A 137,399-nucleotide genomic window follows, 5' to 3' on the forward strand; every position below is an offset into this window, starting at 1 on the left:
GCTTTCAGCAAAGTTCATACCACTGCATCAGATCAAAATGCACATATGCTTTTTTCCCTTAAATAAATCTTATTTCAAAAAATGGTCACGGTCTGCCTGTCACACAGGTCTGAAAGAGAGGCATTGTCAGAGGCCCATCAAGTCATGAAAAGGCTTGTAGATCCAGCTCAGATGTTTGTGTTTTGTACAAATGGAAATGAATTTATTTGGCAAATCCCTCCCTTAGAAAATAGAAATGGGTGTCATATTTACTAAGATCAGCAAATATTAACCAGAAATTCAGGCAGGTTGAGTCCAAACCAATCAATATGTTATGAAATGCGATGTTTGGCCTGGATCCAAAGAAGCAGATAAATTATTTTTTTCAATGAAAACTTGAACAGATGAATGTTGTTCCACTGTACCAGTCTTTAAGTTAATCCCTATGGAAACCTAAATGGGGATAAGTTAGCTGCTTTGGAATCCCAAGGTATATTATGCTTGATACATAACCTGGATCTGTGCAAGCTCCGCTCTGAGCCATCCCCCTCCTATTTGTATCAGGGGATTGCCGTTTACTCGTTTAAAATCCAAATACAAGGCTGTGAGGAAACTGCACTGCCTTAAGTGGCAGCAGCATGAATGGCTTGATCTATGTCACAGTCATTTCTTTATAGATGCCCCAACAGTTTAAACTGTCCTGTCCTTACTCATAAACACTTTCAGGCATGCCAGTCAAGGCCAAATAAATAGTACTCAATTAATGCTTGAAAAGATCTTCTGTGTGAAATACAGCCAGGTTTCCTTCCTAAACAAACTTCAGCCTTTTATATAAACACTGGTTTTGCCTAGTTTCCTATGTCTTTAAAGCATATGCTGGGCTTCTTCAGCAGAAGAAAAGCTGGTTTTCCACAAAATAAGGAAATGATGATTCTAGGAGAGTAAAGCAGCAGAGCATTTCAGAACATTTGATTGATTGTTGGGATACCATCTTCCTTTATAACCAAATAGCTACAGTGTTCAACTAAGAAATAGCTGCAACAGTAGCCTATTGTTTATAAGAGCTATAGCCTCAATAATCCAAGAAAATGGAATTTATCATTATTACATGGGTCAAAATGTCATTATCACCACATGTGGCTAGGAGAAGAGTTGAAGCAGAAATCTAGATCGGTCTCTGAGTCTGCTGAGCCAAATCTTGCCTTTGTGAGCTGGGGTCAGCAGAGAGGAACACCAATGAGGATGGCAAAGGAAAAGTGGATGGCAAAAAACACCCCAATTCTCCACAAGACCCTCTCCAAAATGCAGGCAGGAGGACTAATTGGCTACGTTGCCACCGCAGGGTCAGAAGAGTTCGTGGGAGTTAGCTCCAAGAGTATGGGATGAAGAGGAACACCAGGGTTCAGATTCTTTAATGGCACCTGTCTGGTGCAAATCAGAACCCTCTCACATTAGGGTTCATCCACCGTAAAGGAACAGTCTTATTTTTATTATCTATAAGTAGCTCTGTTAGTGATTCAGTTTATTTAATGCATTGGCATTGCCATTGCATTTGTCACCATAGTAACTGAGGGCCTAAATGCAGGAATAAATGTCTCCCCTAGATCGGAGTAAATGGCTCCAGCAGATCAGAGTTTACTAAATCCAAAATTAAATTAGTGCACTCATGCGGAAGGCTCTCAGCACAGCTGCAAATGATAAGCAATACAGGTGACTTATTGGCAGTGTCAAACTAAAAGGAGCCCTCTCCCAAATAGGAGATTTATTTCTTCTCCACACCTGCCCCCTATCAAGCAAAAGTCATCTGATTAAATTCTGGCCTCACACTGTGGTACAGAGCTGGAGCTGAATTGCCTAGCCAGGATCCACAGCCATACAGCTTTGAAGCAATGCCCTGAAGTAGCTGTTTAGTATAACCTGTGGATGGAAGACAGGATGGCATAGTGTGACCCAGACATAGTGAGTTCTAAAACACAGTTCTCAATTGGAAGAATATGGTCCAAAAGGGAAGATTTCTCTCAATAGCCAGAGGAAAGAAAGCCCCTCCCAACTTCCCTTTATCCTTACAGTCTCATGACTGGGACAGGTCCCTCAAATCCTCTCTTCTTGGTAAATTCTCAGAAGTTATTGTAGTCTTAAGGTTCCTAGTTCTTGCAGAGTACATCCAAATCCCTCCCCTTCTGGCCACTTCTGCTTTTGTCCTGTCATCCCTCAGAATTTCTGAGTGCCAAGTACCACATAAGTGGTCCTGTGTGGATCTGGCCCACAGTGAATAGATCAGCAAAAAACAAGTCAACACACTCAGGTTCTGATGAACCAATGGGATAGTGAATTCCAGCACTGAGGGCTCTCCACTGAGAATGTTCCATCGCCTTCCAGACATTCAGATCTTAAGGACTATTAGCAAAAGACAGCATGTAAAATATGAAAAGTGGTTCAGTTAATACACTAGCCTTCCCAGGGCACTCACTATTGTGATCTAAGTTAGTTACACTGAATAATATGTAAAGATACTGATAAATCTGCATAAAATGAAAAAACTTTTACGAACAGGTTAACTATTAGTCCCTCAGCATTTCCAGAAATCTAATAAGCACACAAGGCTAATTAGTTCTTTTAAAAAAATCTATTAGTAGGACCTGAACACACACATTAAGAGAGCCAGGGCCAGGAGTGGAAATGTGGGATGTTACTGTCACACTGACTCCTCTGAACTTCAGAGTTCATAATTAGAAGGCATTTTGCAGTACCTTTATGCATTAGCCCATGGCAGTGGGTTGGGAATTGTCAAAGGGCTGGGCTGTAAATTCAGAGGGAATGGCTTATTAAAATCCCTGTTAAATGCATACCCTCCAGGTCTGCCCACAGCCTTGGAACAGCCTTTTATTTCATGGATTGTTTGTGCTCCTAAAAACAGTAACATCAATAGATAGCTCTGAAGGGTGCTGTGCGCACACACCAAGACTGGTTACCATACAAGTGCAAAATAACCTATCATTGACTTGCACCCATTTTGCAGGTAAACCTTTAAAGAGTCAGGATGGAAAAACAAAAACTCACCTGGAAGTTTATCTAGTTATCACTATTTTTATGTGTATAGGAAAGAGAGCGGGAGAGAAGGTGATATTTCCCCCCCTGTATTCATGGGTTTTAGACCCAACATTCTTTGGGCCTGATTCTGACATACTCACTCACATTGAGTAGCAGCTTAGTAGTCAGCTTTTCTTGGGACTACTCAGCCTGAGTAATGGTGGCAGATTCTAGTACAGTTATTTGCCCTAGGCCACTGTTAGTATCAGAACTTGGCTTAAACTAGGGAAGAACATATTGCAAAAATGACATCATAGCTCTGATCAAATAATGCTGTCCTGTCCCCCAAGAGGATATGCCTGAGAAAGCACACAGCCTGCAAACTCCACTGCTGTCAGCACCCTGTCCAGCCACAGGGAATATTTATGGGTAAAGGAGGAAATTAAACCTGCCAGGCAAAGCTGAATACAAACTGGTCTTACAACTTATTAGGCCAACAGGACAAGAGCCTTGTATACTAATGTTCTAGGCACAGTAAGAGGATTTTCCTTTAAGAAGGGAGGGCACCTAACCCACAAGGTTTCTTTCTCCCTGTAAATGGGGAGTCTGGAAAAAACATTTGTTGCCATGGGACAATGATGCTAAAGGGTACAGTGAATACAACTGTCTCCCTGTCAGCAATTCTTATACAGTTTGGGAGGTTTTTTTAAGAAAAACATACTATAATTCTAAACCAGCAAAGTATTTAAGAATGTGCTTAATTTCTAGCATGTAATTAGTTCCATTGACATCAGTAGGACTTAAAATGAAACACCTGCTTAAGTGCATTGCTTGATCATGGTTAATGACAGCAAAACTTACATTCTCAACAAATATTAAGGGCCCTACAATAAACGGAACCCAGCACACACTTCTACATAGTAAGAATGAATGCAGAGACCTGACTGAACAGTCAGAAGTCACAGGATGACATTAAATCTCTTCCCCCGGCCCCCCCCCCCAATCCCCCCAAAAAACAAACTTCTAACACTTTTAAAAACTTCTGAACTTCTAACAGGTGTCCTTTAATAATTAACAGAACTGTGCTGGCCAGAAGGCAATGGGGAAACAATTGTCACCATCCTTCAGACTTTGCCCTCCTCCTTGCAAATCTTTAATGAGCAAAAGTAAATATAGATTTTAGTGTTAAGTGGGCACTGTGCTGTGGTCTCCAGAACCTGTTTTTATGTCGACTGCCTACCCGTTACTAGTGGAGTTAATCTGTCCCAGAAGGCTTTGCTCCTGTCAGACACAACAGAAGAGGTGCTGTTGCAAGTAGCAAAAAGCAGGAACTGAAAGGGTTTAGGAGCTTCCTGTGCTCCCTCACACACATAAGTCATTCACAACTGGGTCATCTGCTTTGGATTCTCAGGTATTCTGAGGCATTTCTGGAGGGTGCTATGGGTCCTGTTGCTCCCTTTGGGAGCAGTTTTCATCCTCTCAGTATCGCCCTCTCCATTTCTTTAGCATTTGCTCCAAAATGTACCAGTTGTGCTTTTCCCACAATGTTTGTACAGGGAGGGATACCCCATCTGAGCTCCCTTGCAACACAGATGAATGCATTCAACCTATTAGGCAGGCTGTGCATGGCTCCACAAGGTGTAGAGGACACAGGAAGCCTTCCCTCTTGCAGTTCCCCAAGGCACACGTGTAGCCTTTTGCTCTCCTGAGTGTGCTCCCCACATCCTCCCTACTAAGGGCTGTGCCTTAATGGCCCAGTTAAGACCATTTACTTGAGAGAATGGTGTAAGAACCCAAACAATGCCATAAAAAAGAGCTTCCTCTACAGGGACTGTTTTGGGTGACAATGGATTTTTAAAGCTTACTCAGACAAACTGTTCAGCCTGTCCTTGCGGTACGTTGTGCTGTGCAGACCAGTTTGGCAGAAGGTCAAGGAATGGGAGATGGAAGTTTGGCAATAAGGTGCTCTCATTAAGGTGTGAAACGAGGTGAAGCGACGTCCCTAGAATGTTTCTGAACTTATGCCACAGGTAACCGCAGCAGTACACTCTAGTGTGCTAACCCTTCCTACTGATATTTGACACTCCATGAATTCCTTCCCTCAGCTACCCAGGTACTCTTTGTTTATTAGCATGTAAGTGCCATCAGGTGTGATGAAGTGTAAGGTGGTGGTGATACTTTCAGTGCTGGCATGGTGGAAGAATTGTGTTTACAGTAAAACTATTTAACAATCATGAGCTGAATTAAGAAAATAGCTGATTTTAGTAAGAGATTAATACACATGAGCTTAACTGAAACTGCACAAGTAAGCTGCAGAGAGCATTCCACCTCCCTCTGGCTCCACAAAAACTTCAGCCACCAAAGCTCTCTGGCAGGTTATCCAGTTACAGGCATTACATCATCAGAACAAACTTTCATTGGTGGATCAATCCCATGGAAGCAGTAGCCTTACATAAATCAACCCTTTCATGGGAGTCACACCTTTGCACCACAGGGAATGATACCCTCTCCAATAATTATTTAAGCTGCCCATTTGAACTGATGATTACCTGTAAACTATGCCCTAGGGACAGTCAGATCAGTTTGTGCATGATCCTAGTAGCTACAGTAAATGTAAGTATAGGCAGCAGAGACGGCCATGGCTACATTTGCAAATTTGCAGCGCTGCAGCAGGGTGTGAAAACACACCCTCTCCAGTGCTGCAAATTGCGGCGCTGCAAAGCGCCAGTGTGGCCAAAGCCCCAGCGCTAGGAGCGCGGCTCCCAGCACTGTACGTTATTCCCCACAGGGAGCTGGCGCTTTGACTACACTTAGCTCTGTAAATCTGTGATATTTTAACAGAATCATCCAGTAAAACACTTGACCACAAAACTCATGCTTAAATGCTTTGCTGAATTGGGGCACAAGTGCACAGTTTGCTGGTTGGATGAGCAAGGTAAAACAACTACAGGTGCTGAATTCACCCATCTCTGGTTTATGGGTACGGGTTATGCCTTTTCCACGTAGGTTATGTCTACACTACAGACCTTCCAGCAGCACAGCTGTATGGAAGAGCTCTCTCCTGTTGGCATAATTAAAGCACCCTCAACAATCTCTCCCGCCGACATGGCGCTGTCCACACGGGTGCTTCTCTTGGTGAAACATATGTTGGTCAGGGGGTTGATTTTTCACACCGCTGCCCAACAAAAGTTTTACTGACAAAATGCTAATGTAGACGTAGCTGTAGCCACTTCTTGTCTCTTTCCCTTTGAAGTCAATGGGAATTTTGTCTTTGACTTAAGCAGGAGAAGGCACAGGCCATAAAGTGTTCTTTGTTTTCTATGGGGGCTGGTCTACACTAGAAAGTTAGGTTGACCTCACTCAGGGATGGGAAAAATTCACACCTCTGAGAGATGTAGTTAAGCCAACCAAAGTCCCAATGTCTACCTAGCTACCACCTCTTGGAGAGGTGGATTTATTACAGTTACAGATGAACCCCTTCCACTGCTGGAGTAAGTGTCTACACTACAGTGGCATAGCTGCAGCTGTGCTGCTGTAGCATTTCTAGTAGAGAAATATCCTGTGTGTCTTTACTGTGAGAGATTTAAAAAAAAAAATTGGCTTAGTGTTCTGCTGCCCTTTATTGAAAAGTTCTGTAGAATGGAACAGGGATGGAACTAACTAACTAAATAATTTAAAACCCTATGTAATTCAATAGAGAGTGATCTTTTTTCTTTAATTTTTTAAGCCATCCTGTAGCATTCTATTGCAGGGATATAATTCTCAATTAAATTCGATAAGATAGTTCAAAAACCTACAGAAAGGTTATAATACGAGACTAATTGTAATACCCAGACTAAGCTATCTCCAGTTATGTCATGACATTCCATGGAATGAAACTGCTTAAACACCTCCATTCTAAACCCTCTACATATTCTAAGGCATTCCAGTTATTGTATAATACATGAGTAAACAGTGTCAGTATGATCTCTTCACACTTTGGCAGAAAACAGATTCAAATAAGCAAAGCTAACAATACTGAAAACTATAGTGTGTATCTTAACTAGGAATGGTATTTCTAGAACCCTGTTAATGATAACTTGTGAAATGTTTGAGGGTGTTTTTGTCCATTAATATTGTATTGCACAAAAAATTGATTCACTTTATTTACATAAGGTGCAATTCTCAAAAGCACCAAAGTGCCATTGACTTTCAAAGTTCCTAAGTCACTTTTGGAAATTTTGCTCATAGTATCATGTCGTTTGTGTTTAACATATAGAAACATTGTACTCACTATTTCTGCCCATGGCTAAGACGAAAATATTTTCTCTGCCTATGAGCTAGGATTCATTGAAGGAAATCAAATCTAGTTTTGTTCCTGTGAATGTCATTTTTTTCACCTGATGTTGTGTCTTTATATGCTTCATGTTTGATGGAAGCAGGATCAAGCCCCATATAAGTCAACTCTTAGAACAAAATAGGTCCATGCTGAGGAGAGTGGACTTGTATATCCAGGGTGCCTGCAGATAACCAGGTTCAAATGATCAGGAATATTGTACTAATTACCTACTGAAATTAAAATTCAGAGCATGTGACACATCTCTCTATCATTGGCCTGGTCTACCACTAGAAAATTAGGTTGATTTAACTACATTGCTCAGAGGTGTGAAAAATCCCCACCTGAGTGGCATAGTTAAGCCAATCTAAATCCTGGTTTAGCTAGTGCTAGGTGGATGGAAGGATTCAGTGAATTACCTACACTGACTGAAGAACCCTTCCTAGGCACCAGAACCCGAGCGCCAGCCTGAGCCACAACTGCAAAGCACTGTCTGCACAGCTGTCTTTAGAGTGCTAGTGCGAGCCCGGCAAGCCCCCATCTGTTGGCCCAGGCAGGGAGTCTCAGTGCCGTGGGCTGTGCGACCTACCCAGAGATGCTAAGTGACTTGCACGAGGTCAGACAGGAAGACTGTGGTAGAACAGAGACTTCCTACTCGGCCAAGTCCTAGGCTAGTGTTTTAACCACTGGACCATCCTTCCCAACCTAGGTGATATGACTGATCCTTATTCATACTGACTTCAGTAACATTACTACTGTGGTTAAATCAAGCAGTATTTAAGAATAAATATATCTGAAAGAACTTAAAAAACCCAACCCCTTATAAAAGCCAGATGTAACCTGCTGAGAGTTTTTTTTTTGTCTGTATGATTTTGATGAGCAGGAGCAAGAGAATCCAGATAAATTGCAGGTCAGCATTTTGTGCACCATAGTTTCATAAGCATCATACATTTTGGTTTCCTAAAATAAAAAAGCTTGTTCTAGTATATTATCTATTGTATGGGAGTTCTATATTTGAATTGAAAATATGTTGAGAAATATTGATCCACCCATATATTGATGCTGGAATTTTATTTCAGAATTGAGCCAGGATGTCTCCGATTGGCTGCCCAAAAAAGGAGGCAACCCACATTATAAGGCATGTTTGACAGCTTAAGCCAGGCTCCTTTCTCTTTCTTCTCTGTAAAGTGATTTTTTCATGTAATGTCAAAATCAGTTTATTAAGTGACAGATGCTTCTAAAACAGCATTCCAGCTACTGATGTCAATGAGGACCCTGAGAATGAAGACCCTCTGTGGATCTGTTATTTTAATATTTGGCCAAGGCTTGCAGAGTATTCTCAGCCCTTACCTAAAGGAGTTTTGCCTAGGTGAGGAATGCAGGATGTGGCTCCTTGAGAGATCTGTAAATGGGATGTATTTTTTAAAGTAATATATAAAAACAAGATACAACATTGGTATTAAAATGCTGCTAATGACATTTTTCAAATCAATAGACCAGATTCCTCCGCTCATTATTTTGCCCACCCCTTCCAAATGAGTTCAGCTGAACTCTTCCAAAGCACCTATGTTGAGGCCAGCCTGCTCCCACAGTGACAAGAGCACGAGATCCAAAGGGGAGAGGTATGCAGGGACAGCCGACGGGGAGGTGCATTAAAATAAGTCAGCCCTGCCTCGGAATACTCCCTATCTCACCCATCCAACAGGACTGAGTGCATGGAGCATCAGCTCCATGGATTTTGGGAAAGTCAGTTCAGGATGCAACAGTGTCATTCCACAGGTTTGTTTTCTGGCTTCGGCTAGTTCTGTGCACATTTATATGTATCTTAAAGCCAGAATTCAGCACTACATTATTCCACCAAATCTTTTTTGTGTATTTTACTAATGCTATGGGAAGTTTTGAGATGTTATTACATTTCTTTAGAGAAATTCAAGCAACTGGCTTGGGCCAGTCAGGGAAAAAAAATACTGAACATTTTTAAGGACCTAATTCCAACTCGGAATGTTTTCCTTTGCTTATGCTTGTCAAATGGACTGTTTATTTCAATAATGAGTTTTCCTTTTACTCTGTAATATGTTTCCTGTTAAGAGATGTTAAAGATCTTTATATCCTAACTGGTAAAACTGTCCCAATGAGACATAATTGGGCCAGGTGTGAAGTCTCCAGTGTATAAATACAAACACGGTCTATTTTTCTTTCCTACTGAAAAGCAAAACCACGTAAAACCACAGTGCTGCAGGCTGGATAAATCTTTCTCATGATGAATTGTTTTTTGCAGATGGCTTCTGAAGCAGCAAAAAGTTAGGTGTGGTTACTGTGTCAACAAATGACAGGATTTAGGTATTTTTCTCAAGGACAGACGTCTCCAAAAAGGCTGAGGGAAAAAATTATGAAGCGTATTCTTGTTCTTAAACTGACATGCTTTTCCAGCTGTACCTCCCACCACAGAGTAGTGGGAGGCACTGAAGTTTCTGATTGGTGTGGAGGTTCCTACAGAAAACATTTTAGTGTTCTGAGCTTTCAAGCTCACTTTGAGAAGCCTTTGAGTTACTCAGTTGGAGTTAAACTATGCTTCGCCCAGGCTTAGGAAGGGTAAACTGTGTTAGCAACAGGACAAACAGGACAGCTTTTTTAGGTGTTTTGGAGGGTCACTAAAGTGCCTTTAGGTTTTCTTCTTGCTGCTTAATAGACATTCTGGGATCTTCACCTTGTTTCTGGAAAGGAGTTGTGATTTAAAGGTTTCTGCTTCACTTTCTTTTGAATCCACAGAGAGGTAAGACAGTAATAATTTTGGATAATTAGTTTCCCTTTCTTTTCCTTTTTTCTGCTTCCTTTGATAAGTTACTGACTCTCATTAATGTTATATTCACACTCTATCCCTCAGTATTGTGCAGCTGACTGCATGCCAGTTGACTGCTGCCATCCCATCCCAGAGGTGGCTGCATTTCTGTAGTTTGTAAAGCAATTTGAGATGAAAGGTGCTAAATTAATGGAGACAGGCTCAAGCTGCAAAATTTGAATCTGGCTTTCAGAGTTCAGGGTGTTCAACCTCTGGAGCTCAGCTCTCCGTAATAAAAGTGACTTGCAAAATTTGCAAGAAAATCCAGATATGGACTTGCAATACCCCCAAAGTTTAGGAGTGTTTGGATCTGGGGTTTTGGTTTAGAGTAATTTGCATATGTGTATATGTGTGTTGTATGTGTATGTACATAACTCTGTGTATATGTTTTGTGTATTGTTATATCCCTTCATATGTGGTCTGGTAAATTAATCAAGTGGCTGATCTGACTAGTAGAATTCAGCAGAGAGATATCAAGAAAATTAGTGAAATGAAAAAGCTGATGCTGGGAACTGCCCATCTGCTTTAGAAGATCATTCAGTGCTGCCCCAGAGGCTCCCCTTGGCTCTTTCCAATCCCACCCACCTGTTTGCCCCTCCAGCCCTTCCCTGTGTTGCCAGCACAGCTCTCTGCTCTCTCCCCACCCCCAAATTGGTCTAAAGCAGTGGTTTTCAGTCTGGGGTCCACAGACCCTGGGGGGTCTGCAGACTGTGCCTAAGATTTCCAAAGGGGTCCGCACCTCCATTTGAAATTTTTTAGGTCTCTGCAAATGAAAAAAGGTTGAAAACCACTGGTCTAAAGTTTTCTAAAGAGATCTTAGAATTCATCATAAAAAAAACCCAATGATTTTTGTGGTGGAGAGGGAGCTGAAATCTAACTTCTGCCATGTGTGCATCCATAAATACTGATCCCTGAAAAGCTGCTACCTCCACTGGTGCCAGTGAAAACTCTTCAGGGAAGCAAGACAAAAGCTCAGCCAGAGCTTCACATGTTGGGCTGAGGATAATCAATCTCAATCCTCCTGTAAAAAAAACAGGACAGCTGTGGGGAAAGATCAATAAACACTACCAGTTGCTCTAGGAGTCTTGAAGAGGAAGGATTCCACAAAATAAACTGAGCAGCAAAGGACTCTGTCCCTAAAGACACCAGGAGGAATCATGGGGGATGCAGCAATTAAGGGGAAGTCTGGTTTTTGTTTTCAGAAGTCCCACAAACACAAATATACAATTATAGGAGGGGAGGGAATCGCTGGAATGGGGAGACTTGCTTGCCTGATGCTAAAGAAAAACTTGTTTGTGCTTAATACATTGGAGAAATTGTTCAAGAACAGTTTATTCATGTGAAAATATAACCCCAGAAAGGCTGCCAAGGTCAGTAAGACCTCAGGGGAGCTGCTGCACAATTGCTAGCTGGCTATGCCAGGTTAAACTGTCCAGGGCTACTTTAATTGATGCACTCAATTTATCCAGGATTTCAAAAACCTCTTGAGAGATTGTGTAACTTTCTGTTTTAGTTCAGTTTTTCATCTCTCAACCTGTCTGTCCCATTCCAATATAATTCTTCCACCCCTGCCTTCCTTGCACATAACCTGTTCCTAGTCTCCAGCCCTTCTACCTGGGCGTATCCTAGGCACCTAGACCCACCTCCTTATGAGTATGCCTCTCTCCTCCCAGAATCCTATTCTTCGTCCCACTTCCACCCCTGCCCTTCCTGCACATAACTTATTCCCTCACCATACTTCACCTTTGCAAGAATTTCATTTCACCACCCCAGTCCTTCCTGCACACATGCCATCCCTGCACATGCCATCGCCTTCCACCCATGCTGTTCCTGTCCTGTTCTACCACCACTTTCCACCTTGCCTTTCAGGCACACATCTCATTATCACCGTTGCATCCCCACCTGTGCACATACCACCCCATTTAACCATTGCTTTCCCACCTCTGACTTCCCTGTGCATATCCCATCCCCCCCAAGCAGGGCCAGCCCTAGGCTTTTTGCTGCCCCAAGCAAAACAAAAAACAAAAAAAAACAACCTCTGAGAGCGCCCGGAATGCCGCCCCTGAAATTGTGCTGCCTCAAGCATGTGCTTGGTTTGCTAGTGCCTAGAGCTGGTCCTGCCCCCACGCTTCCTGAGATGTTCATAAAATTCTGTACAGACAGTAACCATGTCACACAGCAGCAAGAGGAGCTGCCCAGCTCACATCTTTGTTCAGAAGCTTTTGGAAGGGCTGACTGGATTTCCTCTGCTTATACAAGGCAGTTAGACTTCCCCTTAAGATTCTCTTGAGGTTCTGGTTCAAATTAATTTTAACAGCTATATATATATATAGTGCCTAGCACAATGAGGGCTTGATCTGTGGCTGGGGCCTATACTGCAATACAAATAACGAATGTATATGTAGAAATCCAAATGTTATTTAGCAGGGATCTTTTCTACCCTTAAAATTTTTTGTGTTAGGAATTAAAAGTCCTTTTAACAACCAGGTGCTTATAAGCTTGATGATCCTTATGGTGGGATTGACTAATCAACCTTTCTAAATTGTTTAAATGCTAGGCTCTAAAATGAGAGTTGTGTGAAGGACTTATCTACATGGGGAAACAGACCAGCATAATTATACCAGTATAACTCCCCAGCCGGACACTCCTATTCTGGAAAAAGTGTGTCTGCACAAGGGAAGGGAGAGGACTTACTGGTTCTGTTGTGTATTTTTGTGATTAGTTCCTTCCGTTTTTGTGATAAGAATGTCTCACGTCATAAGGACGTGGTTGCAGTGACACCCTGTTGGCCATGGTATCAATATGTCACTAGTGCAGAGTAAAATGTTCCATTATAATCATTCCCCTCCATATGTTATAAACAGTCTATTCCAGCAGAAGGTGGTGAAATGGACGACATTATGTAAGCCCTGTGCTCTGACCCCCCACATATCTGTTTCCAACTGCACATCACCCCTTGCTTATACATTTTATTTTCGCAACAGAGGGGCGTACTCCTACCCAGGCAGCAGCATTTGGGTACTCTGTTTGTGGCAGATGTAATAATGTTATTAATTGTGATGTGGTGAGTGAGGTGAAGTTATTGCATAGTGAGTTGTAAGACTTTCCTATATGAATGTACTGATGTAACTTAACAGCAGGCTCTGGGGAAAAAACAAACAGGAAGGCTTCCCAGATAAGAACATCTCAGCAAACTCTTGAAAAGACAACGGGGGAAGATCCTGTCTCCAATGAAGATGCAAGCCTTGTTTTGCCAGCCTGGGAGCCCAGACATCAAAATGACAGTAAACAGTTTAAAAGGCCTTATCGGGATTGGAGGGGGGTGAATTGTTAGGTGCTGTCCAGTGGACAGGCTGACACAGAGGCTGGGTCTACGCTAGCAACTTATGTTGGTATAACTATGTCATCCCTGAGCAAGGCAGTTATACTAACCTAACCTTCGGTCCCATCGCCATAGCTACTGCCTCTCAGGGGAGTGGAGTACCTAGGCTGACAGGAGAAGCTCAATGTAAGTAGCATCTTCACTAAGTGTTATACCAGTGTGGCTGCAGCGCTGTTATGTAGACAAGCCCAGAGAGAGACTTTGCGGAAGGAGTCTGAAGCAGCTGGGCCATTCTCAGTGCAGGGAATGGTCACCCTTAGGAAAAGGCAGGCAAGCATATAAACTGGCTTATTGTTTTAAGATTTGTTTTCTCTAGAACACTTTTGTTCTAAATATATAATACCTTGCTTTAAGAAGTCCGTTTGGTTATTAAATACCACAATCATTGCTCCCAAAGACAGGTACAGATACTGAGCATAAGTCAGACCTGCTGAGGTAATCGCAGTTGGTCTCTGGAGACTGCAGTCTGGGACCCAGTCTGAGAGTGGGAGAATCACGTGATTCTACCCTGAGACAGGTGATGGCTTGAGGCCAAGAGGGCCAGAAGAGGTCAGAGATGCAGTAACTGTGACAATAACTCATTCTCAATATCAGATCTACCATAGCACATGATGGTATCTAGGGATTGCTACTGTCATTATGGAATGAACACAATCACACGCACACACCTGCACACTCCTACCTGGAAAGGAGCTGTTGAACTGAGTAAGATTTAGCTAGTCTGCTCTTGCTCCTCTTAGTCCTGTTGTCTAAGCAGCAGATTTGTTCCTTGACATTCATGATCATTTCCTCAAGGCTACAGGCAGTGAATTGCCCTTTTTAGGTAGAAAATATAAATGAAGAATTTAACTGAGCAAAAATTTATGTTCTTAAAATTGCTGGGTTTTCTCCCATCCTCTGGCTGTGCCTGCACTGAGGATTTTAGGGAAATTTCCTTTTGTTGGTCTGGCACATGGGCAGCTCCACCTGACCTGCAACAATAGAAGTGCTAGTGTAGATCAGGCAGCAGCATATTTTCCATCCTATCATCTAGGCCATGGTTTTCAACCCGAGAGGACACAATCTGTGGAAGGGGTTGAAAACAGGTCTAGTAGTGTTATGAGCACCCTCCACTTCTTTATGTCTAGAGGGGAGTAGAAACTTTTAGTTTTGTTGTAACATGAGTCATGGTATGTAAAAGGTTGAGAATCACCAATATAGGTGTCACTGGCCCTTTAAGAGAAAGCAAGGTCCAATGCACCTTTGACTTGTCAGCTGCCTCCCAATTTGTTGTAAGAGAGGGCACGTTGGCTATATAAATGGGGGAATGCCAGAGGACAGACAGTGAGAGTCAGTCAGGAAAAGAGGCAACTGTGAGCTGCCTGTTTCAGTCAGGAAAGGGCAGGTGAGAATGCCTGGGAGTGAGAGAGTCAGGAAACCAGAAGGTGAGAGCTGCCAGAGACCCAGAGACTGGAGGAGGTCCCTGAAGGAAGCCGTAGCTGGTTCATGGAGGAAGACTGAAGACAGCAAGAAGGGTTTGCTGGCCCGAGAGCCAGGGCTGGAGAGGTCTGAAGGCCAGAGAGCAACAGAGGGAGTTGCCTGCTGCTGCCTTCTAAGCTGGAGACCCAAAGGCGAGAGCTGGAGAAGACTAAAGACGGGAGAAGCAGAAGGGGTTTCCTACAGTCTCCAGGCTGAAGAGCTGGAGCCAGAAGGCTGACAACCAAGGGGAGTAAGGGATGCTCCTCTCAGGGAGATAAACTCCCAGCAGAGAGAGTGTGGCAGTTCCTCCTGGAAAGAGTGGGATGCAGTCCAGCTGGAAGGGCTAGAGTTGATGTCCTGGTAAAAGGATGGATGAGTTCAGAAGAAGAGCCCAGGTGTGGCAAAAGATGCCAGAGTGTGTATGTGGGGCATCGAGGAACTAGATATCTTGGGATTTTAAGGACTACATGTACTGGATGATAAATGGACTTTGTTTGGGACTTTTGATATGGACAACGTTTTTGTGATAAACCAGCCCCAAGTAGGGGCACTATAGAGGCAAGACAGCCTGATGTGGAGTTACTGGAGACTCTGAAAGAGAGAAACTGAGGTAGGAGTACCTCTTGTACCATGGCTTGCTGCAGGAGGGCACCCGTCCCAGGTTGGGTCAACCCATTACACTAGGATATATAAAACTGAGGCCAGAAGGGACCACCATGATCCTCTAGTCAGATGTCCTGCATTACACAGGCCATAGAACTTTCCAGAATTAATTTCTATTTGAATTAGAGCATATCTTTTAGAAAAACATCCAATCTTGACTTTAAAATGTCCAGCAATGAATAATCCTCCACACAGGGCTACCCAGAGGATTCAGGGGGCCCCCTGCCGCCGAATTGCCGCTGAAGACCCAGCACTGCAGCGGCGGGTCCCAGGGCGGAAGGACCTCCCACCGCTGAATTGCCGCCGAAGATGCTCCGGGTGCCCGGGCCCCGCAAGAGTTTTCCGGGCCCCCTGGAGTGAGTGAAGGACCCCACTTCAGGGGCCCCAAAAACTCTCATGGGGGCCTGGGGCAAATTGCCCCACTTGCCCCCCCCCGGGTGGTCCTGCCTCCACAACTCTTGGTAAATTGTTCCAATTGTTAATTATCTTCACTGTTTAATGGGTGCCTTATTTCCAGACTGAATTTGTCTAGCTTCAACTTCCAGCCATTGGAACTTGTTACACACTTTTGTACTAGATTGAAGACCCTATTATAACATTTTTGTGCCACATTTAAGTGCTTGTAATCAAGTTACCCCTTAATTTTCTTTTTTGCAAAACTGAGTAGATTGAGGTCTTGAGTCTATCACTATAAGGCATGTAATCCTTTAATCATTCTCGTGACTCTTCTTTGAACCTTCTCCAATTTCTCAACATCCTTCTGGAATTGTGGACACCAGAACTGAACACAGCATTCCAGTAGCTATTGCCACTGTAGTTGGCACTGGTGCAATTTACCCTTTCTAGACAATGTCAACACTACAAAATTATGTCATCCTAACTTACATTGGCTTATAGCCACCACAGTTATTAAATTGTTTGTGTATATGCACACTTGGCTCTTGTGTCAGTGGTGTGCGTACTCACAAGGAGCACTTGCATTGTCAGTGTAGGCAAGTTCCTGAAGTACAGTAGCAGTTGAGATAAACAATGCAGTGTGTCAGTGTAATTACATTGGCCTTGACTCAACACTGCTCAGGGAGGTGGTGTTACTAAATCAGCATAGGGAAGCCCTTACATTGGCAGCCGCCAAATCTAAGTGAAGATGCTTCCACAGCTAGATTGGCTAAGGCAGCTAATGTCGACCTAACAGTGTATAGACCAGGCCCTACTCCAACTTGATATTCCCCTGTTTATACACCCAAAGATCACATTAGTGCTTTTGGCAGTAGTGTTGCACTAGGAGCTCGTGTTCAGCTGATTATCCACCATGAGCTCCAAGTCTTTTTCAGAGTCACTGCTTCCCAGGGTAGACGTCCCCATTGTCTAAGTGTGGCTTACATTCATTGTTCCTATATTAATACAGCTAAATGTATACTATCAGAGGGGTAGCCGTGTTAGTCTGGTTCTGTAGAAGCAGCAAAGAATCCTGTGGCACCTTATAGACTAACAGACGTTTTGCAGCATGAGCTTTCGTGGGTGAATACCCACTTCTTCGGATGCAAGATTCTTCTTGCATCCGAAGAAGTGGGTATTCACCCACGAAAGCTCATGCTGCAAAACGTCTGTTAGTCTATAAGGTGCCACAGGATTCTTTGCTGCTTCTAAATGTATACTGTGACACTGCACCCCATATTCTTCATAGTGATATTGTTGTGATATGATTATGACATATGTATGATGTATTTTATGCAAGATAAGTTATGTGAGATATCATTGGAAAGGTTATGATTTGCTGAATATAATTATCCTATTTGTATGCATGGATCATTTTTGTATCTGAAGCTATGAGTATTGATAATTATCTTTATTTCCAATGTAGTTACACCTGTATAACACCCACTGGACAAGTTGTTTTCATTCTAGATAGTGGGTGGGGAAGGGCCTATTCAGTGCAATGGTCCCTTAGGAAAACAATAGGCTTTAGGAAAACTTATCCCCCACCTGGGGAGATTTCCACACTACAGACAGCCTCTGAGTAATGGCTGCTAGGACTCTACAAAGACATGTGATGAGACCACATGTCTCTAGACTCCATCTTGGGATGTCAGTGTTTTTCCACAGACTGGTCTGGGAGTTAAGCTTTGAAACAAAGGGTTCCCACCTTAAGCAAAAGCTATATAAGGCAGTGACTCTGCACCCAAGAGGACTCCTGGAAACACCTGAGGAACAAAAGCTGGACTGAGGGAAGTGCTGGACCCAGGTTAAAGGGATTTTTAGCCTGTGAATGGAGTACTTGGGGATTCCAAACTGTAAGCAAGTGCAGCTTGTGCCTTAAGAATCTGAAGCCTGCTTGTATCATCACCTAGGGTGAGAATCTGCTATTCATATCCAATCTATTTAGTATATTAAACTTAGTTTGCATTTTTTGTTTATTTGCTAGATAATCTGCTTTGATCTGTTTGCTATCCCTTATAATCACTTAAAATCTATCCTTTGTAGTTAATACATTTGTTTTGCTTCACTAAACCAGTGCATGGAAATCATAATTCAGGGGACAGAAGGCTGTTGCATATTCCTCTCCATGTTGAGGGAGGGGGAGAATTTTATGAGCTTACGCTATACAGTTCCCTGTGTGGAGCAAGATGGTATTATTTTAGGTTCATACTCCGGGGGGTGCTTGCCTGAGGAGCTGGGAGGTGCTCTAGCTGAAGCCTTCCCATGCAGGTGCTGGTCAAAGAGCCTGCCTGCAAGTAACTGCAGCTGGGTGTGTTCCTACCTGAAAATATGCAGGGCTTAGCAGCTTGTCACAGCAGTACAGTTTAAGAGAGAGCTCAGGCTGGTGGTTCGAGGGGGCTCAGTGGTATCCCAGTTCCAGATGGCACCCTGGGGGGAACCCATCTCACATATACAGACAATTTTTGCTTGCACCCTAAGCAATCCAGATCGCTCTGTCTCCCTGTCCTGTCCTCTTCATTATTTACTACTTACCCGATATTTGTGTCATCTGCAAACGTTATCAATGATTTTGTTTTTTCTTCCTGCTCACTGATGAACATGTTAAATAGCATGGGGCCAAGAACTGATCCCTGCAGGACCCCCTAGAAATAATAACTACTCCGTGATGATTCCCCATTTACAATTACTGTATGCTGTGTAATTGTGTCCCCAGATATTAGAGAGAGAAGGTGGGGGGAGGTAATATCTTTTATTGGACCAACTTCTGTTGGTGAGAGAGAGACAAGCTTAGTTTTGAGCCACACAGAGCTGTTCTTCAGGTATGGGAAAGGTACTCCCAGCCACAGCAAAATGTAGATTATTTAGCATAAGTAGTTAGCACATATTGTAAGGGACCATTCAAGACAGAGTGGCCTATTACATCTCTGCAATCATATGATAAAAAGAGGGTGTTAGAACATTACAGATTGTTGTAATAAGCAGTGTCTGTTCAGTACATGATTTGTAGCATCTCAGCCTGTCTCTGTCACCCAAGGTCTAAATTTTAATCCATTCCTGTTAAAATTTAATTTCACAATTTTCTCCTTAGCCAAATATTTAAAGAGCCAAGCCAAATGTCTGAATTGTAGGAATAAAAAATCGAAAGATACATTTATTTTAACTACAGCACAACTAAAAAATACAAAACCAGAAAGCAGACAGATCCTTTTACAAATACAATTCCTGTCATCTTTGGAGAAATGTAAGTTTTTAATAGACCCAAATTATGCCAATAAGTACAACCCTGAGAGGGCTTCCTCCATGGCTGGCCAGCTCTTCTGGCTGGTGTTACAGGGAGTGGGTCCATCACCCCAATCCCTCTCTGCCCCTTTGGAGTGGTTATTGCATATAGAGATTAGTCCTGAGCAAGCTTTGCATAAGAGCTGTGATTATGGTAAGTCCCTGCATGGGGGCATAGGAGAAGGAAAGTTCCTTCCACTGCCTCACTGTGCACCCTCACAGGGCCAACAACAGGCTGGGATACCACGGTGTTACCACTGAGCTTAGACCAAGTCAAAAGGGATTTTGTTTCAATCAGACTTTGGCCCTGTAATATTGTCTGGGGTTTTGAGCATTTGTCCTTTCTATTTTCATGGTGCTACCACTGTATTTAAGAATCTGATCCTGCATGAGTACTTCCATTGTTATCAGGACTACCTGCATGCATAAGAAAGGGTTTACAGAACCAGGTCTTTAGATTTGTACCAGTAATATGCAAAAATCTATGCCACTGTTGTATCATTGCTCCAAAAATCTGCCATTAAAAAAATAGCCGTACTTCCAGATTATCACTAACAAGATATATTGTGTTAAGAGTTGGCTATCACACAGTAATATGCCAGTTTCAAGTGGGCATGAGTGCTAATGAAATGTAGATTTGAACAGATGGTCTGTGGAATAGGAAGAGTGTCACCTTATCTGCATGAAGCTATTCTTAATGGCAAGCAATGCCAATTTAGAAAGGGAAATGCATACATCATTATAAGGGATTACACATCTTGATTGCTGAAGGCATTATACCATCTAACAATCCCCGGATATCTTTTTCTTCTTTGTCTCCCTGCTGGGAAAATCGAAGGGGAAGGAAAGGTTTGCACATATTAACTACAGACAATAACGATCTTCTATGAATTCAGCCATTTCTTCAGTCTCCCTCACAAAAATTTAAATCACAAATTAGTCTTGTTACCCAGTATTGCATCCATCCACCTAATGACCCTACGATCCCTGAAAAGGTGCATTTTGAAGTACACTTAAAGGTATGCTTTCCTGGAAGAGAGAATGAAGGTATTGTCAATCAAAGCAGATCAGTCATGGTTAGAGAAAACTGTATACTGAAGAGCTTGTTGATTTTTGACACTGGGCTCTCAGAATGCTACTTGCAGGAAAAATTGATTGTTTTTGTTGTTGTTGTTTGGTTTTTGGTTTTACTTCTTATCCAAGCAAAATTATTTTGAAAAAAAATGGGGGCAAGATTGGGGCTTTGAGCCACTGTCTGTATTTAGAAGTTGGGTTGAGGAGGCCCCGCAGATAGCACCTTGTAGGATCAGCCATAAAGATCTGAAGTCTCAAGGTCCCTTCCAGCCCCCTATTTCTATGATTCTGAGTCAACAGGAAGCATTGCCACTGGTTCAGATGGGAGCAGGAATCCCGAGTACTGGAGGCATGTTTAGGAACCTCATTTTGTATGCAGGCTGTGCTAAATAGCCGGTATGGCAGCCATAACGGATCGGTCTGTGACAAAGGCAGTGTCATATGGGGAGGCCTGAGTTGAGCACTGCCGATGGAGCAGGTAAGGATGTAGGACACAGTGAAATTACAGAGACGGATAGGAGCATGGCCACCAAGGGCCTTACATTTCTTGATATGAATGGAAACTTTGCTGAAATTACAACCTGGCCCCTTAGTGTGATAGAAAACACAGCTGAGCTTTTTATCCTAGCCTGGAGAAGAGCGGGTGTTAAGGCTGTCTTTTAAAGTTCTCTGAGTTGCTTTTTAGAGATGCTTTGACATAGTGTAGTTAATGCTTCCTGGGGTTTATTAAGTAAATAATTATTTGGCCATTAGTTAAATTAGACCCAGATGGCAGAGGGTTACTGAGCAGAAACCAAATTATATGAAGCATTTGTTCCTTCCATTAGTAACGCACTAACTTCAAAGTGTGAGCTATTGATTAAGCAGGGAACCTTTTTGTTTAGCCCTAGATGAACACTAGAGACCTTAAGACTAAGCCAGTCCCATAAGTACAGTCAAATATTTGATTTGGAAATGAAATATTGTATGGTAGAAACACACTAATTCACTCAAGTGATGGGAGAGTAAGGACCCTGATCCTGCAAGGAGCTCTGTGTGGGTGACCCCTGTGCAGAGTCGCTTGCAAGATTGGGGCCTAACAATGTTGTGCACAAATTAACAGACCCTTTTCTTTTTTTAAATCCAGGACACAGTATCACAAAGTGTGTTTTGTTCATTTGTTTTGAGACATGTAGTTTCATTTTAACTGCTTATGATAACACAACTGTCACGGGGTCTGCTCACCGCAGGTGGCGCCTCCTCCTTGCCATTCTGGGGATTGGCTCTTTCTGGGGCTAAGGCCCTCTTCTGGTGATTGCTTCACTCATTGTCCTCTCTCGCCCTGCAGCCCCTTTCACTCCAGCTTAGTCTTTGTGATGTGGTCTTCCAGCCAGGCCACCATGGTCCTCCCCTTCAGGGGTACAAAGTCAGGCAAACTGTCCCAAGCAGTCTACTCTTTGTCTGGTCTGGGCCACTTCCCCAGTGGCTGGTAGGAGAACCTAGGCCTGCCCTCTACTGCAGGTTCCAGCTCAAGGACCCTCTAATGATGCAGCCGAGGTCTGCACCATCCTGAACCTGGCTGCCTTTTCCCAGAGTCTCCTACTCCATCTGACTCCCCCACTCTGGGTTTGCCAGCCTAAACTCCCTCCTCTCAGAGAGTAACTGTGGACTAATTTCTATACCACAAACATTCCTCCCTTCCCACAGGGAGCGACTGCAAACTACTTCCCTACAACCCCTTTCTACTACCTGTTCCTGCATGGGTGAGCTTTCCCTAATTAGGGCCTTCCTCTCAGCCTTAATTCTCCCATCTTGCAGCCTAATAGGTTAATTGGCCCCTCTGGCCTCCCTTAAGCCCTTCACAACTACATAACAAAGTAGTAAAGATTCTGTAGTACATTTTGTAAAAGTCAGTCAGTCTTAGGCCCAGATTTTCGGGTCCAGATGAGGTGCACTTAATGTGGGGGGTAGAAGGTGGGTAAACATCATGTTATGCAACACTAGCAGCTTTCCAATCCTGGGGCTGACTGGGAGCAACTTTAGCGCCAAGTGCAATTTAGAGCTGCCTTCAGACTGATCTAATCTGCACCCAGCTGCCTCTAATAGATAGCAGGAATAGCTGGATTGTACAGGTGCTCTGGCCACATCCCCTTTGCTGAGGTCTTTGTCTCTTATTTTTATGTCCTCCTCTCTTAGCATGACTCACCCTTGTGGACCCTGGCAGTTTCATTGCTAGGGGCTTTTGAATCTTACTAATGTAGTTGAATCTGCCATCCATGGGTGAAGTTCTGGCCCTTGTGGAGTCAATCGAAGTTGTGCCATAGACTTCAGTGGGGCCAGGATTTTACCCCATGTGTTTTCATATGAGAACACAAAGTCTTTCTCCTTTGCTTTCCTGTGTTCTGACATCTTTCTTTGCACTATACAAATGTTATATGTTCCCAGGAAACACAGTTCATTTGCTTAATCAAGGTAAAGAAATCCAAGAACACACCAGAACCTGGTGTAGTTCCCAAATAGGATTCTTTGTAGCTCTCCACACACATGTATGTAACAGAAAAGATTTCTTTTTTAAAATGTCCTTTCACACGACTTTCTATGTGTATAGCGTGAAGTGATAACCGTACTGGTATGTAAAAACAAGATGTCAGGGATAGAACCAGCTCCTGCTTCCTCTGCTCATGCAAGTACCTCTATCAAATGTAGTTAGGCTTCCGTACTCGTGTCAGACGAGCTTGATCTGGCTCATTTACAACACTGAGCGACAAGCTCATTCTTTATCTTGGGTTGTTGTCTTAATGAATTTTTTCCCTGGTAAAATTAAGGAGTAGAGACTTTCATAGGTTAGTCATTCAAATTAGGATGTTAAATCATATTTAATTGCCTTAGATGAAATTTTGTTGCACTGCCTAGATATTTCTTTGGCATCCCAACGTGTTTATCTTTCATCCATCTCTGCAGTTTAAATCCCTCAGTTCCTAAAATGAGAAAATAAAAAACGCTTTTATAAATGGCAGCTAGAGGTTGGCTGAACATGTTCACAGAAGTTCAGGCACTTAAGGGCTCATTTGTATTTTACTACCACTGCAGACAGGATAAGTAGATTGAAATAATTGCTGTATGTAATGCTCACAAATTTAAGGAGAGTGTTGCTGCTGCTTCTTTTTTACCAGAGGGGACATGTTACTCTTTACAAAAGATCTTCAATCTGTTTATATATCCTGCAATGCTCACCACTTTCAGTGGTAAGGAGTATGTCTCATTATCCTAGTCATTCCCCCCATAGATCTTTCTTACAGTAATCATGAATGTGTTTATAGTCTCTTGGCTCTTTATGGCACCTGATTTTATTTTTCATTTACAAACAAGAAAACTAAAGCCAAGAGATCAAATGATTTGCCAAGGGCACACAGTGATTCAGTTGCAGAATATGGAATCCAACCTAATCCTCCTGCTCTAACTATTAAACAACCCTATCTTTAAATAGCCTGTAATATAATATATGGATATATACCTATCTCATAGAACTGGAAGGGACCCTGAAAGGTCATCAAGTCCAGCCCCCCACCTTAAATAGCAGGACCAAGGACTAATTTTGCCCCAGATCCTTAAGTGGCCCCCTCAAGGATTGAACTCATAACCCTAGGTTTAGCAGGCCAATGTGCAAACCACTGAGCTATTCCATTTGAATAGCAACTTGTTATCTGACCAAACAAACCAAATCCAAACCCAAGTAGTACTAGTTATGTTGAACTATCTAAGTGCACTAATTAATATATTGTAATTAATATGGCAGGGTAAATAGAAATTGTGGACAAAAACCTTGTTAAAAATGAATTTCCTGCCCAATACTAGTAATTTGTGATCACTGAAAGGATTGATGAGGACAGTTTGGCTACTTCAGAACACTATTAGATTGCCTTAGGGAAGTTGGCTTTTTTACAAATTGCCCAACTAGGACTATCAATTAATTCAGAAGTCTCCTTCTTTCTTTGCCTCTTGATTTCTTGCCTCTAGGAAGGTTAAGAATTTGTAAGTGCAGTGATCGGGTCTGCTTGAGGCAAGTTATTGCATTGTTCCACTTCAGAACCTTGTAAATAAAAGTGTAAGCCTTTAGTGATGAAACCAGTAGCCACATTGGTCATTAATGCCATTTCCATTATAGCTTCTCAGTCGGTTAATGGCATGTTTGATGTTTGTTATTGTTTTATTACTGCATCCTTATGTTACTGACCATTTTTTTTACCCTGGAGATCCAGGACTAAAACATTCACCCCAGTTACATACCTCACTGCTATGACTAGTCATGTGGTCCTGAGAAAAGGTTAATTTACAACATAATACTTCATTTGTGTAAATCCCCTGTGCAGTCCAATCCATGAATTCCCCATTTTATTTCCTTACAAATCCATCAATTCCCTGCTGCTGCTCCTCTCTGAAATATATACATTTCCTTGCTTCCTCCCTCAAGTTTCTCACCCCATCCTCCTTGGTGTGTCCCTTCCTCTCTCTGCCTCACTCCTCAGGATCCTCCTCACAGTCAGGGCCGGCTTTAGCAAGTGCGGGTCCTGATTCCTGGGAGGGCGGGGCTTGTACTCACCGGGCGGCGCTACCAGTCTTTGGCAGCACTTCGGATTGCCGGCCGGGAGAGTGGGGTCACGGGGCCGTAGGGCTGCCGTGCTCCAGCCAGGGTCACGGAGCCGTGGGGCTGCTGCGCTCCGGCCGAAGCTCTGGCTGGGAGAGCGGGGCCAGGAGAAGAGTAAAAAAATTTTAAAGGTGCCTAAGGCGCGGGGTCCTCTTAGGCACGGGGCCCGATTCCGAGGAATTGGGCGAATCGGCCTAAAGCCGGCCCTGCTCACAGTGCAATTCCCAACTAGTCTGTGGCCATAGACCAGGGGTCTCAAACATGCGGCCTGCGGGCCGCAGGGGAGCTCCGCAGGGGCCCCCAAGAGAAGAGCGGAGGCTCCCGCCTCCGCCCCTCTCCTGGAGCCTCAGCGTCTCCGGCGGGGCCCCTGAGCCCCGCCCCGCTCAGAGACGCGTGGTGAGGGGGCGGGGCTGGGAGCTCCAACGGGGCCTGAGCCCCGCCCCGCTCAGAGCGGCGTGGGGAGGGGGCGGGGCAGCTGCCTCCGCTCGGCGTGGAGCTCACAGCCCCGCCCCCTCACCACGCGGCTCTGAGCGGGACGGAGCTCAGGCCTCGCCGGAGACGCGCTCGGGTAAGGGGGGGGGAAAGCGGGACCCGCCGGGCCCGGGCCCGGGCCGGGGGGTGGGGGAGGGAAGCGGGACCCGCCGGGGCCGGGCCGGGGGAAGGGAAGCGGGACCCGCCGGGGCCGGGCGGGGGGGGGGGGGGAAGGGAAGCGAGACCTGCCGGGGCCGGGCCGGGGGAAGGGAAGCGGGACCCGCCGGGGCCGGGCGGGGGGGCGGGGAAGGGAAGCGAGACCTGCCACCCCCCCTCCGCGTGTTCCCCCCCCTCCGCCGCGTTGTGTTGCGTCCCTGCCTGACAGAACGCAGCGCGCCTCTCCCCTGCCTGCTGCCCGGAGGGCTCCCAGCAGATTTGCTGTCTGCTGCCGCAGGGTCCTAGTGCCTGCCCTCCGCCAGTACTGGCAAGGCAGGCTGCCCTTACCCTGAGCCTCTCCAACCCCAAACCCTCAGCCCCAGCCAGAGCCCTCATTCCCCCCGCACCCTAATCCTCAGCCCCAGCCCTGAGCACCCCCACATCATGAACCCCTCATCCCCCTGCACCCTAATCCTCAGCCCCAGCCAGAGCCCTCATCCCCCCACATCCTAATCCTCTGCCCCAGCCCTGAGCGCCCCCATATCATGAACCCCTCATCCCCCCGCACCCTAATCCTCTGCCCTAGCCCTGAGCGCCCCCACATCATGAACCCCTCATCTACAGCCCTCACCCCACACTCCAAACCTCTTCCCTAGCCCTGAGCCCCCTCGCATCATGAACCCCTCATCCACAGCCCTCACCCCACAGCCCAACCCTCTTCCCTAGCCCTGAGCCCCCTCCTGCATCATGTACCCCTCACCCTCAGCCCCACAGCCCTCACCCCTGCACTCCCTCCTATCCCCAAACTCCGTCCCAAAGCCTGCACCCCCACCCCCTGCCGCAGCCTGGAGCCTGCATCGAGCACAGAGCCTGCATCCAGACCCCCTCCCCCACCCAAACTCCCTCCCAGAGCCTTAGGCAGTAAATCTAAGTGCGTGTTTTGTCCTTTGAGTGAGGTGCATTACTGAGTGTATATATTTATTAAAACTGCGCGCGCTTAGGGGAGGAGGTGGAGAAGAGACAGGGCAGGGGCGGGGCCTCATGGAAGGGGTGGATTGGGGGTGGGGTCAGGGGCAGCAAGGGGGCGTGTCAGTGATGCGGCCCTCGGGCCAATGCACTAGTCCTCATGCGGCCCTCGGGGTCATTTGAGTTTGAGACCCCTGCCATAGACACAATGTTGCACTAGCTGCATCTCCTCATAGGTAGGTTGGGAACTCTGACATAGGTAAAGTCTCTCCAGTTGGGAGTCTTGGAGGATTAATCATAGAGACTCTGCTTCTGCTCCTGGAGGACTGTAACCATAAACCCACAACCTGTAGCTCTTCCTCACAGCTTTGCGGCTTTCCAAAGTGGGAGACTGAAGCAGCTGTTGGGAAACTGGGAGAGGTCATCTGAAACTGGGAGTCTCCTGGCCAATTTGGGAGGTTCAATAGGCCTGTCATCACACACCTATCTAGAGAGAATGAACAGCTGATACTCAACAGCACCATATTCCTCTATATTTTTACTCACACGCCCCTTCCTCTCGTAGCTGCACATGTTCTCTGCTTAAGCCCACCCCTTTTGTTGATCCGATCCTCGCCCCAGCACTCCACTCCTCTCCCCTCTCCAGTGCTGTGTGCACCAAAGGGCTGATTTCCCAGTGCTCAGAGTCCACAATTAGGCCAGATTTTCAAATGTGTTCTGCACCCAGCAGCTCCCATTGAACACTTGCAGTCAGATTTTCACTTACTGCTCCACTCCCAGTGTGCTGAGGACTGTTCATAATCTAGCCTTTTATTCTGGTACTTACATGGGAGCTGAGCTCTTCTGGAAATCTGGTCCCAAGTCTTGCACCTAATCGTTTGTAGTTTGTATTGAATTTCTTTGATTTAATTATAAACTCCCAGGACAGAGGTGGGTTTTTTTCATAAAATGCTGACCTGCTCTTATCTGGCATAGTATTGCATAGATCTTCTCCTTATATAGTGTCAGGCATTTCTGCTTGCTTCTATAATCAAAATATCACTGCATTCTACTTTAACACTGCAGAGTCAATGGCCTCATGTGCTGCATAAACCTTTACGCAGGACCTGTCATCCGTGAATTTTATCATACAAGAATCTACATGTATAGGTTTTGTATTTATGGATGTGAAATATGTGTGCTCATGTATAATGTGTGCGTGAAGGAAGAAAAAAGCAACTAATTGCCATTTATTAAATTTCAGTATAAAAAAAACTTCATGCAACTCCTTGACTGCTAATAGAACACATGTCCAACATAGCAATACTTGTACAATCTTCATTACTGTCATGGAATCCTCCACCAGAAACTGCAAAGCCAGCTAAACAAGGGGAGATTGAGGGGAGTTCCTCATAAAAGACCAGCATCTGACATCACTGTCTAAATCCAATATGCATGAGACAGTGAATGTAACACCTATGGAGAAGGAATTGCTCTTTCAAGGCTTTTAAACAAAGTTGCTATTTTAAAAAATCACTTAATGGTCTTTTAAAGAACATACATTTCCCCCCTCTTGTTTCAGAGAATCAAAATTGAAGGAGTGAGGAGGCAATGGAGTTCTTTGTTAAATGGCAGCCATAGCACTTTGAAGTCCTTTAAAGAATATTAGCCTTCCTGGGCATTATGCTAGTGCCTCAATTGTGCCTCTGTGATGGCAATTCTTTGGCAAAAAACAATCCTCTTTTCAAGGGCTATGAAACAGTGTTGTTAAAAATATAGCAGGAGTGTTTAAAACACCTTTTAAAGTTGCAGTCCTTTCTCCTTCTGTCCTCGGTAATTAGTGGATACATCTATTTGCTTTGTGTGACCCAGTGATGAATTGGTCTCCTGATGGGATCTGTGCCTTGATTACATTCCTGTTGCTATCCTAAATATTTGGAGGAAGAATTTCCCTACTTAAAAGTGCATGCTTTGTGTTGTGTGGAATTGTTGAGTTTATTTTAAGGGCTATCAACAAAACATACGTAATATGCAGAGGTAGCCTACACAGTTATATATTATATCCATTTCTTCCCATTTTTTGCTGCTTTTACTGTAGCGGAAGACTTGTTTGGACCCATAGATGGTGAATTATTATTTCATGTTTCTACATCCTCAAGTGATTTTAGTGCTAATGAAAAGTGCTGAATTGATAGCCCTGGAGAGAGAGACTCTTATTCACAGAACAAGTACAGCATGGGAATCAGGAGCCAGACTTCCCCACACTGTCTTACAGCTGTGTGGCAAGAAGGAACTTAACCATGTACCGGTAAATGTTAGCGGGGTAATACAGTGTCCAAGCCCATATCCTTGGCTGGTCTGCTGAGACTGCTGCCAATGATGGCAATAGTAATAGTGGTTGTTGTGAAGACGATATCTGTGCCCTAGGAATTTAACTGAGACTTCCAGCTAATGGCAATGCAGTGTGTTTGCAGCCATGCTGGTCCCAGGATATTAGAGACACAAGTCTCTTTTATTGGCCCAACTTCTGTTGGTGAGAGCAACAAGTTTTTGAGCCACACAGTCTGCTAGAGCTCTTCTTCAGGTCTGGGAAAGGTACTCTCAAGGTGGGAGGGATTGTTTAGCAAAAGTAGTTAGTACCTATTGTAAGGGACCATTCAAAGTAGAGTGGCCTGTTAACACCTCTGCAGTCAGAGCCACTCTACCTTAAATGGTCCCTTATAATAGGTGTTAACTACTTATGCTAAACAATCCCTTCCACCTTGCATTTTGCTATCCTGGAAGTAGAGCTCTGTGGGTATGTCTACGCAGCAAAGAAAAACCCACAGCTGGCCTGTGCCCGCCGATTTGGGCTCACGGGGCTCAGGCTACGGAGCTGTTTCACTGCTGTGTAGGCTTCCAGGCTCGGCCCCTGTGGGGTGGGAAGATCCCAGAGCTCAGGCTCCAGTTCAAGCCTGAAAGTCTTCACAGCAATGAAACAGGCCCACAGCCTGAACCCCACAAGCCCAAGTCAGCAGGGCCAGCTCTACCATTTTTGCCGCCCCAAGCAAAAAGAAAAAAAAAAGCCACTCGGACTGCTGAAGAGGACAAAAAAAAAATAAAACCCAGACTGTGCCACCCCAAGAATGGATGGAGTGCCGCCCCAGGCACGTGCTTCCTCCGCTGGTGCCTGGAGCCAGCCCTGCAAGTCGGCTGGCACTGGCCAGCCAGATTTTTCTTTGCTGTGTAGATATACCCTGTGTGACTTGAAAGCTTGTCTCTCTCTCACCAACAGAAGTTGGTCTCACACAAGGTAAGTGAGGTAACATCTTTTATAACTAGTGCAGTGGTTTTCAGACAGTGGTCTGTGAACCACTGGGGGTCCACAGACTATGTATAAGATTTCCAAAGGGGTCCACACCTCCATTGGAAATTTTTTAGGCATCTGCAAATGAAAAAAGGTTGAAAAGTACTGACCTAGTGGCAATGACATTGTGAAAAATCTCAGCTACTTTGGAGTCAGGGCCGGCTCCAGAGCCCAGCGGGGCAAGCACCTGCCTGGGGCGGCCCTTTCCCGGGGGGGCGGCAGGCTGGGCCGGCGGACCTGCCGCAGTCATGCCTGCGGGAGGTCCACCGGAGCCCCGGGAGCAGCAGACCTGCCGCAGGCATGACTGCGGAGGGGACGCTCGGCCGGCGGCTCCAGTGGACCTCCCGCAGGCATGACTGCGGACGGTTCGCTGGTCCCGCGGCTCGGCTGGACCTCCCGCAGGCATGCCTGCGGCAGCTCAACCGGAGCCGCCGGACCAGCGAACTGCCCGCAGCTGCGGGAGGTCTAGCCGAGCCGCGCGACCAGCGGACCCTCCGCAGTCATGCCCGCGGGAGGTCCGCTGCTCCCGCGGCTCCGGGGCGTCTCCCGCGCATGACTGCTTGGGGCGGCCAAATTTGTAGAGCCGCCCCTGTTTGGAGTTTTCCAGCTACCATGAACTTTACAGTTGTTGAACTGTGCACAGGGACCTAGGGCTAGTCTACACTGGCAATGTCAAAGTGCTGTCACTTTGACAAACCCTGCCTCCACGAGAGGCATAGCTACGAGTGCTGGTGCACTGTCTACACTGGCGCTTTACAGAGCTGAAACTTGCTGTGCTCAGCGGGGGTTTTTTCACACCTCTGAGCGAGAAAGTTGCAGCGCTGTAAAGTGCCAGTGTAGACAAGCCCCTAGTTTTACAGCCCTAGAATGCACTGTAATCATTCAAAGAACTTTCTTATTCCTGCTGGAGAAATTAGGCCAGGTCCACACTACAGGCCTATATTGGTACAACTATGTTGCTCAGGGGTGTGAAAAATGCACATCCCTGAGTGACACAGTTGTAACAACCTAACCCCCAGGTAGATATGCGCTACTTTAACATGTAGGTCAGGGGTCGGCAACCTCTGGCACGTGGCTTGCCAGGGTAAGTATCCCAGTGGGCCGGGCCAGTTTGTTTATCTGCCGCGTCGGCAGGTTCAGCGGACCGCAGCTCCCACTGGCTGTGGTTCACCGTCCCAGTCCAATTGGAGTGGCAGGAAGCCGCGGCCAGCACATTCCTCAGCCCACGGCACTTCCTTCCGCCCCCATTGGCCTGGGACGGCGAAATGCGGCCAGTGGGAGCTGCAATCGGCCAAACCTGCCAACGTGGCAGATAAACAAATTGGCCTGGCCCGCCAGGGTGCTTACCCTGGTGAGTCGCATGCCAGAGGTTGCCAATCCCTGATGTAGGTGTTAGCAGGGCAATACAGTGTCCAGGCCTGTACCCTTCACTGGTCTGCTGAGACTGCTGCCAAGGATGGCAACAGTACTAGAGGTTGTGGTGATGAAGACATCTGTCCCCTAGGAATTGAACTGAGACTTCCATAGCTACCACCTCTTGGGGAGGTGGATTAACTATGCTGACGGGAGAAGCTCTCCCATCGGCGTCTTCACTAAAGTGCTGTAGCATTGAACATGAAGACAAGCCCTTAGTCTTGAAATGTCAAACAGTTCTAAGAACCCTCACCTTTACCTTCTTCTGTCCATATTTTCTAGGTATCCCTTTTCATGACTTGCAGGATAACAAGGGCATTTGCCTGTCTTAAGTGGAGCCATTGAGAACCAGAGAGTGTGTTCTGTTATCCTGCAGGCAAGTAAGTTCTCACAGCTTTTTCAGAGCATGACACTGCATGTAAAGATTGAATAAGCACATCATTGAGTTTGTGATACTTCTGGCCTGATTTGCAGAGGTGCTAGAAGCCCACAATTCCCACTGAACTCAGATTAAAGGTGCTCAGTACCATGGTGATGTGAATCTGAATGGAGCAGAATAGAATAGGAATTTCAGCACCTCTGAAAATCAGACCATTCCAGTCTGGCTGACTGACACCTTGACAAGTATTAGAACTGGTCATGCTGAATGATTGATTAATTGGCCTGCTATAGGCTCTTTTGGACTTGTTTGGCTGCTTCTGTTTTAGGTAGCTATGGGATATATGAAAGAACCACAGTGAACAAATAAAATTCATTTTCAACAAATTAGTTCTTTTAACAAGTTTGCTCTGTCAACAATTGTCTGTCCTGGGATATGTTCCAAACAAATGGAGAGACTCCCTTCCCCTTAGTTCGCCTATGTTGACTCAGTTTTAAATGAGTCATTGCTACTGCCTTTTGGCTCTAACTTGAGAGGGACTGAGCTGTCAAATCAGAATAAATCACGAGAATGGAGCCATGCATTTTCAGCAGGAAGGTAAGAGTAATGGATCCCCTTGTTTTGCCACTGACTTGCTCTAGGATCTTGAACAAGTCACTAAAGCCAAAATATTCAAAATTGGCCACTCATTGTAGGTTCCTCAAATGTTGTTGTCTTAGGGTCTGAGGTTGGCAACCCAGAATCTGAAACATCCAAAAGTAGAGGCCACTTTTGAAAATTTGGGCTTTAATCTATATGTGCCTCACTTTCCCCATCTGTATAATTGGTATAATAAGGCCTTAATTCACATGTCAGTTGTAAGGCCTAAATTCATTAATGTCTGTAAAGTGCTTTGAGATCCTGAGCTGACAGGTGTAATAGAAATGCAAAAATATTATTTTGTCTTTCCCCTCTATGTACTGTAGAATAAAATCAAGATCATTCTGTTTACTGAGGTGATAACAAGGATTCTGCTGTAAATCTGCCCAGGAAAAGAGGCATTCTGCAGCTTTAAAACTTTAGAATGTCTTCTACACCAGCACTTGATTTCCTAGGCTTCATATTAAGACAAGAAATCTCCAAGAGATTTGTCAGACAAGTTTCTTTGTGGGTTTGAATGCTGATTTTATTTTATTTTTTGGCTGTCTGGTTCTGGCTCCTGCTTCCCTTCCTCATGCGTGTGAAGGACTGTAACCAGGGCGGGCAAGTGGGGAAGCCACCCAGGGTGCAAAGCTGCCGGGGGTGGAGAAATAGAGCAAAAAAAGATGAAAAAAACTGGTAAGGGGCTCAAATATGTTTGCTCGCCCCAGGTGCTAAAAGGCCTAGTTACACTTTGTACCTCTGACCTGCCTGGGAATTGACCTTTTACTTTAGTTGTACCTAAATTTCAGTTTCTCATAAAGTTCCAAACCACAGAACAAAGTCTGCTGCTTCACCACAGCATCATCTCAAATATACATTTACATGGCAGCACAGGAAATGAGGACTCTGGTGACTGATTTGAGGCTAAGGAAAATGTAGTTACTTCTTGGCTGTCCTTTAACGATATAACAACTTTTACATCCGATGGAGCCCTGTAATACGGGACTTACGCAAAGCTCAGTAAAGTCAAAGGAAATACTCCCATTGACTTCAGTGGACTTTGGATCTGATCCATAGCCACCACCCCTCTTCCCCACCTCGTTAGGAAGCTTCTGCTGCCCCTGCCTCTGCAGATAAATGGCAAAATTGTACTTCTCCTACTCCAGTGAAGCCACATAGGCAATTGTAAATTCTCTTCTAGCACTGAAGAGCATGTAGTGGAGCTCTTGCCTGTCTGTAATGCAAATTGCCCAAAGCATGGCCACTTCCCTGAGGTCATGTCTACCCTACAATATTATGTTGACCTAACTTAGGTCGGCACACAGCCACAGCAGTGATTCAATTGCTTGTGTGCGTGCTCGCAGGAGTGCTTGTATCAATTGTATTTTCAGTGTGTAGCATTGTAGGATGGCTCCTGAAAGTCAATAACACGTTTCTACAGCTAGGTTCATGCAAGGCAGCTTGTGTCCCTCTAACCCTGTAGTGTAGACCAGGCCTGAGAGGTGCCTGTCTATCTTACATCTTGATATAGTGCTATACCTGTGGTTCCTGAAAGCTGCTCTACCCACTCATTCCCCCTCCGATAGTGTTTTGCACCCTTCAGAGTTATAATTAAGCCCCAAACTTTTATTTTTGCCTGTTTCCCTTTCACTCACCTACTACAGTAATTAATCTTGTTGCACACAGTCATTATTTTTGCAGGTGCAAATAGTAGAAATAAATGGTATGGTCTATCTTTAATGCTTGTTCCTATTTAAATTCTATGCCGATGGATGTTTGGCCTGTGTTCCTCTTGGTTTGCCATTTTGTCGATATTGTCAAATGCAATTTACGCATGATGAACTCCTATCCATTGTAAACATCTTGTAACCTGCACAGTATTTAACTAGACATCTGTGGTTATTAGCTTCTTATATTGCATTGTTCTTCCTCCATGTATTAATTTTATATTTGACACAATAAGCCAGTCCCGTAAACTCTTGTTTCAGTATGAGCAAGTGAACATGAATGTTACATATAAGAATGTTTTAAACAAAGGAGCCTTTAATGAAACACCAGCATAAGTTATGCTGATTTCTTCTCTTGCTTCAGTTTTGTAAGTATATGTTTAACTTGGTGATTTCACACACTGGTTGGAACCATTCGTTATATATTAACTTGGAGCTCGATCTGAAAAGGTACTGAGTGTTCCTGTGATGTGCCAAGTGCCTTTCACACCCAGTGGGAGTGGAACACACTCAGCACCATACAGGACTGGCCCTTAATACCCAGGCAACAGCAGGCACTTTAAACCAAGCAGATTTTCTGTGCTCTAGTGTGAGACAAGGTTCATACGGTAGTTATATTTTCATGCAATGGATTTTCATGCACTGACATTAAATCTCATCTAAAAGAATCAATGGCTGTTGGAAGACTTAAAAATAGAGGTATGTGGATTGGTATTTAACTATGTTTAGTGTTCGTTATGATCTCAGTTGTCCTAACTGGTGCTGAAGAATATTAAAGAAAATCCCGTATCTTGTGTTACTAGAACCGATCTGTGTCCAGAATCAGAATATTAGATTGAGGCGAATGTTTTCACTCTTTTGTCTTTAGCTTCAGTGTGACTTCCACCACTGTAGTTTCTCAAGCAACACTGTAGAAAAGTGTTTTTTATGGTTGTGGATGATCTGAGTAATTTATCTAAATAGAATATCTGTATATTACATGTTATTGCATCTGTAAATTGTACAGCTGTGAAGTCTTTTGCACATAGATGGCTAAAGCTGACTCAGTAGACACTTAAATCAGAGCTTAGGGGACTGGTTTGTTAGGAACTATCCATGCTAGTAGTTCCCAAGTTCTGAAACATTTTTTCAAGGTCAGTTCTGGAAAAGTGTTTTCAGTAATATGGTTGTGCCAATTGTTGTGGACACTCTGGGCCTCATCCAGCTCAGTGGGAGTCCTGTTGTTTCAGTAGGAGTTGGAGTAGGCCTGATATGCACAGAGTCATATCCTGGTCCACTGGAAGTCAGTGGGAGTTTTGTTATGGACTCCAGTAAGATCAGGCTTCAGCCCATTAACTTATTCTTAAATGTACACTAACACAGCAGAAATTTTAAAAGGTCAAAATTATGAAACAGCACTGAGGAAACAGATCAGCTGCTTACATTTTAGGAAAACAAGTAAATAATCAGCGGTTCAAGCCCTGACCCAATTGAAGTTGATGTCAAAATTCAGATTTACTTTAATGAGACCAGGATTTTGCACAATATGTGCAGACTAGAGTGTTTATCCTTCCTCCTTCTCTGGAATTTATATAACTTTTCCAGAGAAACAGGTCTAAACTTCTGTGTTGTTTATAAGGGAAGAGAGTTGTATACAAATGGAGTTTTCTCCCTTCACTAGTAAATGGCACTTGCCATCATTAAGAAAGTGTGGAGAAAATAGTTGACTTTTGTTCTGGATTCACTTGCTAATAGTGCTAATTAGAAGCTGAAAACAACATCATCATTTTGCATGCAGTCTTGCACTTCAAGTCTGTCAGAGGAGAGTGCCTGCAGCATTGTTGGACTGTCAGAACTGAAATGGAGATGACTATAAGGGAGGAGCAATGGCTGTTTTAGGGATTATAGGATGAGCCCTAGTTTAGTTTTGACAAATTATTCTGTGTGATAATTCCTGTGTCTTCTCAAAGTAAACCACCCGACTGTTGGAGACTATTTTGGCCCCAATCCTGAAAACACCTACATATGTGAATAGTCCCATGTGACTACCTAAGTAACTTTATGCATGTGAGTGAACGGGACTAGTCATGTGCTTAACATTACTCAGACATGTCAGTGTTTGCAGGATCAAGGCTTTAATGATTAATTTGAACTGAAATCAGTACAGATATAAGTATGCTACACTCAAGCAAGTTTGCTGGGATGAGGCAGTCAAGTTTGCCAGGTGTTTCTTGTGAGTAAACAAAAGTAAAAAAGAAGTAAGTGAGAAAAAGAGGTGTAGTAGGAGACAATCATAAATTAGCAAGAGGCACCTGTGTACCTAAAGTACAATTTGCTAATCTAGCAGCTAGCATTTTTCATGTGTAGGAAGTTAAAATGAATAGGTTGCCCCTTAAAAGGAAAATGGAAATATAAGTGGAAGTTTATGTAAACAGAGTGGGCTCTCCATAACAAAGAAACATTTATCAAATACTTTCACTGTAAAATGAAGGCACCATTAGATTCCATGGCAGGAAATTGTAGCAATTACACATCATTTTCTCTGGGAAGATAATTTTCCTATTTGTATCAATGAGTTTGTTCTTGCATACTAATTTATTTTTAATATTAACAAAATGTAAACATGTTTAATACTGTGAGACTTAACCCATTGAAAACTCTTGATTTGATTCTCCTTTCACTTAACACCAGTTTAAATCTAGAATAATTTGTTTTTTATTTTTAGAACCAAAACTTTCCCAGTTGTGCTCACATCTACACCTAAAAATATTCTCAAATGTGACTATTTTTTACAAGCACAAATTTAGGATCTTTTATGCACTGTTCTTTAAATGTTTAAAATTCAAAGTACAGAACATTGTGCATAGAATGTTATGGGATTAGTGTATTTATTAGGCTGCAACATAAATGATTTAAACTGAAGTGTTGATCTGACCACGAAAAACACTGCATTCCAAATATATAAATAAATAATGGCCCATTGAATTCCAAAATGCTTTTTAACTAATTAATATATTTTCTTGATTTGGCTCGGTTAGGATAATATCAGTCAGCTGAGATAGCTGGTTACGGTGGTGCATTTTTTTACTCTTCTGTTTGTAATATTTTACTCTTTCACAGGAAAAGCAGCGTGTTTCCAGTGTACTTCGTGAAAAGATTATTTCCTACAGATCTTTAAGATGTTCAGAATTAAAACTTTCACATAAGTTTTGTCTAGCTTGGATAATTACCTGTTGCTGACAGTGGATGTCAGCAGTGGGTCAGGTGGACAGGTGCTAAACATGGTCTAAGCAGAAGTGTAGAACAAGAAAACCATGGATAAAACAGATTTAAAGTGAGCTGATTTTAATACACTGTTAAAGGTTGGGCTGAACCAATTGCTGGTCCCATTGTCAGCAATGGGTATTTTTCCTAGTGTAGATAAGGCTATAGATTTTTTTTAAACCACTTTAAGAAGAATTTATTCCAGGCAGTATGTTTACTGAATGATTTTTATAAACAATGATTTTAGAGGTATATAGAAATAATGTATGTACATATATGGGCATATGCATTATGGAGGCCTTTGGGATTTGTATATAAAGCAGAATTAGAATCCCTCTGTTTAATGACTGATTTTAATATTTGGCACAATAACTCTTCATGGAATTGTATTTTTCGTGTAATTTTTAAATGAAAGTATTTTCTCACTTTTGCAGAGGCAATATTTTAAAATATTCCCTGATTGCACTTTTGTCCTGATAATTTTGCATTTCTTTGGGTTCCTCTCACTAAACAACCACTATCTGTACAAACACACATATTCCAATAATATCTCAGGCACAGGCCACTTCTGACATTTAAAAACTAAATACACAGAGGGAATTATTCCCCTTACTCATAATAACCTGTTCAAGCTACACCAAGATTAGACAATGGCATTTTTTATACCCATCAGCCATTTCCATTTTCCAGCGCTGCCAGCCTGCCCTGATTTACCATATTGTCCTCACAGAGACCATGGGGAGCTAGGAAGGCAGGCTGAACAGCAGGGAGAATGAGGATGGGCTGTGGAGGAAAGAGATGGGGACCTAGGGGTCCATGGCATAACATGTGGTAGAGTGAAACACGACACACAGATAGGGTGACCAGATGTCCCGATTTTATAGGGATAGTCCCAATATTGGGGCTTTGTTTTATATAGGTGCCTATTACTCCCCACCCCATCCTGATTTTTTCACACTTGCTGTCTCCTCACCCTACACACAGAGCACAGAATGTGTTCTAGAGATGTCACAGCAGGCTGGGGGCCGGAGCATTCCTATGCTTTGCTATTCCCTAGATGCCGCAAGTCCCATGGTACAGGTTAGAGCAATCAGTAACCCCTGGCTAGCAGTGTCACAAACTGCCTCCCTTGTTACTTGCTCTAGAATTGGGACTCAAACCTCTGCCTCAGTTTTTAACAGACAGGCAGCCAAATTCACGGGGGTGGGGGAGGGGAGGTCGGTGCTGAAGTTATTTCAGTTACATTTTTTGCCCTGAGATTTGACAAGGTCTTTTAAAAGGGATAAAGTCACTGACAAAAATAGAATTGTCCATTTTGTTATTTGGAATCTTTACGCAAAGACAGGACTTATTGAAGTAAATTAACTACTGTTGTAAGGAAACTTGCAATCTTACGGTTCAGAATGATACCATGATTATACAAGACATAAATTAGTCAAGTTCAGAAACTCTAGCATCAGAATAAATCAGGCAGAAAGGTCTTCCAACAGCTGCCTTAGCCTGAACTTTTTCTGGAAAACTAACTTTCTTGCTTTGGGTCTTGTCACAGGTGCACAAAAGCAGTAGATTATTTTTATTCATATATAGGCTTTTGTATGGCACTCATCACTATGGTATCTGAGCACCTCACAATCATTAATAGATTTGTCCTCCCAATGCCCATTTGAGGTAGGGAAGTATTATTACGCCCACTTCTTTACAGATGAGGAATTCAGACAGAGAAAGAGTGAGAGCCCAAGGTCGCACAGAAATAGAACGCAGAACTCCCGTGTCCCAGTCCAGTGCTTCAACCACAACACTATTTGCTCTGTCTGAGATGTGAATTTTCCTTTTTTAAAAGACTTTGACATTGCTTTCAATACTGGTGAAATTCTGAACATTTGACCTCTACTTTTATTTCCAATTGGTTCATTCTTGACAGCAACTGGAATAACTGAGTTCATTTGAAGTCCAAGGACACTAAGAAAAAGACTCTGTAGATAGACCTTGCCTTTTTTTTCCTTTTTTTTTTAATCAAAGGGCCTATTTGCTCTGTGGGAGGGGAAGGTTGAGCTTGGCAGAGAGACACAGAGACATTGAGAGTATTACATTTGTGGCATCATTTCCCTCCTTTCTGAGGGGAGCTCTTCAGTGGTCAGGATCTGCAGCTGTGCAGAGGCAGGCTAGGGCCTTAGAGGGGGCACCACAGACCCCATAAACTCATGTTTGTGGGTAAATTAGTGCTGTCCCTGTCGGCATTAACATACTGGTGGTCCCCAGCACAGTTTGGAAACCAGGTCCACTAGTCCAAGTGTTGACCAACTGTAGTGCAGAAGTACAAGGCCTCTGGACAGATGGGCCATCTGCAGAGCTCAGGGGATCTGTGAGTTTAGGAAGTCGAACACTTAGCTACTTCAATAAGAGGTCAAACTCAGGCCCAATGGAATAATTCTAGGGAAACTCTGCGAGTCTTAATTTGCAGAGTTTCCTCCCCCACACAGTAATAACCCAACTAGTGGAATAATTTGATCTTCAGCAATAATTTGACCCTGAGCAAGTTTGCGGATTACACTAAGATGGGGCAGAGGAAGATATGCTGGAGGGTAGGGATAGGGTCCAGAGTGACCTAGACAAATTAGAGGACTGGGCCAAAAGAAATCTGATGAGGTTCAACAAGGACAACTGCAGAGTCCTGCACTTAGGACGGAACGATCCCATGCACCGCTACAAGCTGGGGATGGACTGGCTAAGTGGCAGTTCTGCCGAAAAGGACCTGGGGACAAGAAGCTGGATATGAGTCAACAGTGTGCCCTTGTTGCCAAGAAGGCTAATGGCATATTGGGCTGCATTAGTAGGAGCATTGCAGATCAAGGGAAGTGATTATTCCCCTCTATTTGGCACTGGTGAGGCCACATTTGGAGTATTGTGTCCAGTGTTGGCCCCTCCAATACAAAAAAGATGTGGACAAATTGGAGAGAGTCCAGCGGCGGGCAACAAAAATGATTAGGGGTCTGGAGCACATGACTTACGAGGAGAGGCTGAGGGAACAGGGCTTATTTAGTCTGCAGAAGAGAAGAGTGAGGGGGGGATTTGACAACAGCCTTCAGCTACCTGAAAGGGGGTTCCAAAGAGGATGGAGCTAGGCTGTTCTCAGTGGTGGCAGATGACAGAACAAGAAGCAATGGTCTCAAGTTGCAGTGTGGGAGGAATAGGTTGGATATTAGGAAAAACTATTTCACTAGCAGGGTGGAATGGGTTACCTAGGGAGGTGGTGGAATCTCCATCCTTAGAGGTTTTTACGACCCGGCTTGACAAAGCCCTGACTGGGATGATTTAGTTGGTGTTGGTCCTGTTTTGAGCAGGGGATTGGACTAGATGACCTCCTGAGGTCTCTTCCAACCCTAATCATCTATGATTCTATGACCCTAACTAATTAGACAGTGGCTGCTACTGAAGGGAAATGAAGTAATTTAAAATTTTTTAGCTTTCAGGCTATTAGTCTTACTGGTGCCAATTCAGCCTTCATATAGAAGTCACTGGGAGTTGTGACTGTCTGAGGAAAGAATTGGGCACCCTATGTATGACAGGAGTTGATATCAACCCTGTGCACAGCTTGCATGAAATGAGCTACTTGTAGCTTCTATTAATCTGAGATTTTTATTACTGACTTTTATCAATTAAAATGATGTTTATAGTGATCCAATGCAAAGGAAGCCAGCCATTTATTTATCTGCCAAAATATGAAGGGATGATGAATTTTAATCACTTAAGTTTGAAAATTTTGCCATTGATTTTAGTATTATTAAAGAAGAAGGTGGATTTTAAGGAAGAGGAGATAGCACTGTGATGGATACCAAATGAAGGCTTGTAATAATAACAACAGTAAAACAACTAAGGCTACAGTTTTGGCATGGAAATTTTTAGTAAATTTCACAGCAGAGGTGCAGGGAAAAAAGCAATATGTCACAGAAAGGTCACCAGATGATCCTCCCGGAGCCCTAGAGGGAGGTCCTCATGACCAGCCCAATCCCCCTCGAACCCTCGGGAGCCCTGAATACCACCAACTCGATCCTCCTGGAGTCCCTGCCTTTTCCGCAAGGGCCTCCTTATCTTACCCTCCCAACTGACAATCCGCTGGTTTAAAATGTGAAGGTGGCAATGACCCTTTGGCCCCCTTGTCTCTGGCGCAAGTGGAGGCAGGCCTGGGCCCTACCCATCCTCAGGACAGGAGGCACCACTGCGGAGTGGGCTCATCATGTATTTTATTCAAATTCACAATTACTGGGAACACTATGGTCTCCGTGCCAAAATTGTAGCCTTAATAATAACAGGTTCATAGTTAAAGTTGTCAGCCACATTGCATTCTTAGCACACGTATCATCATTTAATGGGAAATTATCCCAAAATTAGACAGACATTATCATAACCTATGAAAATTACTGGAGCTTTTCATTGTTGTATCCCTATTTTAATGTATTGTTTCTATAACTTTCCCATTACGAGATTTTGTGATCAAGCAGTTTACTTGCAACTAAATGGAAAATAAACTTTAAAAAAAATCAAAGATGTGGCAGCTATATAACAAACCAGAGGTAGAATTAGCAAGAGGAAGCCTTTTTTTTTTTTCCCTTGGAATATATATAGGAACATGAGAGAGATCATAGCTGAATCTTTTGGTACAGTAGACATGCCCACGGATGTTAATTTCAGCTTACACTATGCAATAATAAAGGCAATACAGTAGAACCTCAGTTATGAACACCTTGGGAATGGAGGTTGGTCGTAACTCTGAAATGTTTGTAACTGAACAAAACATTCTGGTTGTTCTTTCAAAAGTTTACAACTGAACATTGACTTACTACAGCTTCGAAACTTTACTATGCAGAAGAAAAATGCTGCTTTCCCTTTATTTTTTTAATAGTTTATGTTTAACACCCTACTGTGCTGCGTTTGCTTTTGCTTTTTCTTTTTTTTTGGTCTCTCCTGCTGCCTGATTGCGTACTTCCGGTGCCAAATAAGGAGTGTGGTTAACTGGTCAGTTCGTAACTCTGAGGTTCACCATATATAATTGTAAAAAGAGACTAAACAAATAGAAGTCCTCATGCTAATTTAAAACACTAATAACACCGGAAAATAGACTAGCGGCACAGAATTCTTGTGGAGGTTGGTTTTTTTTTCCCCCCCTTCCTTTTCTAACATAGTTCAGACTTGGATTGCTGTGACTTTCCTATGCACTTACAAACCTGTAATTGTCCAAAGCTTATTGGCATAGCAACCAAGATAACAGCTCTGTTGAGTATTTCTCTTGCATCATACTGGCTCAGTCATGCTGTCGAGACCTGTTGCTTCAGTTTTTTCTATTCTGTAATTATAATAAACATTGTAGATATTATGAACTAGTGGAACTTTGCAGAGGTTTTTTTTTAACTAATTTCTAATCAAGTGTATTGGTTGCTTCATTACAAGGTATTTCTTCAGCAGCTAGGTTTTTAGTAGATTTTTATACCTGGGAAGGGGATAAGATAGAACCCTGGCTCCTTTGCCTCCTCTTAAAAGCACCAGCCTTCAAGATGGAGGACATGCTACAGGTGTTACAAATTACTCTGTCTACCCCTTACTCCTCTACCTCCAGCACAACAGGAAGCAGTGGGATGCATTGTGCCTCACAGATGAAATGTTGCCCCTTGCTATGGATGATGTGCAAATAACAGAGAATGTCAGGGTTGGAAGGGACCTTAGGAGGTAATAATTGGAGATATACCAATCTCCTAGAACTGGAAGGGACCTTGAAAGGTCATCGAGTCCAGCCCCCTGCCTTCACTAGCAGGACCAATTTTTGCCCCAGATCCCTAAGTGGCCCCCTCAAGGATTGAACTCACAACCCTGGGTTTAGCAGGCCAATGCTCAAACCAGGTCATGTAGTCCAACCCGCTGCTCAAAGCAGGACCAATCCCCAGACAGATTCTTGCTCCAGTTCCCTAACTGGCCCCCTCAAGGATTGACCTCACAGTCCTGGGTTTAGCAGGCCAATGCTCAAACCACTGAGCTATCCCTGCCCTGATCACTAATGTACACGGATAGCGTGTAAGAGACCTGGACTACACTGTCCCTACCAGGGTCTGCAAGAGGAAGATGGATGGCTGCCTGATAAGCTAAGACCTGCATGTAAAGCTGTTCATTGCTTGCAGATTGGTTCTCTCTGTAATGCTTTTGTTCTAAATAAATATTTGGCTTTATGAAGGCTGGTTGGTCACTGGTTAACCCTGTTATAGCCCCTGTGGGAGAGCAGAGTGACAAGTGCTGAACTGAACTCGGACTTGCTACAGTGATCACAGTGAAATGCAGCCTAAATCCCAGGTCTGCACAGAGATTGCAGGTTCCATGCCCTGAAAAAGGTGATTGCTAGAGGCCTGAGACCCAGTGGGATACCCTTATAGAGGCTACAAAGGGGTGAGAGGTGCAATTACTTCAGGAATTCTGACAGTGTGATGGCAGTATGTTGGGATGATTTAGTAAATGTCTATCTGTATCAAACTGGGAGGGGTTAGGATGGGATGTGGAGTTGGGGCAAGGTTGGGAAGGGAACAAACACAGATATAGAACACTTTGGTTGTCTGAGGAAACGTTAGTCACAGCAGTTCTTTTTTCTCCCTTGGAAGACGACATGAGAGAAGGATCCTGTCTGGTGATTGGATGAACACCATGCAATGTCTTTTTGCAGTGGAAAGGGGCTTGTGGTGCTGAACTGAAACTTCAGGGAACAAAATAAAGTTGTGGGGTATCTTTCTTTCCTTGTCCATTTCACCTCTGTTAGTTTGTCGCAGAGACAGAATTATCTGGTGATGCTGGGGTGTACGGAAGTTGGTGTTCAAGCTTCATTTGTATGGAAATTTCTGTATGCAAGCTGAGAATAGTCAGTATCCAGCTGTGTCTCCCAGTAGAACCCTGTGCGGTTACAAAATTTGTATCCATATCCGATCTGCAAACACAGTCCGTGGGTATCTGCAGATTTGCAGGGCTATAGATATAACATTTGGATTCATATCCATCCGTGATCCACAAACTTGGTCTGCAGATATCCTCGGATATAAAGCAGATATCCACAGATTTGCAGAGCTCTACCTGCAAATATGTCAGCAAACTTCTGATGTAGCAGACAGTCCAGCTGGCCTTGTGGTTCAATGGCAGTGCAAATCTGCTTGGTCCAGCTTCACAGCTGACCAAACTCCATGATTCAATAATATGTAGAGGGGTGACCATTAGCAGAAACATGATTGAGCCTTAAATCAGTCCCTTTGATTCAGCGAGTGCACCTCTCCCTTGTTATTTAGTCTCACTAAAATGTCACTTACTGAATGAGCAGGGCAGCCTCTGTGAGGGGGCCTCAGCTCTAGAATTCAGAACCCCTTGCTCTATAAGAGCCCATATTTCTGATCCTCCTGAGCGTACTGCAAGACCCATTTATTTCCCCAGGCATGTTTGGTGGGGATCGGTTGAGAGATGTGATGACAGGATGGCAAGGTTGCAGTTTGATAGTTATTTGGTGGGAGGGGGTTATAAAGAACTATTAATAGTTTTTTTAAATATAAATATTAAGAATAAGGATAATAGATAAATTACGGCAATGAGGCAATCTGATACCTGGGTGATAGGTGTGGTATCTGAACCTGAAAAGAGCAGAACAGAAAAAAATAGAATCTAAATGGCTATAATCAAGTGCTAACAAAGAGCCCACTCTAGCTGTCTCTGATAGTCAGTATGTTTTCCTCCCAACATGTGGTTCCCCCATCATCTTAATATACTTTTCACTTAACAGAAAATCTATTTCTAATAACTTTAAAAGAACAGAGAGAAAATGTGCATGGGACCAAACTTGTGACACACTTCACTGCTGAATCTCTGTTCCTTCCCACTTTTCTGTATTTTGCATCTCCACAGTCCTCCCCTCTCTCTTTTTTTCCCTTAAACTTTTGTGAGTCACAAGATAAAGGTAGAACGCAGCCTTCCTAATTGGAAACAGGAAGTTGTCTTTATGTTTGGACACAATGAGCTATTTATTGAAAACTGCTCTTCTGTAGTATGAAGCATCTCTTCATGTCATGCTGTCTTAATAATGCCTCTTGAGGATGGGAACACAATAATAGCATCACAGTGAGACTCAATGGGGATATAAATAGCATTCGAACAGACTGAAAGGCCGAGTCCCTCGTTAAGTTGTGTGCAGCTGCAATGGTGTAGGTGGATGAGTAAGACCAACACTGAGAGGGGACAATGGTAACCTGGTACATAGGGGACTTTTTTTCACTGATGGCGTCATTCCATCCTGCTATTGTGTCCACCCTAAATTAGATCTGTGTGCCAAATGGAGTGCAGCGAACTAAGTGAAACAATCTCTCAACGCAAATCCAAAAGAACATTTTAAATGATAAAACTGAAGTCTATTTCAGTTATTTATAAGTTGTATTTCAGCACTCTTTTGGAACCCAATTTGACACACTTTCTCGCATTGATCATTTCTGTACTCCACAAGCAGTCCTATTGCAGTCAGCACGGATATGTCTACACTAGATATACAGGGGATATACCCGCGCTAGCCCTGATGGAGCTAGAATACTCAAGTAGCAATGAAGCCGTGAGCAGTGGGAGGGGCTGGCCGCCCAGAGTTTGTACCCATGATCTTGGACAGAATTTACTCAGGGTGGCTAGTTCTTCCTGCTGCAGTTACACTTCTGTTTTAGAATGCGATCGGAGCTAGCACAGATGTAGCTCAATGAGCTAGAATTTGTACCTTTACTCGCTTAGGTATTAATGTGAGTAATAGGGTGAACAGATGTCCCAATTTTATAGGGACAGTCCCGATTTTGGGGGCTTTTTCTTATATAGGCACCTATTATCCCCCCACCCCCTGTCCTGATTTTTTACATTTGCTATCTGGTCACCCTAGTGAGTAAGAGCATCAGAACCTGGCTTTTAGTGAACAATTATAAAGTAGCTATATGAGGAGACTTGTATTGGTGATGACTCCTCACTTGCCTCTGTCAAATTAAGAAAATTAATCAGTTTAAACCAAGCAGCCCTTTGAGCCCTTTCCTTAACAGTATGGTTCATGAACTGGAATGGGAGATTTACATGCCAAGATGACAGAGCTATTGAATTTGGAGAATTCCTTTTGGTATATTATTATGCCTGTTAGAAACGTACACAAATAGAAACAACCGTAGTATATTTGAAACCTAATTTATACATAAAACAGACAAAATTAATTTGCAGTGCGTATTCAGATGTCTACTGTTCCTCACTTTTAAACTATCCAAATTAAGAGCTTGATATTGCTCCCCTTGAATTCAGTAGAGGAGTTGCTGTTAATTTCCCTGAGAGCATGACTCAGCCTAATATCCCCAGTGGGACTTATAAAGGTTCTCATGAGGGTAATTGTTTGCAGGACAGAGCCTTAGTCTGTCTGAGATGCAAAAGACAGATACAAATTGCAACATTAGGTAAATACTGTAAACCTCAGAAAACACTCTATAGTTTAATGAAAGAGAATCAGTTATTCTAATACTTTCACCTATTCAAAATTGCGTTGGGGTGCACATTAATGTAGGATGATTTAAAAAAAAACCACACTCAGAATATTGCGTTTACCCCACACCCCACCATCCTCCCCAGCTGTGTGCAGTGTAGCAAATTATTTTTTGCCATGTTTTTCTTGAGTATTAATAAGCTCCCAGTCTCTCTCTCTCCTTTAAATATACTTTTAAAATCCCAGTTTTAAAATAAGAATGAGAAAGAATCACAAAATATCAATGGATGAGCAACAGGGTTCTTCCTCCTCCATTGGAAGTAACAGAACTATTCTCCTTCAGACTTTCCCACCCTGAGACTATGGAAGATGACAATCTTGATTAGATAAGAGCTGCTGACATGCAGCCATTGATGTGCTATGATATTTGAAAAAATATCAATACCCACTAAAAGCTTCAATTTCACTTTCTAGTTCATCTTGCTCCTTCGCCATGAAAGCTCTTAATATTGCTTTTCCTGTGTCACATTTTTTATAATCCTTTTCCACCTGTATTGCACGTCAAATAATCCTTCTCATTCTTTGTCACATGCATTTTAAACCTCTTTTAAATCGCAGATTTAAACTTCTAAAACAAGTTAAATTTTGTGTTGCTATGGCTATTTGTGATGATCATTATCAAGTAATTAATACTACCATTGTGCATATACCAATCTGGAATTTATTCTTGGAGTTCTTTTGGACTTGGTCTCCCACAGTTTACAATGCCAACACAACCACTGATTGAATGACATCCTTTGTTACTCAGGTGGGGTCAAATTATTAGTCTGTAAATAATAGGGTATAGTGCAGCTTCTCAGAAGTACCTATAAAAGTGCTATTCAATTTTTCTTAATTCCATCTTTTTGCACAATCTCTAGTAACAAATAACATTCATCTTCTCAAGAAAGGAAAAACTGGAAAACAAGCCACTATTTCTGCTCTAAAGCAGCCTGCCTTGGTTATAAATGTGGGTGACATTTTGTATTTGTGGAATAGTGAAACAGACATTTATGTTCTGTGAAGAATTAACTTACTGAAACTTGGGCTTGTCTTAGGGCTAGTCTACACTGGCAACGCTAAAGTGCCTTGTGTGGTCGCAGCACAGTGCTCTAAAAAAACCACCTCCATGAGGGGCGTAGCTCCCAGTGTTGGTGCACTGTCTACACTGGTGCTTTACAGCACTGAAACTTGCTGCGCTCTGGGGTGTGTTTTTTCACACCCCTGAGCGAGAAAGTTGCAGCGCTGTAAATTGCCCTTAGCCAGGGGCGGCTCCAAGCCCCAGCATGCCAAGAGCGTGCTTGGGGCAGCAAGCCGTGGGGGGTGCTCTGCTGGCGCCACGAGGGCGGCAGGCAGGCTGCCTTCTGCGGCTTGCCTGTGGAGGGTCCACTGGTCCCGCGGCTTCGGAGGACCTCCTGGAGGCACGCCTGCGGGAGGTCCACTGAAGCCGCGAGACCAGCGGACCCTCCGCAGGCAAACCGCCGGAGGCAGCCTGCCTGCCGTGCTTGGGGCGGCAAAATCCCTAGAGCCGCCCCTGCCCTTAGCTGTTGGGAATCTATGCACCTTTCTTTCCTAGAAATATTGTGCTAGAAAAATAGAATAATGTTTCAGATCTAAAGGAAGAATAGTGGGCCTTGTTCTCCTTCCTTACACTAGGGCAATCCCCATAATTTTGGCGGTACCTTGATATAGCTGCACTTGGGGCACTGTATATATGGGTCTGAATCAGCCTATTTTAAAAAAAAAAAGGATATCCAAGTTAAGGAGAAAGTGCAGACACTCATTATTCTTGATAACAGCAAACTAAAATCTGTCCTCAGATACACTCACAAAACTCCCATTGAATTCAGAACTTATATACATGTATGCAAGGGCAGTACTTTGACCCAATGAAACCACAAAAGTCAGAAATGGGGTTTAGCATAAGCTGATGACTAACACAAACAGGTCTGGGAGATACAAAATACAGCAGTCACTCTTAGAAACATGCAAACACCTCAGATAGAGGTTTATATAACTAATGTTACCTCAGTAATTGCAACATTCTAAGTATTCCCATAGTACGCAGAGACAAGGGATATTGCAAACAATGATGTAATAATCTTATCTAATTATCCAAGGCAAGTTTTTAAGAGTGACCATTATACGAGGTCAAACTTGCAGGCACTTCACCAATATTTCTATCAGTGAGAGCGAGTGAAAGTTTGAACAGCAGTCCCTGATATACAGCGCTATTATAACATGTGGTAAAACTATATTTCCAATCTATTTCTGATACATTTGCTGTTTCAGTACAATCTGATATACTTACCCCTCAAATCCATCCAAATGCTGATCCTAAAATCACCTTCTAGTCTGTCACCCCCACTATAAATCCCTCAATAAGTTCCCCCTCTTCTAATGCATGAAACATGAACTTCTTGTCCTTATTTACAAAGCTTTCCACAATTTAGCCCCTCCCTAGATATCAGACCTATTATCTTATTCCAAGACTTCCTCCTGCCATCACTCCACTAGTGATTCTAGACTCATTCTCTGTTTCTCTAACAAGCACTTTTGGGCTTCCTTAGTCCAGATCCATAAAGCCAATATCTTGTCCTCCTTCAAGTCCTTCCTCAAAATTTACCTTGTCTGTAACACATACAATAAAGAACAGCCTAGGTTAGGCAGATGGAAAGCTACAGTCACTACTACAGACTGGCTAAGAATTCCACATATGATGTCATATTTATGTGTTACCACATTTCCCCTTGCCCACTTGTCTCATCCATCTGCTATGTCACCTTTTACATTGTAAGTGCTTGTCTACCCTTGAAATGCTACAGCTGCTTCAGCGGAGACACTACCTACACTCACAGGAGAGGTTCTCCTGTCATCGTAGGTAAGGGAACTCACCTTCCTGAGAGGCAGTAGCTAGGTCAATGGAAGAATTCTTCCATCAACCTAGCACTATCTACACTGGGGATTTTTCACATCCCTGAGTGATGTAGCTATGCCAATGTAAATGCCCAGTGTAGACCAGCCCTAAGGCCCAGATCCTCAAAGATATTTAGGCACCTAATTCCCATTGAAATCAATGGGAATTAGGTGCCTAAATATCTTTGAGGATTTGTACCTCAGTGTTTTGGATCAGGGACTGTACATACAGAGAACAACTTTCACCTTTTCATGTTCTCTGTATGTATATATATCTTCTTACTATATGTTTCATTCTATGCATCTGATGAAGTGGGCTGTCGACCACGAAAGCTTATGCTCAAATAAATTTGTTAGTCTCTAAGGTGCCACAAATATTCTTGTTCTTTTTGCGGATACAGACTAACACAGCTGCTACTCTGAATCCTGGGAACCAGGCATTGGTGTTTGGGCTGAAATTTCTGAAAGAGGTTTGCCCTCTTGCTGTTTGTGACTGTCTATTAAAAGACTGGTGTATTAGTGTGTAAATAAAGCAAGTTACTCTACGGAAATACCCCACATCACTGATTACTCTGCATCACTGATTTTTTCTCTAATGGGAAACTGATGTGCATGACCCAACATCTGCATGGCACCTTACATTATGGGGCCCAGGATGGCTGAGACACTACTGCAATTTAAATATTTAAATGAGGAAGATGTTTGATATGAAGGTGAGCATTTTATACCAGATTGTTACTGGAATGTGGAACAGTGGCTGAAGACAATGTACATAATGAAAATTTGACCAAAGGCAGAGATCATTAAATTCAGCCACTAGAAATATATAGTGAATAGCAAAATGAGGCAGGGCATGTCTGACCCTGAGTACTGATTCTCTCCAATCACAAATTCTGTGTGTTTTGCATTGACAGCATCATCCCTATGGGGCCAATCCACCTGTGGAGTAACTATAGAAATAAATGGAGTTGCACCAGGGATGGATTTGGCCTTACACATTTGAAATAAAAAGGTAAGTGTTTTAAACCAACCACAGCTTGGAAGACTCACATGGAAAACCAGGCATTATAAGTGAAAGTCCTTGCAAGAGGTGGGGAAGACTAGCTTTGAAACTGAAGATTAAAGTAAATATTTTCTCAATACAGCAAATGAAAAAGCAACTTGTAGAGGACCAACAGCTGAGGAGAGGGTGTGGGAACCAGAAATACATTCAACGGCTGGGAGGTTGTTTAAAAGTTAAGATCAGGAGAACAGATAATTTGGAGGGCTGTAATTTCTCCTGCTCCTGCCTCCCCCATCTCCTTCATATTCAATCCCTAATTGGAAGCCTACTTGAAAGCTCATGCTAAAATAAATTTGTTAGTCTTTAAGGTGCCACAAGTACTCCTGTTTTTTTTACTTGAACAAAGTAAGCAGCAATGACACCCAACAGGGAAGGGCAATTGCTTTATTATTAATGTGTATAAATGCCACCACCCTCCTAGCTTAGTCTTTATCTGTTTTGATAGGATGATAATTAAATTCAAAACACAACACAACAAATAGCCCCAATTTTTCTCTTCCAGGGTGGAGGGCGATGGAAAGGGGAATCAGCCCCTTAATTACTGTGTGCACAGCACTTTGAAAACCTAAATCTCTCGCTAGGTGCTAAGTATTCCCGCAGCCCTTGGCTTGAGCCAACTTTGTTGTTGCAGATGCAGGGGTGCATGGACTCTGCCTCCCAGGTGGGAGGAGAGAGGGGGCCAGCAGCTGGGACACTCCTCCGCCTGTTGGCTTGCTGAGGAAGCTGTCATTGAAACAGGAGCAGTGGGGGGAGAATAGCACCTTCTAGCCCCTCCCTGTAGAGGCCAGCGGCTGGCCCACAGCCTGACATAGTAGCTGCTGGGAGATACACAAGGGTGGGTGAGGTAATATGTTTTATTGGACCAACTTCTGCTGGTGAGAGCCCAGCTTACACAGCTCTTCCTCCCCTGCCTCTCTGGCTGCTCCGCACAGCCCCGGCACGCAGCCTTTGAACCCAGCACTGCTCCTGCACCTCTCCGAAGAGCTGCCTCCTCCCCCCCTGGGGCTAGAGTTCCCCCTCCCCGCCTCCCTACCGCTGCCATAGCGATGTGGAAACAGCTCGCTCTGTCTCCAGGGGAGCAGCGCGGGGGAAGGACTCCTTGGAGCTGCTGCTGCTGCTGCGGGCAGGGCTGGGAGCGGGGCTGCCCCCGCGGGGTCTGAGTCCTGCCTGCGCCTCCTAGGTAATGGGCGCCTGCTCCCGCTCCGTCCCCGCACTGGGGCAGGGAGGGGACACCGCTTTCTCTGCTCTCCTAGCTGCGAGTTCCCTGCCGGGAGGATGGGGGAGCAGCGGGGCAGGCGCTTCTGCCCGAGCGGACACTGGCCGCACTCGGAAAAGCCCAGGCCCCTCTGGGTGGCTGCGGCATGCAGGGGCTTTGGCTGCCCCACGGAACCAGGCGTGTGCAGCGCGCTGCTTTCTACCGCCACTGTGTTGGGTAAATAATGTTTGCAAGTTAGTCTTCCGACTGCCCTTCATTTGTCTCCTCCCCCCGTAGTTATTTCTCGAGGGACTGGAGAACACGAAAGAGGAGCCTCTGGGCTGTACTGGACCCAGTGGCGTTATTTTTCGGTGTGCTTCTCGCTGCACACACCGCTCTCCCACCAGAGTAGTGCCAAGGGTGGAGAAATGTTATGAAAAGATGCGTTACTTGGAAAGTTGGCATGTTTTGGGGGCTGAAAACCATGTTGCTCAAAAATCCTCTCGTTTTTGCATGACAATAGAGTAAAAGTAGCAGCAGTTTTGAATATGCAACAAAATGAGGGGCAGGCTTGAACTTCAAGCCGTTTGGATTTAGTCAGACCGCTCTTGCCCATTTCTGGTTAACAAAGCTTCTGTTCAATCGTTAGAATAAGCCTCTCCCAGCTCAACTCTTGTAGGCAGCAACTAACCAGAGTGCAACAAGGCAGAGTCAAGCTGAGACAATTTGAATGAGGGGGATTAAAAATATATGAGAAGGATTTTAAGCGTCACATCGAAACACACTCCATAGGGAACATTTTAAACCTCCATTTAAAATGTATCCGAAAGGAGAGACTCAACTTCAAAAGTCTGGATCCAATATTTTTCAAGACTCCTAAAAGCTTAACATTTGGGGTATCATGTTTGCTTATAATTTGACATGCACACTGTTTACTTATTTATGGTGTGTTTAGTATATATTCATTCGAAGGGGGAAATGTAACCATTAAAAAGCTTCATGCACTTTTGAATGTACTGTACTCCATGTGATGATAATTGCACGGGGTGGGGGAGGGTTGGTACATTTACAACTGAGGCTTCTGCCTTTAATATTCATTGACCTGCCAAGTGTGGAGAGGTGATGGGAATGGCTTGTTTAAACCCTGTGAACGGGGAAGCTTTCTGTCTTCACGCTGTGCCTAAGTGCTTCTTCCCAGCTTCTCTGGTTGCTAGGGGGCTTTTACTTCCTGTTTCAAATTAGCCTTTAAAGTTCACATGACTACTTGAGACCAAGACCTTACATTTAAAAAAAAAAAAAACTGACCAAGCTTCAGAGGGTAAGGAGCAGATTTCAGGGGTACTTCTGTCATGAGCTCAGATCAAGTGTAGTATCTGTACATTTCCTACTTTATTTTATTTTATGGCCAAGACCCAGGTATCCAGGAATGGGCTGTCTCTGATCCCACTGGTCCTAGCAAAATTTGACAGTACCAAGGAAACTTGCCCTGGCTCTCATGGTAAGGGCAGTAGCTGTTTTAGGTTGAGAGTCCCTGAACTTTTTTAATTGTTTACCACCCTTGTTTAATTTCCATCCCTCCCAGCATCTGTGGATAGTATATGAACCAAAAGGTCAGGAAAGCACAACCCAGTGAACCCTAATTTGTCTGTTTGTAGTACATGAAGCACAACACATGCTGCTTCCTCCCGTGCTCATCTGCATCCCATCCCACCATCGGCTGCCCTAGGTCACTCTTCCAACAGCACATCATCAGGACAGGCTTTTGTATGTCGTTGCCTACTTTTTTACTGCCTCAAATACCTGCTTGTGTATTTTTCTTTTATTAGAGAAAATTACTTTGCTGTAGATTTGACTGACCCTAGGCTTGTCTGCTAAGGAAATTACAAGCTACTTGAGTGCCTTGCATTTATTACTTCAGTGATACTCCATGCATGAGTAAGGTGATCAAAGTTTGGCCCTTGGATAGCAACAAACTATAGAAAATATACATGTTCTATTATTGTTGTATTAAGTCAATAATATCATAAGAGTAGGTGGCACATGATAGGGAATTTATAAGTCTGAAGGCACTCAGTCTTTTTGATGCGAGTCTTTCCCCTTGGTTGCATATATGGTCATGTGTCTTGGAATTCAGGAACTTAGTATTGTGATGAGAAAAATGGCTGGATCTCTCTTCCCCCTTCAGCCCCCCCAGAATAGTATTTTTTTTTAAGTTTCCATTTTGCTTCAAGTTAAGAATAAAAGAAAGAGCAAGGCAAGTGCTGAAGCATCTCTCACTGTGTTTCAGTCTTATAATTTTGTTTCTTACATTATACTAACTATTGCAACGTTGTGCTTTAGAGGTGGGGCTATATTTGCTTAAAATGTATTGTTAAACTGGGTAGGTTAACTCACATAGCATTACAGTATATCTGCTCTACTAAGGTAGGTTTGATTATTTGAGTCAGATAAACAAAAACATATTTAAGTTAAATTGGTCTTTTAAATAACTAAACAGAACGTAAGTGTCCCTTTTCTTGTTTAAAGTGAACTATTAACAGCTTTTCCCGGAGCCCATGATACAGCTTTGTTTAGTTAATAGTCCTTGATTTTATTCATAGGGAACCATGTCTCATTTCGTAGGGAATTTTGTGGGGGGAAAAATGGCTAACTGCTGGCTTTGTTTTCTTGATGCAGGCAGTGCAGTCTGGAGAGCTCAGTTCACACAGTAGATGTGAAAACAAGGCAAGAAGAGATGCAGTAGATGAAGGGTTGGGACCTGGGACAACTGAGGAAGATGGTATTGTGGATCTGAGCTATAGCACTTTCTGCCCTCATGCTTATGGCATTGAGGACATGACAACATTTCAGAATGGCTGCGGAAATGGCACCACTGTTACCTGTATAGTAATGGATAATAAAGAACCAAGAAGTATAACTAGCAATGGGGGATGCAATAGCAACAGCAGTGCTGAAGAGGAAATACAAGATGACAATCTCAGCCCTTCAAAAATCATGCGCTTTTTCTCTGCCCGTAGGAAACGAACTACCTCCAACTCAGAAAGGCCTCGTTCTCTGATTGTGATGGGCAGCTCTTCAACGTGGAATGCTTTGTCTTCCATTAGAAAAATGGGATCTTTCAAGAAATTAAAATCTTCAGTTCTTCAAGGAATTCAGGCCAGAGAAAGCTCAGATGTCTTAAATGAGAACACTGAGGGAAAACATGTCTCAAATGGTGCAGTGGTGAGAGTTCAGACTAACCGATATTCTTATTCGGGGCCTTTACATGATTCCCATAATGTAGTGGATGGTTTGGCTTCTGATTGTTCTGATGTAGAGGAAAGTGATGATTCCTTCCTGAGGAATACTCACCGATCACGCAGTATCAGACGCGCCTATGGTGTTGGCCGCATCAATTTATTAGACACTGATAAAATTCAGAGTCAGCAGAACTGCACGAGGCCAACATCTCCTATCACCCAGGAGCCAAAGATCTGTGAAATTTTAGTGAAAGATCCTGAAAACAACAGGATTATCTACAGGAGAAGCAAAAGCACAGATAGCTTAAACTTTCTGAAAAAGAGCTCGTTCAAACGAAAGTCCACCTCAAATCTCACTGACCTCAAGATTGCAAGTGAAAAGCAAGTGCCACAAAGGACAGTAAGCACTTCCTCTGCTGACTCCGACAAAGCCAGTGGAAACCCAGAGAGACAGTCAAAACGCTGGAAGAGCCCTGTCAGAGCAAAGGATTTTGACAGAGTTTTGAAACTTGTAAGCAATGTTACAGATGTTGCATGGAAGAAAGATGGTCCTAAGAGCATGACTCCTCCTCTGAACGAACAAAACCAGAGAACAAGGCCAAACAGCAGACTACATGACGACTACTCCCGCAGGGTTTCTAGTAGCAATGAAAATGACAGACGGAGGTGCATTTCCCCTGTGTGCAGTCCAGATTCTGCCTTTTCTGGAACTCCGCATCTTCATAGTCCAATTGTTTCTCAGGATACAGACACTGAAACAAATGTATTTACTGGTGAAGCCAACAGCTTCAGGACATTATCATGTGTCTTAAATGATGTTAGTTCCTCACACGCTTTTAACAACTTTAGTGCACTTCCTAATGAAGTGTTTTATGAAGACTCTGATGAACCAAAAAGTACCAGCCAGTTTACGTGTGAATATGAGCAGCCTAGCATTCCTCTTAGGCCCACTGCCCCTAAACCTCAGAGCCCCAGTGCTGAGAAGGTCAAGTGCAATATTAATTTCCATTGCCCGGATCGTCACAGTACATTGTCACTGAGCTCAATGGAAAGCGAGGAAAGAGTTGAGTTACCTGCTCTGAAGTTGGGGAGAAATCCTGTTTGCTTCCAGGACTCAGTGCAAACTGGGTACTCTGATGATGGAAATGAAGACAGTGGCATAAGCAGCCACTCTCAGCTGAGCCTCAATTTAGCTTCTGGTACCGAAGAAAAGAAGGAAGAGGTAAGAAGGCAAGCAAACCCCACTATATGTTAGATGTTCATGTTGCAAGGTTTATTTTTATTAATACAAAAATGACAACCCGAATGCTAGGAGCTGTTGCAGCTTGTTAATGCTAAAATATGCTGACAGCAAGCAATGATATATTTTTAAATACCAGGTTTGGAAGCTAACATCAAATTATTTTTCCCTGTGTATATTAATATTAAAGAAAGTGTTGGCAGCAAAGCAGTTCAAGTAAATTTTTCAAGGGCAGTTTATTATGGCCTGCAGTTATACCACCTTGTGACGTGATCATGCTGGATTTTACCAAGCTAAGCCAGGACTGGCTGGGTCAGTTCTTGCTGAAGAACACTTAAGTGGAACTCTGTGCAGTCATGTTAATTCAGTAGGTCGCACTCTTCCCTTGGACCAGAAAATGTTAATGTTTGTAGAGCACAGTGGGGTGAAAGGCACAACATAAATCAAACCTCTAGTTGTTTTTACTGTGCATTACCAGCAATGATTGCTGGTAAATTAATGAAATATTTGGAGGCATATTTCAAAAGCAGTCAATTATTTTACCTGTAGTTGTCTATTAATGTTTTTAAAATGATGGGTGGAGACTTAATATGTTGTTACTAACTATAATTGATTTCACTGCACCTAATTAAAAACTTACCACTGTCAATGGATGTGGCCAGTTATATTGCTTCATTTTTGAGTAAATGGGACACCATTAAGGTCTTATGTACAGTGTGGGTTTTGCACTAGGCTGAATCAGTGCAGAACTCTAATGTAGACATCCTGCACCTGTTTAAACTGTGACTTACCTCACTTTCAAAGTACAGCTAGTGCAAGTCACAGTTTAGACTGACACAGCCCATCTGTGCTAAGGGTATACAACTACATTGGTTTAACTGCACCAGTGCGCCCAAAAAAAAAACATTACATAAGGTCTCTCTCCCTTTTTGTATCCCAGATGAAAAGTTTATAAAATCAGAAGATTGATATGTCCTGCCATCTCCTGTTTGTCAGAATTAACATTATACTGTCTACAAAAATGTGGAGTGCCTGCGTTAATTATAAATCACAAAAATCTTAGCTATTCAAATTATAGATTTGAGATGGGTGAGGATTTCTTATGTTAATGAAGCCTGATGCCTTTTGTAAAAAATGACTGTAAATATTCATTATAAGCAGCATCATTCTTCTGGACAAAGTAATACAATTAAAAATAGCTTGTGATACTCAGAATTGTGGTAAAATTGGGAAATGACATGTAATAATGTATATGCATCAGGGCAGTAGAAGAGTTTCTCATTAGAAGTTCTTGGGATGCCAAAACCAGTCTGCTTCGTTCTGCAGTCTTCACACCCTGAGTGCACGTGCAGAGATGCTTTTTAACAGCCTGGAGACATGAGAATGCTAATATATGTTTATATGTGTCAGTTGCATTTCCTGGAAGCTATATGCAGCAGTTAAATGACAATTAATGCTACCTAACTGCCATCTAGTGGTGAACTATAACCATGACATCCTCAAGCACTGAATCCAAAGTCCTGCCTTCCCCTCCCAAAATAACTTGGCACTGCTGTAAAGACATGTGTTTCTATGTATGTGTACATCAGACATACAGGTTATTACTAAATTATATTTAATATTGTGTTATGTCCTGTTTTCTGACACTTATCTAAAAATAACCAAATCTTGACTGATTTTTACCCGTGAGGATGTAGAGTACGTCTGTTAGTTTTCTTTACAGTTTATCTCCTCTTTCAGTTGTCTAAACTGAAATGCACACCCTGCACTAGTGGTAGTTATGTATTTTGAGACATATTAGATGGTAATACCCACAAGAGGCAGATGAACTCAGGAAAATCCAATGGAGTTTCTGACTAATGGCCCCCTCAGCCTCAGGGCATTCAACCATTGGCTTCTCTGCCCATGCCTGCGCAAAGGAAATGTTTCTGTGCCTTTGTGAGGGGGATACAGGCATGGAGCAATAGCTAATAATGCAAGGAGCAGCGTTAACTTGGTGGATACCTGGATACAAATTGTGAGTGGAATGTGCCCTCCACGGCGAGTGGAAACATTTTCTTCCCTTCTATTCCTATCTGCTCCCCACCGCATCTAGAGCCATAAAGCCATAGCCACTTCGAGGTTTGGGCTACACTACCAACTTATGTTGATATAACTACATCGCTCAGAGTGTGGATTTTCCGCACCCCTGAGTGATGTAGTTATACCAGCCTAACCCCTGGTGTAGACCGTGCTATGTCAAAAGGAGGGTTTCTACTGTCCACATAGCTACTGCCTCTCTGGGACATGGAGTGCCTACGCTGACAGGAGAAGCTCTCCCATCAGCATAGATAGTGTCTTCACTAAGTGCTACCATCAGTGTAGACAATCCCTGAGTTGCCATGGATGGGAGGGAGAGCATGCTCTGCTCTCTCCACATTTCCCAGCAGAGTGGAGCTATGGCATCTGCTTTGTGCCCAAGTTTACAGTCACCTCAGATGTCAGAAATATTTTAAATCTGTGCTTATTCAGCCAGTAGGCTCTATCCTGAATGCCAGGTGACGACATGTTGGTTTGAACTTTTGACTGGGATTCCTTCATAGCTTTGCATTCTACCTCTCCATTACAGCATTGCATCCCCTCTCTCCCCCACTCCCAATGCCTTTATGGCAGTTTCACAGCATTCAGAATAAGCTATCATTTAAGATATAACTTTGGATAGCACAAATACACAAATCTTAGGATGGAGTCCTAATGATAAATACAACAACCTGATGGGCAAGCCTCCAAAGGTTCAGAGTTTCACTGCATCTTATCTGTACACTTATGCAATGCATCCATTAGCATTCTGTGGTCACAGATACATAATTAAATATACAATACACATCATGCTGAACAGAGATGGGCCCAAGCCAAAACCACAGAGCCCCAGCAAATTTGGGGAAAGTTCAGATCCAGATTTTAACTTTGTGGTAGAGGCCAGTATCTAATACCATCTAGTTTGAATCTTATACAGACCATCTAAGCATAATTGACATGTTCCTTTGCCTCAGGCTCCAAGCTGTTCTTAGGTAAGTTAGTTTAAGATAAACCCCTGAAAGTTACCTAAATGCTTGACCTTTTAGGAAGGTCAAAACACCTCAACAGATAGTTTTATGTTGAGGAATTGCCTTGATATGGGGCTGAGGGAATGAGATATTTACTTGGATAACCTATCTATCTTCTAACAGATAAATCCGCATCATTGTACTTACTAGCACTATTGCTCATAGCTCTGCTGCAGCCTTTTCTGGATCTATTCTTCTCTTTCTCTTGCTATTCCAGCACCTGATTGTTTCCTTCTCCCATAAGTTGGGTGACAAGGACATAACGCACTTGTCCCAAATGTGTTTTTGTTTGAAGTGAGTTATGGGTGATCTAAGCCCTGAGACTACAAGCTGTTCTGCAGGGGCAAAGTATTGCACCCATGAGGAGCCCCTTGAAGTCAAATGTCAGCCAGTGCAGATCAGCATGAAAGATTGGGGCCCTACTCAGCTACTAAATTCAGGAAGCAGAAGGTTATGAGGCCATCTCTCTCTTTTTGCCTTGTTTTGGGTGCTCCCTAGAGCATGTATCGAATTTCACTACAGATGTCCACTGTCTTTGGTGGATCAGTGGGCAGTAAGGGCTATCCTGGAAACCCCTACTCCTGGCAGTCCTTACCCAAGTACTTCCAACCAAGCTAAGGGGCAACTCATGTTTGGCTAATGTAGATCAACTATAGTACTAAAAACAGAGTACTTATGTGAGCAAGAGTTTAGAGGATCTGTCCCTTAATGAAGGAGTCTTCCTTGGTGTCTCTACATTCCAATCTGACCACCTTGTTTCTCTTAAACTTAGCTGAGTCCTGTGTTCTTTTTAGCCTTCTCCTTTCCAAAGGACTGGCAAAAGTTGTTTAAAGGTCAAATAGACTAGTGTTGGGGTATTTCTACACTACAATGGCACCGTAGTATAGCTGCTTCTTGTAGTGACAGAAGGGGTTTTTCTATTGATGTAGTTAATCCATCTCTTTGAGAGAGGAGAGCTAGGTTGACCGAAAGCTCATCTATGATGGGGTTTATGTTGACCTAACTATGTTCACAGAGTGTGAAATTTTTCCTTGAGTTGATCTCATTTTTAGGTGTAGATCAGGCTTTAGTTGCCCTACCCAGTCAATTAGTAAGTACTTATCAGAGAACTAGCAAATAAACTCCATGAAACTTTGTTAATCTATATCTGTGACTAAAACTGAAAATTAAGGCCTTGTCTACACATGCAAATTGTCCCGATTTAACTAAATTGGTACAACTCCTCTCTGGGGACACTTAAATCAGCTTATGAATGCCTTATGTCAATTCAGCTTAAGTCAGTTTTTTCAGCTATAACTGAGAGTGACTTAAGAGTGTCCACACAAGAGGACTGCACCAATGTAACTGAATCTGTTTAGTTAAATTGGTGAAGTTTTTGTGTGTACAAGACCTAAATTCTCCCCAGATACCAGGATTTTGCTGCCTTTGCTGAGATCTAGTTTCCTCTGTATTATGCTTTTCTGTAGCACTTGTAACACACATTTTGCTTTCAGCTGTCATCAATAGATGATTAAGTATGCTGATGGGTTTGGAATATTTTCCATGCTCTTGGCCTCCCTAAAGATGAGCCCTATGGAAGATGTGGAAATGACAGACATGTTAAATGACTTATTTGTTTTAGTTTTCACCAAAAAGGTTAGTAGCAATAGTTCTAGAATACTCAAGGAGCTGACTGAAGAGGTATCTGAGCCATTAGTGATTATCTTTGAAAAGTCATGGAAAATAGGAAAGATTCCAGAGGACTGGAAAAGGGCAAATATAGTGTCCATCTATAAAAGGGAAATAAGGACAACATGAGTAATTACAGACCAATCAGGTTAACTTCAGTACCTGGAAAGATAATGGAACAAATAATTAAGCAATCAATTTGCGAACAAATAGAAGATAATAAAGTGATAAGTAACTAGCAGCTTGGAAGAACAAATCATGTCAATAGCTTTCTTGGAGGGGGGGGGCGGAGGGAGGGAAAATCGATAGATATGGTATATCTTGATTTTAGTAGGGCTTTTAATACTGTCTTGCATGACCGTCTCATAAACAAACTAGGGAAATACAACCTAGATGGAGCTACTACAAGCGGAGTACATAACTGGTTGGAAAACAGTTCTGAGAGAGTAGTTACAGTGGTTCACAGTCAAGCTGGAAGAGCATATTGAGTGCTGTCCAACAGGGATCAGTTCTGTTCTGGGTCTAGTTCTGTTCAATATCTTCATCAATTATTTAGATAATGGCATAGAGAGTACACTTAAATTTGCAGATGATACCAACTAGGGAGGGGCTGAAAGTGCTTTGGAGGATAGGATTAAAATTCAGAATGAGCTGGAGAAATGGTCTGAAGAAAATAGGATGGAATTCAATATGGACAAATGCAAAGCACTTCACTTAGGAAGGAACAATCACTAGCACACATACAAAATGGGAAATGACTGAAGGATCACTGCAGAAAGAGTCTGGGGTCATAGTGGATCACAAGCTAAATATAAGTCAACAATGTAACACTTAAAAAAAAAAAAAAAGCAAACCTCATTCTGTGCTGTATTAGCAGGCGTGTTGAAAGCAAGACACGAGAAGGAATTCTGCTCTACTCCATGCTGATTAGGCCTCCACTGGAGTATTGTGTTCAGTTCTAGGGTCTGAATTTCAGGAAAGATGTGGACAAATTGGAGAAAGTCCAGAGAAGAACAACAAAAGTGATTAAAGGTCTAGATAATATTACCAATGAGGGAAGATTGAAAAACCTGTGTTTGTTTAGTCTGGAGAAGAGAAGACTGAGAGGGGACATAAGTTTTCAAGTACATAAAAGGTTGTTACAAGGAGGAGGGAGAAGAATTGTTCTCAGAGGTTAAGTAGGATAGGACAAGAAGCAATGGGCTTAAATTGCCACAAGGGAGGTTTAAGTTGGACATTAGGAAAAACTTCCCAACTGTCAGGATGGTTAAGCACCGGAGTAAATTGCCTAGGGAGGCTGTGGAATCTCCATCACTGGAGATTTTAAGACCAGGTTGGACAAACACCTGTCAGGAATGGTCTAGATAATACTTAGTTCTGCCACGAGTGCAGGGGACCGGACTAGATGACTTCTTGAGGTCTCTTCCAGTATTACAACTCTATTATTCTAAGATGCACACATTATTGTAAATAGTAACGACGACATACAATACTTTACTGGCTTGATTGTGCACTCGCATGTACCATTGAAGTTGCTGAAATTAGTTGCTGTTCTAAATTTGCCACAGCAGAGGAGACCAAACTCTCTGATGCATAGGCTGTGTCTACCACAAGCATGACAGCACAAACTACTCCATTTAAGCAGCCTTAGTGGTAATTTGGGGAAACTACATCAACTTTATTATAATTCAAGCACAGTGCTCTACCTGCAGGACAATGAAGAATTATAAATCTAAAATATAGCAATTGCAGCTCTGTGTAACTAAGGTTGAGTGGTGCTTTTTGTCTACAGGTTAACTATTCTAGGTGCTCTAAAATCCACGTGCTGACTTGGACTGTGTTGAAATTTGCTGTGCCTCATGAGGGTGCAGGACAGGGTTAGTGACCCAAAGTTGTTGTCATCTGAGCAATTGGCTCCTGAGATACAGCCCCCTACAAAATCAGTTGTTTACAAAATCACCTTGTTCTTCTAATGTTTTATTGCACACATCTGAGGTTCAAACCATGGCTCTAATCCTCCAGGTTGGCACATACTAGTCATGCCTAAGGCATAATCTACACCTAAAATGTAGATTAACCTAGTTACCTTGCTAAGGGCTGTGAAAAATTTCACACCCTGTGCGCTATATTTAGATCAATCTAATCCTCACTGTAGATACAGCTAGGTTGATGGAAGAATTATTCTGTCTACTTACCTACCTACCACGTCTCAGAAAGGTGGATTATGTACATCAATAGAAAAACCTCTTCCCTTGATGTAGGAAGCATCTACACTACAGTGGCAGCACAGCTGCAGCACCATAGCTATGTCACTTTAGCTGCTGCAGCATAGACATACCTAAGAGAGTGAAATGCACATGTGTAGCAAGACAAGACTCTGTTAACAGCTAGAAGATTTGTAGGCAGTCTGTTGTCTCAGTAATTGGGAGGCTCAAGGTGACATGTTGTGGCCATTGAACTTGAGCTGCATCCAGTCACTGTGAATTTGAGCCCTACCCTTGGCAGCGTTGAGAGATCATGTGCTGTGCACACCAGTTGCTCTCTATCTGCATTCGAGGGGGGCTCCTTTTGGAAGTCTTGCCCTGAGACCAACATTTCTGGTTTAAGAGCAATGCTTTAAAGTGCTCTAAATCCCATGTGCAGACTCTGATTTTGCTTTACAAGTATTGTCAAAGCAATTAGCATTAATTAAATAGATGAAAGAGCCAAGGGTAATGCAGTCACGACTCATGTCCTTCACTCTTTCCTGAACAGTAGGACTGAATGTGATCAAAGAAAAGCAAGTTGCAGGGTCTTTTGGTCAAAGGGTTCCTGCTATACATTCTCCACAACATGAGCTGCTCATAATATTTTCAGATCATTATAACTATTTCGATGCCAAGCTAGGGCATAAGCGGGATTGGGGCAGTGAGTGTGACTGTGGGGTGTATTGGATCAGTGCAGGGAGTGTAGAGTTTGGGAGGATGCAGTGTGATGGCTCTGCCCCTTTGCCAACCTTTAGGGCTGTTGTCCAGCACAGCTATTAACGGGGCCAGCATATCTCTACACAACAATCCTCAGTAGTGCAAGGCTCATTCAAATGCCGTGTTTCTGAAAACCCCGTTCAGTGGCTAGAGCTTTGATGGAGAACTGAATTTCCAGAAAAATAGTTTTTCTATGATATCTCAATGTATAAGGGATGGTCTTCCAAGGGACTTTGTGCACTGGGAGCTGAGTAGTGCTGACAAAGCAGGAACATAGTGGGGAAGGGGGAAAGCTGAGCATATTGACAATGACATGCTCAGGGAAAGGGAAGTGAAGTCATCTCTGCCCTCCTCCTCCCCTCCATGGCTGCCTCCTGATTAGGGGAAGGAACCTAGAACTCCCCTGTCTCCAGCAGCGAGGGAGTGGTTCCAGACTCACTCTTCCCTCCTGATGATGATGCTTCTGAAGGGAGAGTGAGGTCAGAGGAGTGTAGTTAAGCTTTGTGGTAGAGGATATAGAGGTGCTTCAGCTCAGCCCTACTGAATGTCCTCACTTCTATACACCCCCCATTTCTGTCTTCCTTTCAAAACATGCCCCCACGGTGCTGAGCCCAGGATAGAGATCTGGGAATGAACATGGTCAGTGCATGCAACAGGCACACAGTGCTGAGAGGAGTTAGGGAGCTGAGAACAGGCAAGCTTATGGCATAAAACAGGCATACAATACAATGCATAGATGAGTGAGGAGTGGAATGAACATGTTCAGTGTGTGGCATAGTATATAGTACTGAGATTGTAGTTTTCAGCTGAGAACAGGCGTGCTGGGAGCATTCAGCAAACCACATTGCTGAGACCAAGGCCTCATCTATGCTAGAAAATTAAGTCGGCTTATCTACAGTGCTATGGGGTGTGAAAAATCCACACCCGTGAAGGCTGTAGATAAGATGACCTAACCCCCATTGTAGGCAGTACTAGGTCGACAGAAGAATTCTTCCATCTATCTAGCTACCCATCTCTCATGGATGTGGAATGACCTATGCTGATGGGAGAATCAACTCCCATCAGCATAGGTACTGTCTACACTGAAGTGTTACAGTGGCCAACTGTAGACATACCCCAAGGAGGGAGGATGGAAATGCATGGAGCTGAAATGCATGGAGCTAACTAACAGCTTACAACCAGGAAATGAATAATTAAGGTGCACACCATGCCCACAATACAATCTGAACTATGCCCTCTACGAGCAATGCCCAACAAACCAATAAGACGCATACTAGCACTACCCCTACAGATGCTACAGGACATTGGGGACTAGAGCATATGAGCTCTGTAAGAGAAAGTCTAACACCCCTCTGTGCAAAGGCAAACTTTGGGTTTATGTCAAGCATGGCAAACAGGAGCTGCCTACACTCAAACACTGAAGCTATGTCTACACTACCGCGGTAAATGGACCTATGCAACGCAACTCCAGCTACGTGAATAACGTAGCTGGAGTCGACATACCTTAGGTCAAGTCTACGGGGTCTACACCGCAGGGGGGTCGATGGGAGAAAATCTCCTGTCGACTTACCTTACTCCTCTTGTCGGGGGTAGAGTACAGGAGAGCGACCGGCAGTCAATTTGGCAGGCCTTTACTAGACCCGCTAAATTGGCCACCGGTGGATAGGTCTCAGGGCATTGATCTCAGTGTAGACCTGCCCTGAGTGTACTTCACACAAACCACCTTAGACTTACAAAATATTTCCACCCCTTCAGTTTTGCCCGAAGGTCCTTTCTGAGACACTGCCCTCACTTACCTATTGTTAACCATAGAGACCACAGTCATGCATACCACTAGAAAAACTGACAATCAGCGGCACCTCTACTGACGCAGCCTACAGAACTCTGCTGAAATGAGGCAAACTTGATCCCTCAAGGTATGCATGCCGGTTCTCATATCACAGTAACATCTCTTCTAACCCACTCCAACTAATCTCTCCACCATTCAATACAGCTACATGTAACCCAGTGAATACAGCCAGACCATGTGCAGATAAATGCTGCAGTTACCTTTTGAACACAACACAACACAATAGAACCTTCTGATAGTCCTTTTTCATATCTACATATGGCATCAATTGTACTGAACCATTCTCAGTGGCTATTCCCAGCTCCAAGGGGAAGAGAGAAGATTGAGTTACAGGGTTGGTGTGTACCTTTTCATTTCCTGGCTGTCAGAGGTTTGAGTGCAGCTGATTGTGACTTTCTGAAGACTTGCACTTTCAGGTCATTTTTAAGGGGCTCCTGTGACCTCACAGCTAAATACAAACACTCCAGGAGCTGCTACATGCAGTTTCCTGTCTGGCCTATAAAGGCCACTGTGCTGCTTACACTGCGGGCAGCAGTAGTAGTAACTGCCTGCAATCCTGGAGTGCTCTTGTGCTGAGTGGAGTGTGGCAGAGCCCTCAACCATGTGCACCAATGCAGCAGAGCTGACACCCTCCCCACTTCCAACTCCAAACTCAGTGGCAGCAACCTCACCCTTGCACCACAGAGTAGGATGTGGGAGTTAATGGAGGTTGGTTCCCTGGGCAGTCCTCACCCCTGCAGGCTATAGGCAGAAGCAGCTGGAGCCAACCAGAGGATTGGGGCCTGAGGAGTGGTAGGCTGCATGGTGGGGGGGTGGGTATGGAATCAAGAGAAACTGCTGGAGAGGAGTAGGAATGGAGGCCTGTGGGAGCCAGGATTGGCTCCTGGCAGTGGGGAAGGGTTGCCAATTTTGGTTGGCCATATTCCTGGAGGTTTCGTCAAATGTCATAATCTTTAATTAAAGATTAATCTTTAATTCCTGGAGACTCCAGGACAATCCTGGAGGGTTGGCAACCATATGGAACAGTTTGCATATGAGGAGAGATCAATAAGACTGGGATTTTTCAGTTTGGAAAAGAGATGACTAAGGGGGAATATGGTAGAGGTCTATAAAATCATGACTGATGTAGAGAAATTAAATAATGAAGTGTTATTTACTCCTCCTAACACAAGAACTACAGGTCACCAAATAAAATTAATAGGCAGCAGGTTTAAAACAAACAACAGGAAGTATTTCTTCACATAGCACCCAGTCACCTTATGGAACTCTTTGCCAGAGGATGTTTTGAAGGCCAAGACTATAACAAGGTTCAAAAAAGAGCTAGATTAATTCATGGAAGATTGGTCCATCAATGGCTACTAGCCAGGATTGGCAGGGATGGTGTCCCTAGCCTCTGTTTGCCAGAAGCTGGGAATGGGTGACAGGGAATGGATCACTTGATGATTACCTGATCTGCTCATTGCTTCTGAAGCAACTGGCATTGGCCACTGTCAGGTGACAGGATACTGGGCTAGATGGACTTTTGGTCTGACCCAGAGAATCAGGAGATCTGGGTTTCTAGCTTTGCTACAGATTTTCTGTGTATCCTTGGGCAAATCACTTAACTTCTTTGTGCCTACTCCCCTATCTGTGAAGTGAGGATATTTCATACAAAGATGATTTCATTAATGTTGGTAAAGCATTTTGAGATCCTCAGATGGAAAATATGATCTGCATCAATAGGGATAACTGTGCTATCCTGCATTAAAACCACTTTAGAAACCCAGGGTCCAATTCTGTTCTCAGTTACATCCACGCAACTAGTGCTTAATTTGTGCCAGGGCTGAGCCAAACCTCTAGATTTGCTGTGTCAGCTATGAAAGTTAAAAAATTGATTGAGCGCCGGCTAGGATGACCAGATTGCATAAGTAAAATATCAGCACACATGGGGAGGGGGTCACACAACCCTAGGAAGCTGCGAGGGTGGCGTACGACCCTTGCTGCAACCCCCACCACAAGCCACGGGGCAAGGGCTTATGGCCCCAGCTCTGGCCCCTGGCAGAAGCCACAGGTCATGGGCACAGGGCCCCGGCTCCAGCTCCCGCGCAAGCCATGAGACAATGGCACAGGATACCGCTTGCAGGGCAGGGGAGTGAAGGGTCTTGGCTTCAGCCCCAGCCACAGTCACAGAGGGGAAGCCCACAACCCTGCCTTCAACCCCAGCTTCAGCCGCTGACCGTTAAAGCAAACTAAGTCAGGGAAGTCCAGAATCAGTGACTGCTGTGCCCTCCCTGACTAAATCATAGACTTAGTTGTAATCCATATTTAAACACACAGATTTATTTGTGCACTAAACAACCAGGTAAAGGGCGGGGTTTTTTATTCAGTCAATAAATCAACTTCACAATTTGCATACCTCCCAGGACATTCTGGAGGAAAAACAGATGAACCTCAACTTTGGTAGGCCCCTCACTTTGTTCACCGTTTTCCATGTAGGAGAATGGCATCCATAGAGATTTTGGGCACTCATCACTGCCCAGAGAAACAAAGTAGCACTTAACAGCCTGCTGTGTATTTACAAGCCTGTTTACAACAGGGAAAAGACTCAACCAGTGTGTCGGAACATGGCACAGCAAAGTGCCATATCCACGAAGTCAAACATATCCTTCAGTGCTGCTACTCTCTTAGCAGAACTGCTGAAATGATTGAACATCTTAATCACCAGTGTCTCAGCGTCAACTTACAGGGTATTGCTAGCATGTTTCACGCCGTTGTGCTCAGCATGGGCAGGGCAGTTTGCAGGCAAGGTATTTTTGTTTTGTTTTTTTTCCAGTGCTGGTACACCGATTGTCGCTTTCCATAATTCATGTTTGCATTATCAGCACAGTAGGAAGACACTGTGTGCTGCAAGTTTTTCAAGTAATGTGGTGCTTATTATTTCTGCAGTCTCTTTGCTTTGCTCATAGAAGTCCAACATTTTATCTTGGACCCCATGTTTGGGTATCCAGTATCTCAGTGATAAGGGGTAAATTTTCACATTGCCCTTGTTAGATGCATCTGTGGCTATTAAGAACTAGGGACCGTCTGGCTTGCTGAGGTCTTTTGAAAATTCTGTTGAGAGTGGCAACAGCACATTTTTGATTAATGCCTTTCCTTTAGTTCAGCCACAGCTTACATGCTTCGCAATTATTGAATCTGGATACAAGGTAGGCACCAACTGAAGTTCACAGTCACACGAGCGATAGGAGTGTTGATGGACTACTATGTGGTAAATTTGAGTTAGCTCAGCAGCAATAACCTTGTTACTGAAGGATTCATTTGGTCTGCAGAAAAAATTTGAGACCAGAGTATTGCTCTTGTGAGTCTTGGTGTTTTGTTCATGATTTTTTGAATCAGCATGATGCCTAATATCGGACTCACCGCCATGGCAAATGCTAAATTCCTTCCTGCAGTCACCTCACCTCCCGGCTGGGCTGGTGAGTGTGGCCAGGGCAGGGGGCAGGGCATGGGGAAGTGAGTGTCTGGGAGATCTGTGGTGTGGTGTGGGACTGTGAGGGGGTGGAGGGTAGTGGGGGATTGTATGTTTTGGGGGTGCTAGGCAGTGGGGGCCTTTGTGGGGCACTGTGTAGTTGTGGCGGAGCTGTGGGGAAGGGCACTGGGTAGTGGGGGTGGGGAAGATCTGTGTCCCAGCAGTGCTTACCTGGAGTGGCTCCTGGGAAATGCCTGGCAGGTCCCTCTGGTTGCCATCCGGGGGGGGGGGGGTCTTCACATGCTACGCCTGCTACAAGCGCTGGCTCTGCAGCTCCCATTGGCCAGGAACCGTGCCAATGGGAGCTGCGGGGGCAGGACTTGCGAGCAGCGCGCAGAGCCCCCAGCCACTTCTGACCCTAGGAGCCAAAGGTACCTGGCAGGGGTTGGGTCCCACCAGCGCTTACCTGGGGTGGCTCCCGGAAAGCAGCTGGCAGGTCCCTCTGGCTCCTAGGGTTGGGGCAGCCAGGGGGGTCTGCGCCCGTCCCCCAGAGCTCCCATTGTCTGCAACAGAGCCGGCGTTCATGGCGGGTACAGCACACGGAGACCCCCCTGGCTGCCCCTGTGCCTAGGGACCGCAGGGTCCTGGTGGCCAGTTCCCAGGAGCTGAGCAGAGCCAAATAGGGAGCCTGCCAGCTAGGGTGACCAGTACACTCCAGCCCCACGCCAAAATATCAGGACAAATGGCATCCCGACTGTGCATTGGTCGGGACGTGGGACAAACAACTAAATATTGGGTCAGTCACAATTTTATCCGGATGTCTGGTCACCCTAGCCCCGGCACCTCTTTCACTACATATTAAGCACTGCATGCAACCCCATTTTCTTCACTGAGGTTTCATAGGCATAATTAGCAATTAAACCAGTGCAAAACATTTTTAAGGTAGACAAACCCTAAGAGTAGAATTTGATTAAATCACATATTTATCATTTACTATTGATTGCACTTCCTAGGAAAGAATGATTTAATTACAATCAGGGCTGACGAGAGGAGGGGAAGCTGGTGCAAATTACCGGGGCCTGGCGGTCTGGAGGGGGGCCCGGGGCCTGGCTTCATCAACTCTGTTTAGCCGGTCCGCCCTTGCTGGGGAGCCCGAAAAAATTTTCTCACCGGGCCCGAACCCACTCTCAGAGGCCCTGATTTCAGTGCTTTAAAAGCCTTCCTTGTTTTAAATGACAGTATTGGTGGTGAAGAGTTGGGAGGGGAGAGAAAGGATATGCTTGTGGGAGTTGCATTTAACCATAAGGAAAACCTGAACACTTTTATCCTATGTATGAAATGGAATGTTTAATGCGGATGATTAAGTCATGGTAAAAGATGCAAACAAAATCTTGATTGTTGTCCTTTCTGTCTAAAGTAAAATATATTCATCTGTGTGGTAACAATTGGTATATTGACTATGCCTACACTAAAATCTATTGAAAATAGTCTGTCTTCCAGACCTAGTCAACTGTGAGTTATTGCACACTGGTATCACTCCAGGCTCATTGTAGGAATGATTGTTGCTCCTGAAATTTTGAAAGAATGTAGCAGCTTTGTGTTTTCTGACATGGAAAACCTTCACAGTAGTCAGTTTGATTATATCTGTGACCCTTTACTGCCTTGTAAATAAAATATTGATCATGTCTATCAAATATAAAATGACCTTTATGACCTTAACAAGCAGTTATGTGTGTGAGCTTCAGCTAAAGTTTCCTGCCACTGTTTAGCAACAAGAGAAAGAGCAAAGGTTAGCTCCTATAATTTAACTGGGTGGAGATACTTTATCTGGCCTTTTACAGTGTTAAGTGTAGATGATAAAATTATTTATGACCATGTTGTTCCCACGTGCTCATGTACATTGTGCCAGGGCATATGGTTTGTAAAATCTATTCTGACATTACTATTGACTTCTTAGTATTTGTCAGCTCTCAGACTCCACAGGAACATTGAGTCCTTAAATAGTCAGCAATTATAACAATGGGTTTGTGGGAATAAGAAGGTTCATACATTTTCACACATTACTAAATACACGCTAAAATTTGTATTTAAGTTATCAGAACAATCAGGTAGCTACATAAAAAAACATTTGTTTTTTCTTTCTGTTGGTTTGTACACTATTTGAGTGTATGCCTTGAGCCTTTTGTCATATATGTGAGGATGTGATGGATTATCTACTGCAAGTTTTCAGTGAAAACATTCAGTTCTGAAACGTCTCAAACTGCTCTCATCTGTTTCTCACTCACTCTCAGTCAGCAGTTTTATCCTCAATTTAGCTTACTAAACCTGCTTATAAGTTGCCATCAGAAATTAATATATTTTTTTTACATAGGCATTATTAGATTTTTATCTCTAATTTCCCTGAAAGTTAGAAAAAGAATGCTGATTATGTTTATTTTTAAATAACGTTTTCAATGAAAATACTATGGCTAAAGGCCCTGTCCATTATAACTTTTAAATTAGATTGTAACTGATTAGGCCATTTAGGATATGCTGTACACTTCTTGTTCTACCTACAAACTTGAGGGACTGTAACAGGGTGGCATGCCTGTAAGGCTGGAAGGCCTGCGGCTGGTCAACCTTGATTACTAAGGAGTGTGCTGTGTTAGCAACCTGATGGGGCCTGATGAAGGACAGGTGATTCCCCTGTAAAGGGCACCAGGAAGATGTGGGGAATGATCAAGGATCAGAGAGTGCTAGAAGTGAGTGGGCTCTAGCAGAGAATCGGGCCTGGGAGTGGCCTGCCAAAGCAGGAAAGGCCCCAGGCAGGAACGCCTGGGAGGAGGAAGAGAAACTTTTGTTTTGTGTGGACTTTTGGATGGACTTTGTTCTGGGATTTTAAGTTCTGTGTGAAACTTAAATTTTATATGAAAAAAACCCAGTCCTCAAGGAGGGGTATTTTTGACCACATAAAGCCTGTGTAAAGTTTTATTTGAATAGTCCAAGATGAGAAACTGAGACAGGCTGCTTGTAGCATGACTCCAGGTCATATAAGATGGTGTACAGGAGGATTCTGTCTTGTTACAAGGCAGCAGGTTTAAAATGAAGGGAAGTACTTCTTCATACAATGCCATCAACCTGTGGAACTCATTGCCAGAGGATGTTGTGAAGGCTAAACAAGTAACTGGGTTCAAAAAAGAATAAGGTAAGTTCCTGGAGGATAGGTCCATCAATAGCCAAGATGAGCAGGGATGCAACCCCAAGTGCTGGGTGTCCCTTAGGCTCTGATTGCAAGAAGCTGAGACTAGATAGTAGGGGACGAATCACTTGATAATTGTCCTGTTCTGTTCATTCTCTTTGAAGTATCTGGCATTGGCCACTGTTGGAAGACAGGATACTGGGCTAGATGGACCATTGATCTGACCCAGTATGACCATTCTTATGTCCTTATATTCTAACATTAAAGGTATTTATTTACTTTCATGCTACCATGACTGACAACTAGAAAAACAGTTGAAGACAGAGCCAATTTTCCTTTGACAATTAATACTACCTGTGATGGGGTATATCAGACTCTGAGGCCCCCTGCTGGAGGCCTCATGCCCTGCCACCTCCCACCCCAAAAAAGGGCAGCAGAGAGGGTCTCCAAACTGCCTAGAGGGGCTGTGTGGGATCCAGCCAATCAGGGCCCAGCAGCCTAGTATAAGAAGAGCTGCAGGGCTGCCAGATGGAGTTCAGTTCCTTGCTGGAGCTGTAGAAGTGTGGCTGGCTGACGGAGCTACAGAACCTTGGACAGGGCAGCGCTGCCAGAAGCCGGGGAGAGCGAGAAGGAGCTTTGAGCTGGTTGCTGAGACTCCATTAGGACGAGGCCAAGAGCTAAGAGTGAAGATGGCGCAGAGCTGCGAGGAAGTGGCCCAGGGAATTAGAGAAGCCGTGTGACATAATTAAAGGGACAAAGCAGATGGCTGCTACCTACAGGGTCCCTGGGCTGGGAGTAGTGGGCAGGCTTGGGTCCCTCCTCTCCCCCGCCCCCATTAGCCACTGGAGGAAGTGGCCTGGACATTGAAGCACCCCAGAGGGGGAACTGAACTATAGTGGCCCAGCTGGAGAGCTGTAACCAGGACGCCCCAGAGGGCGAATACATTGTCTCCAGGGCCGGAGCCCTGGGGCACTGCCCGATCCCATAGCAGGGACACTCTGAGAGAGAGAGAGAGAGAGTGTACAGGCACACACACTCAGCCAAGGGGGCACTCACGAGAGGTGAGTGTCCCCCGTTACAGTGCCATTTGATTAGCTTTGTAAACCTCCGCACATTCATCAACACAAACAGCAATATTTTAGAAGGTACAAAGAATAGCTACATGTGCATGGGAATCAAAGTAAGAGTAAATTGGAAAATGAAAGAGGCAGAGTTTGAAACATCTAAGGCCATGTCTACACTACCATTTATGTTGGCAAAACTTATGTCGCTCAGGGATGTGAAAAAGCCACTCCCCTGAATGACATAAGTGGTAGTGTTCACAGCGCTGTGTTGGTGGGAAAGCTTCTCCTGCCAACATAGCTACTGCTGCTCATTGGGGGTGGTTTAATTATGTCAATGTGAGAGCTCTCCTGTCAGCATAGAATGGCTACATGAGAGATCGTACAGTGCTGTAGCTGCATCAGTACAGCTATTCCACTGTAAGGTCTCTACTGTAGACATTGCCTAAGAGAGTGTTAGCCAGTCCTTACTTCAGCAGTGCAGCATGGAGAAAATGTGAAAATTTGGAGATACTGAAATGGAACGCTGTGAAAGTTTCTTTGTGGAGCCAGACAGATAAGATTGAGAGCTGTTAATTCAGTACTCTAGTGAGAAATAGCTATGGAGTATAAGGGGAATGAACTCAGAGATACACCTTGAAATTTGAGTAATAAATTGGATCCTGATGGAACTACTAATGTTGACTTTAAAAGAGAATCAACTTATACTCTGATGATACCTGAAGCAAGATTGAAGAAAGGCTAATCTTTCCGAGAATAGGAAGCTAGCTGCTTCCCCACAATATCGTATCTGGTAACAACATAGACCTTTGTTGATGTTCTCAGGGCTTATGGACACAATTATACTGGTATACAAGTGCTTATACTAGTATAGCATTTTCCTCTCCAGGAATAAGCTGTGTGGCTATAAGGCACTTTTATATCAGTACAACTGTGTCTACAGTAGGTCTTTTACTGGCAACACCCCTAAAAGACAGTTATACTGGTAAATCTTTTAAGAGTAGATCAGTTCTTTCTATCACACCAACAGATCTGGCAGCAGAGGACTCATTTGGGCAAAACTCCCACAGAAGACAAAGCGTGGGACTGAATGTATGAAGTCACTAGTTTTGTCCAAGGGTATGTCTGCACTACGAAGACTACACTGGCATTGGTAGGGTGCCGTAGCTAAACTGGCATAACCCTATAATATAGATACAGCCTACACTGACTGAAGGGTTTTTTTCTGTCAGTGTAGGACCACTGCCTCCCCGAGTGATGGTAGCTACATTGACAGAAACATTCTTCTGTCAACATAACTGCATCTACATTGGGGGTTAGGTCGGCATAGCAATGGTGCTTAGGGATGGGGTTTTTTTCACACCCCTGGCTGATGTAGCTATGTCAACCTAACTTTTAACTGTAGACCAGGCCTAAAGAATGACTGAAGAACTGGTCCTTATCTAGCTATAAAAGCTGAACTAAGATTTAAGCTGCTAAACGTCTGATGCTGATCTTGTTTACACTGATACTAATACTTATAGCAGTAATAACTCCACTTAAGTCAGTAGAGTTATACATTGGCTTGGCATTGGTAAGTGAGGTCCTAACTATGGAACTGCTGTAGCTTGCCTCCTGTCTGTGAGATCAGCCAGCTCACAGACAAGAGGTTAACAGTGAGATATTACATAGTCATAGAAAGTAATGGCTCTGATTTAGCAACTGTTCAAGTAGGATGATGCGTTTTTAGGGATGCTGTCATGGTGAAAAAAAATCAAAACTATGGAAATATAAAAAATAAATAAATGGAGTGTTACAAGTATTGTTTAATTCCCCAGACAACTTTTATTCTCCCACTTTAGTGCAAATAACTAGAGCTCTGCTTGAACAGTGATTATGTTTGCTTGTTTTTTTTATTATCCTTTACAGTGCTTGGAAGAATCCTGGGGACTTGACAGTGTAAAGAGAAATATAAGGCCCCAAAGAGTTTAATTTTAGATGTACGTGATGTGATGAGGGAAGGGAAGAGTGGACAGATTTGAATACAGTATTTGCTGTACAAGAACAGATCTTTCAGCCTAACTCTCTAATTTTCTTTTTAAGACATTTTGTTTTTAAACTTTGTGGGAAGGTGAAACTTCAGCACTCCAAGGAGTTAAGGTCTCCCTCAAGCTGTGCCTGCTTTGGGGATTTTCTGAAATTTCCCCAACATTAGCTTTCTCCACTGGTGCTAGCCGTGTTCTTATCGTTATGTGATGTAGAGCTGCTCTGAGCAAGGACAAAAGCCTTGAGCCTTCTCTACACTAGAAATATAAAACACTACTGATTCTCCATTGCTAGCATTAATAGACCTGCTTTAGAACTAGATCAACAGTAGGATAATTTTGGATACTCCGGTGTGGATCCATCCTTAGTGAGACCTTTAATTCCCCTGGAGTGTTGAAATTCATCCAAAGGTGGTGGTGGTTTAAGTTATACTGAAATGGTGCACAGGTGTGTGCCGGACCCACTGCACAGCGGTGATTTTCACCCTACATGAAGCAGTATGCACATCTGTAGTGCTCTTTACAAATGCTGATGATAGTAATGTATGTGGATCTGATCTCACTTATACCAGTATAAAGCAGGAGTAACACCTTTGAAGTCAGTTGAGTTACACCAATGTAAATGAGATCAGGACTGGGGCCCAATGGCTTGAGTCCTATACATACTGCACACATCTATCTGAGTTATCCCACTGATGTCACAAGTCACACTCATACTTATATGCTTGCAGGATTGGGGCTGCCTGCTAGATAATGAAACCTTTAACCCACTGGTGAGCAATTGCTTGTGTGAGTCCTCTGACATCAGTGGGACTACTTAGCAAGTAACTGATCACCAATGGGAGTGAGATTATGATTTTGGTTTTGGGAGGATTATGTTCTTTGTTGCATCAGTGCTTTATGTTATCGATTACATATCTAGGCCTAAAAATAGACATACTTTAGCATCATGTATTGGAAAACAGAAATTAAGCACTACTATATGGATCTGCTACTGTACTTTAGGTGGAGTGCTGCAAATGGTGAACAGTCTGTCTGTTTGCACAGGTTTATTGCCCAAGATGGGAGTGTGAACAGCAGATTAGGAGATGATATGTGACGTGTCCTTTCCTTAGTCTAAAAGTACAAGGTCATGGAATGAATGCTTTGCCTTACTAGTTGCACTGCAGGTCTGTTCAGCTGTATTTTTCTCTAAGGAAAAAAAAAGTAAAACAAAAATATAGAATGACTCGAGTCAACTCCCTGCTCTCTCAGTGTGTATGTGGAGCTCCATTTCCCGTGTCAGACCCTAAGGTAGGTCTTTCTGGGATCTTATTTAAATCTGTGTTCTGCTGCTGCTATCAGAGGAGTAGTTTTTAAATGCCAGCTCCTCAGCTGGTGCAAACTGACATAGCTCCATTGACTTCAGTGGAGCTAACCTTATTTACACCAGTTAGAGTACTAGCCATTAGCTAGAATCTATAGATTTGTTTAAGATCAGTTTTATTTGTTCTCTACAGAAGTTGCAATAGAATTCATAGTTTACCTATTTGCTCTATTTATAATAATACATTTTATATTGTCAGTGGAATAATTTAGTGCAGAATGTTACCTGTATTGATTCCCCCCTCTTATTACAATAATCAGATTAAATATTTAGACTACAAGGAACAATTCCTTCTAGTACCTAAAATTATTGCACATAATCATGCACTCAAAGGACCAACAAAAATTGGCTGCTTAATGATGGTGGCCTTCCAAAAAGTTGGGCAGACACAGATTGTGCATGTGCTGTGAATATATAAAATTCCAGCAATAGAAAATGGCTGAAATGTGATGGTGCCCTGCTCTAACTGATAACCAAATATTGTATCTTAAGTGCTTTTCTTGTTTGTTGAATGTGTCATTTCTAATTTTTTAACGTTAGCATAAATGTAATATGGCAGGCTGAAATATTTGTTATTTAGAAGCACTGAGAAGATAGCACCCATTTTCTAAATTGTAATGCAAGCTATAATAAAAAATGGGCTGGAGGAAAGAGAGGAAGGAAGGAATGAAGCGAAAGCAAACAGCACAAGCTTGTGGTATGTTTGAGTTATTACAGCTGGGTCTGCTAGCTCAGCAATGATTCATTATAGCCTGTCTGTTTTTTTAAAGAGCTTTCTAATTCAGCTGTTTGAAATCTCATCAGGCATCCATCCAAGTTGGTTGCCAGCCCAGGGACACTATTTTCCTTCTCTTTCTTTCTCTTTTGGTTCTCAGTCAAAATTGTTTAAAAAGTTAAGTTGTTTCTCTGCTACAGAGCATTATGCCATTTGTAGCAGATTCATAACTTTTCTGGTTCTCGTGTACTATTAAAGCTGCTTAAAAGAGTTTCTGTTCTGCATTTATCATGACACAAGGAACTGAAATCTCTGTTACAATCCATTGGCTCTGCCATGGGTCAAAGATGGTTTCATTGAAGCAGCCTTGGTTGACCACACAAAGACCATAATATAGGGCCAAGTTATTCCCTTTGGTGTAAAAATCTGTGGGCTGGGAAAATATACCTACAAAATTCTGTTGAATTGGAGAGGCTGCTGTTCTGCCACATGGTTCCCTTACTAAGACACAAAGGCCAAGGGAAAGAAGCTAAGGACACTGAACTGAATCCTGCAGTTCTCTAGAGCTGACATCGCTCTATGCACCTACCAAGCTTCCTTCCCACCCAGTATTGGTGGTGTGGCAGGTGGATGTGCTGGCCTGCAGTTAGTTCTCTATTTTTGACTACCTGTATACGCATCTTGTGCTTGTCTTTGGAGGTGTCACAGAGCAGAACTTAATGCCAAAAAACTGCTACGTTAACCCACAAGTGACTTTGCTATGTAAGCTAAGACCACTTCTACTAAGAGAAAAACACACAGACCACATGCCCTACAAATTCTTCCACAGTTCACCACTCCAAATGCATGCAGATTTTGCCCTGTGCTAAGCTGCAGCACAGAGGATGCCTGTGGCTATGTACTGTAGATGAGCAAGCAGCTGAGCAGCCTGTTCTCCTCCATTCAACTCCACATCCCTTTTCTATGCAATTCCCATGGGTTGCTCCCCTGCACACTGCCCTGGGGTCCCATAGTGTGCAACGTCATTATTTTCAGTGGGTTGATCTTAGCAATTACATTTTATATAGATGTAAATTGTTCTAAATGGATAAATACATTATTTCAGATTTCCCTTTCAAGCATCCATGCTTTGGCCTTGTGGAAGTGATGAACCAAAGCCCACACTAAGTCACAATGAAACTGTCTGAAATTCACTGTTCATGAAAGTAATTAACAATCTGTACGCATAGTACCAGCAGATCTACAACACTTTTGAAAAGGGGGTAAGCATGGCTATCTTCATTTTAGAGACTGAAGCAGTAGATCCTATGACTTGTCCATTGTCACAGACTAAGTCCCTTGTAGAGCTACAGGACTAGAGCTCAGTTCCCCTGATTCCCAGACTCAGTGCTCAGTTGACCAGTTCACAGCTACCCTTGTTAGCTGCCTGCAGTGTTACCTCTTTTCATTGTGAAAGGAAAATAGAGCAGAATAATACATTTCTGTTAAATGTTTGCATAAAGCTCTTCTTAAAAAGAGAATACCGTGTATCATATTTTCTGTGCAGACATTATTTTCAGACTGTTTGTTCAGCAAATTCGGTATTTATGTCGGGATCTGTTGCCACTGGGAAGATAAAAATCCAATCATACTAATGTTGTTAGCAATGCTCATTTGCCTAATTTGTGCTTATGATTATGGCTCATTGTTAGCCATTACATACAGTGTAATATCTCTGTGGCAAAGTTATGTATTTAATTTCTTCCTCAAGTGACAGTTTCATTTATTATAATATGGTGTTGTTTATGGTGCTGTAACACTTTTATAGCAAGTTAAACCATATGCCATATGAAAAACGTATTTTAAATCTTTCTGTATCTGAAACTGCTGTGGCTTATTTGACTTGTTCACCTTTAAAAAGGTTGTTATTGATGACCAGTGGAGGATGTCCCCATCCCAGGATGAAGAGAGGACAGATGCACAAAAGTTCACTCCCAGAAGATGGAGCTCTGGAAAAAGATCTCGGCCAAGGCCACTCTCAGACTATGGTCAGTTGGCAATCAGGAGTTTCTCAATACCAGAAGATTCAGTTGCAGTGGAGTCTCAGAAAACAGACTGTGTAGATGGTGAAAGTCAGCCTGGATTGGCTTCTGTGGAGTCTACACCTCAAATCAGTAGTACAGTAGGTCTGCAAAGAGGGCGAAAACGAAGACCCATCTCTGTAATAGGTGGGGTCAGTTTCTATGGGAACAGCCAGACAGAAGAAATAGAAGATCTGCTGACACAAGTAAGATATAAGATGTGCTCTCTGCAAACTACAAAAGACTCTTCCACTTCCTTGCCTTTATCTTCAAGCTAGAAAATAGAGTGGACATTTCCTTTCTTCTCTTTTTCCAAGCTGACATCACATACTTTGTTTCACTTTCCTTGACTCTAATTTTTTGTAAAAAAACCCATAACATAAGATATTGACTTTTGAATAATCTTGCTTGCATTGTAAACTAACCCTCTTTCTTTCTTGGGACGTTATTTCCAGTAGCAGTTTAAAAATGCTTATTTGTCTATGATAAGGTCACATGTATTTTTTATTGGTCTACAACACACAGGATGTAGGATTCAAGTGAGAAGTGCATACAAATAATATTATAAATACAATAAATTTCATAATCCTTTGAAACCGATCCTCTTAAAAAGCTATGGGTGTGAACTGCTTAGTATTAGCACACGTATAGTTAAATGGATAATCCATTCAAAAACATTGTAGAACAGACCAGGATCCCAGATTGGATGTCTCAGGGATTTGCTAACATGAAATGGAGTCTTTCCATTGACTTTAATGGGCTGTGGCTCAGGTTCAATCTCTTTTGCTTAAATATGCTTATGAGCAGCAGCTAACCAAAATTGATATAAGCTGACAGCACTTGGGTAGCTTGTGAGAAATTAGTGGTCTCAATCCAGTTTCTAATTGACAGGTATTCACACAGGAAAAACATACACTACTTTATTCCTTGGGGAATTCTGCACGACTGTGCAATGCAGAATTTTGCAGAAACTAACGTTGTGCGGGCAGAATTTTCTTTTCCTCCAGAAAATGGGCTGCAGTGCTGTTGGCTGCCACTAGGGGCCGCTGGACCCAGCAGAGCCCAGCTCGCACATGAAGACACTACAGGGAGAGGGGGAGAGGGCTACTAGGTTCCTGACAGCTGCAGATCCCAGCATGTCCTGAGGGAAGGAGAGGGCGGTGCACAGGAAACTCCATGCAAGCCTGGGACTGATCATCAGGCTGTTTCTGCCTCTGGATCCCTGGGCTTCGGAGGAGTGGAAGGAGGCAGAGAAATAGGAACTGGGTTGTGATAGGGGTTTCTTTAACTTTCTACTCCTGGGGGAATTTTTTTCTGTATTGTTACAGACATACTTGTAGACAAGTATTTTGAAATAAATTACCAAAATAATTGAAACTGGCGTGATTATGTGGTGTTATTTTGACAAATAAAATTTGCAGAATTTCAGAATTTTAAAATACTGTGTGCAGAATTTTTTTTTTTTGGCACAGAATTTTTTGGTGCAGAATGCCCCCAGGAGTAACTACTTGAACTAGAGCCTTCATTGGCTGTGCTAAGAGGTCAAGGAATGAATAAATTTGGGAAATGAAAGCACCCCTCTCTCCCCTAGAGGTAGTCTACAGCACTGAGTTGAGGCAGTGAAAAGAAGCCTGCTTAGGCTTTGGCTACACTTGCACTTCAAAGCGCTGCCGCGGCAGCGCTTTGAAGCACTAAGTGTAGTCAAAGCGCTAGCGCTGGGAGAGAGCTCTCCCAGCGCTGTCCGTACTCCACCTCCCTGTGGGGAATAACGTACAGCGCTGGGAGCCGCGCTCCCAGCGCTGGGGCTTTGACCACACTGGCGCTTTGCAGCGCCGCAATTTGCAGCGCTGGAGAGGGTGTGTTTTCACACCCTGCTGCAGCGCTGCAAATTTGCAAGTGTAGCCAAGGCCTTAGTTGTACATGTTCTACAGATAGAAAGAGAACTTTGGTCTCAAGTCCTAGCCACAATGCATTCTCTCTGTTAACATGTTCTCCATGTAACAAAAAAGTTTGAGAACCCCTGGTTCAAGCAATTGCTAAATTGATTGAACACGGGGAAAAAAAATATAGCATTTCCTTTAAAAGTACTTTGAAGTTGTTAAAGAGACCTGATTGCTCTTAGTCTTAATTATCCTCATGAGACTCTACCTCATGCTGGGAAATTCAATGCAGTGTCATTAAAAGCAAAGCCCCCACTGAAAAGAAACAATGATCCCACTCCCTGAATAGGAATGCTAAAACAATGACATGTTTTTCAGAGTTTCCTGTGAAAACTATTTTTTTAACATGGATATTCTAATGTAGTCAGTAATTCTTTCGCTGTGTAGTATAATACAGTTGTCCTTTACATTTTCCTGATCAAAAATAGCTGGATCCTCGAGGCTGCACTCTTTTCCAGCAAAATGGACTGAAATCAATGAAAGTTTTGTCTGTGTACAGACCAATGCTGCAGTCCCTAATAAAACATCTATATTGTTTAATTTAGTTAATTAAATACTTAACTTTGTGTTCACGTGAGCCCTTAGCATTATTATCAAATCTATGCCTTCATGAATTGTAAATAAATAATAGCTGGTTTTCAAGAGGTGCTCTTTAATACTGTTAGGGCTTTAAGTCCAACCTACCTTGAAAGGTGTCCTGTATTTTTTGAGACTTACCTCAAGGGATTTCAGCAATATATTGTCATTTTTAAAAAAACCAATCTTTGCTACAGGGTGCAACTTACTTAAAAATAACCTCACCTGTTTCCCACTGGAAACAGATCAGTGCTTTCCTCTTGAAGAGCCAAAGAACAGAGTAGGTTTTTTTAATTGTAGCTTTGCTGCCACAAAGATGGGGTTAAACAAATACATTGTTTTTGGAGTTAAGACCAAAAATATGGGACAACTTCCATGGTAGGTACTTCCATGGTAGGTCCATAACAATGGACATTTAGGTCTCAATCCTACTCCCATTGAAGTTCAATGGCAGTTCTTCTGTTGCCTACATAGGGATCAGGATCAAGACTTTAACGATTAAATTATAATTGACCAGGAATAAATACATTAAAAGTAATTGGCATTGAGGATATTGGGTGTTTGTTATGGAACAATTTGGAGTTGCTTTTCTTGCTTTAGTTCAGTAGTGCAGTTCTGAGATATTGATATGCCATAGGAGAAAATAATTTGTAAAAAATGAAATAATAATTAGATCATATTAAAATATATCAAGACATTTTTCAGTCTGGTGTTTGGTAGTTAAATTGCTAGTTAAAATGTATGAAAAATACTTATGATTGAGGAACACATCAGAACTATTTCATAAAGAGCTTTTAAAGCCTAATTTTCATGGAGCAGATTTTTTTTTTGAAAGTGTTGAACATCAGTGGAATGTGAAAAAAGTGCTGTTAACTCATTTTGTTTTGTCTGACAACTTCGTGTCGGGGAAAAAGCTTTCAAACAATAGTAAATCAGTCATACTAGTGGGTCAACGAATAGTTCATAGAAAGGATCTGGTGTTTCTATATGCTTAATTTACAAGCCTAAGAGGAAAACAATTAAGAGACTAAGGCCATGTCTATACTAGTGAGCTTACAGTGGTACAGCTGTACTGATGCATCTGCACTTCTGTAAGATCGCTCATGTAGCCGCTATACTGAAAGGAGAGAGTTCACCAGTCGACATCATAAAACTACCTTTGTGAATGGCAGTAGCTGTGTCGGTTGGCAGGAGAAGCTAAAAGGTGCCTAATTTACGTTAATGTAGACCCGTTTCAAACAGGACTACATTAATGTGATCTAGATACATTTTAGTTCATGTTAGCAGGGTCTACACAGGGCAGTGACAGTGCCACACTTCAGTTCACACCCCTGTAGTCCAGGGACCATGCAGACAAGCTCTAAGAAAAAAAATCAGGTTTAAGAGTCTTTTTTTGGTTTAACTATAAAGTATGTTCCTCAGCAGCAGGATATTTATCTCGAACAACATTCTGGGAAATTAACACACCTGTTTGTATAATTTCTATTCTTTCTTTCCTTTCAGTATTTCCATTCTGTTACATATTTACAGTTGGCTGACATTACAGTAAACTATTCTGAGATGTTAGCTACTAGAGCATTTAGACATGGAATATTATGGAGTGAAGACTATAAAGCAGAATATACAGTGTCACTAAACGTAACAGAAGGTTATGGAGTTTTTAATATAACAGAGAACCTTAATGCTATAAGATATTTACCATAATATTGTGTATGGAATGTGATGCTCAATCAATTTAATGACTGCTTGAACTAGGGGTTCTTAGTGTCCATATAGTCAGCTTGAGAGTGTAAGGAAACCCAGTTTCATACCTGTAGCTGTCTTTGGCTTCCTGGTAGCTTTTACTACTAATAATAATGGATTTTCTTTTTTCTCTCTGTAGCCAATAACACGGCCGCCTGTTCCAGCCCACCAAGTTCCCCCATATAAAGCTGTTTCAGCCAGGTTCCGGCCCTTCACCTTTTCACAAAGCACCCCCATAGGCCTGGATCGAGTGGGACGCAGGCAGCAAATGAGAGCATCTAATGGTAAGTTTTACAGGTCTTTTTAAGGGGTTACAAACCAAATATGTTACACAAAAGGAGAGACTGGGCCAATTCATCAGTGCCTTGGATGGTGGGTGTAAACTACACATAGGATGTAAATCAATGCAAATGGTAAAGTAGCTTATGATGAAGCTGCTTTATTTTTATACCTTCCTGTTAGTGCTTGTTCTGCTATGCTCAAGTTACACTTGTTGCACACCCACTGAATGTTAAATTGATTCAAGTTGCTCCCCTTTACTATTTGTACTCATATTTCAATCCATGTACTCCCTACTGCTCTCTGAAGGCTTGCTGCATTAACTAAGGGCATGTCTACACTGAAGAAACACACCCCAGAGCGCTGCAAGTTTCAGCGCTGTAAAGTGCCAGTGTACCAGTGCTGGGAGCTATTCCCCTCGTGGAGGTGGTTTTTTTTAATAGGTGTATGTCTCTATCTATTTCAGAGAGCTGGAAGGGACCCTGAAAGGTCATCGAGTCCAGCCCCCTGCCTTCACTAGCAGGACCAAGTACTGATTTTGCCCCAGATTCTTAAGTGGCCCCCTCAAGGATTGAACTCACAACCCTGGGTTTAGCAGGCCAATGCTCAAACCACTGAGCTATCCCTCCCCCCACAGCCATGGCCAGCGCTTTAATGTTGCTAGTGAAGACATGCCCTTAAGGTGTGAATTTAAAGTCCATTAAAGCATACTAAGCCTTTGTGTGGAGGCTCTCATTCATAAGTCAAGTGGCAACTGCTGTATGTATAAATATCTCCTGTCTGTGTGTTCCATTCTATGCATCCGAAGAAGTGAGCTGTAGCTCACGAAAGCTCATGCTAAAATAAATTTGTTAGTCTTTAAGGTGCCACAAGTACTCCTGTTCTTTTTGCTGTTAGAGAGTGTTCAAAGAGGGATTGTAATCGGTCGCGTCGGGGCTCAACCCTCCTGCGGGCCGGAGGGGAGCCACACCGACTCACTCCACATCTTCTGTGGAACCAGCTGAACAATAATAATCAGTGTTTAGAGGCTCAGGCCCTTGGTTGCAGGGGCTGAGCAGCAGTCAGTATAACGAGCTCAGGCCCTTTGAAGCAGGGGCTGGGCAGCAAATAGTCAATAAGCTCGGGCCCTTTGAAGCCGGGCTGAACAGCAAATAGTCAATAACGAGCTCAGGCCCTTTGGATCAGGGGCTGGGCCGCAGACAAAGTCAGAGAACTCAGGCCCTTGGTTGCAGGGGCTGAGCAGCAAATAAACAGCACAGTGAGCTCAGGCCCTGTGGAGCAGGGGCTGAGCAGTAAATAAACAGTAGGCGTATAGGCCCAGGTCCTTACACCTGGGTGAGGGGGAAAACTGCCACCCGTGAGTGGGGTGGCAGGGGGGACACAGGCCCGCCCACTCCACTGTGTCCCAGCCCGGGGCCCTAGCAGCGGCTATCACTGCCGCTGGTCAGTGGGATCCTGACCGCAACACACTGACATCGGAACCTCTGCGTCTGCAGCCTGACAGGGGTTGGCTACCCCCGGGCAACTTCCATTTTCCCCCTCAGGGCCTACCTCGTCCGGGGCACCAGCTCCAGGCCAGTCAACCTGCATAGGCTCCTCCAGGCCAGGGCTTGGTGGCAGGTCTGGAAGCTCCTCGGGGAAGTCCGGCCAGGCGTGCTCAGGTGGCTCCTCCGGGTAACAGCAGGGGCGGGGAAGCTCCGGCGGCTCCTCTTCGTAGTGGGCGCGGGGGAGTTCCAGCGGCCCCTCTGGGTACCGGTCACGGGGAAGCTCCGGGGGTTCCTCATCATACCGGGCGCGAGGAAGCTCCGGCCAGTCAGGGCAGCTGCCTCGGGCCCTGGAGGGTTCCCAGTCAGGAGCTCCCGCCGGCACGTCTGCTCTCGGCGGTGGCTGGGCCCTGACTGAGCTCTGGCGGCCGGCTTTTCTACTTCCTGTCCCGCCCCTTGACTTCCGGGGGGCGGGGACTGGTGGTGGTGGCTCCGCCCACTTGAGTGTCTGTAAGAGAGCTCCCTCCTCAGGGCAGGAGGGGAGCCACACCGACTCACTACAGGGATTTAATGAACTTTAACTAAGGACTTTAAATTCACACCTTTAGTTAATTCAGATTAATTTCCAATGTAGAAAAACTCTAAATCACCAAAGGATTTGTCCCAGAGATTTGTATGGGAGTTGCACCTACTTACCCAAGAATGAATGTAGCCCATGACATTTATCCAGTTTTATGTGAAGTACAAATCCTTAGAAAGGACTGTAAAATCAAATGCCTTTTTGAAACAGTGTCTTTTAATGTCCTTTTGATTTGCCCCTTACATTTATTCTCCAGTTCTACTTATCATTAGCACTTACTTGCCACATTATCGCAAGCTGATAGCAAGAACAATAGTATCATCTCATAAATCATTAATTGGCAAGGAGATGTTAAAAAGAAGCTTGGTCAATACCATCTGTCTTCTTTCAGATACCAGAGAACATCCGCTGAGCAATTTTGCTCATTTTTCATTATCAAAGGCCTAAAAAGTCAAAGTGCATTCTTCACTTCAGGCCCCTTCACTTCAGTATTCTAAAGAATAGCTGCTGTAAAACCACTTGCAACCTTCACTGTACTGCTCCATATATACATGGAGTAAGTAGTGTTGAAATCAGGATCTACTGTGACTGAAGTGGAAGATCTTATCAAATAGCACTTTCAGTGTTTCTTTATTAAAAATTAAGAGCATTAATCAAATAACTTTTCAGGAGCCTGTATTTGTTGCAAATTCATACCAGTTCCAAGTCGAATTGTTAACTAGATCATGCAACTTTATCTAAATTCCAAGGAAGGAAGACCCTTAATCCACAAATACATTATTTTAGCTATCAAGGTATTTACATACTGCATGCTAAAATCCACAGAAGACAATCACTGAGATGGAAAAGTAATAATAGGTAAGTATTCAAGGTACCTTTAGCCTCTTGTAGTGTAATTTCACAGCTAGAAATGGGACCAGCTAGTTCTCCTCCGATCACTAGCAGGTGCTCCATGGACCACAATTTGGGAATTACTGACTGTAGTATTGAGACTGTGTGTGTATAAATATTACAATATTGGAGACAGTTCTAAGTGCAGAAGAATTTATAGTCCAATTGAAATGATTAAGTAGTACCTCTCTCCATGAGTAATCCCATTGATTCCAGTAGGACTTCTCACTGAGTAAAGTTATGCTTTCTGTTTCATCTTTGGAAAAATAGCATTGGCTAACAAATATAGCTACCTCAGATTAATTTCTTCTTTGTTATTTTAGCTTTAGTATATCCAAAGTTTCATAAATATAAATGTTTGAGGATAACAGATTATGAAAGTAAGGATTTCTGTCATTTGGGAAAGGAGTGAAATCAAAGCAATGCTGGTCATACCTAGATATTACGTTAGCAAACTAGTTATAACTACAAAAGTCATACGTGAATAGCTTTCTAAATCAAAGCCCTGACGGCAAGTGGGTGGAATATTACGAGACAGCAAGAGCAATATAGCTATTTTTTTCTTAGTTACAGGAAAGTTTTATTTTGTGTTACCTAATGTAAAATTATAGATATAGTCAGGGGTGAAAGTAATAATAAATTCTTACTGGTACGGGGGTGGTTCTGGCCCACCAAAGGGGCAGGGCCTCAGGTGGAAGGGATGCGGAGCTGGGGGCTCCGCCTCCCCCAGCCAGCCTAGCCACACTGCCTGGCCCTCGCCACCTGCTCTGCTGCGGTAGTCAGGAGCCCCGGGCCCTTTTAAATCGCCAGCCCTGGGGCAGCCCTGGGGCAGCTTTCACCCCGCTCCCATCAGCAGCCTTGGGAGGAGGGTGGGGAAGGGCAATGACGTTAAAGTGCGGTGGCAGCACTTTAACATCGTTGCCCCTTTTGCCTCCCCTGTCAGTGGCCCTGACCAATCAGGAAATGAAATTAAAACGTTCCCAGGGCTTTTCCTGTGGACCTGGCTAGTGCATCGGAGTTCAAAGTGCTGTCCAGAGCGATCACATTGGAGCACTCTGGGATAGCTCCCGGAGGTCACTACTGTCAAATTGCATCTGCACTACCCCAAATTCGACCCAGCAAGGTCAATCTTAGCACTACCCCCCTCGTCGAGGAGGAGTACAGCAATTGATTTTAAGAGCCCTTTAGGTCGATGGAACAGTGTTAGTTGTGTAGACGCATTGCTTATAAAATTGATCTAATGCAGCTAAATTTGATCTAACCTGTTAGTGTAGACAGGGCTCTGAAGTAGACCTGAGTCTATGAGAAATCCTACCCTGGAAAAACCTGATTCTAAGGCTCAAAGCCTGAGATTAGGTTTTGATTTTTATATTGAAGCAACAACTTCTGAGCAGTATTGATGTTTCTTCTTTCTTCCTAGGAAAGAAGGAGCTGTGTAAACTGTACAGTTGTTACAACTTGAAAAGAGGTGGAATGTGGCTGGACCTATGTTCAGCATCAGGGGCGGCTCTAGGTATTTTGCCGCCCCAAGCACGGCAGGCAGGCTGCCTTCGGCGGCTTGCCTGCAGGAGATCCCTGGTCCCGCAGATTCAGCAGCACGCCTTTGGGAGGTCCGCCGAATCCGTGGGACCAGCGGACCCTCCACAGACATGCCACCGAAGGCAACCTGCCTGCCACCCTTGCGGCAACTGGCAGAACGCCCCCCGTGGCTTGCTGCCCCAGGCACGCGCTTGGCATGTTGGTGCCTGGAGCCGCCCCGTTTAGCATGTTCATATACATGGCCTAGAACCCTGCGAGCCCTGCTGAGGTGCTGGTGCAGAATTGTGTTCTTATTGTAAGGGATGCCTCATTTTGGCCTCTCTTTTTGTGTCTGCATTTATTTATGGATGCAGTTGATGTCATTTAGATTTCTACATGTCTGATTGTGTCCTCAGTTATTTGTGCTTCCTCATTCCCTTCCTTTCCCCCTTCCTCCAGTCCTCTTGTGCAACAAGCAACTGGCCCACAATAATTCATGTGATATTTTAGCTGCCTTGCTTAGCATGGGGCTGGGACCACAAAGACATACAGAACTTTTTGGGGCAAATGCTGGTCACGTTGAAATCAATGAGAGTTCACTATTGACTTCAAACAGGCCAAGGCCAGGTGATATTAGACAGCTACCATAATTAACAAACAGATATTTGTTGGTCCCTTGAGTCACCACTGAAAGGAGTTTTCAATGTAGTGAGATCTAACCATCTTAACTTAATTTTTTTGTCCATATTTTATGCTATTCCTTTTTCACCTGCCTACTCACATTCTCAGAGGTGTGATAGAGTAATTCAAAGGGGTGAATCTGTTTTATGTTATAGTTTTAGGATTTTGTCTGGACAGCACTTGTTCAGTGTGTATTCTTCAGTTGTTGATGCAGATCCCCGGGTTGGGGGCTTTTTATGACTTAAGCAAAGGAATTTTCTATGGATGACTCATGTTTTAGTTGTTTACTGATTTGTATTGCAAGACACCTTGCAACTGTGTTGTATATGTGCTTTTCATAATATATGGTAGCTTATTGTAACTGTGATTATTCAGCAAGTCTGTTCTCAGCAGGGAATTATGATGCAGTTCAATGATTCAGAAGGGAGAGCTCTATTTTTCATGTCCACTGGTTGCCTTCAAAATGCAGTAGATCCTGGATTTTAATAATTAAACGTCATTAATATTGTGTTATAAGTTTGGCATTTCATTCTCTCCCTGAGATGGTACAATAGGAAACCATGTGATTTCTGTGGGTGTTGTGATATGCTGTATGCAAAGTCCCTTGGTGGTTTTCTGAGCATCTTACTAGAGAAACCAGCCCCTAGTATAAGGACTGGAATAGCTAAACAACATTGTTTCCATATAGAGAATCAGTAATTCTGAGTTCCATCCACAGACATATAGCGCCATGACTTCTTTTAAAATTAATTCAGGATTATCTTTTTATACCAGTTTTCAAAAAATTAGTACAAATGCAGGTTGTTGAAGAGTACATGATTTGACTGCAGGGGCAAATCCTGCCCTTGCCTCTAGAACCGATGCAATTCCCCTATGCAAAGGGGAGCATGATGCTGGGGTGATAGATGCTAATCTCCATAGCATCGCCTGTGCTCTGACATGAGAGGGTTGGTGGGGTCATTGCTGAAGTGGGCTATGGATTGAGTGGAGACAGAGCTAAGTGGCTATTCGCGTCCTTCCTTCTCTACTCCCTGTGGTAGAGTTATAGTGAGGCTGCGGCCTGAGTGAGGGAATGCCTCCTCTGCCCCATAACCCCTCAGAGCAATTGACTGCTGATTAGAATTTGGGTTATAATGTAGTGATAGTCGCTTGTAACCAAACAAATATACCACAGTTTAGTTGTGAAGTAACAACAGCATTTAAGAACTGTGTGAAAAATACCTTTGGGTGTATAGTTATACCTACACATTACATTTTGGAATAATATCATAAATGTACAATCTTATGCAAAGCAGTATTGGAAGACATATTTTTGCATATGGCTAGAAGAAATTGTAACTCCTAATAGCCTTTTCCTGTGACTTGGAGTAAAAGAGATGTATCCTTTGAATTTAGATTAAAACTCTAATTCACATTTAGCTGCTTTAATGAAAAGTAGCAAATACACTCTCTGGCACTGACAGGACTGAAAAACATTCTTCATTGCAGTGTCATTAGCTACAGTGCAGTAGACTGTAAGTACATTATCAATGAACACTGTGTATACAGGTTTTGTTTCTTTTCTGTAACTTCCTCCCTAAGGGTACCCCATGATGTCACTGATCCACTAAACCCACAGCTATACGGGAACAGTGAATGAGCTGTCAGTTTCTAAGTAGGCTCCGGCCTGATATGCACATACAGAAGCTCAAAGCAATGAATAAGCTGTTTCTGAATTTTCAGTAGCTCAAAGGCTCTAAGCGTTCCTGGTTCTCTGTGAATCTTTTAAGACTAAGCTTCACCTATTGAAGGCCAAGCCCCTACTCTGTATGTTGTTTTTGACAGCAGCATGGTAGCCAGGGGGGAAATGGCACGATTTTGGAGTCTGGAGAGCCTTCAGATGGGTATGTGTGAGTAGAAGGTTCACTCTTCTTATTCTCTGTAATGTTTCTGATTTAAAATTATCAAGTGTTAGTGTCACTAGGCTTGATTCTGATCACATTCATGTTGTTGTAAATAAGGTAAACTCCACTGCAATCAACAGAGTTATACCAATGGAAAGCTGGATAGAGATCAGAATCAGGCTCGCATTGTCTTAAGTTTTTGCAATCCATTAGAGCCACAGGGATACCCATCCCTATCTGTAAAATATTTAGTCCTGCCGGTAAACATTAGAGGAATGGATACAGAGAGTAAGTGATTGGTTGTTTTTTAAAATCTAGCTACCAAGGCAATGGAAGCCTCTTGACTGGTAAGGAATAATGAGCAGTTACCAGCCCAAAAATTACACTCCTTTTTCATCTTTAGTTAAATGTTTTAGAGTATTTATGTCTACTATTTTTGCTGCAACAAACCAGTTGTCAGTATTGACATTACAATGCAGCTGTAAAAATGAAATCCAGGATGAAATTTAACACTTCAGTTTTGAGGCTGGAAGCTGATTTTTATATATTATTTATTTACAGATTTTTAGGAAAGCAATGTCAGTGAGTTTTAAATGATACCACTTTTAAAATATATAGTTCTATTAGTTTTCAGATTTGTAACCCTATGGCTGAGAGATCTCAACTTTTTTTAATAGGAATTTTGCAACCTCCTGGATTAGCTCTATGAGACATTATTATAAATGTGTATTTTAAAATGTTTTGTGGTGGGTAGAATAACTGTGTTGTTTTATGTCAAGACTAAGGGCAAAATTGTGCCCTTCTAAAGAAAGAAAGCCACAAGGTAAATGTTTTAACTGACCTCTGCATCCTATGGCCTTGATTACTCTTGAAAAATTAGCATCCATATAAGTGGAAATGCTTGCAAGGATGCAAGTGTAAGCACTAATGTAGACAGGGCTATCTATACTGAAATGAAAACCTATGGGTTACACTGTACAGACCATCTGCATGGGATCCAAAAAGCAAGGCAAGCCTCTCTGGTAGAGGTGGTTGGGAATTTTTTGGCTGACTGGCTTTTTGTCAAAATATGCTGATTTGTCAAACAAAAAATTTTGTGGAAATGTATAATTTTTGACAAAAGTTTTGCTGGGGAGGTTTTTCAGCTTCAAGATGGAATTTCTGGTCAAAACAAGAGCTAGAGAGGGAGACATCCAACCTAGAATAGCCAATAGCCTGCTGGTTAGGTCACTTACCTGAGAAGTGGGAGAGTCCGGTTCAAGTCCCTCTTCCAAATCTGGCAGAGCAGGGACTTGAACCCGACTCTCCCAGGTTCCACGTGAGTGCCGTAATCTCCCCATCTCTTCTACCTTTTTTCACAAAAATTTTTTTAAAAAAAAATCAAAATCGCTTGATTGGGGAAATTTTTTTTGAATCTTGAAAATTTTAATAGGCTAGGAAAACCATTTCCTGCCTAGTTCTACTCTCTGCTTTTTACCACTTCATAGCTTACTCCATGCAGGATTACACTGCAGGCCATCTGCAAGGGCAGTGCATGAATTTCCTCTCTGGGGAGGCTACCCTGGCCCTGCCCCTTCTTCCCAAGGCCCTGCCCCTTCCATCCCTCCCGCTGGAGCCCTGAGCCTAGCCCTTCCCGCACCAGGGCCAGAGAAGCCCCAGCCCACCTGCCCTAGCATCTTGCGGCCACTGGGCAGCCCACCCTAGCTGTGTCGGTTGGCCTGAGCACTGGCCTGCCTGCCTCAGCTGCCCAGGCCACTGGCCAGCCCAAGCACTGATCCCCAGGCGAGTCCGAGCAACGGCTAGTGTTGCCAGGTGTCCAGTTTTCGACCAGAACACCCAGTCAAAAAGGGACCTTTGTGGCTCCTGTCAGCACCACTGACCAGGCCGTTAAAAGTATGGTTGGCAGTCCTGCCAGTGCAGCAGGGCTGGCAGGCTCCCTACCCAGCTCTGCGTGGCTCCCGGAAGTGGCCAGCATGTCCGTCCGGCTCCTAGGTGAAGGGGTCGCCACAGGACTCTGCATGCTGTTCCCCCCGCCCCCGAGCGCTGGCTCCACGGCTCCCATTGGCTGGGAACTGCGGCCAATGGGAGCTGCAGGGGGCAGCGTCTGGAGGCATGGTCAGTGTGCAGAGCCCCATGGCCGTCCCTTCACCTAGGAGCCAGAGGGACATGCTGGCTGCTTCCAGAATCTGGCTGAGGTAAGTGCTACCCAGAGCGTGCGCCGCAATCCCCTCCCGCATGCCAACACCCTGCCCCAGCCCTGAGCCCCTCCTGTACCCTAAACCCCTCATTCCCGGCCCCACCTCAGAGTCCACACCCCCAGACAGAGCCCTCACATCCTCCCCTGCCCCAGCCCAGTGAAAATGAGCGAATGAGCAAGGGTGGGGGAGAGTGAGCAACGGCGGGAGGGAAGATGGAGTGAGCAGGAGCGGGGCCTTAGAGAAGGGGTGGGACAGAGGCGTGGCCTCAGGGTGGGGCAGGGGTCAGGGCAAGGGTGTTCGATTTTCTGCAATTAGAAAGTTGGTAACAGTAGCCCCTTCTGGCTTCAGGGGAAGGGAGATTGAGGGTGGGGCTTCGGGGCGGAGTATGGGTGGGGCCACGGCCTGGGTTAGGGGAGACTAACCTGGCCTATTATGCCTGCTGCCCCTGACCATCTGCCTAAGAGTTGTATAAAGATTAGGGCCCAGGTTTTTAAGGGTATTTAGGCATTGCTGTGCTCAGAATTGCAATGCCTAAGTGGCATTCTCAAAAGAGACTTAGGCACTTATGAGCCTAAATTGTTTTTGACAGTCAATGGGATTGAGGCTCCTAAGTGCCTAAACCTCGTTTGAAAATTAACTTAGGCCTGGTCTACATTGTGGCGGGGAGGGGTGGATCGATCTAAGATACGCAACTTCAGCTACGAGACTAGCATAGCTGAAGTCGATGTATCTCAGATCAACTTAGATTGACTTACTTCGTGTCCTCGCGGCACAGGATCGACGGCCGCTGCTCCCCTGTCGACTCTGCTTTCGCCTCTTGCAGCGGTGGAATTCCGGAGTCGACGGGGATTGCGTTCGGGGATTGATTTATCGCATCTAGTTGAGATGCGATAAATCAATCCCCGATAGATCAATCACTATCCGCCGATCCGGGTAGTGTAGTGTAGACGAACCCAGGCTCCTAAATAGGATAGGCATTGGAATCCTGAGCTCAGCAACACCTAAATACCTTTTAAAATCTGGACCTAAGTTCTTTCCCCTGAACCAGGGACCCCTGCAGGAAACTTTCTACCTACCTGTGACACAGGCCCAAAAATTTTAATGGTTTACATCCAGGTCTACTTCTTTGTAGCTCTGTTTGCTTCAGTGAGGTTATTCCTGATTTGTATGGGTGTGTAAATGAGAGGAAAATCACTCCCTAGATGCGTTGTTGTTATATTTTCAAGAGCAAAGGCACTTTCTAAGGGGTTTTGCCTTCGCCTATTGGTAGTTTTATGTTCACATTTTTTATTAAATTGTTTTTGTATGTTTGCTTTTCCGAGAAGGCTTTGATTAAACCAAATTACTCTGTTTCAAGCCTGTCACTATTGTTTTAGTTGTTACAGATGGTGGAACTGAATCTTCTGCCTTAGTTGATGACAATGGTAGTGAGGAGGATTACAGTTATGAGGAGCTCTGCCAACCCAGCCCTAGATACCTGCAGCCTGGAGGGGAACAGCTAGCAATTAATGAGGTAAGTGGAGGATACATTCCAGTATGTCTAACCTTTTGGCTAAAGTGATGATGCCTCATGTGTTTTATATAACTGTACTCAAGCTTGGGAGTCTGGGATCCAGACCTTCTTGCTGCATTATCTAATTTCTCAGACAGATAATTATACAAGGACAGATTTCTCAAAATACTTAGCTCATCCTGAAACAGGTTGTATTTATTTATCTCCTTTTTGTTTAATTATGCTTGTTTAGTTTTCTAGCAGTCTACAGATTGGTCTTTGCTAAGCTTTTGTCCTTCACCAACTTTTCCCCCCCCCATACATTTCAGCTGATAAGTGACGGCAGCATGGTCTATGCAGAGGCACTGTGGGACCATGTGACTATGGATGATCAAGAGCTAGGCTTTAAAGCTGGAGACGTCATCAGAGTCCTTGAAGCTTCCAACAAAGACTGGTGGTGGGGAAGAAATGAAGACAAGGAAGCCTGGTTTCCAGCTAGCTTTGTCAGGGTTAGTAACCTACGTCTGTTTCTTTTCTACAACGAGGGCCTGATTCACCACTGCATTATTGCAGCTTTACATCAGTTTCATGGTAAAATGTCAGTATAACAATAGTTTGTTTTATTTTATTAAATGTTGCTATTCTCGATTAAGCATTCATCTCTTTATATCCTTGTTTCATGCTGAATGCCCCAAACCAATATTAAATTGAAATTAAGTGCCTGATTCTCCACTGCCTTGCATTTGCAAATCAAAATTGTAACTCCTTATGGCCACTTTTCACAGGCATAAAAACCTACACAACGGACAGGGCAAAAGAGAATCAGACCCAAATATTTGTAATCTACTTGGCCACATTTTACTGTCACTTACTCCTGGGTAACCCTTTCAAAATCCAAATAGAAATGAGGACAGAGACCCAGCTCATCATTATCATTATTATTTGGACTATGTCCCATGGAGGTAAAGGAACCAGCACTAATACAACTCAAGAGTGGTCAATATGTACAGAAAGAGCACAGCAGTTTTGGGGATGGAGGTGGGGACATCTGTTGTACTCAGCAGTCTCTTCTGATATTTCAGGGATTTCACTGGTAAAATAATGCCAGACCTGTTATCATTTGTGGCAGTTCTGTCCTTAATGTGAATACCTTATTCGCAGTTCAGCCAAGAGTCTCATAATAGTACAGCTGCTAAGGGATAGCTATAGCTGTATTGTATCATTAATTATATTACAGTAGCTTCTAGATGCCACAACTGAAATCGGGGCCCCACTGTGCTAGGTGCTGTACAAGTAAATTGTAAGAGACAGACCCCCCCATAAAGAGTTTACCGTCTAAGTAGGCATGTTGAAGAAAGAGTGAGTGAAAGGCAGCATTGTTGTTCCCATTTTACAGATAAGGAACTGAGGCAGAGAGATTAAAGGTAAAATTTTCAAAAAGGTATTTAGGCATTGCAATGTTGAATAAAGCAAGGCCTAAATACGTTTAAAAATGTGAACTTCAGGCACTCTTTAAAATATTATTCCTAAGTGATTTGTCCAAGGGCACATGCAGAGTTAATAGCAGAGCTGGGGCCATTAAACCCAGATCTCCCTCATCACAGTCCAGTGATTTAACCACATGGTCATTTTTCCTGTCAATTTTCCCATTTGTGTGAATTAGGTGAATAATGAAGGTGATGGGACTCCTAATACAAAAATGTTAAATCTGACTTCAGAAAAATGTATTTTTAACTTTAGATATCAGTGTGAGTGTGAGTGCCCCATTCTTTGGGAAAGGAGGACAGTTGGGGAAGGGAAAAATGACTGTAACTGATTACTTAAGATCAGGGCCGCCCGGAGGGGCGTGGGGGTGCAAGTGGGGCAATTTGCCCCGGGCCCTGTGAGACGTGGCCCAGCGGCGGTCCGGGTCTACGGCGGCATTTCAGAGGCGGGGGCCCCTTCAGTGCTGCCGAAGACGCAGGGTGACTGAAGGGCCCCCCACTGCCAAAATGCCGCCGAAGACCCAGAACGCCGCCGAGTGAGTACAAGCGCCTCAGCTTCCCCGCTTTGCCTCAGGCCCTCTGAATCCTCTGGGCGGCCCTGCTTCAGATCAGTATCATCCGAATTTAACATGAAAAATAAAGCCACAATTTATTTATTTGAGTATTGGCAATGAGCGCCCACTATTCATGGTCTCTCTAATAAATCTGCACTTCTGTTAACAAAAAGTACAGGCAACATTTATATGATGGCCTTCGGATACTATGGTGATGAAGGCCATATGGGTACCCAGAAAGAAAGAGCGGGCCCATTCCTGAAACCTTTACATTAGTAGCCAGTGGAAATACTTGCATAAGAGTTACATGATAGACTTTATTATGGAATTCTATTTGTATAACCTAGGACAGGGCACCAGTTATATAATAATAATAATAATTAATAATCAGTTATGAGCTGCCTCTCTTGTAATTAAATAAAGTTTGTAATAATTTTTAACATTTGTTTTTGTAACACCTTGCTGCACTATTCTAGCTGTCTTTTCTGTTATGAATGCAGCTACGAGTTAATCAGGAAGAACTTGGAGAAAATTGTGCTAGCATCCAGGATGAAGAGCAACATGCAGATGCTAGCAAACATCGCCAAAAAATTGCTGAAAACAAGGATCAGATGAGAACCAATGTTATACAAGAAATAATGAACACGGAGAGAGTCTATATCAAACATCTCAAGGACATCTGTGAGGTACAGTGTCAAGCCATAAACTTAGAGCATTCCACAGACCTAGTTTGAAGAAATATCCCTTATGAGTGAAAACTTGAGCATTTTCTGTTGTCAAAAGATTCATCCTTGCAATTCTAAGGCTGTCAATGAGAATGCTTTCTTATGCAGTTCTAACTCTCTTCTTTATTGAACACCATAATATACCTTCATTTTGTACCTGTTAACAATGCATTGCTTTCCTGACTGCAGTTTCCATGTTAGGGGAGAGAGTCCAGCTTACTTAGTATTTGCTACCACTTTGCCTCTGTAGATAGCTGTAAACCCATGTAATACTGTAGTATCTAGTTACAGTTTAGTGTCTGAACATTTTGAAGGTGGTCTGCAGAGGAAAAAATGAAAAACTGGATTTTTTCTGGTAATTTATTATGTAATTCTATTTTTAAAGAATATTCTGCTTGTTTAAACTGCAAAAAGATCAGTAGTATCAAGACTTACCTTTTCTGTTTGTTTTTTGCTGAAGTTTCCTTGGAGGATCAGAGACCAGTAGTAGGAGCTTTCTCACACGTTAATTGAAGTTTGAGCCTTTAACTATGAACTTTTTTCTCCCACGTGTGGTTTGGGTGTTTGAGTTAGAGTAGTAAAAAAAGAACCAGTGAAAGATGGTAAACAGCCTGACCAAAATAATCACTTCTCCATTCAGTTTGTTAGGTTTCACTTCTTTTCTGCTTGTTATGACATAGTCTTATTAGTTCTCTAGTCATATATAGAATCTTCCAGGAAAAATAAAAATAATAAGAGCTGCCCTTCTAGTGTGGCAAACAAGCAGATTATTTTTTATCAGGCCTAAAGAAACAAAACAAAGGCACAAACCCATTTTTTTCAGGTAATCTTTAAAATTTGTTCCTAAATTTCAGTTCCTTGAGCAAGATCATTATTAAGATACACTTTTTATCTATGCCAGGGTAAGTGTAATTAAATCTTATACTTCAGGACATAAGCTATAAAAGGACAGGGAGGAATTTTTACCAACGTGTATCTGACACATTTGGCTTGCTTCATGGTGGGTGAATTTCATCTCCCACTGAAGCATCAGGTATTGGCAATTGATAGAAGAATACCAGACTGGCTAGACCAACAGTTTTGAACCAATATGACACATCTTGTGTTGCTTTCTGAACGTAAGAATTTATCTCCCTGGCTTGTCCAACTGAATTGCCTTCTATCTTCAGACGAGCCCCAAGATGCTTGCCTCTTTTGCCATTTATTCTTTCAGGTACCATTCTGTTGCTCCAGCTACCAATTCCTATTTAGTTATTTTTCTTTGGAGGGTGTGGATGTTTTTTCTAATGATGTAATATGTGTGAGAAACTAACGTTAACTTTCATTGGGTTAACTCTGTTGCTGAGATACATCAGTACATACACTGATGTCAGGAGGAGCTGGAGCTCTCAGGATTTGGCCCACTGATATTAATTCTTTAACATCACTAATCATCTTTTTTTTTTTTTTTAAAAGACAGAGCGGCTGTGCATTTAGTGGGCCAGTGCTAATGCTAATGTTTTCCAAGGGGAATAAATGTACCCAAGTTCAGCAAAGAGTGAATCACTCATGGCTGTGCAAGCAGGACAGTGAGGCTGGTGGTGTGCTTACATGTAGATCTGAGTCAGAGAAAAATTTACTCCAGAGGCTGACCCAGAGTTACAAGACCTGCACAAGAAATAACTGCCCTTGTGGGTGCCTGTGCACCAAAGCAAAAGGCAAAAAACACCAACTTGGCTTGGAGCGCTGGCCCCTCCCTTAACAGGCAGGGGTTGGGAAGGTAGGGACATGCATGGTAGCACCCAGCAGTACCCAGAAATGGTATTCAGAAACGTCTGCTTGAACCTAGTTACCTCACTGCAGCAATTGCAAGTTCTTTGGTGCTAGCAGCTCACAGGGAGATCTGGGAGCAAAATGCCTGACAGCGTCCAAAGGTACAGACCTGGCAAACATTTCCTAACCACACGGTTTAACCTCAGTGCTCACATGTACCTGGGTTCCATACCCTATTGTGCGTGCAACAGATGTTTTCTGGCAGCCATTTTAGGATACTGTATCCCATTCTCCCCACAGTGTGTTAAACAGCAGATATTTATTAGCTTGCCAGGTGTGCCTCGCTGCCACATATTTGTTGATCATATGCCTCTCTGTGACATGCGGCAGGAGCTGACCACTTACTTCAGCAGAACCCTAATCTTTTCTCTTCCTCCCGGCTGCACAGTTGTTTGTATTACCTGCTCTTTGGTACTGAATGCAAAGTAGAAGTTACTTCAAGTGCTTTGTGGGATTGGAGCATTGTAACATATCTACTTAGAGACTGAGACAAATGTACTGAACTGAGCCCATATAGATAGACATAAAGACAGATAAATGTTTGTTAATGGAGCACTTGGGTTTTTAGGTAGCAGTCATTCCAGTAGGGTCCTGTCCATGCTATAGATTTTGCCGTGTTTAAGCAGTGTTTAAACACAGTGGCACCTCAAGTACATTATAGCAAAGTAATCTTACCTATGTGGCTGGGACCAAGCCCTGAAATACTCAAGGAATCATGCGCTAGTGTAACACCAACAGACCCTGGTCATCGGCAGGCGGGATTGAACTTGGGACCTCTGGAGCTTAGTGCATGAGCCTCTACTGCATGAGCCAAAAGCCATATGGCCTTTAGATTCATAAATCTCTCTCTAAGTCAGTGGTGAGCAGCCTGCAGCCCACAGGCCACATGTGGCCCATCAGGGTAATATGCTGGAGGGCTGCCAGATAGTTTGTTTACATTTGCACGGCCGCCTGCCTGCAGCTCCCAGTGGCCATGGTACGCCATTCCTGGCCAATGGGAGCTGCAGGAAGCAGTGGCCAGCACGTCCCTGCAGCCTGCACTGCTTCCCGCCGCTCTCATTGGCCGGGAACAGTGAATCACGGCCACTGGGAGCTGCAGGCAGACGTGCAAATGTAAGCAAACTGTCTGGCGGCCCGCCAGCGAATTACCCCGACAGGTCGTGTGTGGGCTGCAGGTTGCCTACCACTGCTCTAAGTGGTTTCGGTGCCACTAGATGGGACAGAGCACCACCCCCCAGAGGTGTGTGGGTTACACTAGCCGTAGCAAAGATTATCTTTAGACTGTGTTTTTACAGAATTTGGTCTCATCTGTACAGGCAAGATCAAACTCTGTCATAGCACAGTTGGGGCAGTTACTACTAAGCATTGTGGCAAAATTGGTAGTGCAGGCTCTCCTCCTGGATTGGTATTTATAACAATAAGATGCAGCTCTGTATTAGATATTATACAAATGCTGACATCTGGCTTCCTGACTAATCAACCCTAGGATGAAACAGAATTAGGATTGGGAGAATCAGTAACATAACTGTTCAGACACAAATCTGAATTTGTACATTGAGTTTTGTAGTGAATATGGCCTTGAAATCAGACACCACAAAAATCTAACCTTGGAAAACAGAATATCAAATTGAGTTGCCTTGTTCAGTACAGACTCCATTTTCAAGCTCTTGATCTCTTTCAGATTTGATACAAAGAGGTTTTCTTATTTTCTTTCCAGGGATATATTCGGCAGTGTCGTAAACATACAGGAATGTTCACCACGGCTCAGTTAAACACCATTTTTGGAAACATTGAAGATATTTACAAATTCCAAAGAAAGTTTCTGAAAGATCTTGAGAAACAGTACAACAAAGAGGAACCTCATTTAAGTGAAATAGGATCCTGCTTTCTTCAACATGTATGTCATTTAACTCCATTTTGCTTATGAAATAAACAAAATATGATTAGTAAATGTTAAACTACCATGAAGAAGACACTTTAGTTAGTGCTGATTATATGAAAACATTTTAAATCCCTCCCTTTTTTCCACCTCCACCCTTTGAGTAGGCCTATTTTCCTTGTAAGTCAACAGTCTTTCCATTTTCATAGCTATGGTGATCCCAAGGTCCCAGATGAACAGGACTGTTTCCAACAATCACAGAAAATGTTCCCTCTAATTTTTTCCATCCATATGCAGAATAAATTTTCTTATGTGCACCGAGGTATGTGCCTATATGCACCACCAGTAGAAACAAAAACTCTAGATATAATATATATATTTTTAAAAGTTACCAGAGGGATAATTACTCCTGCCAGGACAGGTTAGGCATTTTAGAACTCACTACTCAAAGAATAAATTTAAATGTAAGAGAAATAAAAATTATGAAATGCATAGACCAGTCAAAACACTAAAATAACACTTTGAAAGAATAAAATTACAGAGCATATATGTGCATTGCAGGAAGTACCAAGAAGTAACAACAACAATAATACAGGTATGTGTTGGGAGACTCTGTGTGTGAGTGTGAGAGAGAGAGAGACACTGTGTGAGCTGGCTTCTGGGAAAATGTCAGAAACAGTGCACTGTCTCTTTAAGAAAGGCACTCAGCCGACAGCCACTCACCATTCAGACCACAGCAGCTCCTAGTCCTCCTGAGCCAGGCTGTCCCTTCTGCCCTGGGGTACAGGGGTGGGGGGAAGGTGACATCCTGACATCAGCACCCTCCTCCCTCCCCCACCTTCTGCTCAGCACAGCCAGCAGGAGGGTCCCAGGAGCAGCTGCAGGATGGGCAACATGGGGAGAGGGGCACTTTGGAGGGTTCAATAACTATTCATGTATTTGGATAGAATTTGCTGAATAGTTCAGGCTGAAAAATACCCCTCCCCCCCAAATCATTTTGCTTGAGAACAGCATTTTGTTTTCAAGTTTGGCCAGTTTTTAAAAAAAAAGAGGGGGCAGAAAACCCAAAAATGATCGAATAGAAAAACTAAAAAAAATTTGTTTAGAGTCAGTTCAAACATCTCACTCAACTCAAAATGACATTTTTTCAAGTTTTTCAAAATGAAAAAATCTCTTAAAAATTGGTTTGGTTCAAATTGAACTAGATTATCATTATTATTATTTTAAACCAAAAAATCTATTATTTGCTCAGCTCTACCAAAAACCATAGGAGACTTCCAATTTCCAAAGCTCCTCCAAGAAAACTCCTTCTTAAAGTGAGTTTGATTATCGTGATTTTGTGGAGGCCTCTGTTTCAGTGTTCATAGAGAAGCCCCTATGACTGAAATTCACAAATCTAGTTAGTGTAAATAAATATTTGGGTTTTTTTCCATTTCAGAAAGCAGCAAGCACTGCTGGCCAATGCACTCCTCTGCGATCCACATTAACAGGAGTTTCACCTATTACCAATTGTAGAATAGATTCTTCTGTATTTTCTAAATAGATTGTTATTCAGTTTGGGTGTAATTTAGCAAACTGTCTAATTAGTGTAACCAGAAGTGTTTTGTAACTTCAATATTGATTTTTGGTTTTGTCTTTTTAAGATGAATGTTTTAGCTAAAGCTTTGGTTTTTCTTTATAGCAAGAAGGTTTTGCCATCTACTCAGAGTATTGTAACAATCATCCCAGTGCATGCCTTGAGCTTTCCAACCTAATGAAACAGGGCAAATACCGTCACTTCTTTGAGGCCTGTCGCCTGCTTCAGCAGATGATTGACATTGCTATTGATGGCTTTCTCCTTACACCTGTTCAGAAGATCTGTAAATATCCTCTTCAGCTTGCAGAGCTACTCAAATATACTACCGAAGAGCACAGGTTAGAGAATTAAAATTATCTCTCTTAGACCATAATGTTACCTTATTGCTAAAGCAATCTAAGGTAGATTTGGTCAGGCAGTGGATGACAACCTGGCTCCTTAAGATCAATGGCAAAGCTGTGACTGACTTCAGTGGGGACAGAATTTCACCCAATATGTTTATCATCCTGGGACTATGTGAAAAAATATTTCAGAAACAATATACTTGTTAAATGGTCACCCTTGACTATAAGGGGACTGATCTGGAGAGAGAGAGAGAGAAGGAAGGAAGGAAGGAGAAGAGATTTGTAAACCAGAGTGAAAAAACACCAGTGATTCCAAGGGAAAAATGAATAAGGGATACATGTAGGGGATAAAAGGGAAGAATTAGAAAAGAGAAGTGTCTCAGGGTTTCTCTACACAGCAAGGAAAAACCTGCAGCTGGCCTGTACCAGCTGACTCAGGCTTGCCAGGCTCAGACTGCAGGGCTGTTTCATTGCTGTGTTGACTTCCCTCTCACCCCTCACAGTTCTAGAGCCCAGCCAAGCCACAGGTTTTAATTTGCTGTGTGAACACACCCTTAGAGATAGAAGAGGTGAAGATGGTCTTAGAAGAACAACATAAACTGAACATGTTTAATAGTATTAAACATTGAAAAATATGTTCAAGGGGAAAAAGGATACTGAAAAATTCTTATGAAATGATGTAGTTAGATACTGCAAGAAACAAGTGAATCAAAGTGGGGGGAGGAAAAGAGGGAACAAGCAGTATAGAAAGACTCAGTAATTTTGTGGTGGAAAAATATATTAATGAGAGATACCCAGACTATCTACATTCATTGTTACTATCTTCAGTGTAGGAAACAACCCTGGACATAGGAACTTACTCAGGCAAAACTCCCTCCAAAGGTGGTACTGAATATTTTCCAGTGATCTGACAATCACCCGTATATGGATCTTCATTCAGTGTTTGGTTAACTGGCAGCCAGTTCAGGAAATTACCATTTCCTTTGCTATTACTGCACTCTTTCTTAACCCAGTAATCCCTTCTCCAGTATATATTTTTCCAGATGATGCCCATGATTCAACTGTCTTGGGTTTTTATCAGTTGTTTTGATGTCTTTTTTTTTTTCCTTCCATTTTCCCCTTCAAAATTTCTTCAGAGCCCTCACAAAATTAACTTAGAAAATATGTGGAAAGAGGCCAGGGGCTTCCCTAGGTCTGAGCTGTTTAATTTTGTTCACTAAATGTGTAAAGGAACTGAGGCTGTCATTTTCTCAACTCACCATGAGGATCCCAGTTTATCAGACCTAACAGAGCCTGTGTGGTAACCAGACACAGACTTTGCCAGTAAGGGCACCTGTTACACAACAAGTGACAGTCATAGACAGACCAAAAAGAGGGGAACTAAGATAGGAAGGGCAAGGGAAACAGTGATGAGATTGTGCGATGACTCAATAAGGCATGTCCACCCTTACATTAATGGGATTTTGTTACTGTTACTCTCACTTCTTATGTGTGATGTTGCAGAAGTGAGTTTCTAGTGGGTATTTGAATAGGGAGAGGGAGGTGGATTGTGTACACACGCGTCCAGACGTGTGCCGGTGGTAAGGCAGAAGCATGTGAGGAAATCTGCAGAAGTGGAGGGGAAGCCAGGGCTCTCAGTCTTGCCCCTCAAATACTTGTTTACATGCAATGGCCCAGCCTGCCAGCAGCCATTAATCAATCCCTCTATGTTCACTGGGAGGTCGGTAAAACGATCTAGTGGCCAATTGATATTGGTATGTTGGTGGATTTGCACAAAACACAGAGCACAGAAAATACCAGCACTTAACAGAAGCACCATGAGAAGGTTCTCATCTTCCTCCCAAACTTCTGTGACCAAGTAGCTTCACTTACCAGCCACACTGAGACAGGATTCCAATATAAGTTGAAGACAGCAACTGCCCTTGTTGATCCATCCTTGGCATACGACAGTGTGCTGCTGATGAACAATCTGCCTCTTGGCGGCAATGACTGGGAATCGCTGCTTTAAGGTACACCTTAATGGCCAGATCAGTAGACCAAGAACTCTTAACTCGGGCATCCCTCAGGGCTCTGTCCTGGCCCCAGTACTTTTTAATTTATACACCGTGGATATACCAGCAACAGAGTCAAGGAAATTCATGTATGCGGATGATATTTCCCTAGCTGTTCAGCACACAAGCCTCCACACCATCAGCTGCACCCTAACCTGAGATCTTAGCAGAATGGCTGATTATTTCCAATGCTGGAAATTTAGGCCTAATAAAAAAAACAAACATGGAAACTGCTTTCCATCTGAACAATAAAATGGCTAATACCAAACTTGATGTGCAGTTCTGCAGTGAGAGCATCAGCCATGAAGCTAATCCAAAGTATCTTGGCGTTACACTGGACTGGAGTTTGACCTTTCGACAACACCTTGAGAACACCCGCGATAAGGTCAGGTCTTGTGTCGCGCTTATCAGAAAATTAGCCAGAACATCATGGGGCTCCTGTCCACGGACCTTATGAACTGCAACAATTTCCTTGTAGAAACTGACAAAGAGTCCTGTGGCACCTTATAGACTAACAGACATATTGGAGCATAAACTTTCGTGGGTGAATACCCACTTCATCAGACGCAATTGCCTTGGAATATTCTGCAGCTGAATATTGTGCACCAGTGTGGTGTCACAGTAGTCACACTAAACTCCTTGACACTCAGCTCAATAATGCTATGGGCATAGTGTCAGGGATGCTCAAATCTACTCCAGTTGACTGGTTCCCGGTCCTATCGCACATCAGCGTTCACAGATAAGAAGAGCTGCTCAGACATCTCGCTTTCTTAATCATGTCAATGCAAATACAAGGATCCCACTGCACCATGACCTGCAGAACCCGCCAAAGACAAGATTAAAATCCTACAACCCTCTATGGAACCGTATGAAGATCCTTACCCCCAACTTTGATGCTGAGGCTCAATGGAGAGTCACATGAAGCACTTTGCCCACTCAGAACAAACAGCTCATCGTTGATCCTCTTGAGGAACCACCGGGTTTTGATTTATGTAGGAAAGACTGGTGCAGATTGAATTGAATCAGGACATCTCATGGGAGATGTGGACAAACTCTCTTTAAGTGGAAAATGAGGTATACACCTGTGGTCACCAGGTACAAACGATAGAGCACATCATATCTGAATGTCCCCTTTGTTCTTTTGCCGGGGGCCTGAAGGACATTCTACCAGCTCACTGCTGCGGCAATGTACTGGCTATCAAACTTAGCAACAACTACAAATTTATATCTATCTACCCAAGCCATACGGAAGAAGAATAAGAATCAATCCCGCCTCCTTTTATTTCTCCTTCTTTGTGCTCATGACCACCTTAACTCACAACAGTTAAGTAGATTTCAGTAACTCCTCATCCTCTGGATCCTTTCATTGGCATTTCTAAGAAGAATCCTTGTACAAGGCAGAAGAGGACATTCCTCTCACCACCTATAACATTGCAGCTAAGCAGCTGGGACACTAAGCTGTGCCCCCCTTATCAAGTCACCCCAGTCCCATGCCTCACTCCCAGCTATTGGGGTGGAGGGAGAGAAAAATATAATCTAGAAATAAATTATTAAAGAGAACATTGTTTTACACAACTGGATTCCTGTTATAAATAAACTCTTTGGGTGAAACCATGTCCCCATTGAAGTCGATGGGAGTGGTACCATTGATTTCAATGGAGCCTGGATATCACAACTTAGGTTTGATTCTCCTCCTCCTTGCCCTGTGTGTAGTAATTTACACCTGGGCAAAGTGGGTGATAGGGTAGCATAGAATTGTGTAAATTACTATACAAGATGCAAGGTAGTGGGGAATCAGGTCCTTCAGGTTTAAGAACTTTGGTTAGGGGGATAAGTTGATACTGTAGAGAATCATGCTTCAGACAGTCAGTTAAACTGTGTTGATGTGTTATATCCAGTGCATATAATGTGTTTGAAATCTGCTTCCTCTTTACAGTGATTATAACAATATACAGGCAGCGTATGAGGCCATGAAGAATGTAGCATGCCTCATCAATGAGCGCAAACGAAGGCTGGAAAGCATAGACAAGATTGCACGCTGGCAAGTATCTATTGTTGATTGGGAGGTAGGTATCATTCTTCCATTTTCATGAAATATTTAATATTAAAATGTACTTAAATGACTTCTGGGGGGCATCTTTTTTTCTATGGTGGTGAATACATTTCATGTGGTCCTTGGTCAGTTAAAAGTTGAGTTGATTCATTTGCAATGACTCTATTACTGATTATCCTATGTCTTACTCAGAAAGAGCAACAGTTATAACACGCGTTTGTATCTTTGAGATTACAAAGACATGTTGAAAGAGAACAAAATGTATTTTTTTTTTAGGTTGGGACCATTTTATCCGATTCTGATTTCTTGATAGTTTTACATTCAGGTAACTCCATTGACTTCAATGAAGTTGCGCCTGGTTTGCACTGGCGAAACTGAGAGCAGAATCAAACCCATATTTTTGGTGAATGCAGCTTGATCTACCTCTTATATTTATAGATTTTTAAAAAGTTTATTGAAACAGAAGTACAGTTCTGTCTGTCGTGTGTCCAAATGCTACAAAAATAATAATTAGTAATATGATCACTTAAAACTGTGTATTTATTTATTACACATACACTTCTATATATTTTAGGGGCAGGATGTTTTAGCCAGAAGCTCAGAACTGATCCACTCGGGCGAACTGACCAAAATCTCAAAGCAAGGCAAAAGCCAGCAGAGGATTTTTTTCCTTTTTGACCATCAGCTTGTGTTTTGTAAGAAGGACCTGCTGCGAAGGGACATGTTATATTATAAAGGTCGGATTGATCTGGATGAGATGGAACTTGTGGACATTGAGGATGGCAAAGATAAAGACTTTAACATTAATATCAAGAATGCTTTCAAAACTGTGAATAGAGCAACAGAAGAGGTTCATTTGTTTTGTGCAAAAAAACAGGAAGATAAGAAAAGGTGGTTGGAGGCATGTGAAAATGAAAGGCGAAGAGTGCAGGAAGACAAAGAAATGGGTGAGTGCAAAGATTTACAGTGTGGGGGGAGGTGTTAAATCAAAAGGCAAAGTTTCGATTTCTCTCCTTTTTGGCTCTGTGCGAATGGATTCTCACCCTTTTTGGGCAGCGGTGCCTGTTTACCAGACACAAACTTCAGCTATACAAGCAAGTGTCTGTTGTTTCCCATTCAGTTGTGTCAGCTCTGTGATCCTGAGACTGGGGGTTGGAGTGGCTGTGGCTCTGTGGCGGGTTACATCTTACACAACACAGAGAGCAGAAGGCAGGATGAGTGCACTAACTGCAGCACAGACTACTCACTGAGAGCAAAAAAATCCATCCCCTGCTGAAAAGCTTTGTGGAGGGAGAGTCTACAGGGATGAGGGAAGGAATGCTCACTATTTGGTCATGGAGCAGCAGTAAAACTGCTCCACAACCACTTTTGCAGCCCTAGATCAACAGTAGCTCCTTAATCCCCATTCTACGGCCTTCCCCTGCTCTCCTGCTAGTCCTCTCAGAGCAGGTATGCAGCAAGAGGCCCTGTGTAGCTGACCTTTAGTGCATTGGATGGGGTGGAATCCCTCAAGCTCCCTTTGACTGCATAGTAGAACTTCATGTAGTTCTACTGAGTTATTGGGGGCCTTGCACAGCTTCAGAGATGTGAGAGAATTCGCCTCATGAGGGTGAGCTTAGAGTGCCAGTAACAGTAACCTGACATACCAGTACCGAGGGTTTGTCTGCAGGTGAAACACTACAGCAACAGCACTGCAGCTGCACTGCTGCAGCACTTCAGTGGAGGCGCTGCCTGTGCTGACAGGAGGGGTTCTCCCATTGGCGTAGGTAATCCACCTTCCTGAGAAGTGATAGCTAGATTGATGCAAGAATTCTTCCATTGTCCTAGCACTGTCTGCACCCGGGGTTAGGCTGGCATAACTGCGTCACTCAGGAGTGTGGATTTTTCATATCCCGGAGCTATGTAGCTAGGTTGATCTAACTGTCTAGCATGGACTACACCTTATATGTGAACTAGTGGTTGGCAGCCACTTTTCTAAAGAACATTTTGTTACAAAGCCAGGCAGTAGTATCCTTAGGTCTGTGCAACCTATGTAGTATAGCAGCACTCAGCCAAGTTATAGAGGAGGAAAGGCCTAATCATAAGTGAGATGAGGAATGGGTAGAATCCTGCATGTCTGACATTGGATAGGGCCTTGCAAATCCTAGGGCCAGCTTTGGGCCAAAATGTATCCTGTGTGTGTGCGCATTTGGGATTTTAATTTAAAATTATGCTTGTTTCACAGTTTGATACTGGGCATGACCACTTCAGTTTAATAAAATCAATGGTAAAAGATTCAGCAGAATTGCACTGAGAAAACAGAGACATAAGAGGACAGTAGTGATAGGAAACATAAAACTGATTTGTACCTTCCTAAGGCAATGGTGGGAGGGAAAAAATCCCAGTGTGTGTGTGTAATGTATGATGGCTGCTCTCTGTTATGGCATTTATCTTTAAGGGGGAGAGTTGGGATAACTCATAAGTAACATTCTTCAGGACTGAAATGGCTCTAAATGACAGCAAATTAAAATCCAAAGTGCTCTGAATATGATATCCTGGATGACATAACTCACAAGTTATTAAAACTTTAACATGATTAAGAGCCTCATATTCCCAAGCCACCCATAAAATAGGAGCAATCCCTATGTACGCCGAGGCCGATTCTGCTCTCACACCAGTGTAACCCCATTGACTTTAATGGACTTCCTCTTGATTGACACTGGTGTAATTGAAACAAGAATCAGGCCTCTTATGTATATATTATAGGTAGTGGCTGTTCTCTGTTAGGCCATTATTTTCTCTCCTGCTGAGAAGCTCAATAGTTTATGGCTCTAAAGTTATCCTTCTCCTTATTCATGAAAATAAATGTCATGAGCGATCAGTTGTCATTCAACAACAAAAACAACCCCCTTACACACACACACACACACACACACACACACACACACACACACACACACACACACACACACACACACAACCACATAATGAAAGAAAAAGTTAAGAAATTACCAGCTAATATTCCAACATCAGCCTTAACTTTCCCCCATAGACGATACGTTACAAGTAGCCAAGGGTAGCTGGTACCCAAAATAAATGATGGAGCTGAGACAACTAAACAAACTACTTGCAAATTAGTTTCCCTATTCTCCCTTGCTCTGCAGTGCACTGGGAGCCTAGACTCCTGTTGGGCACCCCAGCCGTTGTTTTCGGAAGTGGCTTCTACATGGAGTACACACACTGCCCATGCATACACTTATCACTATTGGGCCCATCTCCAGACTACTGAATATTAGCCCAGCGGCGCTCTAAAAGAACATGTGCATTGGGGCAGGATGGCTGACTGGGAAATAGAAGAACAGTGTAGTGCATTTGGGAACTAATATACAAGCTATCCCATTTATCACAACAAAACGACTCAAACTACCTCAAGCTGTCCAAAAAATGAGAGGGACTAATAGTGAATAGACTGTCACATCAAGGATACAACATCCCCACTCTACCCCAGCCCCTACTTAATTTCCAAATTCTTGATGGGCCGTAGCTCCATTAAACCTGATGACTGGCCACTTTGCAGTTGGGGATTTGTGAATTGGACTGGGCAAAAGGAGAGCAACAGCTAATCTTAGTTCATCTTTGGAACTTTCCAAGGTTCAGTTAGCTCCCTCACTTTAGCTTTGTGAGCCAGGATCTGAGCTCTTTACAATTATAGCAGTTCCTTTCTGGGGGTTCCACAAAAATGGAACCAAGAGAGTATGCAGGACAGCCCAAATTTCTAGGCAGTAGCTGTGTCAGTCCCAGAATATTAGAGAAACAAGGCGGGTGAAGTAATCTTTTATTGGACCAACTTCTGTTGGGTAAAAAACAAATAAGCTTTCGAGAGCTTGTCTCTCACCAAGCAGAAGTTAGTCCAATAAGAGTTATTATTTCACCCACCTTCTCAGCCCAAATACTACACATTTAGAGGATTTTGAAGTGCATACCAGTGGACCCAGACAGTACTGGTACCTGCTGCTGCTGGCGCCTTCTGCTGCTGGCAGAGCTATGTACAGTTTATCAAAACTCATATGGTGGGAGAGAAGGTTTGGAACCTTCCTACAAGAAAACACATGGGTGATTGGGTGCTAAACCTTCCCCCAAAAGTAATATTGCAACAAAAATAGCCACATAAAAAGGCCTGAGACCGATAAGATTGAGGAATACTATTCTAAGGAAAGTTGCAGCAGCCAAATCCCTGATTTTTTTTTATTTTACATCTTATATTTGAATGTATAATCTCATGACTAAACTGGCAGTGGGCACTATAATGATGATGATAATAATAACTTAGCATTTATAAAGGGCTTGATCATGCATATCTTGGAGTCTCAACATTTCCATTGTGTTCAATGCAAGGAGTGCAAGTTAGGGCTTTATATCTACAAAACATTATACAAACATTAATTAGTGTTGTTTGTTCATAACATAAGAACATAAGAACAGCCATACCGGGTCAGACCAAAGGTCCATCTAGCCCAGTATCCTGTCTACCAACAGTGGCCAATGCCAGGTGCCCCAGAGGGAGTGAACCTAACAGGCAATGATCAAGTGATCTCTCTCCTGCCATCCATCTCCATCCTCTGACAAACAGAGGCTAGGGACACCATTCCTTACCCATCCTGGCTAATAGCCATTTATGGACTTAACCACCATAAATTTATCCAGTTCCCTTTTAAATGCTGTTATAGTCCTAGCCTTCACAACCTCCTCAGGTAAGGAGTTCCACAAGTTGACTGTGCGCTGCGTGAAGAAGAACTTCCTTTTATTTGTTTTAAACCTGCTGCAAACAAAAACAGGATAGTAAGAAAATGCATTTTCTATAATTTCATGTATGTATGAAATGTAGGCTGCTGTAAAATATCCTTTATCAGACATTTCAGATGCTTGTTCAGACCAGGAGCATCAGAAGCACCTTAGAAGTTAGAGGAATTACCAGCGCCCAAAACATGGCCCTGCCTCTTACCCCCAAGGTCCCACCCCCCATCACTTGCCCTTAAGGCCGGTAAAAAGTGGGAGGCTTGTAGCCCTCCCACTTTTAAAAGTGATGGGGCCATGCCACCTGGCCGCCCCGTTCCAGCGCCTATGGTTCAGACCTAGTAGTATCCCATGTTATATAGGTAGCTTATGCTATAGAAGGGATGATTCAAATTTAATGTCCAAACCCACTTTATTTATGTTGATATGTCCTCGTAAGTCTCTATGGCTTGGATCTCTTCTCCATTACCCAGGAGAGTTTATTTTCTAAAATTTCACTTTTTTGGCATAGTTGAACACTATCCTTTAGCCAAAGCCAGTGAATACCTCTGGTATTTTCAACTTCAAACATCTTGTTTGATTTTTGTAATTTATCATGCTGGAATTCAGATGAAGTCTCTAATTTAACTATTCAAGGAACAAATAAATCACTCTTGAAATTCTGAAGCTTGAATGACTAGTTCTGTTTTCAAAGACATTTCAGTAGAGGTCAGAGCCTCCCAAACCATATTCAACTCTTCTCAGCTATTATGAGTGCATGCTGGGATGGGCCACAACCAGCAGCTCTTTCTCCAAAACCACTAATAGTAGATCTAAGAAAACAGTCTGCTTCCTGCTACTGCAACTTTTTGATTTCTTTGGCTGCTTTTTTGTCTCCAGGAAGAGAAAAAAGAATTGAATAATTACAAATGAAATAAAAGGAATAACCAGTAACTGAAAGAGTATGGTCAGATTATATTAAAAACAGTCGCCTGAGGGATGTAACTCCTCCATGAATACAGACCAGAAAGTGCAGGGGATTGAAAAGTGTGAATGAAGAGCAGAATGGAATCCAAGTGGCTGCTTTGTTGGGCCGCCTAGCTTTGGGTTGCAGCACTTTGCAGTCCATTGTATATATGTGAATGGAACAAGAAGCACCACACACACCTTTTTAGTTGTGCTAATATAACACGTTCATATGCTGCAAACAACACGCACAGTTACTAGATGAATCTCACACATAGGGAGATGGGACTAGAACATCAGTACTTGAACTCCAAAAACATAGTCCATTAGATGTAAGGCAAAATTCCTCTAGATACACTAAGAGCAGGTGCCTGTCCTCTCTGGGAGCCAGCCTCTCTCAGCCACACTGAAATCCCTCAGACACTTAACACTAGTACATTACAGTAAATTGTTAGGTTAGACCATGGAACATGACACTGACCATGTAAGTAAGTGTGTTTAATATCCCTCAATACACTGACATGCATAACACACACCAAAGAAGGCTACAAGCTCATCGTTAAAAGAAAACACCACCTGGTTTGTTCAAACTGAAGACATTACGTTTTGTAAAATGCCAGTTTAACAGTGACGTAGTTTGAAATTCATTCATATTCTTAGGGGAGCTTTTCAGCTTTTAAAATATATATTTTTATTAAATTTGGATCAACATAGATAAAATGCATAACACAAATACAGTAAACACAGGAACAGCAAATATTGGAGTGTTGGTCTGAGGAAAATGGGTTCAGTTTTCTTTTACAGAATACAAGCAGGATTATGTCTATACATACTGTGACCTTGCTTTTCTCTTACCAGCTTTACACCAGTATAACTCCAATGACTTAATTTAGTTATCCCAGGTTTACCCCAGTGTGAGTGAGAAGAGAATCAAGCCTCATATTTATCTCTCCTAGCAATCCAATAACTGGTTTGTGGATCCACAATATCCACATAATCTTCCTAGGTGTTAGTTTGCTTTGTCATCGCTAATTTAGCTGTGAGAGTTGTAAAATGACAAGTAGCTAGTCAGATCCCCAATGACCACCAGCTGGAGATAATTATTTCAGCACAGGTTGGCATCAATTTGTGCTCAAAGGGCCAAATTAGTATCCCAGTTATGCCAATGAAATGCCAGAGTTAAACTGGTGAAACAGTAAAATCTGGACCTGTATTTCTCAAAAACATATGGTACATTACTATTAAGAATTATTTAAAAATCATTAAAGTATCATTTTAAAATAGTGTTTGCTCACATGTTTTTTCATTTACTATGATCAAATAGCAGATAAAATATCTTAATACTGAGACCCTCATGTACTTTAAAATCCAGGAATGGAAATCTCAGAAAATCAAAAGAAACAAGCCATGCAAAATGCCAGAAAATCAAGGCATGGAAAAATTAAAGGTGAGTATTTAAGTATTATTGTAAGTTTTAAATATATCATTTTTTTTTTCAGTATTGAACTTATGATGGGAGATATTTGTAACCCTTCTGTTAGGGTCAGAGTAGGCAGCAACAAGGGCCGGGTTCAGTATCGAGGGGTTCCTTTTCAACAATACAACAAAGAACCGGCTTGAGCCCCCACCCGTGACCTGGGACAATTACACATCATCCTGGGACGCCTCTAAGAGGCAATACTTCCCCTCTCACAAGCAGAGTCTGAGTGTAGCAAAAAACGTTTTTAATAAAAGGAGGGAGGTAACTTGGCATTAATTTGGGGAAACATCCCAAACAGGGCTCATAAACATCAACCATGAGCGAAAGACCCTTACATCAGAGACTGTCCCAAAGCAGGTCTAATACTTAGACCCAGGTATCAGTGATTTCAGCTCTGCAGCATCTAACAAGACTCTCAATTGAGTTTAAATTAGCTCTGTTATTACACAGTAGAGAGAGGAAGAGTCCAATGGTGTCTGGGACCCTTAGGCAAGGCCCACACAATGAGGGACAAGTACCTGTTCCCATCCTCTCTTAACTCACTGGGCTTTGGAACCCATGTCCCCTGCCTAGCGAGTGCTGTTTAGTTGAGGGTGAGTCCCTCAATTGGGAAATGCCAAGTGCAGTTCTCCTGCCCTTCATTCACATAGGGATAACAACCCTTTATTACTCCTGCCCCAATAACAAGGAGACTGGGGATCCCACAATGCCAAAAGTGACCATTTGGGCAAGCAATCTCATCATGCTAAGCACCTAGGCCAGGTGGGTGTGCCCATGCAAACGAGATCGGCTCCTGAAGTCCTCTTCCATAGCTCATCGCTAGATGTCAAGGGAGAGCTCATTCAGACTCTGCTTACATATTCAAATATAGTCATTCTCTTTGATCCTTTGCAAATCTCTTTTGGGGTTAGACTTTCTAAAGTGATATTATTTAGCATGTATTTCAACTTCAAAGCCCTTTATAAACTATTTACTAAATAATCCTCACAAACACCTTCAGATAGGCAAATTAGTATTAGCCCCACCTAAAAGAAGACCTGAACAGAGAAGTTGAGTGATTTGCCTAAAGGTACAGAGGGTGTCAGTGGTTTAGATGTGATTAGAAACTCAGGGCTCCCTGGTTCCATTCCCATGTTCAGACCCTTCCACCCAAGTTCTCTCTAGAATTCAACACTGTTGATTTAAAATATTATTTGGAATGAGATTTTGTTGTATTCAAAATAAAATTCTAAATGGTTTTGTGTGTGTGAGAGAGAGATTTGGATCACTTTTTGATGGGTTGAGTGGATGAGTTGAGCAGCTGGGAGTCAGACTGGGTCTGAGTGGGCAGTTTGTTGGGGTGCTTTCCTGAAAGATTGGAAGAGTCATGACTTTTGTCTTTGTTCAGATGCATCAATGTCAAAATTTTGATCTGCAGTTGAGAGATTCTTATGTGCATATTAATATGTAAACATATCTATCACTCAGTATATATGAATGAATGGCATGTTACAAATTGGGCCAGATTTTCAGGGCAATGGCTGTAAAATATTGATCAGGAGATTGTGATCTCAATACGCAAATGTCAAAGTCAGAGAGCATTACCTTGGAAAACTATTTCCCCCTCTAAGGTACCTTTTCTTCACCAGTAAGAACATTTTACATAATCTTACCCAGCTATTGCTTAAAAAGTCAAAGTGTCTGCTACATTAACCATCTTTCCTCTTAAAAGCACAATGCTCCTGCACATGTTGTCTGGTTTTGTGAAACTACTGCTGATTTTCTGGACAATACTGTAAAGTTATTTGAGGCCATACAATTATTTGTGTTTTTAACCAATCAAAATTAAGACCAAAATAGAAAAGTGGAAAGTCAGATGTGATAAGATCTGACCTACTCCTATTGACTATGATGGCAAGTTTCAGACTTCAGTGAGAGCTGCATTTGGCCCATATGCTCTGTGCATTTTCTCGGGGTTGATTACTTTGTCATTTGTCTCACACATACTTCATTTTTTCCTTCTGCAGGTATCAGTTATAATGGATGTCCCATGCCTCCTCCACACCAGAGTTTACATCCTATTCATCAACGCCACATCACTGTGCCCACCAGCATTCCACAGCAGCAGGTCTTTGCCCTGGCAGAACCCAAACGAAAGCCATCCCTTTTCTGGCACACCTTCAACAAACTTACCCCATTCAAGAAATGAGAGGGCTAAAGTCATTGGAAGGACGTTGGCTGAAGGAGAGATGTCTTCCTGAGAGGAACCTTTGGGACGCAGTTGAACATGTTTGAGTTGGAAAACCATACATCCTCTCTATTGGAGGGAAAGACATAGGCTCTGCCTGAGCCAAAAACATCACTTTTGTCTAGAAGGAAAATGAAGTTCATAAGGTTCTATGATGAAGAATCCAGATGGTTCTGAAGTAAATGTTGACATGCATCAATAAGCATTGCTAATGAGGAGCACATCACTTGGTGACGAAGGCAAATTGCTGTTATTCTATAGTAGCAGCATCTAATCTCTCTTTTTAGTCGCACTACATTAATGGTGGGGTCATTTGAACATTTCATTTTTCTTAATAGTGAATTGATGGCCAAATTTAGGATTAGGAAGGAATTCTTCCCTCAGGGCATATTGGCAAGGGACTTGAGGAGATTTTTCTCTTCCTTTGGATCATTGAGCAGGGGTCATGCATCAGGATCAGGTGAGTGAATCCCACCTGATTTAACTTGATGTGCATGCAGAAACTAGTGGACCTCAACACTTCCTATCTTTTTCAATGTTTCTTTACATTTGCCAAATGGCAATAGGAAGTCCCGCAAGGCCTTATCTTCTAGGTTAGAACAGAGAAATTTTTTGACTCCATATTACAGAAAAACGAACAAAAAAGACTGCAAGGGTTTATGTATTTAGTGCATACAAGGACTGGAAAGAGGAAGGACCCACCAAATGATTCTTTCCAACCAAGGTACCATACTGCATTCTTGTATTCACTTCCATATACATTTCATTTCTTGCCCTCATCCCCTATCCTGTGACACTCTTCTCTGCAATTCCAGTATGCCTGTGTTTCAGTATAAAAACTGAAGTGTTTTGTTTTTTTAGTCAAATGAAGATAATGTGAACATACAAAAATGCAAAGTTAAGGAATCATGAGAGACTGCTGGCACTAGATAGCGTTGGTTATATAATTCACACTCTAAATTCCATCCACATACAACTTTCCAGTTAAAGTGTATGAACTGTAACAAAAGTTTCCATCAAGTTCCTGAAGCTATCTTTGATTCTGAGCCTCTTACACATCAGTCAAGTGACAGTGGGTTTTTATTACTTCAAAATGTTAAAGAGAAAATGCACCAGTATGGACTAAAGACATTGGTGGAATCAGAAATGGGTGTTGATTGAGAACCATCAGTTTCTCTTGGAGAAGGATGACCTTTTTTTGTGCTAAGGTCAGCTCGGGCCAGGATCTGTAGTAAATAGTTTGCACTGCCCTATTTTGCTTTGCTTGTGACATGAAGTTGGTTTGAAAGAATACCTTTAAAAAAAATCCAGTATGAGAAAATAGGATCTTGGAACTGGCAGTACTGATCATTTTTCTTACTGGTCATGTGTAGTTCTCATTAATGCTAATGAGAGTTATTAAAAAGTATGGAGGAGAGACTCCATAGGTTTCAGCACTGGTTTGTAAAGGATTTATTTCAAATTACAAGATTCCTATGCTGCTGATTAGGGGCATTATCTAATAATAAAGGCAATTTCAGGAGTGTTCGTTGACAAATGAACAAAATCTTATTTGCCATGAATGTGTAAAAATATGTGAAGAACAAATAATAGGTTAATGGGCAGGCATCTTATCGACAATGTAAAAAGCCTTATTTTAAACTCTGATGTTGTAACTGTTTCTATTTTTACTTGTAGCCAGTCTTGTAGAGTCCAAAAGTTGGAGTGTAAAATAATTTAATAACTGTGGTAGCTTCTACAAAGCATGAACAAGCTCACTAAGGATGCACACCAATAAATGTTTGTCAATAGATGTGTTAGAAAAATACTTACACTTCAATTTTCGATGGATATATACATGACCTTTTACTAACAAGTGGTTTTAACTTTAAGTGATGCATTTTGGGAACAGTACGTTTGAAATGCCTTCTGTACGTAGCTTATCAATAACTGAGAAGATCTGCTGATGCTGAACTGAATTGTCCAGTGTGTGGTAAACCTTAGTGCTTGTGCTTTTTTCCTATTTATTAATGGAGTGAAAACCTGATATGTTTGAGAACTGCTTCATGGCAGATCAAATTATTACAGGCATTTTTTTTTCTACGCAATGATCCAATTTGAAAAAAAAAAAGTGTGCGGGAAAGCCAACGAAACAACTTGCTGGGTGTTTTGAGGGTATTTTTTTTAATGTCTATGTAATATAAGCCACCTCCTTTCAGATTTTTTAAAGATAATTCTGAATGTTCAGTGTAAGTATAAGGACTGTATTTCCAAATGAAGGCACCTAAACTTGTGCTCCCACTAAAATGGGTAGCCATGTTGTATTTCTCAGTAGCCATTTGTCTGCACAGTTGCCCAGTTCTGCTGTACGAGTGCAAGTTATGCGCATGCAGTAGGCATGCAGATGTTTAAGTCCTAGCTTCACCACGCACATTTGGAAAGTTTTGCCCTAGACACAGGAAAAGACTTCTGGGCTGCACTGTACACCCAGCTGTTCCTCCATCCCGTCAGCTTTCTATGCATGCTGACATGAGCCTAAAAAGTTTGAGAGGCACATCCATGGTTACACACTTGTCTTAGATAAAATCTATTCCACTCCAAAAAGCTAGTTCCTGTGGCAATACTGGAAAGCAAATTTGATTTCTGAATGTACTTACTGGCATGTGAGTACCTACAAAGACTCTTCTTTGCATAGTGGTGCTTAGCCTTGGAAATGAAGGCAAAGGTTTGAATGTGCTTTTGGATGCATGAGTTCCTTTCTTCAGGAGAACCTCATTCATTTCAACGAGATGCAAGGCAAAGCATTTCATGATGCAGATTATTCAGGATAGGTTTTATGTACAGTATATTGCATATGCATCTGGTTTATTTATCATCTTCTGTGTGTCTTTCCATGCAGCCTAATCTTGCACCAGGTGGGAAAAAGAGATATCAATAAGTCATGTTTATGTACATTTTATTGGCACATGTACATTATGTACATTAATTTATTCATCCATGGTCTAAGACTGTACTCATTTGATGGCAGGATGACACAAAATGGGCCAAAGGGAGACTCCAGGGTTTCGAAGATATCATAGTTAAACACTCAGTTACATTATCCAACAATCAAAGAACCTATTAACCAAGACGTTCAGCATGATTGTAGAGTCTTCATAGGAGAACAGTTTCAAATTAAATATGATGGGTAGTAGTTTATCAAAATCTACCTTGAAAAGAACCTTGTCATTGTCTGACTCCTGATGAAATGGCTTTTCATGTGCATATCAATAGAAAAATCAGAATTCAATAGCTACTAATGTCATCCTATTTTTCTTTGCTTTAAGTTATTTCATGTTCTAATGAAACAATTAAGCACAGCTGTGCCTCATGTAGGTAAAGCACAGGCTGGGGAGAGCCTTCCTTATTACCTATTGAGCAGATAACCTCAGACTTTTATGCTTGAAAAGCATTAAAACAATCTTCCTTGAATGTGTTTCCTTTGGGTTAGGATAATGCCAAAACGTAACTGCATCTAAGAGTTTTGATCTTACTATAAAATAAATTTGTTTTACAAGTGGCTTTTGCCATGCTGAATTTCACATTGATTTTTAACAGTGAAAAGCAGTGAAGGAGTTTGAAGATAGAATACACGAATATTCCACATTTAGTTATTTTTTAAATGATCATAACTTGGAGTTTGGGAGCCAAAGGTTCTTCGCCATAACCTTTCATTGACTGCCTTTCTTTTTCTATGTCTGTGGCATTTGTATTTACGAGATGCCTTCTGAATGATCTTGTAATTTAAGACTTTTGTTGTAAATATTAGAGATGACTTGCATATGTATTTTACTTGACAAATGTTTTTGTAACGTTTTATCTTATGTACATGCTTTGTGCATCTTACCATCTGTGTGCTGTTACACGTAAATCAAGTGTCATGGCTACAAAACAGATGAATTGGCTGTTGACAGCTAAAGTACAATGTATAGGACTGCGGTGACTTGTTCTGAAGTAATCAGTGTGTTGCAAGATTTATTTCCTCTTAATACGTGGTTTGTCAAAATGAATCTATTTTCTGGAAATGAGTACAAACCTACATTTGCATTATTTTGTTCTTACTGTATGTTTTAATTAAATAATGGACAAAACTGATATTCCTCAGCAGTTTGTCTTATAAAATTATATTGTGCAGTTTTAAAAAATGTTGCTGGCTGTTTTTTTCCCTCTATCTTTCCACAGAGGGGTTAAATATTTCTATATTCTCATCTATTGATTTTATGATTGTACCCACCTACACTGGATAGCCTGGACTAATTTTAAACAAAACCACTTAAGTTTGACTCCAGAGTTTAACTCCTCATCATTAAGAAAAGATTTTAAACCTGGTTTTGCCCAAACTGTGTGTCTCTACCATCATTGCTCCTTGCTGCCTTTCATCTGACGGACAGTACCCATCAATACCCCTTGGAAGTAAATATAAGTGTAGCATTTTCTGGCACTAATGAAATTGGTGCTGAACAGAGGATAATTCCATTTTGCAGCAATTTTGGGGGGTTCAAAATGGTCCCTTCCACATGGGAATAAAAACAAAATTTTGAACATTTTTTCTAAAATGGAATTATGTCAGGGGAGGTGTGCACATGCACATACATGCTGTCGGCTGGACAGTGGGTAGAGATGTAGGAGACCCAGGTTCAAATCCCTGCTGTGCCTGATTCAGAGCAGAGTTTTTCATCCCAGATTGCTCTGCTTCAGGCGCAGAAGGGTCTTGTCACAACTGGAATTTTGGCAGTCTGATATAGTGGTTGGAGCAGGATTTCGGAGTCAGGCCAGGTCATATACCAGGTCAGAGGGCAAAATGGGAGTCAGGTGTTACGGGGCAGGCAGGGTCAGGTTACCAGGAGATTAGCAGCAGGAAGGTATTGCAAGAGAAGCAGCCCTGAGCAGGCAGAACACAGTTGCATGGACAACTTTTTGTTCCTGTGTTTGGGTTAAATTTAGACTGGGGACCAATCCAGACCCCCAGGCTTCTACCAATCAGAGCATAGGACTGCAGTCCCCTACTAGAGTTCAGCTCTGTTACTCTAGCAGCCCTTAGCAGGTCCCAGGATGGCAGGTTGGGACTGCCTAACTCCTAAGAACCCTGTGGGCCAGAGTGCAAGACCCATGGTCCCTGACAGGACTTAAGTCCCACATCCCTAGCCATCAGGCTACAGAGTGGAGGGAGAGTCTCTCTGCCTCAGAACAAAAAAACCCCAAACCTCTTTTTGACTAAATCACCACAAAATGGTTTGTCTTTGAAAGAGCATACTGTATTTTTCCGTGTATAAGACCATACTTTTTTCTAAAATCGTTAGACTAAAAATTGAGGGTCGTCTTATACACGGAAGTAAGCTGAGGAGAGAACCGCGCGGTTGCGAAACTGCCCATACCTTGTTTCTGCAAACAGGCTTCCTCCAATCCAGGGCCGGCTCTGGCTTTTTTGCCGCCTCAAGCAAAAAAAAAAAAAAGTGGTGGTGGGGGGCACGCCGGAGCGGAAAAGCAGGGAAAAAAAAAAACCAAAAACACACAGCGTGGCCAGAGCAGCAAAGCAGGGTGGGGGAACAAAAAAACGGCAAAGCAGGGAAAAAAAACCCTGCAGCACAGCCGGAGCGGTAAAGCGGGGTGGGGTGGGGTGGGGTGGGGAGGACAAAAAATCCCAGCATGGCTGGAGCGGCAAAGCAGGTGGGGAAAAAAAACCCCCTGCAGCGCGGCAAAGCCGGCGGGGGGGGAACAAAACAAAACAAAAACATAGCGCGGCTGTAGTGGCAAAGTCGGGGGGTGGGGATATGGCGCAGCTGGCAAAGCAGGAAAAAAACAAAACAAAAAACCCCTTCAGGGCGGCAGGAGCCAGGGGATTCCCTGTGCTGCAGAGTGCGCGCCTGGTCTAGTGTGGGGGAAGGGGAGGGAGCGGAGGGGGAGAGACAGAAGGGGGGCGGCCAGCACTTCAGCGGGGCGCTCACCTCGCGGCCCCATCGCCGTGACGCCTGCGGGAGGGCTCCACGCTGCTCCAGTTGGCAGGGAGGGAAGGACACGGGCTGCCCTGCGGAGTTTGCTGCAGGGCGCTCCCTTCCTCCATCCCCTACAGGGCAGCCAGAGCAGCAAAACAAACAAACAAAAAAGCAGCCATGCTGCCCTAGGTTAGCAATTGGGTTCTAAACTCATGGTATGGCGTCAAACAAAAGGTGATTGTGAAGTCCTTCAAGAAATGTGGAATCAGCAATGCCATGGACGGAACTGAGGATGATCTCATATATATAGACAGTGACTCAGTAGACAGCAGTGATGCAATAGAAGTTGAAGAAACTGATATGTTCGAAACTAAAAGTGATAAAGAAGAAAGCAGTGATGCAATAGAGGCTGAATAAAGTGATTTGCTCAAAGCTAAGTGTGATGCATAATATCATAGTACTGGTACGTAAATGTTGCCTAATTACCGTACTAAATAAAAATGTGTTCTGTTTTATGTTTAAAATATTGATTTCTGAATTTTGGGTTTGAAAAGTGGGGGTCGTCTTATACATGGGGGCGTCTTATACACGGAAAAATACGGTATGTCACAGAAATTTCATGTCAAAAATATTCTGACCTGCTTTTGTGTTGGCAGAATGGTAGGGCTTGCAAATTCCTTTCCCTTCCTCTCAAAGTTTGAACCTTTGATTTCCACCATTTGGCTGTCCCAGAAAATGAGAATTACATGGCTTTTCAAAGCCTGGGTCTCCCATGTGGCATTGAAACAAACAGATTGTATCAAGGCCCTAAACTGTGTAGTTTCTTGCATTTTTACCAACTGCATTAATAGCCTACAAGGTCTCTCTTCTCAGATAGCCTGCTCGGGTGGCAGTCCCAATGGGCTATTGCGTTACAGAGGAAACATATGACTTTAATGTCTCTCTCCTCACCATCTTAGGTGTTCAGATACACAGTAAGGTGCACAATATGAATAGATAGAGAACTAATGGAATGAAGCTTGAGGAAGTATAGGAGCTACACAATGCAGTCAGTCTTCTAAGAAGTTTGAAATTCAACTGTGTGCAGTGGCATATTCCTGCTCTTAGGTTCTCAGGTATCTTGAAATTAGGACCCAATCCCGTGAAGTGTTCAGGACCCTCAACTCCTGTTCGTCTTCGTTGAGGACAAGCACCAACGAGAAAGGGGCTTTAAGTTCATGTATATGCATATTATAGTACCAGTTGATTTCAAAGGCTACATGGTCACACATCACTTGGTAACTTAAGACAAAGATTTGGACCTTTGCATATAGTCTCTAATATTTTGCTTCCTTCTTTAATATTTAGACTGAAATAAACAGCTCTGGGAAAATATACATTTGCTATGTGTTAAATGTAACCTGCAAGGAAAAATAATTAGATTTTTCCTTTTTTAAAGTTGTTTGTGATGCATAAAGGTGGTTTGAAATGTTGAATTTTTTTCCCCTGCATATTTTTTAAAATTAGAAATTCAGTTCTCTACCTGATGTTTCCTTGAAGACACTAGGGCTGAATGGAGAACCTGTAGAATTATAAGGGCAAGCGTGTCCAGATCACACAATCTCCCATAATAAAAACTGACTTTTTGAGGGGCCACACCACAAGGAAAGCTTCTCTATAGAGAGAGTTAGGGATGTTTCCTATTTGGCAAGCTGAGCACAATTGACTGGAAATTCATATGCTGCCACTAATAAATATTTCAGTTTGTGATGGGGCACTCACCTCTCGTCAGTGCTTCCTGTCAGCTGCACATGGTGCTTCAACCTTTCTGCTCCTGGCGCCCCCTGTAGGTTGTTGGCATCACTAGGTGGATCTTCAGTGGCTCAGTCCTTCAGCCAAGTCACACAATCTGAAATAGATGACCCCTTTCCAAGGCAAGGAAAGTCCAACAAACTATCTGCCCTTATTAGGGTCTTCAGCCTGGTCTTTGGGCTCTTTGAATCCAGCCCCTTTTTCAGGCTTTTACTAGAGTCCAACCAGAACTGTAGGTCAGCCCTCACCAGGGTCTTCAGCACCATCTGTGGGCCTGGTTGCATTCCAGCCCCTTTCTTGGGCCTTTAGGTAAAAGTCTTGTCCACTTTGCAGGATTTATGCAACTTCCCCACAGGGACCCAGGCCCGCCTAGTATGCCAGGCCCCAACCCAGGGACCCTGTAAACAGCAGCCACATATGCTTCCCATAATAGTTGCTGCTGCTTCATTCCATGGGCTGCTTCCCACTCACTCCTGTCATCTTCACCCATTATCTTAAGGTTACAGTCCTTGGGTTCTCCCCATCTTTTCTCTGTTTGAGCAGGGTCTCTTGCAGGCCTCCTTGACTGGGGAGTTTCACCATTTACCATCCCTTCCTCAACCTTCTTGTCCCAACCAGCAGCTGAGCCGCTGCAGCTCTTTTTATCTGAGCCTGCTGCACTCAGATTGGCTGCAGCCTTTCTAGACAGGCCTGGAGGACCCACCTTCACGACGCCTTTTCTGGGGACCATGAGGCCTCCAGCAGGGGGGCTTCAAAGGGCCAGGTACATCCCATCACAAGGTTTCAGTACAAAAGAAATGGGTATGTGGCAGAATCTATCATTTACACAGCAAGCCCTCAGCAGATCAACACAGAGCCCATGCAAACTGATGATAGCTTTTACCTTCCATCTACCTGCTGTTTCCTTCTCTTTTGTTTTTATGTTAACTTTTACTTTTGGAGTGTGTAATTTGTGACCTGGGATATTTTTTACTTGATGGCTCATTTTAACGTGTTGTGTTATTCAGATAGTGCCAATAGCATGACAGGTACTTTGCAGGCCAGTAAAGGGTTACTGACTTGTACATTACAGGGGTGTTGTGACAGCAAAGTTCAGAGCTGTGTGTGAGAGAAGAAAAGAGATTAGCAAAGAGAGGGGCATAGCTGCCCTTGTTAGGCCAAAAAATCCACCTGCATTTCACAAGGAAGAAAAGAGCATTGTGAAGAATTTATAGAGGATTCCTCCTTCCTTGTGATCTTCAAAATATTGAAACTGCTGCTGGGGAAAGGAGGAGCACTAGCACCAAGAGGGGCTTCTCTGAGGCCAGGAGAGAGAGGCTGGAGTGCAGTATGCCTGTGTCTGGGCATTAGGACATGAGGAAGGAGATCCAGAAATTAAGATAAGGTGAATTTGGCCACTGGGTAAAAGAGATTAGGCAAAGTAAGAACTGGCTTGAACTTGGCCTGGAGACTATATATCGAGTATTGTCTGGCAATCAGCTCCTCTCTCCTCCTGGCCTATTCTGCACTGGTAGGTCCTGGATCAGTATAACAAAACTCAGCATCACTCACAAATTCAGAGTAAAATCCCTATGCAAATGTTCCTTGCATTGTTATTATTTTATTACAGAAGCAGCCAGGGATCCCAACTGAGACTGGTTCTATCATATCTTTATCTTTCCTGGTTGTTATCCATGTAGTCCCTGCTCATCAGCATTATTGTCAGCTGCTAACAAATAAAACAACATTCAGTCCAAAGAACTGTATTCTCCTGTCCTTTCCAAACTATGTCATTTGATTGCACATGGTGGATTTTTTGCTTCTTTAACTATTTCAGGCCAATCTTTCAGGGTTATTGCAGGTGCAGTTGTACGAAAGAGCTGCATCACAGCCTTCATTTTTCCAGCTGAAACTCAGTGAATGGGACTGACTTCAGTCTGGGAGCCCATCAAGGTTTTGGTTATTAATGATTCACGGCACTCTTGTCTCTACTGCACAGCCTTTACACTATTCACAATCTCTTTTCACTTAGAAAGGGAGCCGCAGGAATGGAAATCAACTTAGGGCTCCAGCATGGCCCTATAGAGCACTCCTAGTAGAGCACTACCCCAGCACCAATGCATGGATTTTATTAACCAAAACACCGTATAAAAGAGAGGAGACTGAGTGTAATAGATCTTGGGAAAATACCAAGTAACTGGCCAACAGGTATGGAGAAGATGGATGTTTTGTTGTTTGCTACCATTTCTGCTTTTCATTAGCATGAAGACAGGCATGGAAGTTCATTCAGAGAAAGCAGAACATGTTTCCTGAAGCACACTGTGTCATATCAAAGGTAGAACAAGCCATTAGATACTGCAGCACATTGCCAGTAATATTTGATATTGCCACAAGATGGTGATACAGTCCTTTCTGAAACTATTCAACAGTTCTGATCTGAGCTTTTTAATTGGTTCAAGTATCAGAGGGGTAGCCGTGTTAGTCTGGATCTGTAAAAAGCAACAAAGAGTCCTGTCGCACCTTAAAGACTAACAGACGTATTGGAGCATGAGCTTTCGTGGGTGAATACCCACTTCGTCAGATGCATGTGGGTATTCACCCATGAAAGCTTATGCTCCAATACATCTGTTAGTCTTTAAGGTGCCACAGGACTCTTTGTTGCTTAATTGGTTCAGTTTATTGAAAAGACTCATGTCCCTGCAGTGTGTGAATCCCCATTGGGCATAGTAATTTCCAGCCCCTTGCACCAGGGGGGTGAATTGTGTCCATTTCCTGTTACACACTAACTTCTGATAATACACATATGTTTTGTCTTTCATTGCTCACATTTAGCATCTGTGGACCTAAATGCTGCTCAGTCACTCTACTTCTATCAGGCCCATAGAAAGCAGCAGTTGTTAATACAACACAATTAAAACACCAAGTTATGGCCACCTTGATTACTCAGCAATACTATGCTCTAATACAGGTGTCGGCAACCTTTCAGCAGTGGTGTGCCGAGTCTTCATTTATTCACTCTAATTTAAGGTTTTGCATGTCAGTCATACATTTTAACGTTTTTAGAAGATCTCTTTCTATAAGTCTATACTATATAACTAAACTATTGTTGTATTTAAAGTAAATAAGGTTTTTAAAATGTTTAAGAAACTTAATTTAAAATTAAATTAAAATGCAAAGCCCGCCGGACCGGTGGCCAGGACCCAGACAGTGTGAGTGCCACTGAAAATCAGCTCACGTGCCGCCTTCAGCATGTGTGCCATAAGTTGCCTACCCAGCTCTAATAGCATGACTGCTTTGGCTCATGCTTGAATGGCTAGTTGGGTAGCCTGTTAGTTATTAATTAAAATGTCTTGTTTACTCCTTTATAAACAAACAAACCAAATAGAGTTACTTCCATATTATACACTTGCTAATATTTGCAACCCTGTGGTCTCATGCCTATCACTCTTTTCGCCCTCCTACTCCTTTCTTAGGGGTCCTATGTTCCCCTGCTGTCAAGTCTCAACCCTATTTAGCTTGTAAGGTGCTTGGGACAGAGACTCTCTTTTACAGTACATTTGTGTAGCACAAAGTTGGCCTGAGATTGATGACAGCCTCTGGGTTCTACAGTACAACCAATCAATAATAACAATAAATCAAAGACTAACTCTTTAAAGTCTAACTGGAATGCTGTGTAATTAAATGCTTTTCTTCTGGGTGACAGTGGAAAAAGCAAAAGTACAGCTCACTAGAGTTTAGAAGAGCTTGGTGTTGGCTTTAAATCTCTATTTTAATTATTGAACAGATCTCAAAACTAAACTGACCTCTAAGAACTCGGTAAGCAAACCTGTCATCCTCACTGCATGTGCCGGGGGCCCACATTCCTTCACATGTAGCACTCACACTTAAGTGAAAGATCCCTGAAAACAGCAGTGTACAAGGAAGCGATGGGTTAGGTAAGACTGACAATCCTGTGTGCAGGTGAGTACATGTATACGGCTTAGGCAAGCAACACCCCCATTGAAGACTCCAGGATTTATTCTAGCTTAAGGCACCAAGATGTGTGTCCTGTGTATAAAGGGATAGGAGGCTGTCAAACTTTTCCATGATGTGCACCGTGTCTTAACAGAGAGATTGTCTTGTAGACACCGCTCCTGCTATTCACAACACCATGGACCACTTCTCCCTTTTGCAACCACATACCATCCTTTGGGCAATTGTTTACAGAGCACAGTGATGGTTGGGAAATATTTAATGAACGTTCAGTTTCATTTGCAAATTAGCCCTGGAAAGAATGAGGCGAGCTAGCAGCAGGTGTCCAGCTAGCATGTGTTCCACTGACCACAGTCTGAGAGTCTTCACTGGGGGACATGGAAATTATCTAGCGACAGAACAAAAAGTTTATGAAAAGTGTCTCAAAATTAAGCTCTTCCCTGAGAAGTCAAATTAAGCAAATAACCCCCTAAGAAAACCTGGTTATACTTAACTATGTATTGCCATTAGCTAATCCTTTTTTTAGCTAATATCCTGTGTGTTTGCAATTTTCAAGCAGAAGAAAGGGAGATGACTGCAGAAAAAATACAAATAATTTTGTAAAGAGGTCAAAAGAAATAATGATCACAGCATACAATCACATTAATGAGAGAATTTATTTAAGCACCAGTTGTGTAAAATCTACTCATATTGAGTATCACTTACTCACATGAGTAGTCCTACTTAAGTTACCCAAAATATTCCTCATAATTGCTACTCAATATGCATAAGCATTGCAGAATCAGGCTCTCAACTAACAAATGCCAGCAGCATTCAGAGGTAAGGCTGTTGGATATTCATTAGTAATGTACTGCAATGGGTCTCCATTAAGAGGCATTAAGGCAAGAGAGACTCTCTCCTGAAAGGATAAATATAGGCAGGTGTTGTGAGGCTAATGGCCCAAGCCACCTGGTCAGAGCATGAAGCCCAAAGGGACTTGTGGAGCTCTGGGGTTCCCTAGGGATGCCAAATGCAGCGGTTGGTTGCAGATTGTATGACTAACCCAGAAGAAGCAGTGTCTCCTTGGGCACAGGGCTAGACAGAGTGGCTAACTTGGGATTTTTGAGCAAGGAAACTACCTGTGTTCTGTATATTCTTACATACTGCTGTTCAGGGAAATAGGACTTTGTGGTGATTTTTATAAATAGCCGGCACCAAGGAGTACTATATCACTGATCATATTCACATGGCACAAACATGCAAGGCTCAGAAGTTCATCTTTTCATTCAGTCTGATGGGCAACAGTAGCATTATTATTACATTTTCCTCCATGTTACTGCCTTATTTTAAGTTAATATAGTTTTTGATGGCTTAACTCCTTTTGCTTGTTTGTCTTTAAGGCATTGCTGGGTGGGTGGGGAAATCACTTCTTGGAGTCCTTATAGTCCACTCATTAAATACATAATGAAGAGCATTTTAGAAGTAAATATCTGATCTAGCTGAAGCAAAGAATTCAAATTTATATTTGCTAGTGTTAGTACTGTCAATCTTAAATATATAGATAAAGGCCCAAGATCCTGCTCCCACTGAAGTTAGCGGGAGTCTGGCTGTTGACTCCTTCCATGAGAACAGGAAAGAGATCTGGGCAGTAAAAGAACAGTTAATTTAATTATTCTCATACATAGGCATATGCAGTGGTTCCATTTTAATATTACTATTTTGCCAGCTGTAGATGTTATGAACTAGTCATCTCTAAAATGCTAAAATGAAAAGGATCGACTTCTCTTTTCTGATATTTTTAATTCTGATGGTATTAACAGCTTTTTTTTATTCCCTGGAACTGAGCTTTTGGGGTAGTATGGCAGGAGGAGAGGGTTGAAAATGTTTACGCTTTCCTTTTAGAAGTGTGAGATTGTTGTTCAACAACATTTGAAAGGTGATCATAATTACCTGCATTGGGATTTTATTACAAACTTCAAACTCAGGCCACTTTCACCAAGATCTATGAAACCAGGTAGATTTTTTTGACCCAGTCAGGGTATGGATTAGGTAGAAATTATGTTCAAATTGTGGGATTTGTACTGAAATGCAATTTACTGCCCCCAGGATGAAGGGGCAGAGTGCCTGTGATTCCCTCTGATAACAGTGATTGTGCGAGGTGCTGCACAGGCGCAGAACAAAAAGACAGTTCCTCCCCCAGAGATCTTACTGTCTACGTTTAAGACGAGAGACAACAGGGGGAGACAGACAGATAAGGGCGATTTCATTTTCATTTCTTGAATTGTTTAGCCAAATTCACATAACCTCCAAAAAATGAAACTGTAGCCAGCATGAAAACAGGACAGCTACTCTCAAGGGCATCCTGGAGTCCCTGGGAACCCTGGACACAATGGCTCACCTGGCTGTGATGGACGAGATGGATCAAAGGATGACAAAGGGCATACAGGTACCAAGCTACCTATTTTGCTGTTAACATGAGTAATATTGTATCAGGTTGTTGGCAACCTTCCTTGTTTTGAATGGATCAGCACTTAAAGTAAGAGCTATATTAATTAGCATTTTCAATCCAGCTTTCAAAACACACTTCACACGCTCTTCCAGATGCTTGCTTTTGTATATAGAAATGCAAGAAAAGAACTAATAATGAATGTAATTCATGGGTAGAGATTAGCTGCAAAAAGCAAATGGCCATAAAAAGGACTTTAGTCTTTAGTTTATTTTGCGTACATTTTTAAGACCGTTTGAAAATGTAGGAGGCCATATTTTGCAATCTGAAAACCAACTAATACCTAAATATCAGATGTGTCCCAGTGAAGAACTTAAAACAGAGGAAAAAATGTGAAATCACTTGTACAATGTGACAAGGTGTGTGGAATGACAGGAAAACGCTTTGTCTGACATCTTAAATGTAAATGTGTAGGGCCTGATCCTGAGCTCAGTAAGTTGGAGTAAATCAGCAGGTAACTTCATTGGAGCTACACTTGTCAAAAACTTGAGTGAGAGCAGGAGCAGGCCCATTGTGTTCTTGCAGGCTATAAAAGAGATTGAAGCCAGAGGTAACTCTTTGCTCATCTGCATGCTGACTGAGCTCTGATAGTCCCCCCAGTTCTTTAAACCTCAGATAAGCTAACATAGCTTTTGGGCCCCAATACAGGAAAGAATCTCTCTGTTCATGAAAGCACATCAGCATGTGCTTAAGTCCCATTGAAGTGAATGCATTAAATTAATGTTAAGCATGTACTTAATTGCTTTCCTGATCAGGGCCTTGGCACCTAGAGTGGTGTGATCCACAAAGGTATGTAGGCACCTAAGTCCTATTTTTAGGCACCACTGTGGTCTATAAAATTCCTGTTTGGCTGCTGCCTAACTCCATAGGCAACAACATTCACTTGGTGACCAAGTCTTTGCCTCTAGCAACGTGCACTGAAGCATCACTCTAGGCGCCTGAATGCTTATCTCGCACTTGAGTTTGTGCAGTGCTGCCTCATGATAGGCAGCTGGACGCCTATCTCCTGCCTAAGCCCAAGAACAATTCACACACCAGGACGGGTAGGCATTTAGCAGCCCATCTGGTTTGTGTATTTGGCAGGCCGGGATGGAGGGGAGCAGGAGAAGCCCCCTTATTATCTATTGCTCAGTGGTTAGGGTCCTCATCCAGGATGTGGAAGACTCCCTGTTCAACTCCCCCTTCCTCCTGAGGGGGAGAAGGGATTTGAACAGGGATCTGGCACCTCTCAGGTGATGTTCTAACTGTTGGATTATGGAATATTCTGATGTAGGTCTCCCTCAGTCTCTCCTATTGTTCACCTTTAATTATAATTGACTAATTAAATATTAATTGAGCCAGTGAGTTAGAATGACTCTATAGCCTCTAGAGCACTCACCTGAGAGGTGGCAGATCCCTAATCAAATCCCTTCTCCCTCTCAGGAGGAGGGGTGACTTGAACTTGGGGGTCTTCCACAGCCTGAATGAGTGCCCAGTCCACTAGGCTGAAGGTTATATGGGAATGGCTCCTCCTCCCACCATTTTGTTTTGGGCCCCATACATGACATGGGCACCTAGCTCTGCTTTCAGTCCACAAGCCAGGGGAAGAAAAGTGTTCAGCTACCTATCTCCAGGAGAGGGTTGGGGCTTAGAACTCCCCCTCTGGTCGGCATGTCCCATGGGCTAGCTTGGGCAGTTCCTTGGCTAGCATGCTGGCTATGTGGATTGCAGTCTCAGGTGCTATCTCTTCCCATTCATTGTATAGGGAGCGTAGACATCCTATCTCAGGGTTTGTGGACTGCAGTGGTGGTGTGATTTTCTAGGCACCTAAAAGTTAGTTGCCAGCACGCTCAAGCTATGGCTACACTACAAGGCTTTTAGCGACACGGCTGTGCCGCTACAGCCGTGCTGCTAAAAGGCATGCAGCATAGCTGCTGTTTGTCAGCAGGAGAGAGCTCTCCTGCCGACACAAAACTTCCACCCCCGACGAGCAGGAGCGGCTTTGTTGGCAGGAGAGCGCTCCTGCTGACAAAGCGCTGTTCACACTGGCACTTTTCCTCAGTAAAACTTTTGTTGTTAGGGGTGTTTCTTTTAACACCTCTGAACGACAAAAGTTTTGCTGACGAAGCGCCAGTGGAGACGAACCCTCAGGGTATGGCTACACTGGCGATTTGCAGCGCTGGAAAGCCTCCACCAGCGCTGCAATTAGTAATTGGCCACACCTGCAGGGCACTTCCAGCGCTGCAACTCCCTGGCTGCAGCGCTGGCCGTACACCTCACTCAGCATGGGGAATAAGGATTCCAGCGCTGGTGCTGCAGCGCTGGTCATCAAGTGTGGCCACACACCAGCGCTGTGATTGGCCTCCAGGGTATAAGGTGTATCCCAGAATGCTTTTATAAATTACTCTCTTTGTTTTGTTATGCAGCCTCTCTTTGTTTTGTTGTGAACGAGCTCTGATCGGAGCTCCGTTGCCGTTGCCGCTTATCTAAAAAACAAACAGAGCTCCTGTTTGCTGTGATCATCTGTACCTGGCTGTAAACAATCAAATGAGATTGCAGGCAGGGAGGGAATGAAACAGCGGGGAGTCGTGTTGGCTGCAGGCTGTTTGCAATTAAGAGTTAAGACTAAGGGGTTGGAAACATGTTCTGATTTTTCAAGTCAGGAAGCTAAACACAGTGTTGGCTCCAAAAATCCCCTCTCTCTCTCCCCCCGCTCCCTGTCACACTAGACCCCACTCCACCCCCCTCTTTTGAAAAGCACGTTGCGGCCACTTGAATGCTGGGATAGCTGCCCATAATGCATCACTCCCAGCAGCGCTGCTAATGCTGCAAATGTGGCCACACACCAGCGCTGGTAGCTGTCAGTGTGGCCACACACCAGCGCTGCTCCTACACAGCTGGATGACCAGCGCTGCAAACTACCAGCGCTGCAAACCGCAAGTGTAGCCATACCCCAAGTGTCACAATGCCTAAGTTCTTTTGTGGATCTGGGCCCCAGTGTCACCACCTGGGATCTCCAGAAGTGCCAGGTTGTTCTGGATTGAGCTGTTGACTACATAACAAAACCCAGCATCTCCTTATTTATCAGAAAATTATCAACATAAAAAAAATGTATTCTGCAGAATCAAACCTAATTTGATCTAACTGGCACGGGAGGTCTGGAACGTAACTAATTTGGAGAGTGATTAATTTATCATCTTGAATACTCACACCTATGAAATGTTCTATAGTTCCCAGATAAGCACCTTCCACCATGCCCCTATTCTTTCAATGAACCAACTATGGCAGAATACAAAATATTCATCTAAAATCTACATACAAAAGAAGCTTGTCATTGGCTTCTTAAAATGCAGATCACTGATGATTACCTTCTAGTTTTATCATACAATGGGGCTCCAGGAAATCAAAGAGGGGTTGAAAATTGAAAATAGAGGGCAAAAGTACTCTTTTCTTTCCAGTAAATTCCCATCTATTAGTGCAGTTGCCTTTAAAAACCCACCATTTACCAACATTTACTATGTTGTGGTGTCTCAAATACCACAGGTTTGTTTTCTTATTCTTAAAATAACTGTGATGACTGTATGGAGTCTCTTGGCAATTGTTGACTTTTTAATGGTTACCACTCTGCTGTCCGAACTGATTTGTGGTGACTGTATCACTCTCTATACTGTATATTGCAAATCTATATTTGCATTTGCAGACATTAGAGTTAGTCTTGTTCCCTTTGAAGCCAATGGGAATTTTGCCACTGACAGCAATAGGAACTGGACTGGGCCCATTATCTACAATATTATACTTTGAAATAAGTGCTCTTAAGCCACACTGACTAGTGAAGGAGGAGAGGATAGTTACCTTGGCTCATGTATGATCATTTTTCCTTTAATCATTCCTGGGCTGATCGCTCATAATTTGCTATCCCACCATTTCATGAGCTCCCTTGAGATTATGGTAAAGATTGTTTCAACATCTGCCCATCATGGAACAGTTACAGAGTTGAGGTTTGTTAGGCCCATGGAACAGGAGTCTGAATGTCTGCCTGAGATCTGTATACTCTGCCTAACAGGACAGTATGTTATTATGACACCACTGGCCAAGCCCCTTGCCATGACTTGACTTAGTTTTAAATGAAAATAAGTTGATGCTTAACTAAAATAGTCTGACCCAAAGCCCCTCAAGTCAATGGAAAACATCCTATGACCTTCAGTGGACTTTGAATCAGGTCCATAATGTACTGGGCAGGGAGCAAGTACAGTATGTGCAGAGGCTAGACATGAACAAGTAAGGCTGAGCACTGAGACCCTGATCCTGGAAGTCCTTGTGCAATAAACAGGAGGCTGTTCAAGATTGTGGTGCTTCATTGAAAGTGTAAAAGGAGGGTACATGCAGGAAGACATAATAATGTATTATTTGTATTACAGTAACATATAGGGAGCCCAATCACTGATCAGGGCACCATTGTGCTAGGCACTGTACAAACACAGAACAGCCAAGTGCTATATGTAGTCCTCCTGAATAGAAGTCTCAAGCCCATCATGAGCAAATTCCCTTACTCTGAAAGTCATAGGGTAAAAAAGAATGTGTGGGCAGAGAATGTTTGTGTTGGAGGTGACCAGGACGTTCAGTGCAATCCTCAGCATGAATGAAGTACTCAGCTGCACGCTCCCTTCTTTGCCGTTATTCCTGTCACTGTTCAGCTGATCTCTTATTAATGCAGGAGGAAGTTCGCCATTACTTTTTATCTTGTATTTTTGTGTGTGACACTCCTCACCTGCAACTGTGCAGGAACAATTCTTCAATATCTACAAATTATGTGCTCAAACTTAGTGATGTGCCTCAGTAACCTGGTGTACGATTATAAGAAAATGTCCTTCCTTTTTCATTTAGGAACTGATGACAGAGTTGAAAAGAAGGGGAACAAAGGAGATCAAAAGGAGAGGATGACCTGGGCAACTGGGACCAAATGGAATTGCTGGAACTGTGGGGTACAAAGGTCAAAAAGGAGAGCTCAGACTGTAAGGACAGAAGATAAAAAGTTGGTCCCATGGGCCCAAAAGGGATGAAGAGTGAAATTCGGCATTCAGGTGTAACTGGTTTCTGGGTCCTATTGGTAATTCAGATCCTAAATGAGTTATTGGAGGTCTAATAATCCAGGAGTTCAGGGGAAAAGGGCTGGAAAGGGGACAAAAGAAACATAGTGATATCCCACTAATGCCAAGAAGTGCCTTGAATGTAGGTCATACAGTTGCTTTTAAACTTCCCTCCGCTCATATTCCAATCAAGTTTCATATGGTGATGTATAATGGTCAAACCATTAGCCAAACCCAGAAACTGGGAAATTTATCTGCAAATTTTCTGGGGTTTTCTATTTCGCCTACCACATCACTGTTTTATTCAAGAAATGTAGGAGTAGCTCTGGTTAAAAATGGGATAAAAATGCTGCACATTGTGTGTTACACAATTCACTCAGAGTTACACACTTTACTCCTCCTGAACTGCCTGGGCAGTTAGGAATCCAAAACAATCAGACCCTCTCAGTTTAGGAACCCTCCCACCCCAGCATCTATCACTGTCAGCCTCCCACCTCCACAAACCTTCCCAGCAGTGAAAACAATCACAGAGGTATACTTAAATAGAAAAGGGATTTTATTAATAAACCACTTAGTAGGTTTAACAAAACAGAGGCATGAAGCCTGAACCCAAACCCCAAAACAAGAATGGACAACAAATATATAAAGGTCATAAACACAATACTAGATCCATGCAGGAACCAAGGTGAGGGCACCGGACCGACCAAGATCGCTTGACTCTCCGACCAAGAAGTGTTGCCAGGAACCCAAGAATCACTGCTCAGGAACTTGCCGTCAGGAACACCTCTGACAAGGACATCAGGAACAATGGTAAGTCACACGAGTCTTCTGTCTTCTCCTTCTCAGACCTCCTTCAGTACTAACAGAGCTACGCCTGCTTTCTCCAAGTCCTATAGTACTAACAAGCTAGCCTTGCTTTCCCCCAATGAGACTGAGGCCTGATCTACACTACGCGTTTAAACCGAATTTAGCAGCGTTATACTGATTTAACCA

At 43.1% G+C, this 137,399-nt stretch overlaps 1 protein-coding gene across 1 annotated transcript; it reads left to right on the forward strand.

Moving 5' to 3' along the window:
* The first annotated feature begins 9,012 nt into the window (after window positions 1-9,012).
* On the forward strand, window positions 9,013-121,275 carry SPATA13 (spermatogenesis associated 13). The gene is made up of 13 exons (XM_045017375.1): window positions 9,013-9,103; window positions 54,774-56,558; window positions 79,835-80,200; window positions 84,393-84,537; window positions 95,144-95,280; window positions 95,589-95,768; window positions 97,798-97,983; window positions 101,552-101,731; window positions 103,395-103,627; window positions 107,621-107,750; window positions 108,312-108,684; window positions 114,828-114,902; window positions 116,942-121,275. Exons 1-13 carry the CDS (start codon window positions 9,056-9,058, stop codon window positions 117,121-117,123), a joined length of 4,020 nt encoding a protein of 1,339 aa, XP_044873310.1. The 5' UTR covers window positions 9,013-9,055; the 3' UTR covers window positions 117,124-121,275.
* The last annotated feature ends 16,124 nt before the right edge of the window (window positions 121,276-137,399 follow it).

The sequence above is a fragment of the Mauremys mutica genome, chromosome 1 (assembly GCF_020497125.1).
Source record: "Mauremys mutica isolate MM-2020 ecotype Southern chromosome 1, ASM2049712v1, whole genome shotgun sequence".
Classification (NCBI taxonomy): Eukaryota; Metazoa; Chordata; order Testudines; family Geoemydidae; genus Mauremys; species Mauremys mutica.

Bases quoted from the DNA above. Each gene is read 5' to 3' on its own strand.
- SPATA13 (XM_045017375.1), top strand. From the start codon at position 9,056: ATGGATTTTGGGAAAGTCAGTTCAGGATGCAACAGTGTCATTCCACAG. The intron at 56,559-79,834 runs GTAAGAAGGCAA...ACCTTTAAAAAG, and splicing joins CCGAAGAAAAGAAGGAAGAG to GTTGTTATTGATGACCAGTG. The intron at 103,628-107,620 runs GTTAGAGAATTA...TCCTCTTTACAG, and splicing joins TATACTACCGAAGAGCACAG to TGATTATAACAATATACAGG.